At 46.3% G+C, this 144179-nt stretch overlaps 1 protein-coding gene across 2 annotated transcripts; it reads right to left on the bottom strand.

Moving 5' to 3' along the window:
• Nucleotides 1-49784: 49784 nt before the first annotated feature.
• On the bottom strand, nucleotides 49785-104635 carry LOC146829969 (GTPase IMAP family member 9-like). 2 transcript variants are annotated; one of them, XM_085604222.1, is made up of 7 exons: nucleotides 104584-104635; nucleotides 101270-101407; nucleotides 82661-82696; nucleotides 79443-79478; nucleotides 76225-76260; nucleotides 69989-70033; nucleotides 49785-54273 (listed from the first exon to the last, which is right to left on the bottom strand). In XM_085604222.1, the coding sequence occupies exons 3-7, from the start codon at nucleotides 82680-82682 to the stop codon at nucleotides 53105-53107; spliced, it is 1308 nt and encodes a 435-aa protein (XP_085460348.1). In that variant the 5' UTR covers nucleotides 82683-82696; nucleotides 101270-101407; nucleotides 104584-104635; the 3' UTR covers nucleotides 49785-53104. The 2 variants fall into 2 exon arrangements, with proteins under 2 accessions (XP_085460348.1, XP_085460349.1); XM_085604223.1 differs by having other exon boundaries at nucleotides 101270-101380; nucleotides 104584-104629.
• Between the last annotated feature and the right edge of the window lie 39544 nt (nucleotides 104636-144179).

The raw sequence follows: 144179 nt of genomic DNA on the forward strand, positions 1-144179 counted from the left end.
GGATAGAGGGTGATGGCACGGAGATGAAGGGGAAGGGAATTCCAGAGGATTGGTGCTAGAATGGCAAATTTGGAGCCGCCCCACTTCTTTCTCCGGAAGCGAGGGATGGTGAGGAGGGACTGAGAAGAAGAACGTAGGTCCCTAGAGGGGACATAGGGAACAATCTCAGAGGAGATGAAGGCAGGTGCCAGGTCCAATCGGGCCAGGAAAGTGATGGATGCGAGTTTGAATTGAATTCTAGCCCGCACTGGGAGCCAGTGGAGAGATTTCAGGAGTGGGGTGGAGTGGTGGAATTTGGGAAGGTTGAAGGCTAGGCGGGCCGCCTGGTTTTGGATCTGTTGTAGGCGGCGCAAACTGTATGCAGGAAAACCGGCATACAGAGCGTTCCCGTAGTCCAGGCGGGACACCACCATGGCCAGAATAATAAGTTTGAGAGCGGAAAAAGTAAAGAAGCGGGACACCTTGCGGATAGTACGCAGTGAAAGGAAAGAGGAAGATACCACAGAGCTAACCTGGGAGTGGAGGGTGAGTTGGGAATTGAGCTTGATGCCTAGTGTTTTAACAGAGGAGGAGGGGACAGGAGGAGAACCAAGAGAGGGAGGCCAGCAAAGGGGGGACCAGGGGCTGGATGAGCCGCCCGTCAAAACCAACTCGGTTTTGTCCGGGTTAAGTTTGAGGTGATTGTGGCCCATCCAGTCCCTGATGTAAAGCATGACAGTTTGAAAGTTGAGGACAGCAGAAGGAGAGGAGAGATCAAAGACCAGCTGGAGGTCATCCGCATAGTTAAATACGGCGACCTCCATCTGTTGGAGAGAGAAGATAAGAGGGGCGATATATAGATTAAACAAAAGAGCTCAGAGCGTAGGTGACGTGGCGCTCGAGCACCTTAGCTAGAAATGGCAGGAGGGAGATGGGGCGGAAATTGGCAGGGACAGAAGGATCTGCCCCAGGTTTTTTCAAGATGGGCACAATTACCGCAGACTTCAATGGGCTAGGAACTATGCCTTGCGCGAGGGAGCAATTGAGGAGGTGAAGGGGGGGATCTGGACAGGAGACAAAGATGTGGCGGAGGATATGGGCAGGACAGGGATCAAGAGGGGAGCCAGATTTGATCAGAGGCACCAATGTAGTCAGGTTTTCCCGGGTGATAGGGGGAAAGGTGATTAGTTTGCCTTTGGGAGGGGGACATTGGGGATCCAAAAAAGAAGGGGGAGGTGGGGGGATGTTGGCCTTAATGGTGATAATTTTCTGGATGAAATAATTATTAAGAGAAAGACAGAGATCATTTGACGGGGCAGGTTTAAGCGTAGTTCTGTCCGAGAATGCCAGGTTGTGAACGATGGAGAAGATCTCCTTAGACTGGTTCTCCGCTGCTAGGATTTTGGAGGAGAAATAAGCTGTTTTGGCCTCCAGGATGCTTTTTTTGTACTGGTTAAGGATATTGATATATTCCAGTTTCAAGGTGGGGCAGTAGTTTCTCCTCCAAGCCCGCTCTGCGCGGCGAGCTATAAGTTTGGTGGCTTTAAGCTCTTGGTTAAACCACCGGTTGGCGTCTTTGTCGCGTTTAGAGGTGATGCGCTTGAGCGGGGCAACGGAGTCACAGCTGCGGGAGAGCCACTGGTCTATAGCGTCAGCCTGGGAGACGGTGGTGAGGCCCTGAAGAGGCGGGAGAGAATCAGCAAGGAGAGAGGAGAGATTCTCAAGATTGACCCGGCCCCATGATCGGACCCAGGTGTTTTTGGGTCGGGGGGCATAGCTGGGGGAAGGATAGGAAGGAGAAATGAAATCAAATGATGGTCGGACCAGGTGCAAGGGGAGATAGATAAGGATTCCACAGGGCAGTTCAGGGACCAGATTTGGTCAAGCTGGTGACCCTTGATGTGAGTGGGGGAGTGAACATGGGGAGTGAAGTTAAGGGAGAGGAGGGTTTCGGAAAAATCCTTAGATGACAGACATTCGGCAGGATCGGAAGGCCAGAAGTTAAAGTCGCCGAGGAGCAGGATGGAGGAGTTGTTGATTGCAATGGTGGCCAAGACCTCCAAAAAATCTGGGAGAAACTGCAGGGGGGACTGAGGAGGACGATAAGTAAGGAAACAGGTGAGAGGAGGGGAGGTGGATACTGTGCGAATCACCAGGAATTCGGTGGTAGCAATGTTAGGTAGAGGGAGAATTTGAAAAGGGAAATCGGTGCGTGCGATGACTGCCACGCCGCCCCCGGCTCTGCCCGAAGGGCGGTCAGCCCTGAGGGCGTAGTAGGAGGCTGGAAGGGTGGATAGGAGTGCAGGGAGGGAGTCATCGCAGAACCAGGTCTCGGTTAAGAAGAGGAGGTCTGGGGCCTGTAAGTCCAGCAAAACCGAGAGTTCATGCGAGTGGGCAACAGCAGAACGGGTGTTGAGGTAGAAAGCTGTGATGGTTTTAAGGTTTGGCGGAGGAGCAGGCCTACAGGTCGTAGGCAGGGTGTCCAGAATGGGAGGAGGGTGAGGGAGGGGAGAGAGGGAGGCTATGCCAAGAGCAGAGATGCGAGAGCTGGTACTGATCGTGATGGGCCAGGGGCCCTGGTAGCTGCGAAGTAGGTCCGGGCTGTAGGTGATAGGTGGGGCAGAGTGTAAGGCCCCTAGTCCCGGCCGGTCGCGGATGGGCGCAGACGGGCTTGCCTTAGGCGCGCCTTCGGCGCGCAATCGTCGCGCCCGCTGCGCTCGTCCGCTGCGCTTCCTACCAAGACACATCTTTATGGTCGTGAGGCGGGGAGTTGAAAGGGGCGTGGCCAACAGAGTGGGCGTGTCTGTGGCGCGCCTCGCGCTCGAGAATGGCGTCTGGAGGTGAGGGGTCGTTGCAGCGAGGAGCGCTGTTCAAGAGAAGCCCAGGAGTGCAGGTAGGAGGGGAGGTGATAAAAACACGTTATCACAGTTTTAAAATGTTTAAAAGACAAAGTTATGCATTCTCCCGGCTTCCGCCTCAGGAATCCAATAGCTAATGAAGCGCCTCGCTTCAGCGCTCGCTATATATACGCAAGAGGTCGAGGGGGCGTGGCCAACAGAGTGGGCGTGTCTGTGGCGCGCCTCGCGCTCGAGAATGGCGTCTGGAGGTGAGGGGTCGTTGCAGCGAGGAGCGCTGTTCAAGAGAAGCCCAGGAGTGCAGGTAGGAGGGGAGGTGATAAAAACACGTTATCACAGTTTTAAAATGTTTAAAAGACAAAGTTATGCATTCTCCCGGCTTCCGCCTCAGGAATCCAATAGCTAATGAAGCGCCTCGCTTCAGCGCTCGCTATATATACGCAAGAGGTCGAGGGGGCGTGGCCAACAGAGTGGGCGTGTCTGTGGCGCGCCTCGCGCTCGAGAATGGCGTCTGGAGGTGAGGGGTCGTTGCAGCGAGGAGCGCTGTTCAAGAGAAGCCCAGGAGTGCAGGTAGGAGGGGAGGTGATAAAAACACGTTATCACAGTTTTAAAATGTTTAAAAGACAAAGTTATGCATTCTCCCGGCTTCCGCCTCAGGAGTCCAATAGCTAATGAAGCGCCTCGCTTCAGCGCTCGCTATATATACGCAAGAGGTCGAGGGGGCGTGGCCAACAGAGTGGGCGTGTCTGTGGCGCGCCTCGCGCTCGAGAATGGCGTCTGGAGGTGAGGGGTCGATGCAGCGAGGAGCGCTGTTCAAGAGAAGCCCAGGAGTGCAGGTAGGAGGGGAGGTGATAAAAACACGTTATCACAGTTTTAAAATGTTTAAAAGACAAAGTTATGCATTCTCCCGGCTTCCGCCTCAGGAGTCCAATAGCTAATGAAGCGCCTCGCTTCAGCGCTCGCTATATATATGCAAGAGGTCGAGGGGGCGTGGCCAACAGAGTGGGCGTGTCTGTGGCGCGCCTCGCGCTCGAGAATGGCGTCTGGAGGTGAGGGGTCGTTGCAGCGAGGAGCGCTGTTCAAGAGAAGCCCAGGAGTGAAGGTAGGAGGGGAGGTGATAAAAACACGTTATCACAGTTTTAAAATGTTTAAAAGACAAGTTATGCATTCTCCCGGCTTCCGCCTCAGGAGTCCAATAGCTAAAGAGTCCAAATGAAGGAATTATGGGCATGCTGGGAAGGGGGGTATAGCCAAAAGTATGATGGGAGTTGTAGTCACAGACAATCCCCACCCACCCTCATGGCCCAGCAAGCTCACATTGAACCATGATCACCTCACAGGGAGTGGAAATGGACTGACAAGATGTGTGACACTGGGCTCTGTTGTGGATGGGGAGCACAAGGCCCTGCTGGGACCTAGGCACCAACTAACACCAGGACTGCACAGTCAGCCATCTTGCCATTGCTGTCACACTCCCTTACAGGGAAGCAAAGTCCAAATGAAGGAATTATGGGCATGCTGGGAAGGGGGGTGTAGCAAAAAGCATGATGGGAGTTGTAGTCACAGACAATCCCCACCCACCCTCATGGCCCAGCAAGCTCGCACTGACCCATGATCACCTCACAGGGAGTGGAAATGGACTGACAAGATGTGTGACACTGGGCTCTGTTGTGGGTGGGCAGCACAAGGCCCTGCTGGGAACTAGGCACCAACAAACACCAGGACTGCAAAGTCAGCCATCTTGCCATTGCTGTCACACTCCCTCACAGGGAAGCAGAGTCCAACGGAAGGAAGTATGGGCATGCTGGGAAGGGGGGTGTAGCCAAAAGCATGATGGGAGTTGCAGTCACAGACAATCCCCACTCACCCACATGGCCCAGCAAGCTCACACTGAACCATGCTCACCTCACAGGGAATGGAAATGGACTGACAAGATGTCTGACACTGGGCTCTGTTGTGGGGGGGAGGACAAGGCCCTGCTGGGAACTGGGCACCAACAAACACCAGGACTGCACAGTCACCCATCTTGCCATTGCTGTCACACCCCATCACAGGGAAGCAGAGTCCAACGGAAGGAAGTATGGGCATGCTGGGAAAGGGGGTGTAGCCAAAAGCATGATGGGAGTTGCAGTCACAGACACTCCCCACTCACCCACATGGCCCAGCAAGCTCACACTGAACCATACTCACCTCACAGGGAGTGGAAATGGACTGACAAGATGTCTGACACTGGGCTCTGTTGTGGGGGGGGGAGGACAAGGCCCTGCTGGGAACTGGGCACCAACAAACACCAGGACTGCACAGTCACCCATCTTGCCATTGCTGTCACACCCCCTCACAGGGAAGCAGAGTCCAACGGAAGGTAGTATGGGCATGCTGGGAAGGGGGGTGTAGCCAAAAGCATGATGGGAGTTGCAGTCACAGACACTCCCCACTCACCCACATGGCCCAGCAAGCTCACACTGAACCATGCTCACCTCACAGGGAGTGAAAATGGACTGACAAGATGTCTGACTCTGGGCTCTGTTGTGGGGGGGAGGACAAGGCCCTGCTGGGAACTGGGCACCAACAAACACCAGGACTGCACAGTCAGCCATCTTGCCATTGTTGTCACACCCCCTCACAGGGAAGCAGAGTCAAAAGTAAGGAAGTATGGGCATGCTGGGAAGGGGGGTGTAGCCAAGAGCATGATGGGAGTTGCAGTCACAGACATTCCTCACCAGACATTGATTGGGTCAAGATTGTCAGGATGACCCAAGAACCCAAAGAATCAATTCATGCCTATTATGAAAGATTGATGCAGGCATTTAAGTAGTAAAGTTGGATGGTGACTCTATGGCACAAAGATGTGGGACATTTTGCGTCCAAGTTTGTGACAAGATTGAAACATGAAAACAGCATGATGATTCAACAGAATTTGATTTGCGAGGGTGTAATGGGTGTGCAGGGAGGTCAGAGGTGGGAAAATAAAGGAAAAAAGGGTCTAGGAGATACCAAAAACACAGTTTTAATGTGGAGGTTTTCCTGACAGCATTGAAAGAACCCCCTACACCAGTTCCACCAGCACTGAGTTGAATTCTGTAAACAGGCCGTTGGCAGGGTGACAAAAAATAAAAAAGACAGGGAGTTCCATGATCTTTGCAACTGCAATCCTTCCTGCCACAGATAGGGGAAGGGTCTTTTAAAACCACACGCTGCACGAAAAGCCCTAATGACTGCCTCAATGTTATCCAAGATGTCCTTGGGGGTGTGATAGACTCTGACTTCCAAGTATTTCACATAGGTACCCTCCCTTATGGGCCTGTGCAAACCCTGGGGTTTCAGCAAAAGTTGGAATAGGGGGAACACAAGCGATTTCTGTCAATGTATGTGAAGTTCTGAGATGCTGCTGAATTGGTTTAACAGTGAGACTGCTCCCAAAAAGTCCCTCTCCGAACTGGCAAGGAAGAGGAGCATATACTCCACATATAGTGCAATTCTGTTGGACGTATCTTGACGGACGAGTCCCTGATATGCCACCACCTTCCATGCCTTGCTGGCTAGAGGTTCAATTGCAATTTCAATAGCAGGGGAGAGAGTGGACAGCCCTGCCAGGTTCCCCTAACCACACAGACGTTGGATACTACCCTGCTAGTTCACACTCCTTCAGAAGGTCCTGTGTAAAGTAGCCTAGTCCACTGGACAAATCCCACGCCCAAGCCAAGTGCCTCCATCGTCTGGTAGAGGTAGTCCCATCGCAGGCTATCAAATGCCTTTTCTATATCTATTGAGACTATCACCGCCTCAGCCTCTTCCGGTCGCACCATATCCATGATGGAGAACAATATACAGACATTTAACGCTGCGTTCCTCCCCGGGATTAACCCAGTCTGATCAGGGTGAATAAGCATGGACATGTGAGGGAGGAGGCAGGAAGCTATAACATGACTCAGTATTTCATAGTCCACGTTAAGCATAGATCGTGGATGATATGCCCAAACATCCAGAGGAAGCAACCGTGGTTTCTATAGGGGGGGCTACCAGTGCCTCGCTCGTGGTTGTGGACAGTCGATAGGCCTCTCAGGCTGCAGCAAAGACTTCTACCAACTTGGGAGTCAGCTCCCACATACTTGGCACAGAACTCCACTGGGAAGCTGTCGGTCCCTGTAACTATCCCTTGAACCATGGCCTTAATGGCAGCACATACTTTTTGTAAGGTAATGGGACCCCCAAAACCTCTGAGTCCTCCACACTAAGATGCAGTAAGCATGCTGAACTCAAAAAGTTGGTTCATGGTTTCCAGTGGGGGCCCAAGAGGGGTGGCATACAGTAGTACATAGCATTCTTCAAATCATAGCTGCTACTTATGTCCGCCTGTCTGTTAGGGCTCTCTCCTGCAGTGGATTCTACTTCCAATATTGGAAACCCTCAGGCTAGCAGTGTTCCTGCCATATAGTCTCAATAGTCAAAGCACCTAACATTCTCTATGCACACTGCCAGATGCTCCTTAGCTTGGAGGAGTTGCATTTGTAGTTCTGGGGTTCCAGGGTGAGCCTTCTCTAATTTCCCGCAGAGTGCAATCCTGGGTCTTTACCTCATTTATTAGTTTTCATCGGACCCCCGCTACTTTTAGCGATGCATCTGCTCCTCAGCACTGACTTAAGGGCCTCCAATTCAGTGAGCAGGGATGCCGTTGACAGCACATTTTCAATTAAGTAGTCCCTCGTGGCCTCCCCTATAGTAAAGTGAAATACTGAGTTGTCTAAAGTGTCTACTCGCAGGGGCAAATCTGGGATTCAAGGGAGTTCCCTAGGCTGTCTAGTGTTAATAGTATCAAGTTATGGTCAAATACCATGCAGCAGAGGTATTCTGCACGTCTCACCATTCTGTGCATGTCGGGTGAGCAAAGAAAGGCATGTAACCGAACATGTAGGTCATGCATGGTGGTAAAAAAGGAATAGTCTGTAGCTGCCGGGTGTAGTTTCCTCGAGTAGTCTAATAGTTCTTACCTCTACTGCCAGTCTTTAAAAGTGTGTGCTACCCGCACTACCGGAAAGTCACCTAAGTTAAAGGTCCAGCAATGCTGCACCTATATTCCTGACAAGAGTAATGATTTGGAGAACTGTATTGGGAATATTTCCAGTTTGAAGGGAGAGTTGAGAGAGTTGGAAGTGACAAGTGCTCGGGCAGCTATTGGGAATGATTTAGCTTCAGTGGGCAAGTGGTTTGGAAACCTGGGAAGTGGAATGCTCCCTTTGTGATAATTGCCCTCTGTGCAATATTCTTAGGGCATGATTATGAGTTTTGAGGTGCAGCACAGGGCCCACCCCGCTGCTACACTGCACCGCCAAACCAGTGGTCAGGGCCCCTGCCAGATTACGAGTATCTCTCATGTCTGGTGGACTTTTTTTTCAGCTCCCATGGTGGTGCACTGAAAATGGGCACCATAATGGGAATGCCAACAACAAACAAAACAGTTCCTGCACAACATGGACTGTAAAGCCCATGTCGTGCAGCAACTGGGGAGCATGCACGCACATGTTGTGTCCCCCTGCATGCATCCCATATCGCAGAGGCACAAGGGGGCGCTATGGGGTCCACTTGTTTCCTATCCACCACTGTTTTCGTGGAGGAGGAACTGCCAGGTTCCCACCAAGCCTATTGTGGCCTCCTGACTTCCACAACACCACCAGGGAATGGTGGATTCCTGGTAGCTTCGGCGGGGTAATGGTGGACTGACCGCCACAGTCGTAATAGCTTGGTCGGAAGACCACTATTGCTGCCGCCCCATGAGTCTAGCAGTCTGTGAACCGCCAGACTTGCAATCAAGCCCTTAGTGGTGATCGTTAAGGGATATAGGTGTATGGGAGCCAGGCAGGTTGTGAAAAGGAAGAGGGCAGATGCAAAGTTAGAGGGTAGTCAGTAAAGATATTATGATGACATGAAATGTTTAGAGGAGTTTATTTGAAAAATGATGAAAACTTCAAGGTTTTAACTTGTCCATCTAATAAGATATATATCTTGATTGTGATGGCTAAATTCGCCATCGGGGGGGGACTGGAGACACACAATTTAAGCTCCACCCCTACATGTCACAGAAGTGGAATATGTATGTGCATTAGCACAGAATATCTACCGTGTGCCCTAACCTTAGTAACATAAATGAAGCACTAGACATATGACTGGTGTATATTCACTGTAGACATTAGACATTCACATCAGTGTATTTTTTCAGTGTAACGTTAAGGGTTGTAGTGCTCAATCAAGTCTGTATTTGTTCATTTCAACTTATACTGCAATTACCTAAAAGTGCACTTCTCGTGTAATCATGTGTTTATTTATAAACATCTTACCTTTATTTTGTAATTGTACATGCCCCTTCAATCATGCAATTGAAGTGTACATTGAAATGTTTTATTAAGTGAGCTTGACTCTAATGTTTATCCTTCAATGATAAATGTTTTCTTGGGTTGGAATGTTCTTTCTTCTGCAGGTGCCTTCATATGATCTCATTGCTAGTGAAAGGCACATTGTGTATTTGAGATAGTGAGACTCAGTAGGAGAGCTCTTGGCATGAGTGAGAGGCATTACTGAATTAAAGGAGAATTCTCATTCATTTCATATCAGGAGTGGGGAGACAATTCAGGTTGTCCTGATGTTCAAATGATGGGACGGGAGGATCCAGAAATGGTGCCAATTTCTACTGTGTGAAGGTGGGAAGTCACTAGAGTTGGTGACATGGAATTCTTTCTCCAAGTTTTCTGTGGATTAGTTAGAGTTCACACTGTAAGTCTGGAGAGCAGATTCCCTTTAGACTCGGAACAGTACAGACCTCTATGCTATATTTTCATTGTGTGGTTTTATGCTATGTAATTTCCTGATTGGAAGAGCTTCTACAGAAGTCTCTGCCATGCTGAAACCTTTCCTCCTTTCTTTGAATTAATTAGGGTTTCCCCAACAAATTTCACTTTAATTTAGGACCAGTTAGGTGATTTTAGATTTATTCATGAATAGACACGAGAAAAAAAAACTTTTACACAACCCACCAGATTGTCTTTCTCATTGTCTTTATTGCTAGAATGGACGTATATGTTTTATGCTACTAATTCTTAAATCTGTGTGGTGATTTAGATTGCCAGTGGTAATTCTGTATTTTTGCAATAAATTCTTGAGATTTACATACATAAGTTTGGCCCTTAATTTGTAATAAAATGTATTTAACCTTATTTTATGATTTTTGGTCCTCACTGTGTGGCCAAATGGGTTACACTGCAATTTGAATTGTTTGATTGGTTAAATGGAAAGATTGACCCAGGGCTCAAGCAGGCGCATCACTCCAACTGCGTGACACATGGCTCGACTGGACCACACACTTTGTTGACGCACACTCCTAGGATCAAGGTACTTTTGTTAAATGGGCCTAAGTGGGTTCTTGTATCCAGCCCATGCTCCATCGCGGTTGGTCTGAACTCTTGACTTTTCCCCAGTCTGGCATGACCAATTAACTCTTAAGTGCTATTCGCTTCTAAGCTCTATGCTTGCTTTATTCTTTACAAATTCATATCTTGACTTCTACACTTTGGAGTTTTGGTGTTTTGGTCTTTTTTTATTTATTAAAAAACAGTCTATGTTTCTAAATTGACGTGGTATCCTTTGTGTGGTGTTTTCACTATTTTACTGTGCTGTACAAATACTTTACACATTGCCTCTTAAGTTCAGCCTGCCTGCACTGTGCCAAGCCACCAGAAGCTGAGCACAGAATAATTTAGGTTGTGTAGTGACTTTCCCCGACTAGTATTGTAACTCCTGCTTGGACTGTGTGCATAACTCTGCCAGCCAAAGACAAAATAATGCAAATGATGGACGGAATGCTGAAAAATGAAAACATTCACCCCAATCACATAGATCTGGGTTTAATCCATAGTTCTTTAGCTCACCATGCCACCCCAATTTGGACCCAGCTATATGCAAATCAGTCTTGACCCTGCTCCTCATGGGAACAGTTCAGCTCGAACTGACATGCCAGGTCCTTCCTGGACCAGAAACAAGCATTCTGGGACCAGTTTTGGGGCATCCCCCATATCAGCCAGACTAGCTTGAATCTAGTTCCGCAGTGATCACAGAATCCACGTTAGGACATACCCTTCCGACTTAGGGTGACAAAAGCAACAAGGTCAAAGTATGGGTGGAATGCTAAACACTGCAAACAAACACCACCAGTCACAAAGATCTGGGTTTAATCCATTGTTCTTTTGCTCACTACACCACCTCAGTTTTGACCCAGCTATAACCAAATCAGTCTTGACCCTGCTCTTCATGGGAAAGGTCCAGCCCAAGCTGCCAAGCAGCTCCTCCCTAGACCAGAAAGAAGCATCCTGGGACAAGTTTCAGGACATCCCCTCTCATCAGCCAGGCTAGCTCGAACCCAGCAGAGCAGTGAGCATGCTACCCAGGTCTGGGCATACCCTTCCCACTTAGGGCAACAAATGCAAAAGGAACAAATGATGGAAGGAATGCTGAAAAATGCAAACATTCACCCCAGTCACAAAGATCTGGGTTTAATCCAATGTTCTTTTTCTCACCATGCCACCCCAGTTTGGACCCAGCCATACGCACATCAGTGTAGACCCTGCATCTCATGGAACTGCCCAGCCCAAACTGCCAAGCCAGGCCCTCCTTGGACCAGAAACAAGCATCCTAGGACTGGTTTTGGGGCTAGCATCATTCATCAGCCAGGCTGGCTTGAATCCAGTGGCGCCGTGAGCAACGGACCCATGTCTATGCATACCCTTCCCACTTAGGGTGACAAAAACAAAAGGAACAAATGATGGATGAAAAATGAAAACATTCACCCCCAGTTACAAACATCTGGGTTTAATCCATAATGCTTTTGCCCACCACACCGATCCAGTTTGGACCCTGCAATATGCAGATCAGTCTTGACTCTGCTCCTCATGGGAAATGTTCAGCCCAAACTGCCAAGCCAGGTTAAGGTCAAAATCATTTATTTCAGTTAATTAAAACCATAATATTTTACACAGCTCGATACATCCAGAAAAGACTTTCAAATTCATTAATTGTAAGCAGCTTCTTGCTTGCATTACATTGCATTTTGAAAATTTTCAGCTAAAATACTATAGCTACAAAATATAAAAAGTGATAAAGCAATTCGTAAAAACATCTAAAGGCCAAACGAAGGGCCTATCAAAAAACCTGGCCAGAGACCGCCAAGAAGGAACTTAAATTAGCAGCAAAATCCCATTAACAACAGGTTTGGAAGGCAAAACGTGAACTCGCAGAGGCAAAACGGGTGAAGATCTTTGACCTGTTGGGGCCACACAAATACGAAGAATTTTGGCAATATCTAAACCAACTATTTCACGGGACCTCCAACAGAGAGAACCCTCTCGATGCAGCTACATGGGTAGCCCATGTTAAAAGTCTGCATACCGAGGATCCTCATGCCGAGCGGGACGCTCCCTTCGGGGTTCTTTAAAAGGGAGGGCCTGGGCCGTGGATGCTTGGCCAATATCGAACCTTTGACTTGCTCTGTCCATCAAGGTTTTAATAACTACTGTTTTATCTTATAAACAAAGAAAAATTGAGATTTTAACCCATTTACCGTGGCGAGCATTCTGCCGCGGTGCGGGCGTTCTAAAGGGTGGGCGGGGCTGCGTCGTCCAATGGTCGTGCGCAGCACCAGGGAGGGAAAGGGTTAAAAATGTTTTGATCCAATATTTATTTTTTTACACTTCGAAATGCTGCTCTCTTCCTTTTTAAATATGTTGCATTTTGTAATGGTTTTGATTAACTGCACAAATAAAGTATTCATTCATTCATTCACAAATTGACTACTTGTGTATTGGAATATTCATTACATTCTGCTCCAATGTAATAGCTTCATCAATTTGCTTGATATCCATTTATTTTCCTGTCTTTTCTATTTTAAAGTGCATGCGTGTTTGTGCAAATTCACCTTAAGGCTACAACAATGCTCCTCCTATTCCACCTGTCTCAAATTTCCATACTGATATAATAATATATAGTCTTTTAAAGTGCATTTATGATAGCATTATAACCAGGGTACATCTACCGGTGCAGGGGCCACATTTAAATATTAATACATTACATAGTCTTCACCAATCCCTTTGCTGTCAGTAACTGATCCGCTTTAAGAAAGAATTTTATAAAAGCTGCTATTATTTGAGGAGTCTCCCGTTTCATGCAAAAAAGCACAGTGCGTCGACAAGTTATGATGTCATATAAATTAATTAATTAAAGTATTTTCAATAAAATCTAAAGTTTAGTTAGTAGTATAGGTCAGATTGATAAAATATGTGTTAGGCTTTCCTCATATCTTTGACATAGTCTGCATTTAGTGTCCTGTGGTTTTAGTTGCCATTTAGTGATGTATTCCAGTGGTTGACATATGCCAAATCGTAGGTTAAGTAGCTTAATTTTGTGAAATTATTTTAATAATGTTGTTAAATACATCTGTGAGCGAAGCTGTTTATATGAGTCCATTATTGTCCAGGTCTGTCTTCTTTTACTGAATTCCTCTTTATCTTTGTTCCATGACAACATACTTATTTGTTTGTTAATGACTTTCTTAAAAGAGTTGTGAGATAGTACAATGGTCCATAAGTCCTTTGCTTTCAAGTCCTTTGATGCTGTCTCAAGAGCCCGGGCTCAAGTATTTGAATTCAATAAAGTTTTATTTTGGATTTCATCTCACAGCAGGGCGTGGAGTGTGGTTTCATCAGAAGCCCTTAGTAAAGACATATATTTAATGAGGCAGCCTGTCTGAACCATTTTTTGGTTGGTCAGACAAAATTCTAATAGAATCTGTGCCGGTGACGAACTCTGGGGGAGATGAAACAAGAGCCGAAAACCCTTCATTTGTGCAGAATAAAAAAAAGTACCAAACTTCCCTGGGAAGACTACTGTACCATAGCAAAGATTGGAAGAAATTTGGCCTTAATTGCTGCAAGTAATGCTGACAAGTTGGGCTTTGTAATTTTCAGTATAGTTGTTGGAAAGCTGAAATTAAAGAAGCTAATTTTGGTTTCAATGTATTCTGATGGAGTTGAGGCGTTAATTGATCTTGTAACCAGACACCAAAGATATTTATACGATGAGTCTCAGAGAAGTGTCTTCCCACCTTGGGACCAGCTCCCCTTCTTTTCCTACCAAAAATCACAACCTTTGTTTTTGTTAAATTAATAGTCATTTCGGACCTGATTCACAGAACTAACTTAAAACAAAATACTAAACTTACTACTATTTTGGTATTCACAGAAGGCACTTATTCATTTTGGTATTCACAGAAGGCACTTACTCATTTCGGTATTCACAGAAGTTAGGACTCTTAACTTTAGGACTCCTAAATGCCTTCTGTGAATACCGAAAGTCTTAAAGTTAGGATTTTTCTCAGTTTAGGAGTAGTAAAGTTAGGACTCCTAACGTTAGGACTCCTAAATGCCTTCTATGAATACCGAAAGTCTTAAAGTTAGGACTTTTCTAAGTTTAGGAGTAGTAAAGTTAGGACTCCTAACTTTAGGACTCTTAAACTGAGAAAAATCCTAACTTTATGACTTTCTGTATTCACAGAAGGCATTTAGGAGTCCTAAAGTTAGGACTCCTAACTTCTGTGAATACTGAAATGAGTAAGTGCCTTCTGTGAATACCAAAATGAGTAAGTGCCTTCTGTGAATACCAAAATGAGTAAGTGCCTTCTGTGAATACCAAAATGGTTGTAAGTTTAGGATTTTTGTCTTAATTTAGTTCTGTGAATCGGGCCCTTTGTTTTTAGTGCAGTAGAGGTGTAGGTGATTTAGTAATCTTTGGAGTCCAATCCCAGCTAGGTTCAGCAGGTATAAATCATCCGCATATTGTAACAAGGTCACTTTTGCGTCTTCCAGACTTGGAGGATGTGAGTTGGCTGAACCTAAAATGGTGCTTAAATCTGCCAGATGTAGATTAAAAGAGATTGAAGAACGCAGCCTTGCTTCAGGCCTCTTTTTATTGGAATTTTGTCTGACAGTCCTTTGTGTTGTCCAAGTTTGACCTGGGCCTAGTTGTTAGTGTATAAGAGCTGGATTGCATGCAATAAGTTTGTAGGGATGTCCCAGTTGAACAGCTTCTTCCATAGCATAGCATAGGGTTGCTCCTGGGGAAGGGTGGTTGGGAGGGGGGTGTTGTTTATGTGTTTTATACTGTAAAGATTTTAAGTAATCGCACAGGTAATAAAGAATTTGACCTGGGAAGTTAAACTAGGAATGAAAACGGCAGCTCCAAAACTCTTGGTCTTCTTTGCGCATGGCCCCAGGGAGGCCATTTTGGCTAGGTGCAGTGTTACCTCTACTTTTCCTAATCCTTCTTATAATTTCATTTTGGATGAAGGTGAGCAATAATTTGCATAGAGATTTTTGTGACATTGGATGTGTTCACGTCTTGTGTGTCATATAAGACACCTATGTATGTCTTCCATGATTTTTCAGTTACTTTTTTTCTGAATGCCCCCATGTGATTTCTATCTAATCGATTTATGAATGTTCATAAAGATTGTGTGTTGTTTTTACATGCTTGTTCTATATTTATCCATTCTTGGTCTGTTTTGGCCCATTTTGCTTCCCAGTTCGCTTTTTTGTAAGATTTTCGCAGATCTCTGATTTGTTTCTTGTGCCTGGATGTCTGACTGGGAACTGATGGTTTTTATTTCCTTGTTTAGGACCCTTTGTTGTTGTCCAAGAGTTTTTGAATACCAAGTTTGATTCTTTGAGCGCTGCAACGGAATCCATGTTTTGTTAGTGTAGCTTTAAGTTCTTCTTGCATCTTGGTCCAGGCCAAGATTGGATCTTTTGAATTCCAATTAATGGTTGAGCCTCTCCTTTTCCAGGTCTCAGGTCAAGTTGTTGACAATTTTTACCATCTGATTTTTTCCACTTGGTGTCTCTGTCCTGCGAAACAATTGGTTTAAGGATCCGACTCTTTGCATTATAATTTATTATATTGATGGCCTGCGCGGAGTGATCACTTTCACACTTGCGGTTATTTTGTAGGACAGAATCTTATGGAATAACTTTAGAGATACCAAAGGGTAATCTACTACTGAATCTGTTTTATTGGATTTTCCTGTTGCGGTCATCGGGATGTCTCCTTGGGTATACCCACTCATTGCCCGGAGTCCTAGTTCCTCCAATGTTTGCTGTAATGCATGATCTGGTTTATTTACTGTATCAAATTTGGAAATTTGTATTGGAATTCCGCAGTTCATGTCTGTTCTTTTTTGGTCACCAGTTCTCCCTAGGTGATTAGCTAGATTTACATTATAATCACCAGTGACTCTACGTGGAATGTCATGGTGTTATTTTTTCAGTTCTATAAGAACATTTTGGAACACTTTTATATTTCTAGGTTTTTGTGAGGATCAATATAAATATTTAGAATAATAATTGGACCAATAGTGCTTCCCTAGTTTCAGTTATTCATTATTATTCTTTGTATAGAAGTTGCACTAGTTGACAAGCTAGTGTAGGAGAAGTTTTTATCTAATGGTACGTAAATTGATAGTCTCCATTTTGGTGTCCATTTTTCTTTGGTTTTTGTGCAGTAGTACATATTTCTGTATAGCGTCTTAAAGGCTATTCTCCCATGTTAAATGTAACTTGCAGACATATGATGTCAAAACATTTTAAATACCTTTCAAGTTCAGGATCTGAAGTTGATGTTAGCTTGATTTTGTTCACGAAAATTTTATCGAATTTGAGGCTTGATTTTCTTATAAGGAGTATAAGGATTTTGATCATGCTAATCTATTTTATTTTGGTTAAGCGTAGGGGCAAGTCACTTCAAGTTCCATGGGTCATAGTGGTCTACGTTGAAGAATTCGACAGGTACATTCTCACAACGGATCAGATATATTGGTAATGGCTCCATTGTAGGAGTAAGGACAATGTTACCTGCACCTTTCACATTGTTTGGTAAAGAGGTGGTCCTTACTTGCCGGTTTGTGTCTCATATTTGACTGATGAGTGTGCTTGATCGATAGGTAAGAGAACTGATGGATATTTTTCATTTGTTATCTCTGCAATCTTAACTCCCCAGTCAAGGAAAACACTACGCTTCAGTAGAATCAGATTTAAAATTTTGTGAGGTGACCAAGTTACTATGTGCGCTCGTATGGATTTACACTCTTAAACTCTATTGCCTCAATACATGTGGATGGTAGATGTTTTAAGTATTTCTGTGCCACTAGTAGCTTCAAAATGTTAGATCCATTTAAAATGTCAATTCTACCCCGTGATTTATAATGCGGTTGAAATAGAGTTTTCGTATTTTCCCTTCGCAAACATTCACTCCCAGTCACAAAGATCTGGGTTTAATTCATTGTTCTTATGCTTACCACACCACTCCAGTTTGGACCCAGCTATATTCAAATCAATATTGACCGTGCTCCCACATGGGAACAATTCAGCCCAAACTGCCAAGCCAGGTCCTCTCTGGACCAGAAACAAGCATTCCAGGACCCGTTTTGGAGCATCACCTCTAACCAGCCAGCATGGCTTGAATCCAGTGGGGGAGTGAGCACAGGACCCACAGCTGGGCATACCTTTCCCACTTAGGGTGACAAAAGCAAAAGGAACAAATGATGGATGGAATGCCGAACAATGAAAACATTTACCACCAGTCACAAAGATCTGGGTCTAATCCATTGTTCCTTTGTTCACCAGGCCACCCCATTTTGGACCCACCTATATGCAAATCAGTCTTAACCCTGTTCCTCTTGGGAACAGTCCAGCCCGAACCGCAAAGCCAGTTCCTCTGTGGACCAGTAACAAGTATCCAGGGACCGTTTACGGAGATTCATTCCTCGTCAGCCAGGTTAGCTTGAATCCAGTAGCTCAGTGAGCATGGGACCCACGTCTCAGTATACCCTTCCCAATTAGAGCGAAAAACCAAAAGGAACAAATGATGGATGAAATGCTGAACAATACTAACATTCACTCCCAGCCACAACGATCTGGGTTTAATACTTCGTCCTTTTGCTCACCATGCCACCCAAGTTTGGACCCAGCTAATTGCAAATCAAACTTGACTCTCCTCCTCAGGAGAACAGTCCAGCCCGAACTGCCAAGCCAAGTGATCCTTGGACCAGAAACAATCCTCCTGGGGTAGGCTTTGGAGTATCACTCCTCATCAGCGAATTCATTGGCGTAGTGAGTAAAGGACCCACTTCTAGACATACCCTTCCCACTTAGGGGTCGATTCCGATTCTGGACGCAAAACGAACCGACCAACACGGACCCGGACAGAATACCGACCGACACGGACCAGCGCCGTACGACCCGTGCAGTACGATGCAACGCCTGTGAATTACAACTGACACGTACGGAATACAAGCCGTACGGCCGAGCTGTAGGGAAAATAGTGATCCGGACGGAAAACCGACTCGATTTTCACCGACCGACACGAACCCGGAATGAACCCGACCGACCAGTACCCGCGATGTCCGATCTCCGCAGTACGATGCAATGCGTGTAAAACCAGACCGACTCGCAAGGAGAACAAGCTGCACGACCGACACGCACAGACAACCCGGCACACAAGCAATAGAGACCGCCGCAAACGACGCGTACCAAACACAGAAGACAGGCAGCGCCAACGAGGCGGAGAAGCCTGCACAAGACAACAGCAGCATCCGTTTCCGTCACATGAACGTCTCCTTCATGCCTACAAAACACAAAGGAAAAAAGACAAAAAAAGGACCAAACAAGCAATGACAAAGCCAATAAATACAAAATAAAATCACCCCCAGGACTCAGGGTGTATGTGACATGTCCTAACATATCCAACCTGACACTGTGGCCTTGACTCATGCCCATTACTGTCCAATTGCACATCACAGTGCTAATGTGCACAACACACAAAGGACTCTGCCCCCATGTACAAGATAACAGCCTGGGAGTGGCTGCACAAAGTGCCAGCAAAAAAAACAGCTGTGGCCCCCCAAACACCCAGGGAATGCAGCCTCACATGCCATGGGACACTGTGAGGCCAATGCTAGAGTTTGGCAGGTGTGTGCAGGTGTCCATGGCCAGTGTATGTGTGTTGCATCTGTATAATAGTCACACTAATGAGGTCTGACGTGGGTGACGATGCGTATGCATTGCACTGGTCATGTCTGAGCCGTGTGTACGCTTTCTCATTGACTGCAATGGGGTCGGAGTCGGGTGACAATGCGTACGCATTGCACGGGTCATGTCCAAGCCGTGCGTACGCTTTGTCATTGACTGCAATGGGGTACGACGTGGGTGACAATGCGTACGTATTGCACGGGTCATGTCCGAGCCGTGCGTATGGTTTGTCATTGACTGCAATGGGGTCCGACGCGGGTGACAATGCGTATGCATTGCACGGGTCATGTCCGAGCCGTGCGTACGCTTTGTCATTGAATGTAATGAGGTCCGACGCGGGGGGTCTATCATGCATACGCGTCGGACAGGCATGGTCCGACACAGGCGTACGCCTTGGCCATTGAATCATATGGACACGGGTGCATGTGTACATTCAAAATACGCGTTGTACAGTTAGTTGAACGAGCTGTGCGCACCCATTGGCTCTGGACTGTCATGGAGACGGATGCGGATTCAAATCTTGTATGAGTTGTGCACTGGAAATTCAGTTGGATGCCTACAACAATGTTGCAATTTCAAGTGTTCCATGAAGGTGAAGATTTGAACGATGCGGAAGGCGTGTACAAGTCGTACTTTTAAATGGATTGGCCAGATTCATAGAATGCAACCGTGTTGAACCTATCACTTGGGACACATGGCACAGATTCTGCCTCTGCTGCACAGATATAAGGCTGGCTGGCCCCCAGGGAGCTCACTTGCCTGCACTACATGCTACTGGACCACATCCCTGCTACCACTGCTGCTGTCTCTGCATCCTCTGGCTCCTGCTATGGCATGTACTATGGAGAGGGCCCCAGCCTTCCCTGAGGAGGAGAAACAGGCCCTGCTGGACGGGCTCCTTCCAGAGTACAGAAAACTCTATGGGAACCCAGGGAAGCAGGTGAGTGTGCAGTCCACTGCCTCCCTAATTATGCATGTTGTCTGACTAGCAGTACTAGCAGTGTGTACACCAGTGGCAAGCAGTCTCAATGACTGCTTTCATTCCCCAAAGTGTGTAGGTACATGCAATGAATAGTTTCCTGCTGCTAAGGTGCATTATTGCAAGCTCTAACTCTCCAGGCATTGTTAGCATGTCAGACATGCATGTGCTTTTGCAATCCCCATGGTTGCACTACCTGTGTAATGTATTTCCCTTTGTGATGATGACATGTCTATCCAAATGTGTGCTGCAGCAATCTGGGGCATGTGTGTTAATGTACTTTTCACTTTGTCCTCCTCACAGGTTGATGCCCACCAGAAGCAGGAGATCTGGCTGACCATCGCCTGGGCTGTTCGTTCTGTGGGCGTCTACAAGCGCCGGATCCGCAACTGCCAGAAGAGGTGGCAGGACCTCCGGGGCTGGACCCGGAGGATAGCTAGAGTCCAGCTGAAGCTGTCACCTCCACGCAGGAGGGGTGGAAACCAGATCCTGACTCCCCACATGCTCCGGATCCTGGCGGTGGTCTACCCGGACCTGGATAGACAGCTGAAGGCCAGACAGCAGCAGGAAGGGGGTGAGTCCATGTCTGATCTGTGTACTATGTCTGACATGGAAATAGCAGTCTTTTGTCCTGCTCACACTTCCACGTTACGTAGCTCTTGTAGTCCAAAACTCAGGTCCCTCATTTGTGTGATGCACCCTCCTCATCTGTTCCACAGGTGTGGCCCCTCAAATCTGTTGCTTGTGTCACTAGGGCACTGTGTCCCTGCAGTCAGCTATGCCTCAGCTACCGGTCAGCATCAGTTTCCGTTAATCTGTTGTGTGTTTCATGGGTGGGTCAATTGTTTACACAATGCCTGAGATCTGACTTGTGATCTGTGTGTGCCCTTGAGATGTGTACCAATTGCTGGTCTGACTCGCAACATGTGGCTGGGGTATTCTTAACAAACCCATGCAGCAGGGGACTCCAATTTAGGGGCCTCAGGAGTATGTATTGCCAGTATGTCTCACTTGCTTAGACACCTGACTACTGTCCATGGCCAAACACTGTTCCACTTAGTTCTGGCCAGTCATGCCCCCTCAAGGGCATTTAGCAACACTCTGTAATCCCACTCCTGATTGTGAAATTGCAGGTTGTGCTCAGTGACATGTGCCCTCAGGTGTCTGCCTCTGTATCATCAGAGTGTGGCTTGTTGCTACGTACAACTGGGGTGTCCATGATTCAGAGGGTCAGCATGACATCTGCGATGTGACTGTGAGAGACAAGACCTGTGTGACATATAGGTGTGTGATCATCTGACAGCACACAATGGTGTATGCAACTGTGTCCTTCATGCAGCTGGGTTACATGCATGGCAGACTGTGATGTGTGAATGTACAGGGATTAGTGTTTGCTGCCACTCATATGTCTGATTTGCATGATGTGGGGTATTCTTGGTCGATATGTTGTTTGCATGGAATGGGCAAGTGTGCCAGTCATCTGCTGATTTTGCTTTACCACAGAGCTAGGATTGTGAGTCAGTGCATATTGTTGTTGTCTGGATGCCCTGCCCCTGTGACAGGAGACAGTGTTGACTGACTTTCAGTGTGTACCAGTGCCATGGCATTTAACTTGCTATGAGTGAGCCTGCATTGTGTTCAAGTGTGCACAATGCACCACATTGTGGCATTGACCATCAGGACAGGAGTACATCATAGTGTGTGTTGCTGGCATGCATCACAAGCATGTGGAATGAGTCTCTACCCACCCCGTCACCCAGACACCTGTACTGAGTCAGTAGCAAGAGATGTGCTGTGTGTATAGTGACATACTCCTACATGTTCACTTGCATGTACAACTGATATGTGGGTGGTGCATGTTGGCACATTGGGGTGTTAGCATCCAACATGCAAAGACCATATGTGTGAAAGTCAAAGAGGGATATGTGTGCCATGGTTGATGTTGAGAATGACAATTGGCTTATTCTAAACAGTGTTGGCACTTTGAGCTGTGTTCAACTGATGATACCAGGGCTTGCCCTGTGATGTGATGTACTCACTGTGGTGTGTGCAGTCGGTGCAGGTGACTGATGTTGTTCTCTTACTTCCTATTCCTATCCAGATACATCCACGGCCACAGGAGGGGACAGCTCCACGGACCAGGAGGAGCCACAGAGCCTTACAGGGAAAAAGGAGAGGAGTCGGGTGGACCCAGTGGCACGGAGGGCGAGTTGAGCCACACAGAGGAGTCATCAGCACCACCCCCCCCCCCCCAGCTGAGGGCCACAGCAGCACTGAGGATGACTCCCTTGTGGAGGCGGGTGTCAGCAGCCACCAAACCCCAGCTAGTGAGGCTGTCCCCGCCACCGCCACCACCACCACCCCCCTCCCATCGGCTCCCATCCCAGAGGTCCCTGTGGGCTCCCGTGTTTGTGAGCGTGTCTCCTTCGTGCCCGGCACCGCACCCCCTGCCCCTGTGTCCCCTGCTGCCCTGAGTGAGGAGTCTGTGGACTTACTTAGAGAGATCCATGTAGAGCAGGCGTCGATGTTGAAGGTCCTCCATGCACACACAGGTCTTTTGACACAACTGGTATCATTCATGGAGGGCATTTCCTTGGGCATGTCTGCCCTACAGAGGACCAATCAGTCCATGGCCTCCTCCCTGATGGCAGCAGTGTCCCTCCTCCAACAGTCCCTCACCTGTACCAAGCACCGAAACCCCCAAACCAAGGTCTAGACGTGCACACAAGCAAGCGCAGGGGACTGATTCCACACTCACAGGGGCTGGTTTGCCGACACACACACACAGTCATCCACAACCACTCTGCAGTCCTCCGAGACCTCTCCCTCCCAGCCCCCTTCCCTTGCCTCACCTGCAACCCCATCCCCCAGAAGCTCTTCCTCTGTGAACTTGGCCTCTTCCCCACCGACCCTGCAGATCCTGATTACAAGGGGAAGAGGAAGTCCCCACACACAGAAGGGAGTGCCTCTCTCACCTGGACATTCTCCCCCAGGTGCAGTCAGACTGACACACCCACCCGCAAGTTCCCCCGGCGCCAGGAGAGCAAGGCCCCTCCACCACCACGAAGCTCCAAGGCAAAGTCTCCGTCCTCCATCCCCCAGGCCACCACTCCAGAGGTTCCTTCGCCACTCCCTGCCCCGGGTTCCCCCACCCACAGATACACCATCCCCAAAATGCTAAGGCCATCCCCCCTAACACTTACTCCTCCACACCTGGTCAGACAGTTGGTGCCACTCATGTGGGGACTGTGTCCCCCTCCCCTGCCCTGCCGACCTCACCTGTCTCCCATTCCGCTCCCATGGATGTAGGCACTGCTTTGGAGTCCACAACCACCCTGTCTGACTTGGGCACTGCAGTGGTGAGCCAATCCACTCCATCTGACCGGCCCACTGGAGTTGTGCCGGCACCCACCCCATCTGACTTGTGCCCCACAGTTGTGACAGTACCCACAACTTCAGTCAGCTCCACTGCAGTTGCAAGTGTCTCGCCTTCGTCCCCCACCCCTTTCCTGCCTCCTTCTGCTGCGCCCTGATCCTGTCCCTGCGGTGCCTGGCCTGCCCCCATGTATGCCCCTCCGAGGGTATAACCCCGTTCCTTAGCAGTGCAGGCAAGCAAGGTGTGACAGTTGTCACTCTAGTTCACTCCTTGGCATTTGGACATGCACTGGCCATTGGCCTTTTGTTTGCACAGATGTTTAGATTTTCCTATACTGAATTTGTCACTCTAGTTCACTCCTTGTCATTTGGACATGGACTGGCCATTGGCCTTTTGCTTGAATGGACATTTACATTTTCATATGCTGAGTAAAGCGTTTTTCTTTATCCCTGTGAACTTGATTTAGCTGTACAATATGTTAATGTTGTTTTACATGCCTTTGCACCTGTAATGCTTGGTTTACAATGTTGAATACTGAGGTGTTGATGTGAGGTACTCCCTGTGGTTCATGAGATATGTATCCTATTCTGGTGTGTATCCATGTCATCCTTTGCAGCTACCTGGGTGTGTCAGGATAAACTATTTGTGTACATCTCTCTGTGAGCATTTCATTGACATGGTCACATCTGTGGCTTGCACCCCTACACATATGATGTGCTTCCCATTGTCCAATTTGTCACTTCCACATACTTTGTGCTCATCAACACTGGACCTACAGGTGTGGGCATCATTGGTATAGGAGCAACTGGGGCCTCTGTGCAACTTGCTAGACATATGTTTTGAGTATGTGCAGATGACTTAGGGGAGACTCACGTATCCAGGCTGTTGTGACCAGAGACGTCATTGTGTGGTAACTGATGGCTGACTGACCAAGTGTTCTGCTGACACGAGTGAGACGTGCTGTGAATATGTTTGGCACAGCTGGGCTTCCACAGGAGTTGGGTGCCCTCAAGTGTGTTGTCCTGTGACATAGCATGGGCCCATGGTGTGTGTTTTATGAGCATGTTTGTGTGTCCACATCCCTTTTCATACACAGGCAGTGTTCCCTTGATATGTTCCTGTTGTTGATGCTTGGTGAGTGGTACTGTGTTCATCCCACTACTTTGCCATGGGCTACCAGATGTGTGGGTGCATGACACACTACTGTTAATTGGTGTTTCATCATTGGGTTTGTCAGTTCTGAGTGGTGATGATGTTGTCAGACACAGATGGGACACAGTCAGGGTTCCCCAAGGCACTTGTTTATTCGCAATATCATGTAGTTGTCCCTAGGTGATACCTTTCAGTGATTGAGACATGTGTATGTGTGTGTGACTGCTCCCACTTGTCTGGTTCAGGGCTGCAATGTTTGCAGGTGTCAGCATGTGTGCCTTGTCGTTGCCCTTGGCTTCTGCATTGTCCTGGGACTGTGGCAGGTATTCTGAAGTTTATGTGAGCTTTGACGTCATGGCCATGTACTGCATACTGTGCGGTATGTCTGTCATTCCCCAGGGTTGTAAACTGTCCTTGTGTGATGAGTCTGTGCACCTTAGTTCCTCCCAACATTCCTGTGTTTGTCATGGGTGCATGTGCAATGTCACCTGTCCATGTGGGCTTCACAGATGCACATTGTTGCAGTTCAGGGTATGTGGTGTTGATGGTGGACTGATGTGAATGTTTGCATGGATGGTCCCCTAGCTCCCGTTTGTCCATGGATGAGGGGCCATGGTGAGGGATTTGTGTTTGTGTATGTGTGATGTACGTTTGTGGAACGGGACACATGTCTGGTTTTCCCAGTTTGTACGACATCTGCCTTTGTCATCACAGTGGAGGTGTCATGCATGCTTGTGTCACCCCAATGTCTGGTCTCTGGGGGTAGTGCTGTTGTGTGTCAGTCTCTTGCTGTGCTAGTTGATGTTCATTCCAGCTTGTGTCACATATGTCTGTTGTGCTCCCTCTCATCTCCCAATGCCTGATTGCCCACTAAGGGTGTCCCACTGATGGTTTACTTTTGTATGGCACTGTGTCCACATCTGTGTCACTGTGGTTGAGCCCCCCTCATGTTTTGTGTATTTGCCTGGGGATACTGAGACACACACACACACACACACTTGTTGTGTAAGATATGCAGTGTGTGGTTGCTTGTTTGTGATTGTGCATCTGCATCAGTGCATTGGTATTGCTGTTGTTGGCCATTGTCTGGATGCTGTTTCTGTGATTTTCCCTGCTGTCCCTGTGAGTCATATCATATCATTGTGCACATTCATCCTGGTTGTTAGGTGCCATTGCTGGCATGGAATGGGAGTTTGTGACCTGACACCTACAGTCTACACAGGATGTTTTGATTAGTGTGTCTATTTTCAAGATGTGTGTATGTATTGTGATGGTCACTTCTGCTCTTGTGTCATTGTACAGTGTATGCATTGTCAGCCCCCATGTGAGGTGTCTGTCTGTACATGGCCGCGAGTGTGTTATGTTTTCACAGCACTGTTAGTCTCACCACATCTCTGTGTGTATGGGACACAACCACTAGTTTGCCCCAGAAGTGTTTAATGTGTTGGGAGCAGGGATCATACATGCTGTTTGTTATTTGCAGCTTTGACCATGATGACACTTACCTTTTGGTCACTGTGATGAGGGGGTTTATACCCCATCACCACAATGCTCAACATCTGCTGCAGTTTGGAAGCCCACACTTAACTTTTGTTCTACACAGTGAGGGGGTGTTCTCTTTACATTGACACAGTGCTATAGTGATGCTTGCCTTGTGTAGGGCACACTCATTTGTTGGTCACACATGTGCTGTTAGTTACATTGTATGTTCGAAGTCATAATCACTGTTGTGGGCATTTGTCACAGACTACTCACTGTTGTCATGATGTTAGGGGGGATGTATTTTGCTGACATACCTATTGTTGGAGTATGATGGATGTGTGGTGCATCACCCATCCTTTGAGTGGGGGTGGCAGGGGTGATGGGCAACATAAGCCCTATGGCTGGGAGTGGCAGGGGTGATGGGCAACATCAGCCCTATGGCTGGGGGTGGCAGGGGTGATGGGCATCAGGTCCCCTGTGAGTGGGGGTGGCAGGGGTGATGGGCTATATAAGCCCTATGGCTGGGGGTGGCAAGGGTGATGGGCAACATAAGCCCTATGGCTGGGGGTGGCAGGGGTGATGAGCAACATCAGCCCTATGGCTGGGGGTGGCAGGGGTGATGGGCAACAGGTCCCCTGTGAGTGGGGGGTGGCAGGGGTGGTGAGCAACAGGTCCCCTATGGCTGGGGGTGAAATTAGTGCTGGGCAACAGGTCCCCTAGCGGTGGGGGTGGCAGTAGTGATGGGCAACAGGTCCCCTATGGCTGGGGGTGGCAGTAGTGATGGGCAACATAAGCCCTATGGGTGTGGGTGGCAGGGGTGATGGGCAGCATAAGCCCTATGGGTGTGGGTGGCAGGGGTGATGGGCAACAAGTCCCCTGTGAGTGGGGGTGACTGGGATGATGGGCAACATGAGCCCTGTGGCTGGGGGTGGCAGGGGTGATGGGCAACATAAGCCCTATGGCTGGGGTTTGCAGGGGTGATGAGGAACGTAAGTCCTATGGGTGGGGGTGCTAGTGGTGCTGGCCATACAGCCCCTATGGTGGCCTGTTGCTAGTGGACAGGATATGGATCCTCTGGGTGTGTGTGACATTTGGCGGGTACGTGTCGTTTGTTTGTGTGGTGGGTGTCTGACTTATCGTCTGCGCCGTCCGCGTCTGTTCCTGAGCCGATCATAGATGTGGAGTACTGGTATGACCTGCGCGATGGGATTCATGATGTGTTTGTGTCATACACGCTGTTTGTTGCTCCGTCTCGTACCCGCTGCAAGCAGGTCAGTCTCATAGCCGTGTATTGATTTGTGGCACGAATCGCATTCTGATATGCTTGTTTTCCGGATGCTGTGACGTCCCGTACGTGACGACCCGTCCGGCGCGTAGGAAGTTCGTATCGTACTTGTCATGCCGGGAACTGCTATGGATACTGCTTCCGGGCGACTCGGTTCTTCTTTAGGAGTTACGGCTCGGACGGAGAATGGGGCTTGATTCACAGCATCCGTGTCGGTCGTGTTTTTGGCAGTTATGCGCATCGTACTTCATCTACAGGACTGAGTGGCTACAGATACGTGTCGGTCGCACGGTAAGGCTACGGATCGGGAATCGACCCCTTAGTGCGACAAAAGGAAAAGGAACAAATGATAGACGCAATGCTGAACAATGCAAAATTCAACCCTATTCACAAAGATCTGGGTTTAATCCTTTGTTCTCTTGCTGATTACGCCACCCCAGTTTAGATCCAGCTATATGCAAATCAGTCTTGTCCCTGCTCCTCATTGGAATAGTCCAGCTCAAACTGCCAAACCAGGTCCTCCCTGGACCAGAAACAAGCATCCTGGGACCAGTTTTGGGGCATCATCCCTGATGGAAATTGCCCTTTTTGCAGGGATATCCCCAAAAGTTTTTGTTCTTCCTCCTATTTTTTCCTGACCTGTGAGTGTTGGCTATAGAACTCTAGGCATTTTACCACTATTGATCAGTGCTAAGGTGCAAATGCTCTCTTTGTAAATTGTTATTGTGATTGGATATCCATGATGCGCTGCAAATTTTTAGTTCCTAATATCAACTTCCATACACCCCTCTCTGCAGCCCGGCTTTTACCAGTAGTTTTCCAGGATCAAGTCATCTTTAACTGGTCAGCTCTAGGAATAACAGTACTCGGCAACCTTGGACATGAAGGGAGGCTGGCCTCTTTTACATGTCTTAAGGAGAGGCACATGCTTAATACATTTGATTTTTTCAAATATCTACAGCTACGTAGTTTTATAGAGAAAAGTAAATTGAAGCCTGAAGCACTATTTGGGAAGATTATACTGTTTGAACTTATTGCGACGCGCTCTAAAATTGGGGTAATCTATCGGCACTTACTTTCAAGGCTCCCAGATGATATTACTGCTTCATATTACTGCTTCTACGTTAAAACTAGAAGCCAAATTCGGTGTAACGGGGATAGACATAGTCACGTCCCTGGAACTAGCAGGTAGGGCTCTCATTTCTGGTAGCCTACAATCTCAGTGCTACATGGCTATGTTCGACCTATATTATACGCCGGCCAAGATATCTAAGTGGGCGGGCCGCGGGGGGCATAGTTGCCCAAGGTGTTGGTTAATGGCGGCGGATGATGTCCACATGTTTTTTGGATGTCAAAAGCTGAAGCCTTTTTTGAAGGAGGTAGAGCAGTTTCTTAATGTCAACCTTCGGATTCCTGCTGTTCTCTCCCCCGAGTTAGTCATTTGTGGGTATCAAAGTATCAAAGTGATAGTGAGCATATTAGGCCCCACTATTCTTCAGCTTTCTTGTTAATAGCTATGGCCATGGTCCGCCTTTGTATTAGTGGATAAGTCCTGGTTCACCAACCTTTTTTGACTGGAGAGGGAGGATCCTAGCACTACATAATCTGGAGTCTGCAGTTTGGGCTAGATGGGCCAGAGCCAGACGTGACTTCGGTATAAAGATCTGGGCCCCACTTGAAGCTTGGATAGGTTAATAGTCGATGTTCTACTTAGATTAAGCATCAAGCCTTTTAGAAATATTTCATAATCCTATACAACTTTTTATTTTCTAATTATGGATGCACTCATATCTATCTGCTTAGAAAGCTCTGCGATAGGAAAGCAAATGTTTATAATTGATTTGTACCTTCTCACTGTTCTGAATTCTGGCCTTCTTATCGTTTTTCTTCGCTGTAACCACAAGCTTAATAATAAAAAAAAAGAAATAAAAAAAAGGATACCCATGATTGGCATATTTGTCTTACCAGTAGGTCCCTAGTAAAGGGCACTAAGTGTGCCAGGGCTGGTAACTCAAATGCCACTAGTGGGCTTGCAGCACTGATTGTGCAACCCACATAAGTATACCTGAAACAATATCTGAGGCCTGCCACCACAGTGCGCAGTTTGTTAACTACCATGTCGACCTGGCCAGTGCACCCACTTGCCTTGCCTTACCCTTCCCTTTTCTTACACATAGGACACCCCTATTGTGGGCCCAAGGAACCCCCCTGGTCAGGGTGCAGTGTATGTGAAAGGTAGGGCATGTACTGGTGTGTGTAACATGTCCTGATTGCGAAATACTGCCAATTTCGTTTTTCACTATTGAAAGGCTATCTTGCCCATAGGACAGAATGGGGAATGCTGTGTAACAATTTTACAAGCATATCCTCCCATAGGAGTGGGATAAGAAATTAGAGTCTGTTATCCCTGAAATCAGAATTTAATAAGACATCTTTTAGGAAGGGTGGTTTTTAAATCCTGTGTTTGAAAATAGCACTTTTAGAAAGTGGTTATCTTCTTGTTCAACCTTTCTGTGTCCCTCTGCCTGATTGTGGATTGACTGTCTGGCTTGAGAGACACAGGTGCTGGGGTGGCTCCAAGAGTCTGGGTGAGTCAGCACTAGGCTGAATAGGCAGATCTGCATTTGGAGTGGTGGGAGGATTAGCACCTGGGCCTGAATAGGGCTGTGCCTGCCTTCAACAATGCTGGCTCCACCCCCTGTGGTGTGTCTGATGACCCTGGCCCACACTAACAAAGGAAGATGTTGTGCACTGGCAGAGTGCACCCAGAACTGGTTTGGACTGCGCTCAGAGCCCTTTGCACAAAGGGATCAAAGACATTTTGGGGTATAAGTTTGGGACCTAAAACCCCTGAACTATAGATCATTCCTGGAGTTCAAGAGGAACCATTTCCGAGGAGAAGAGCTGGAGAAACTGTAGAAAAGGACTGCCCTTGCTGTGTGTTCTGGGGCTAACTTGCAGTTGCTATTCTGCCAAGGAAAGGAGATGGACTTTGCTGTGTGCTGTGTCCCCTGCTTGAAGAAGATCTCCAAGATTTCCAAGGACCTCAGGATGCTTGCTTCCGGTTCTGAAGTCCCAGGAACAAAAGGACTTCACCCCCAGCTCCCCTGAACTCTGCTGTAGAGGTTGTTGCTGCTGTGTGGGGAGCTGGAAGAAGAAGAAACATGAAGAGAACTGCAAACCCCATGCATCACTCTTCTTGCAGCACGTTTCAAAGGTGCGAGAAGATTTCCATCGCTGCTGCAGAACTGATGCATCAAGGGATCGAGGCTGAAGAGGACCGATCCCGCGCAACGCCGCCGCATCGATCGGCGTCGCATTCCAAAGATCCACGCATCGTACCTGTGCGCATCACTTTCTCGATGCATCATGTGCAGACCGGAACCGGCACGAAGACTCAACGCATCGCTCTCCTTACAGACCGGACACGACGCAACCCGTCTGCTGCGTGCAGCAGAGCTGTTGCATCGCCTCCGCCAAGGTCTCAGGAGTGTCGCATTTCTTTGGTTCTGACTCTGCGGCTGTTTGGCTGTGGAACTTTGTCGCATCTACAGGTACTTTGGTGAAAAATCACACATCCATAGATTTCTATGGTACAAGTTCTTGAAATCTTTTTAAAGTCATATTTTTAAACTGTGTATGTTGGATTTTTGTAGTTTTGTTCTTGTGTAGTTTAGATAAAGATATTGTATTTTTCTAAACTGGTGTGGTGTCCATTTGTGGTGTTATCACTGTGTTACTGTGAGTGTTGGTACAAAAACTTTACACATTGCCTTTGGGATAAGCCTGTCTGCTCGTGCCAAGCTACCAAGGGGGTAAGCAGGGGTTATCTAAAGTGTGTATTCCCCTTACCCTGACTAGAAGCAAGGGTCTCTATTATGACAAAGGTACCTACTGCTGCCAACTAGAGACTCCCAGTTCTAGCAATCAGACAGGCTGGCTTGAATCCTGTGGTGTAGTGAACATGGGACTCACGTCTGGGAATACCATTCCTACATTATGCAACAAAAGTGAAAGGAACAAATGATTTACGGAATTCTGGACAATGCAAACATTCACCCCCAGTCACAAAGATCTGGGTTTAATCTATTATTGTTTTGCTCACCACACCACCCTAGTTTGGACCCAGCTTTATGCAAGTCTGTCTTGACCCTCCTCCTCATGGAACAGTCCAGCCCGAACTGCCAAGTCAAGTCCTCCTTGGACCAGATACAAGCATCCTGGTAACCGTTTGGGGGTAGCACCCCTCATCAGACAATCTATCTTAAATCCAGTGGTGCAGTGAGCAAGGGTCCCACATCTAGACACACCCTTCCCACTTAGTGCGACAAAAGCAAAAGGAACTAATGATTAACACAATGCTGAACAATGCTAAATCCACCCGCAGTCACAAATATCTGGGTTTAATCCATTGTTCTTTTACTCACCACGCCACCTCATGTTTGGACCCAGCTATATGCAAATCAGCCTTATCCCAGTTCCTTTAGGGAACAGTCTAGCCCGAACTGCCAAGCCAGGTCCTGCCTGGACCAGAAACAAGCATCCTGGAACCTGTTTCTTGGCATCACCCCTCATCTGCCAGGCTAGCTTGTATCCAGTGGTGTAGTGAGCATGGGACCACATCTGGGCATACCCTTCCCACTTTAGGTGACAAAAGCAAAAGGAACAAATTATGAAATAATACTGAACAATGCAAACATTTACCCCCATTCACAAAGTTCTCGGTTTAATCCATACTTCTTTTGCTAACCATGCCACCCCAGTTTGCACCTAGCTATATGCAAATCAGTCTTGACCCTGATCATCTTGGGAACAGTCCAGCCCGAACTGCTTCGCCAGGTCCTCTCTCAACCAGAAACAAGCATCCAAGGACCGTTTTCGGTGAATCTCCCCTCGTCAGCTAGGTTAGCTTGAATCCGGTGGCTCAGTAAGCACTGGACCCATGTCTCAGCATACCCCTCCCACTTAGGGCGACAAAAGCAAATGGAGCAAAATGATGGACGAAATGCTGAACAATGCAAACATTCACCCCAAGTAACAAAGATCTGGGTTTAATCCATCATTCTTTTGCTCACCACACCACCCCAGTTTGGATCCAGCGATATGAAAATCAGTCTTGACCCTGCTCCTCATGGGAACAGTCTAGCTCAAACTGCCAAACCAGGTCCTTCCTGGACGAGAAAGAAGCATCCTGGGAACGGTTTTGGGGCAACATTCCTCATCAATCAGCCAGGCTGGCTGGAATTCAGTGGCTTAGTGAGCATGTGACCCACATCTGCTCATACCCTTCACATTTAGGGTGACAAAAGCAAAATGAACAAATTATGACAGAATGTTGAAGAGTGCAAACATCCACCCCCAGTCACAAATCTGGGTTTAATCAATTGTTCTGTTGCTCACCACTCCACCACAGTTTGGACCCGGATATTTGCATATCAGTCTTGACTCCTCATGGGAACAGTCCAGCTCAAACTGCTGGTCCAGGTCCTCCCTGGACCAGAAAACAGCCTCCTGGGACGAGTTTCCTGGCATCATCCCTCATCAGCCAAGATGGCTTGAAATCCAGTGGTGTAGTGAGCACAGGACTCACTTCTGTGCATACCCTTTGAACTTTGGGTGACAAAAGTGAAAGGAACAAATGATGGACGGAATCCTGAACAATGCAAACATTCACCCCCAGTCTCAAAGATCTGGTTTTAATCCATTGCTCTTTTGCTCACCACACCGCCTTAGTTTGGACCCAGCTATATGCAAATCTGTCTTGACCCTCCTCCTCATGGGAACAGTCCAGCACGAACTGCCATGCCAAGTCCTCCTTGAACCAGAAACAAGCATACTGGGGCTGGTTTCGGGGCATCACCGCTCATCAGCCAGGCTAGCTTGAATTCAGTGGTGCAGTGAGCACATTACCCACATCTGGGAATACCCTTCCTACTTAGGGTGACAAAAGCAAAATGAACAAATGATGACATAATGCTGAGTAATGCAAACATTCACCCCCATTATTCATCCATTATTCTTTTGCTCACCACGCCACCCTGGTTTGTACCCAGCTATATGAAATCAGTCTTGACCCTGCTTCTCATGGGAACAGTGCAGCTCAAACTGCCAAACTAAGTCCTCCCTGGACCAGAAACAAGCATCCTGGGAACAGTTTATGGGCATTATCCGTCATCAGCCAGGCTGTCTTAAATCCAGTGGAGTAGTAAGCACGGGACTCACTTCTGGGCATGCCCTTCCCACTTTGGGTGACAAAAATGAAAGGAACAGATGATGTACGGAATCCTGAACAATGCAAACATTCACACCCAGTCACAAAGACTGGGTTTAATTCATTATTCTTTTGCGCACCACACCCCCCTAGCTTGACACCCAGCTATATGCAAGTCTGTCTTGACCCTCCTCATCATGGGAACAGTCCAGACCAAACTGCAAAGCCAAGTCCTCCTTGGAGCAAGCATCCTAGGACCCAAATTCACCCCAAGTCACAGAGAACTGGGTTTAATCCATTGTTCTCTTGCTGACCATGCCACCCCAGTTTGGACCCAGCTAAATTCAAATCAGTCTTGATCCAGTTCCTCTTGGGAACAGTCCAGCCTAAAATGATGAGCCAATTCCTACCTGGACCAGAAATAAGCATCCTGGAATTTGTTTCGGGGCATCACTCTATATCAGCCAGTTTTAAATCCAGTACCGCAGTGAGCATGTGACGCATGTCTGGGCATACTCTTTCCACTTAGTGCCACTAAAGCAAAAGGAACAAATGATGACAGGATGCTGAACAATGCGAGATTCTCACCCCAGTCCCAAAAACATGGGTTTGATCCTTTGTTCTTTTGCTCACTTCCTCACCCCAGTTTGGACCCAGCTATATACAAATCAGTCTTGACAATGATCATTCATGGAGCAGTCGAGCCTGTACTGCTGATCCAGGTCCTCCCTGGACCAGAAACAAGCATCCAGGGACTGTCCTCCTTTGACCAGAAACAAGCATCCTGGGACCGTTTTCGGGGACTCACACCTCACCAGCCAGGTTAGCTTGAATCCAATGGCTCAGTGAGCATGGGACCCACAAAGATCTGGGTTTACTCGATCGTCCTTTGCTCACCATGCCACTGCAGTTTGGACCCAGCTATATGTACATCAGTATTGACTCTGCTCCTCATGGGAACAACGAAGCCCGAACTGCCAAGCCCGGTCCTTCCTATGTTGTAAATTGGCAGCGATTGGCTTAGCATTAGCGGTAGCCATATAGTATTTAGAGGCTATCTTGTCCATTTTGTGGAATCCATTTTGTATTTCTGGCAGCCATTTCATTTGCCATGTGCTGCCACGTGCTCACCATATGCTCTCTCCTCCCTCAGTGTTGACTGCTCTTGTAATCTGCCTAGAAACAAACTATATTTAGCATCTTCCACCTCCGCACATGCCCAGTTGAGTTTGCAACTGTTCTTGCAGCTGTTAGTAGTATGTAACTGTCAGGATGTGTTTACTAGCATTGGCAAACTGTTAACTCCTCCTACTTGTCGACTGTGCATTTCTATATGACCGTATATGTACATAAAACTTTCTTCTGTACTTGTACCACCTTCTTTTGAGCCCCTGTGTGGGTATAAAAGGACCATGCTCCTTCTGTTCGGTGTGCTACTTCATTCAATACCGAAGGGTGCTGTTCCTCCTCATGAGGTTTATTAAACTTTGTATTTTCTATTCCAGTTTCTGTGCCATCTTCTTCCTATTGGTCTGAGGACTCTGTGCAGAGAAGGGCGAAACCCCTTGCACTGGTAGGCCTAGCTGAGGTCCACTTCTACAAATTGGCGCCCGACATGGGGCTCATCGGTGACTCGGAAGCCCGAAGGATTGGAATCTCTCTCAGTACGCGATCGCTGCCCGATGAGACCCGAGTCTTGGCAACCACGGCGTTTTTCCTTTCTTTCTGATCTGACTATCCAGGTGGTGCCGGTCCTTGACTGAGATCTCTTCTGTTGATTCGCCGTGCAGTGACCATTTGTTCGATTTTAGAACTTGGCAGTTGGAACCTGGACACCAAGTGATTGGTAAGAGTTGTTCTGTGGCGTTTGAGGTTGGTTTTTATGCCTGGGATTGGTAAGGTAGTTTAGTAACACTTACTGCGGCTTTTGTATTTTGGAACTTGTGTTAGCCAACTTGGATTTCTATGTGATTCATATATAAATTGCAATTTATATAGGCAGGTAATGAGGAGAATTTTCTCTATCTGAATTGATTTAAATGGCACATCGTACTAAAGGTACCTTAAGTGCTACTTTGATTATAATACTGCGTATTCTGCACTATTTTTGGCATGCCTGTTTTTAGCACACTTTGTAGGATGTGTTGCTTTTGTAGTGGTACCAATTTGAGACTCGATGAAGCACAACCGGCCCCCTGGAGGGGACGCCTAATAGGGATATGTATATTAAGTATGGTCTTTCTTCTATAATGTACAGCACATTATGGAATAAATACACTCGTAAGGATTCTGAGTTGCGTTGACCTATGCATGGGTCATTTGATTTATGAAAGATTGAGTAAGTGGAACAATGTATGTTTAAGCGAAAGACTAGGCAAGATATGTTTGACTGTGTACGAATGTGGGAGAAAGAAGTGCGTGAACGAATGAAGCGTGAGCAAGCCTTTATTGAAAAAGAACAGCGAAAAAACATTTATGCGAAAGCATTAGAGTTGAAAAACAAAGAAATAAAAGAGTTAAAAGAGAGAGAAGATAGGGAACGCAATTTACAGGTAACTGGCCAATACGCTGTTCGGCGGCCCCTTTATCATATACTTAATAAACCACAAGATGATTTCTTATTATTAGATCGTCCTCCAACTCCATATATTGTTCCTTCTGCCCCTCATCAGTCAGATGAGGACTCCGGTTCGGATGAACACAAGGCACGAGACACTCGTTCTATGTTGACTGCTGCGCGTTCGTCCCAGCTCCGATCTGCTGCTCGTAAAGCAGTTCATAGTACTGCCCCCGCCTCTGAACTTCTAGATAGTATGAAAGGGTGGCCGGAAAGGGAGCAGCTGTATTTTACTGAGGTGTTTGCTGAAGAGGTCCTTGAGCTATTTAGGAAATATTCTGAGGAGTTAGAGCCCAACGAAGTAGCAGATAATTGTAAGCAAATGCGTGATGGTCGTTTTGTTTTCTCCCAGGTGACTGATACAATCAGGCGTTTGGTTAAACTGCGTGTTGATGCAGTCCATTTGCGAGAGGAGAAAAAGGCTGCAGACATAGCTACACAGACATCTCAGACCGGCATGGCACAAGCTTCTATCTTCGGAACAGATAAGACTATGATAGTTCATGCGAAACCTATGCGGGAGGCCGCGCCTTTGTATGTTCCTCCTACAGGAATGGGTACAAGTGATGATAAGGCTTCTCTCGATGCAAAAGGTTATTTTATTTATAATGGGTTTACACTCCTTGGAATAGGACGGATGTCATAGCACTTAAAACTGCATTGCCTGATCCGCGGAAAAATCCAGTCGCTTTTTATGAGGAAGTTGAAGGTGCTATTAGTTCTTGTACTATGACTTTGCCTGATATTGATTTATTTTCCGGATTGATATTACCGCCTGATATGTGGAGAACTGTTCGTAAAATGGATGATCGTGCAGCTTTTGGGGTGTTATGGAAAGAGTTAGAACAAATGGATGTCGAAAGGGAACCCGCACAGAAGCCATGTCGGTTAATTTTACATCTTCCCGCAGCTATATTAGTTAAGTTAAAAACGATTATTCACCCAAAAAAGATAGATTGGACTGTTTTAGTGTCTTGTAAGCAAAAGGCAGATGAATCGGTCTCTGATTTCTTTACACGCTTTGGAGAAGCATTCCACGATTTTAGTGGCCAGTCATTGACAGATGACATGGGCAGACATCTGTTTGTCGATAAATATGTCGCTAACCTGTTGCCAGGAATAGCTAGTCGCCTAAAAGCCAGTTAGAGTTTATGGACTACCTCTTCTCCGGTTTCTCTCTTGACTATGGCTCATTATTATGAATGCCAGGAATTAGAAGCAAAGGGTAATGAGGATAAGAAGACTAAAGAATTAAAAACGAATGTTATGTTGGCTCAGGCTTATGGTCCGCATTTTAGAGGTAGTGATAGAGGTGGACGTGGATCTTATGGTTCATCTTTCCCTTCTTATACTCGTTTGAATTTGTCTGCTGACCAGTGCGCGTACTGTAAGAAATTTGGGCATTGAGCTTCCGATTGTCCAGCACTGCATGCTCAGCAGTGTCCACCTGGTCGGGGACAAATGAGAAATCGTTCAGGATATTCAGGGCCTAGAGGAAGCACAGGTGATCGTGATAGGTTTGATGCTAATATACGTGGGCAGGATGGGTTTAACACTTTCGATAGAAGGAACCAATATCAAATGTCCGACTATGTGCCGTCTGATTCTCAAGATTCTGCTTATGCATAGGATTTCCTAGGATGGGGTAAGGAATCAGTTGAAGATCCAGTAGATCAGAGGGGTCCCTATGTTACAGCACATGTTTTGGGTACTACTGATCAGTTTCTGGTTGATACAGGAGCTATTAGTTGCGCCTTGTCTAAACAATTGGTTCCAAGTGCTCCCCTGTCTGGCTTAACCATTACATCAATAGGTTTCGATGGAACCCGTTCCCTTAGCCCACTGTCACAACCACTTGCATTCCATGTGGATAAATTTACTGCTCCATGTCCATTTTTGCTTTCCCGAAAACACCAGACAATATTGTGGGTCTTGATATGCTCAAGTATTTCAGGGCTACGATACGATGTTCTCCGGAAGGTGTACGTGTTATCTTGAATGACAACCATCCTGTGGCGGAGAGAGCGTGTCTTGTTAAAGAGGATATTGCATTAGCTTCACTTCCTAGTACTTTGTGGGCTACTTCAGACACTGATGTAGGGCAAATGGTTATTCCACCAGTACACATTAGTGTCAAGGAGGGCGCTGCGCTGCCACGTTTGCCTCAATACAAAATTCCACAGGAAGGCAAAGAAGCACTCATATGTATTGTCCATGATTTCATTGAAGTGGGGGTTGTTGAGGAAGTTCCTTACAATGTTTGTAACAGTCCGATTATTCCTATTCTGAAAAAAGATACTGACACTAGGATTTACAGATTCATTATTGATTTGCGAGAAGTTAACAAGATTGTAGTACCACAATACCCCACGGTTTCTGACATAACAACACTTCTTACTTTTGTTCCTCCGACAGCAACTACATTCTCTGTGATAGACTTGAAGAATACTTTCTTTTCGATCCCTATTCATCCTGATAGCCGATATTTGTTCGGTTTCACTTTGAATAATCGATCGTATAGATTTTGTAGAGTTCCTCAAGGCTGAAAGTCCTAGTATTTACAGTCAAGCATTTAAAAGAAAACTTGATTATTTCGTTTTGCCTGAAGGTGTGGCTCTCATGCAATATGTCGATGACATCTTGTTGGCAGCCGATACGCCTGAAAAGTGTGAAAAATGTACTTTGTCCTTGCTTTCTTTTCTAGCTTCCCTTCGTCACAAAGTGTCACGGAAGAAATTGCAATATTGTAGACCGAAGGTAATCTACATAGGTCACCTTCTGTCCAAGGAGGGACGTGCACTCACACCAGATCGGATTCAAGCTATTTTAGACACACCAGTGCCCCATACACAGAAAGATGTCCGTGCATTCATTGGTCTTACTTCTTTTTGTAGGCAATGGACATTAGGGTTTTCTCATATTGGTCAACCCCTGTTGGCTCTTTTGACTAAAGATACTCCAATGCCCCTCCCATGGACAGATGAATGTGAGACTGCTTTCCGACAGTTACGACAAGCTCTTTGTTCAGCACCAGTGTTAGGTACTCCAGATTATACGAAGCCTTTTACACTCTATGTACATGAGAAAGATGGATGCGCATTGTCAGTTTTAGTGCAGACACACGGTGACAAACAGCGTCCCTGTGCATATTTTTCAGCAGTACTTGATCCTGTTGCTCGTGCGTTGCCTGGATGCTTCCGTTCCGTTGCAGCAACAGCTGTGTCAATACGTTAGAGTGAAGGGATAGTTTTGTCACATAAGCTTTTGGTGCTAGTACCCCATGCGGTTGATGCCCTTTTAAATCAGACAAAGACGCAGCATTTAACTAGTGCTCGTCTGACAGGATACGAATTGACATTGTTGGCCCCTCACATTACACTAAAGAGATGTGCGACACTAAACCCAGCCACTTTGTTGCCATACCCGGTGACTCAGTCTCAGTCACAGGAGTCTCATGATTGTATATTCCTTACTGAGGAACAGACAAAGGGTCGTGTCGATTTGCAAGACACGCCCCTTTCAAGTGTTGATGGGGAACTATGGGTTGATGGGTCCTGTTTGAAGTTACCAGATGGTACAACGTCAGCTGCATATGCAATTACAACACTTCAGAAGGTAGTTGAGACAGCTCGTATTCCACAGAAGTCAGCTCAGGCAGCTGAGCTAATAGCTTTGACACACGCATGTGAACTTAGTACTGACTTATCTGTGAACATTTATACAGATAGCCGCTATGCTTTCGGAGTGGCTCATGATTTTGGGCTACTCTGGAAGGAGAGGGGCTTTCTTACATCCCACGGGATGCAAATAATGCATGGAGAATTAGTACATAATCTCTTGACTCCTTTAACATACCCGAAGAGAATAGCAATTGTTAAATGTAGCACACATAAGAAAGTAATTGATAAGATAGGACAAGGTAATGCTTTTGAAGTCCAAACAGCCCGTGAAACTGCCATGCAGCGAAGCACCAGGTCTATGTATGTAGTGAAGTCACAGGCTGAACGCTGGCATGATACCAGACAGGAAGTGCTAGATATGCAGAGATCTGCTTCTGCAGAAGAAATTGAGCAATGGTCTAAGGAGGGAACATTGGACGATGAGGGCTGTTGGAGGAATAAAGAGATGAGCAAGTGTAGATTGCCTACAGCCTATTAACAACCTATGATTCATATGGCACATGTGCCGGCACATGTTGGAGCCTCCTCGATAACAAAATTGCTCACGCAAGTTTGGGATCATCCAGAAATTGCCAGCACAGCTAAAAAGATAGTGCAGTCTTGTCTGATTTGTCTTCAGCATAATCCTGGTAAAGGGACACAAACTCCTACAGGAGGGTTTGCTACGCCAACCGCACCTTTTGAAGTTTTGCAAATGGATTACATCCAGCTTGAGTGCTGTAACAACTAAAAGTATGTTTTGGTAGTGGTATGTGCCTTCAGTAAATGGATAGAGGCATACCCTACGAAGGACAATACAGCTCTCACTACAGCAAAGGTACTTTTGAAGGAATTCTTCCCTAGATTTGGTGTTTGTAAACTTTTATGGAGTGATAACGGACCCCATTTTATTGGGCAAGTTGTCGAATATGTCCTGAAGGGATTAGGGATAAAGCAGAAATGTCATGCTGCTTTCCATCCACAATCAGCAGGGCTAGTGGAAAGGTATAATGCCACAATTAAATTGAAACTGGCAAAAATACTGGCTTCCACATCTTTGAATTGACCAGACACATTACCTTTGGCACTGTTGTCCATTAGATCAGTGCCACATTCGCGATCTGGTCTTACACCATATGGGGTGGTGATTGGAAGGCCTATGAACATTTGGGGAATTCCTAAACCACGTCCCATACATGATGTACCATGTGTATTGATGAGTGACTACCTATCACAATTGACTGACAGTTTGATTTCTATTCATCAACAGGTTCGAGAAGCTCTTCCTGATAGGTCTGCAGGTGAAGGCAATGGACTTCGACCTGGAGACCAGGTGATGATCCGATCATTCCAGAGGTCGAGCAGCTTGGAACCGATGTGGTGCGGCCCGGAGCAGGTGCTCCTTTCAACGAGAACTGCGGTCCGAGTGACGAACAGGAGGAACTGGCTGCACTCCACCCACTGCAAGAAAGTGCCGTCTACCTTGGTGGATCCTGCTGCCTTGATCGACCATTGGGACATCCTGGATACAGAGAGAGGCCAAGCCATATCACCTGACGAACCTGAGGAAGTCTTCCCGTAACACACGATTCCTGGAGTATCCCGATACCAACTGAGACAACGGAAAGAGCCTGCATCGTTGAAATAGACTGGTTGAGCAACCGCCCTGGGTTAGTGAAACGGAATGCCGATGTGGCAAGGGGGGGGATCAGTCTTGTATAGTGTAGCGATACCCGTCTTGACCCTCGGTGAAGAAACCAACGGCTGCCCAGGGATAAGAGCTCCAACAATTGTTTTCAATGACAAGCTGATCATGTCCACAATGAGATCAACTGTTGCTAAGAGAAAGATCATTTGTGCTATAGGGTTTGTTGTTGCTATGGCTGTAGCATAATAACCTGGTTCGTTGAGAAAGTTGCTCCTGCTCGCGAGCTTTTGATCGCCACTACTCCAGTATCAGTTGAACACCACTACTTTACCCTTCCCTACCATGAGCAGAAGCATCGACAATCTTACTTAAATAATACCTTTATCCAGATGTTGCATCATACTCATAATGCCACAAATACTACCAACTGTTGGGTGTGTGGGATGATACCTGCCCTTCAAAAGAAAGGAGGAACACCTTGTATTCCTCTTCCCTTTTCTCATAATGGTTCTTGTCAAGCTTGGTATGCGCTTTTGTTTGCATCTGGAAGACGTACAGTAGGCGGGCTTCTTTTTCGCCTTAATAAAGTATGATATCAGGTTAAAGATGGTTATCCTCAAGCCAAAGGGACCAAATGGGAATGGGAAGAGTACCAACCGGACAATATTTCAACACCATATGTCTTCACAAATATGAGAACTTTTACCAGTAATGAACAATTTGTGATTTCTGTTACTAGAGCTAAAGCAGATCTATGTATAAGCAGTATTGGGAGACTTCCAGTAGGGAAAAGCGACTGTACTGTAATTCTGACTATTGAAGGTGTAAATAATAGTAGTTTTATAGCCTCACATAATACTTACTTTATATGTGGTAGCCACGGATATTATCAACTACCTGCTGGGTGGTTAGGTGTGTGCTATGTGTCCTTTCTATTGCCCCCTGTGTTTCTGGCACCTGCATCCTACCACCGGGACCTTAAATTATTTAACGATATCTCTAGAAATAGATACAAAAGGACAATAAGTGCTGACAAAGTAGACCAAACTGATACTACTCTGCAACAATATGTCGATTTTATTTTAGGTTTGTTCGTCTTTGTGGGTGCTGCATTAAACAGTAGGAAAATAAGAGGATTGACTAGAGTTGTGGAAGCTGTAACCAATCAGACAGCTATGGCACTTGGGGACATTACGGAGGAGCTGCAAATTGCAAGGATTGTAGCTCTCCAGAACCGAATGGTTCTAGATGTGGTTCTGGCTGAACGAGGTGGTACATGTCGCATCATCGGAAGCAGCTGTTGCGTATTCATACCGGATCACTCCCCTTCAGTATATGACGCAATATCAAAGCTGCATAAGATTGCTGCAGAAATGTATCCAGAGACTGGTACTTGGACTTTTGCTGGATGGTTCTGGACTCTTGTTTCTGCTTGGGGCTGGAAGCTACTGACTATCCTGTGTGTAATGGTTACGATACTTTTTACATGCTGTGTATGTATCCAATGTGGTCCAATGCTTTGCTCCATTTACATCTCTGTTTGTATACCTGTCAAAAGGATTGTCGCAGAAACAAAGGCCCAACAAATGTTGAATAAAGAGGTGGCCGAAATATTGTTAATAGATGTATGGGATGCATATTTAGATTACCCCAGAGGAACGAATGTCTTCAGCTAATGCTAAAAGGGTCGTCTGTTGTAAATTGGCAGCAGCGATTGGCTTAGCATTAGCAGAAGGCATCTAGTATTTAGAGGCTATGTTGTCCATTTTGTGGAATCCATTTTGTATTTCTGGCAGCCATTTTGTTTGCCATGTGCTACCACGTGCTCACCATGTGCTCTGTCCTCCCTCAGTGTTGACTGCTCTTGTAATCTGCCTAGAAACAAACTATATTTAGCATCTTCCACCTTCGCACATGCCCAGTTGAGTTTGCAACTGTTCTTGCAGCTGTTAGTAGTATGTAACTGTCAGGATGTGTTTACTAGCATTGGCAAACTGTTAACTTCTCCTACTTGTCGACTGTGCATTTCTATATGACCGTATATGTACATAAAACTTTCTTCTGTACTTGTACCACCTTCTTTTGAGCCCCTGTGTGGGTATAAAAGGACCATGCTCCTTCTGTTCGTGGTGCTACTTTCATGCATTACCGAAGGGTGCTGTGTGAATGTAGTTCCACCTCATGAGGTCTATTAAACTTTGTATTTTCTATTCCAGTTTCTGTGCCAACTTCTTCCTATTGGTCTGAGGACTCTGTGCAGAGAAGGGTGAACCCCTTGCACTGGTGGGCCTAGCTGAGGTCCACTTCTACACCTAGACCAGAAATAAGCATCCGAGGACCAGCTTCGGGACATAACCCCTCATCAGCAAAGCTAGATTGAATCCTGTAGGGCATTGAGCACGGACCACGTTTGGGCATACCATTCCCACTTAAGGCATCAAAACCAAAAGGAACAAATTATGGATGAAATAATGAACAATGCAAACATTCACCCCAAGTCACAAAGATCTGGGCTTAATCCATTATTATTTTGCTCACCACACCGCCCCAATTTGGATTCAACTATATGCAAATCATCCTTGACCCTGCTCCTAATGGGAACAGTCCAGCCTCTACTGCCAAGCAAGGTGACCCTGGGCCAGAAACTAGTATCCTGAGCAGGATTTAGGTGTGTCAGCTCCTCCTTAGCCAGGGTTGCTTGAATCCAGTGCTGCATTGAGCTGGTACCCACGTCTGGGCATACCCTTCTCAACAAAAGCAAAAAGAACAGATGATTTATGAAATTCTGGACAGTGCAAACATTCACCCCCAGTCACAAAGATCTGGGTTTAATCCATTGTTCTTTTGCTAGCCACGCCACCCCAGTTTGGACCCAGCTATATGTACATCAGTATTTACCCTGCTCCTCATAGAATCAGTCCAGCCCAGGTCCTACCTGGATCAGAAACAAGCATCCTTAGACCAGCTTCAGGATATCAGCCCTCATCAACCAGGCCAGCTTGAATCAAGTGGTGCCGTGAGCACAGGACCTATGCCTGGGCATACCCTTCCCACTTAAGGGGACAAAAGCAATCGGAACATATGATGGATGGAATGCTGAACAATGGAAACATTCTCCCCCAATCATAAAGATCTGGGTTGAATTTATTGTTCGTTTGCTCAACAGACACCCAATTTCTAACAACCTGAAGCACAGAAGTGAGTTTTTTTATGAATGAGATGATTGCAATTAACACTGGCACTGCAAAGAAGGCCTTTTTGGGACTAATTAACAGAGCAACAAAGGACAACAGTCTTTATTTTACCCAATATCAGGCAGGTGTACTATCTAGTTCACTGTTTCTAGACTCTTGGAGTATGCTTATCAATGCAACTTTATGATTTTTTGGATAAATCAGCAGCATACGAGAAATATAAGTTTAAGGAGCCATTGTTTATTATCTGTTTCTGTACTTATGTGCATATAATTAGTCCCATATTGGCTAAGTGGAACAGGCAACAATGTTTGAAGTGCACACAGTGATTTCATGGCAGAGTATTGGATTGCTTCAAGTAAGATGCTTTACACAACAGTTTGTTTTCTTTTAAAGGATGCCTGGTTTCTTATTTTGTCCAACAGCTGCCAATAAATATGCCTCCCATGGAGAGTTTAGGCTCTCAGGGTCATATTTATCATGTAGTTGCGTCACACTTGCACCAGGCAACGGGGTGCATGTGCGACGCAACTGCTAAGTGTGAGTTATCAAGCCACCCAAGGCCACCTTGTGTAGCCCTGCATGGCTTGAGAAATCCAGAGTAACTCAACACATGGCAAATCGCTGCGTTGCCTTACTCTGGGCAAGGGAGGCGTACCATGGGGAACACCCACGCAACTCCCATGGATTTTGACGCATTCACAGATTTATCATAAGTTGGAGACCTGGCAATGAGCTAAAACTGCTATCCCTCCCCAGGTGACGAGTACCAAGGAGAAATATGTTTATTTGTCCTTGTTTTTTCCTCTTTCCTTAGAGAGAGGAAAATACCTAATTGGGTTGTTTTGTGTAGGAAGGTGTCCCTTACTGCACAAAAACAATCCCACTTCCAAGGCAGGCACCTTGCACCGTGGTACTGGGCAGCACGTTGTGCACCAGCCCTGTGAAAAGACAGGAATGCAGAGCATAATGTTAAATCTGCTGCATTCCTGCCCTCTCACTGTCCCGTTGCACAGCACAGCAAGGTGGGTTGCTGCATTGCGCTGCGTGACTTTTTTTAGAAATAGGCCCCTTATTGCAGGAGGAATTTGAAGGGAAAGAAACTTAAAATCATAGATAGTTTATCAAAATGATCAATAATGAATGCCAATTCAAGAAATGCTAATAATTGTTTTTCTGATTAAAGTTTGGCAATTCCTTTCTAAAAACTGGATTTAAGTGTACTTATTAGTAATACATTTCAATAGTGTTGTATTACAGAACCCTGCCACGCACTCAGTATGAAAACACAATGTTCAGTATTGGTCACTTGCTCACCACCCTCCCAGAACTAGCCTGTGTGTCTAAACCCGTCAATCTCAGAGTTTGTTTTAGAAAACAAAAAACATTAAGCTAAGAGTTTGCATGAAACATCAGCAGTTTTTGTTGTGACAAAAAGCCCAGAGCAGCAGGAAGATGGATTTCTTGTAGTTCTTGAGTCAAAAGGGTCTTATTTACAGGAAAGTGCAGCAGCACGGCACCGCAAGTCCTTTGGCTGCTCCACGCTGCAGCACTTTCAAAGCACAGGGATGCGTCATATTAACAATGATATGAAGCATCTCTAGTGCACAATCGGCTGCCATGCGCCACGCAGGCACCCTTGCCCCATGGAGCAAGGGTACCTGTGTTGCAGGGAAATTGTTTTTGTTCTGGAAGAGACACCTTCCCGCACAAAAACAACCACAAGAGGTGATTTCCTCTTTCTGTGTGTGCTCCAGAATGCAGCACGCATTGAAAGAGAAAAAAACAAGGGGAAATGTAAACATTTCTCCACGTGCACTTCGCATGGCTACCCTTGGGGTGGCGTAGCATTCTGACACATTTCCAGGTTTACAAATTCTCGTTAATCTAAAAATGCGCAGAATACATGGGGGCTGCATGGGAACACCGGCAGCAACACCCATGTCATGCCCCTTTCATGCAAAGTGCGGCTTTACGTGTCCTTGTTAATACGAGGCAGGAGTTTGCGCCGGTGGAGCGTCACAAAAATTGATGCACCGGTGGCGCAAGGGGCATGTCAATTATCCCCTAAATTCTTAAACTTTCTGGTAAAGTTACTTGGCCAGTCCTGGAGCCCCAGCATATCAATGCAGGGTTCTAGGCACCAGGTGACTTATTTACAAGCCCCTTGCTCCACCCATACGTCACTTTTGCCATGTTAAAAATGATGCAAACGTTGCGCAAGGGGGCTGTAAATAAGCCCTCAGGTCTTTCTCAAACCAGGTCTCTTGCAGGGTCTAATCCTCAGTGGTAAGCCTGGCCCTCAGAAGTCTTTCTGATTTTTTTGTCCCTGAAGCAGAAAAACAGAAGGCTAACTGTTTAGCTCTTGGATAGCCGTCACTGGCTGTCAGCAGCACTTCCCTCAGGGCCCTTTTTTCCCTGGTCCAGCAATTATCTTAGTAGTTGAAGGTGATGGTGAAGGTGCCTGATTTATCCTGTGCATATTCCAGCGATTATTGACTTTGAGAAATGGGGTTGTTGGTTGTCTGGGGGGTGAGTCCTGGTCAAGCAACAGCCACAATCCCTTGCAGGGTGAACCGCAAAAAGTCACCATATTAACCTGCGCTTAACCCCAGGTAGCTTGGCACAAAAAGCAGTACGGCTAACCTTAAAGGTAATGTGTAATGTATTTATGCAGCAAACAGACAATAATAAAGTGAAAACACAACACAAGAAAAATGCCACACCAATTTATAAAATGAAAGTAAAATTGAACAAATTATTTGACTCCAAAATGACAGAAATCCAATCAGTAGATTTAAGGTAGGTATAGCACCTTAAGCACAAAGCACCACTCACAAGTATTGAATCGTGTGAGACCAGGTGAAAGTTACATGTTCATGGTGACCGTGATGGAGTGCTGGCCGGTTACAGGAACCAAGTTAGCCCCACTAAAAAAGTTACATTTTAAAGTCCTTCGTGAAGGGTTCCATTCCCAGTGGAGGGGGCCACGAGGAAAACTAACACCAGACTTGACAGCAAAGTGGGAATGAGATCTTGAGTTTAATCTGGCTGCATGGCCCTTTGTGAGGCAGTGATTTCAACACAATTCAAACTAATCTTGTTCAAGTAGCTCTGTCATATATACTCGACCCCACATCGATTTTGGCAAATTAACAGAAGTAATGGCCCCCACTGCCTCAGATGTGGGTTGCGGAAGAAGACTTCCCCTATACCACATGGAGCTGTGCCTGCCTTACGTCATTCTGGGACAATGTTAAAAAAATACTGATTGTGATGTTGGGTGAACCACTCCAAAAATGGCTGCATTAAACATTGTAGAAGATGAGGGATTCACACCTGCGGAGAGGACTCCGGTGTGACTGGCTCTCCTAGTTGGCAAGACAAACGCTTCTCAGGGAGAGAGATACTCCGGCACCCCCATGGGTGGGAGATAGAGGGTGGGCGTGATCTTATGCTGCACAATGGAGAAGCCAGTGTATGGGGCATGAGGTTGACTCCGGAAGCATAGCAGATTTTGAGGTGGAAGGATTTTTGGATACAGATGAGGCTTGATTGAGAATACACTATCGTAATTCCTGGGAATTGTCTATTGTTGTTGCTTTTAGAGAATCACTGAGCCATGGCTCACAGGCATAGAAAACATACTATTTTTTGTAATGTCCTGTAACCCAAGTTATTGCTGGATCGATGGTGTATGTGATCAGAGTACTAGGTTATTTGATGAAAAGCAATAATAAAAAAGTTTTTTTGGGACAGGTCAGCATGTCGGTTTTAATGCTGCTGTCTTTGCCAGGCTAGCGTTGAAGGCCTGAGGCCAGGTTTGCTGTGTGATTGAAGTGGGTGGCATAATGTGTCATGCAGCCCACTGTTGACATTTAACTTACAGTCTCTGGGTGCCCTTTGTGCCCCATACTAGGGAGTGCAATGTGCCAATCAGGAGCCCTATTACAGATAGGGCTCACTTTCCCTGTTTGCACTGCCCCCAAGGCAGTCAATAAACTTGTGCTGGGGGCGGCGCATTCAAGTGAAATGTGGAGCGGTTGCTTTAAAGTAGCTTCGCGTTTCACTGAGCAGGCAGCGACCCACATGCACTTTACAGAGGGGAGAGGGATCCCCTTGCAGGTGGGTGGAGGGAGTCACTGCACATGCTTGCAAGGGGATGTTTGACGGTTCATTGGGCCCGTCTTCTCCCCTAGAGAGGGCTACCTTTAGGAGGCGCACTGACAGTCCATCGCCTTTTTGTGGCGCACTTTCAGTGCACCTCCGAAAGGCATGTTTGTCTCTGTGCCCACATACGTAATACGGTGTGGGTTCAGAGGCCAAGGGGTTCCCTCATTTGCATGGGACCAAACCCCCATGCAAATCTGGGAATGCCCTCTAACGAAAGCAATGGCACTACACACGCTCTAGCGTATCTGTATGACAGAAGGGGCTGCACATGCGTCTGTGTCCCCTTCTGTAATACCTATGTCCCCTTCTGTAATACACATGTCCCCTTTTGTAATACACTTGCCCCTTCTGTAAAACACGTCCCCTTCTGTAATACACATGTCCCCTTCTGTAATACACTTGTCCCCTTCTGTAAAACACATGTCCCATCTGTAATACACTTGCCCCTTCTGTAAAACAAATGTCCCCTTCTGTAATACACATGTCCCCTTCTGTAATACACATGTCCCCTTCTGTAATACACATGTCCCCTTTTGTAATACACTTGCCCCTTCTGTAAAACACGTCCCCTTCTGTAATACACATGTCCCCTTCTGTAATACACTTGTCCCCTTCTGTAAAACACATGTCCCATCTGTAATACACTTGCCCCTTCTGTAAAACAAATGTCCCCTTCTGTAATACACGTGTCCCCTTTTGTAATACACTTGCTGGTTGCACCCCTGGGGCACTCTCAGTAATGTGTCCTCAGGTGTATACCAATCGCAGCATTTAGAAAGGGGAGCACAGGCACTTTAACTCTGGTTAGCAGGGGTAAAGTACACTGCATTTTACAGCCAGCAAAACAGACAGGGCAAACATCTGGGAGCAGACCACACAGAAGAGGGTCATTTAGAGCAGAAGCTGCACTTATTTTCTCAATCTGTCTGAGCTCGGCATTATCTGTATGAGTGAGGATGGCAGCTGAACATAAATTCTGTTACTCTGAGCATGAGGTCCTGACACTGACACTTGCACAGTGAGACTTTTTCACATAGGCAAAACATTGAAAAGTACCAATACGAAAGAATTTCAGTTTATTCTGTGTATTCAGAATACAAATTCTATTAAAACACGTTAAGCACAAATATTTGCACAGTAGAAATAATTCGATATAATAATTCTTATAAAATGTGGAGCGCGAATAAGTGATCGGAAATAAATTTGTCAATGATGATGAAAAATCTCGGTCCTCAGACATGAGTTTTGATGCATAGGACCTGTGACCATGGGCACAAATTAAACCAGTGGTCTTCAAACTGTAGGACGTGACCCCCTAGGGGGGTGTGGATGGGTTAGGGCCTCCACATGCACATGTAAATGAAGATGGCCTAAAAGTGTGGCGATGTTTATTTGCTGCATTTACAGGCTGTCTTCATTTACGTGGGGCCGGAGGTCAGTGAGTGTGCTGCTGTGGGCTCGGCTGGGCAGTGTCTGGAGTCTTATCTCCGGCAAGCCCGAGATCTTCACAGGTCTTTAAAGACCATTTTAATACCTTTCTGAGCTGGTTGCCAAGGCATAGTTTTTTTCCTGGTTCCAGTACCCCCTGGTCCCCCCCTTTTCCTTACATTTGTATTTTACATCTACTGCTGTAGGGTGAAAATGCATTTCATGAAAAGGAATATAAAAAAGGGTTGCCAGTAGAAAAAATCCAAGCCATGTATATTTAAACAGCCTGCAAAGACCTTGTCTTGTCACTAAATGGGGTTATAAATAAAAAAATATGTAGTCATTTGTAATGTGACTTTTCCGTCTGTTCCCTTTAATTATCAGTCATGAATCCCACCCTAGAACACAATTAAAAATGCTTCCTATTTATATTTGCTGTTCGAAGTACGCACAGATAAGTGCTGAAAATAGGGCTTTAGGTGACTGTTTATTTTTGTACAGCCTGCGAGGTCAAAATGAGCTGGCAATCCTAATCATAAAACTGGAAGTTTGTTGCAGGATCAGCACATTATATATTTCCTCCACCCTCGATCCCTGATTAATGCCATATTAGCAATAGTTTAACTTTTATCTGAAACCCTACGCCGCACTCAATAACATGCTGAGTTACATCAAGTGTAGGGGAATGCACCCTGCATTCGGACAACTCACTCCTCATTCTCACCCGTCACTTTCACGCTCACCCTGCACTCACAGTGCATAGTTATGGATTTCCTGCATTTGCCACATAATCCATCATCTGCTGCATAATTTGCAGATAAAAACAACTTGTTTCTAGTTCAAATGGTTTAAAAGTTACTAAAAATGCAGCCACACATGTTACCTCACAGTGGAAGGCCCATTCTAAAGGTTGACTGGTCACCTTTCTGTTGCTTATTGCTTATTGGTGTTAATGTGGTACTTATGAGGGGCAATACAGGCCAGGACAGAGTTACCAAGTGTAAAAATAGCAAAATAATGCAGTAATGCTATCACAAAATATGCATCATAATTTGGCTTTGCTTGCTGAAGAATTTAGTCAACCATGCTGCAGAATTTGGCCTTCTCCTGCCGTATAATTACAATGGCCCTGTTTATAGTGCTAGGAGGTCCCAGCCTGTGGTAGACAGCACTGTGAATATATAAGTGTTATTTTGAAACAGTATTTACATACTCTGAGATAGGCTGCTGCAAAATGATGCAGTGATTGAGATAAAACAAGTTCTTACAAAATACACTTTTTAGTAATAAATAATCAAACTGTATCTAATGCAAACATTTTTGTGAGTGTCTTCACTATTCCAGATCTCAGTTGATAACACCCTTACATTACATCTCAAAAAGAATAGATCTTTGCAACATGAGGTATCAAGCACAGCCACTGGAATTATTCAGCAGAAGAGGACAATATTATGCAGCAGGTTTGACTAAATTATGCGGCACAATGTGCCACATTTTGTGGTTAGCAATACTTCTTTTTTTGTCATTTTAACTCACGGAAACGCTGTCAGGGGAAATATTTCACCTCATTAGTACCAGTTTAACACCCAAATACAGCAGTAAGCAACTACAAGATTACCAGTCAATCTTTGCAAAGGGCCTTTCACTGCTCCGGAACACTTTGTCATGCTATAAGTAACTTTTGTTCCGTTTGAGTTAGGATCAAGTTTTTTTTGTTGAAATCTGCAGATTATGTTGCAGATGCAGTAAACTGATAATAGTGTGTAAAACGCTGCTGCAGAAACTCATAATTCCAGTGGCCCTGTTTTTAAGTGACTCAATCAGTTAATGGCTGGTAGAAAGGCTGGTTTCTTTTTTAACTTTTAACACTACCACCACACCCTTCGCTTTCAGGCAGAGGCACCTCAAAGTCAATATTTACCATTCTGGGGCAGTTTTTGTGTAAAAGCTGAGTCCATGGGGTGGCAGGTAGAAGGCCAGCAGGGTTGCATTCAGATCCAGAGCCCTATTCCTCTCGATCCTTGGGGCCTCACAGTAATGGACAGAGGAAAGGAGCAAGATTCATGGATATAGTCAAAGAGAAGGCCCAGAATAGGGAGCACTGTATGCAGACTCATTTTTGTGTTTACAAATGGCCAGAGAGAGCTTCTTCAGAGAGATACCCCAAAGAAGGAAACAATAAAAGTGTTATTTTTTTTAAAGGGACCTTCATTTGTGAAGCTGGTACTGCTGCCAAGTGTGTAAGTGGCCACTGCTGGTTATCTTAAAGGAGCAGATGCAGCAGGACTGGGGCCCAGGGATTTGGGGGGCCCACTGCATCACAATTATGATTGTCTACCTTTTAAAAAAAAGGGGCATCAGAGCTTATTGTCCTTTCAAGCATTAGGACAGAGATGATGATCCATCATGGTGGGGAAAAGGTAAAAGAGGCAGAGGAGATAGCCTGATACTCAGGACTGCAGTTATCCTTAGTGCAGCAGGTATAGTTGCATTGGGGGTCAAAGAGTGTGAGGGGCTCACAACACCCCAATTATGGGGAGCAGTTTGTTTGGGATATCTGTTTTTGTTTGATGCATTTGCTGTTTTATAAGTCTCATATTTGGTGCGGTTCATAAGCTAATGAAAAAGTATTCCTGAAATCATCTCATAAGCCCCGCTCCCTGCACGCAGCCAAGTCCCTCCCGCTCCCCCAATCCTTGCCATAAAGTTTTGAAGGGGGGCCCGACCTCAAAACATTTTGCTTAGGGGGGGCTCAGATTAAAAAAGTTTGAAGACCTCTGAATTAAACACATGGCCAAAATTCCATGGAGAGTATGAACGCGCTGTTGCCGCAGCCAATGGCTAGAACAGGAAATGGAACTTAGGATGCAACGAGAAGAAAATATATAATTACTATAAAAGTAAGTTGACCAAAAGGGCACCCGGGAAGAAGTCACTTCTCAGATCGAGCACTAACCAAACAGGTTATTAAAGTATTCAGAAACAGCGCTTGCCACCACCCCTAAACCCGCCCCAATGGCCGCGCCAACTGCTGTCCCTGCCAGCGCGCCCACAGCTGCACCGGCCACTGCTCCCACTGCCATTCCACCAGGACCCAACACAGCCCCAGCCATAGCGCCCATCTCTGCCGCCACTGCCATGCCTCCTAACACCCCTACACACCCAGCCGCAGCCCCCCCTGCCACAGCGCCAGATTTAGCCCCCGTTTTGGCGCCGTCTTTGATACACTGCATAACATCAGACTCGGCCTCCTGTCGAGCGTTCTTTAGTTGATCATTTAACAGTTGTTCATATTTTGCCCATTTCAGTTTAGTTTTTTCATCTATTTCCTCCTTCTGCTGCTGTGTTATTTCACCGTTGTTTTCTTTCTTTTGTCTCTCAATTAATTCCTCTTCCTCACGCAGTAATTGAGCTTTTTTCCTTTCTGCTTCTTCTTGGATTCCTTTCCTTATCTCTTCCTCTCTTTCCTGTAGTGCCTTTTGCGCCCTCTCATACATCTCGTGAGTGTAGAACCCCCCTTTATTCCTTTCCACCATGCCTTTAATGACGTCATACAGTTCCCGCCTCTGCTGCTCCGCCTGGTCTCCTGTTGCTCTGTTGTTGAAAGCGCAGTAAGGCCTCCCAGGGTTTACGATCAGATCTATAAACTCTCCCTTAGGATCATTAACAAAGCTCTCTAGTGACTGATCTTCCAGGTCCTCTTTCCGGGTAAATAGGACCACCATGTGCTTATCAGCCCCCGCCCCGAACAGATCCTGCAGCATGTTGACCGCGTTCTTTTCCTCCGGAGTGAACCGCCCCGCCTGCAGCACCAGGAGGATGACGTGAGGCCCCGGGGCGCTGAGGACCACGCTTCGCGCCACCTCTTTCATAATCTCATTATTGCAGACTTTTGTGTCAAAGAGCCCAGGAGTGTCGATGAGTTTGAGGTTTTGGCCATTGAAATCACCGACCGCCCTGTTACACTCCGCGGTCACTGACCCTGATGAGACTTTAGACTCAAACTCTTTCCTCCCCAGGATGGTGTTTCCGGTGGCGCTCTTTCCAGTTCCAGTTTTTCCTACAAGAACAATCCTCAGCTCTGTCTCCTCTTGACTTTGCTTCATAGTAACAGGGTCACCTGATGAGAGAAAGTAAGAGAGAATGATTCTTGTATCCTGAAGACAATATGTACCAATACAACATGATGTTAAACTGTGATTATTACACTTATAAAATCCCATTTTGTTTCCGTTTGAGTTTCAATAAATATATTTTTTTTATATCCTGCATTTTATTCTTATTTATTTTTATTTTGAAAGTTTTTATATAGCGCTAGCTTGACCCGTAGGTATCAGAGCGCTTTACATACATACTGTAAAGAAAAACAGACGGAAATTGCATTACATAGTAGGTGGGCAGTAATGAAGCAAAACCAGGGATAAAAAAAATACAGCATGGAAGTTAAGGTGGTTAACACAGTCCGGTCACCAACTATCCTTGAATGTCAAGAGAGAGGAGTAAACTCAGATATTGAAGTCTAGGTTAGTTGACGTTGGTCAGGAATTTATTTGTTAAGGAGATGGATTTTCAGGTCCCTTTTGAAACAGGAGAAGGAGGGGTTGCATCGGAGGACTCTAGGGAGAGCGTTCCACATTCTGGGAACGTTGCCAGACAACGATCGGTATTGTGTGGTTTTCTTATTCAGTACCGGAGGAATAAGAAGGAGTGAGTTGGAGCTTCTCAGCGATCTGGATTGACCTGCTCTTATCAGTTTGTTGTTCAGATAATTAGAGGACGGAGAGTGAAGGGTTTTGTGTGTGATGCAGGCCAGTTTGTAAATACACCTCCCTTCAATGGGAAGCCAGTTGAGGGAGTTGAGAGCTGGAGTGATGTGATCAAATCTTTTTACTCCAGATACGAGTCGAGTGGCCATGTTCAACACTGCCCTTAGAGGGGCTAGGTGAGCTTTTGGAGTCCCTGTTAGGATGGCGTTCCTGTAGTTGATTTTAGAGAGAACTAGGGATTGGACTACTGTCTTGAGGTCATCCTGGGGAAGGAAAGGTTTCAATTTCTTGAGGTGTTTTAGAGAGAAAAGAGCACTTTTTTAGCAGAGTTTTTGATGTGGACCTCCAAAGATAAGTTCTTGTCAAGGGTGATGCCTAGAGACTTAACTGAGACGGATAGGACGATGGGGCAGTTTAGGGCAACCAGATTCTTGAGCCACTCTTGGATTGGATGATGGTTGCTTTTTTAGTTCTGTTTTATCTGGATTGAGTTTTAAGTGGTTAGCGTTGAACCAAGTTTGGATCTCGATTAGAGTGGAATTGAGGTGTTGGATGTCGCTGGGAGACTTGATTTTGAAATAGATTTGGGTGTCATCAGCGTAAAGGTGGTAATTCACTCCAGGGGGGGTGTGGCCAAGCCGGCTACCATGGCGGCTGCATCTGGCTAGGGCTCCGCGATCGGGCCGAATAAGCAACCACTTCCAGACGTTGCACCCCCCGGAAAACACATCTCTGGGTGTCGGAGTGGCCCGGGTGTCTGCTGCTCCGAGGAGGTGAAGCGATAAAGGGGAGGAACGGAGTGGCGGCGACATACGGCTCCAGACCGGGACCGGGGATCACAAGATGGCGGCGGGCTGTCCCTGAGGTCCGCGGTCGAGTGCCCGGAGGACAGCTGGAACGGGAGTGCGGCCGACGACACTGCCGAGTGAACCCCCACTGGGCCTAGACCGGTACCTGAACGCTGCTGAGGTCTGGTGGAGCTCCGGAGGCGGGTCGAGAGAGTGGGCAGAGAGAGGGCGGCCATGATGCCTGCAGTACACGTTCCACGCAGCAATCAGCCCCGCGACTGAGAGGACGAGGCACTTCAGTCAAGAGCCGACGCATTCCCTGGGGGCGCCTGGAGGCTACAACTGCCGCGGTGAGTGTGGAGCTACGTTGGGCGCCCCGGTGGGTCTGGAGGCAGGGCCGGGACGCCTGACCCTAAGATGGCGCCCGACGGGACATCGCCACATTAAGGCCTGGAGCCCGTAACTGAGAGCAGGGGACACCGATATTGGGGGAGAGCGCCCCCCGTTCCTCCCAGATCAATCCCGAGACGCCCCATTCTGCAGGGAGGCATGCCCCTGGAAGACGCCCAGAATAATGAGAAAGGCCATCCTGGGGATCTATCGAAGAGTACCGATCGGTGGAGTAGCCTGTGGGGGCCCACTTCGAAAGAAGGCACAAGGCGCGACGACGCCTCCCGCATACTTTGAATAACGGTCCCCGGGATCGACGGACGGCGACCTCCTAGTGGCGCACAGACGGGGGCAGGATAACGGAGGATATCGTGGAGCGGAGGAGACCTGTGGCGGAACACGAGGGACCCCGGCGGGGACGCAAATCATTGGTGGGAGTGAGATCGACGACGGGGAGAACCCCCCTGCCTCCTCGGGAAGAGAGGGGGCCCACGTCCCCCAACAGACGGGCGCGGAGGATCACGTGGAGCTGAGGAGGCCCGTGGCGGAGTACGAGGAACCCAGGTGGGGACACACGGCATTGCTGAGGTCGAGACCGGCGACGAGACGGACCCCCCTGCCTCCTCGGGAAGAGAGGGAGCCCGTGCCCCCCAGCAGACGTACCCCGACCGCAACCATGGGGAAGCCCCGGGGGACCAAACAGACGTCGGTTCCCGAGACGGCCCCAGAGAAGATGCCCAGGGCCCAGTCGTGGGTGGGCGCGGTGGAGCCGCCGCCTGACTCCTCGGTGTCAGTCAAGCTGGACCAGGTTCTGGCCGCCATAGAACACTCCAGAGTCTCAATGGAGGAGCGGCTCGGAACGCTAGTGACGGACATCAGCCTTATCCGTGACGACCATCGGAAGCTGGTGGATAGAGTGAAGGATGGAGAGAAGAAGATGGACGACATACAGCCAACGCTCGAGAAGCACCAGCAGACGCTCCAGGAGGTGCTACATCGCCTAACCATCATGGAGGAGCGGGCGGACGATTTAGAAGGGTGCTCAAGATGCTGCAACATTCGCGTAATAGGGCTACCTGAAGGAATCGAAGGCGCGGACCCCCTGCAATACTTAGAGACTTGGGTAAAATCCTTCACTCCGGATAAGGATCGCTCCGCATTCTTCTCTATGGAACGAGCCCACAGGGTCCCGGCCCGCAGACCACCCCCAGGGGCGCCCCCGAGGCCGCTGCTCGCAAAGTTCCTCCACTTCTGAGACAGAGATGCGGTGCTACGCTCGGCACGAGTGGCGGGCACCCTGCGGGTCGACAACCAGCGTGTTATGGTGTTCCCCGACTATGCACGGGCAGTTCAACAACAACGGGCCTCCTTCCTGAATGTAAAAAGACGGCTGCGCGAGAACAATATTCAATACTCCTTGCTTTTCCCGGCCCGCCTCAGGGTGGTCTACGCCGACTCTACTGTGTTTTTCACGAATGCCACGGAGGCTCAGGATTGGGCGGATCAGCACTGCACACGACAATCTAGGGCGGAGATCACAAGAGACCCGCATCCTAAGCCTCCACGATCCGGAAAACGATCGCAACGGCGCCCACGTGGGGGCGTGAGTGGCAGAGCTCGTACACGCACCCAAGACTCTCCTGACCTCAAGCAAATTGTGAAAGAACGGAGGGAGGCATTGCAAGCGGTGATCGACCTGCAGGCATCCCCTCTACCGGATGACATTGACCGGCCACCGCATATCTTTACCTCGGAGGAGGAGAATGACAGTGATGGGACAAGGACGGGGGAGGACTCCATGACGCCCCCCGTGGTCACTCCGCAGACGGCGGACCTCATTCTAGATGAACAATCAGGCTCCCGAGCGAAATAAGAAGGGTCTCTTGGAACTACCATTGAGCCAAAATGTACTTTCTTCCACACCTATTGAACGCCGGCCCCAACCTCGTAGCCTACTATAGCAGGTGCAACGTCCATTTTTTGTACTAAAGGCCCGATTCGTTCCTGGCCCGATGCGCATGCACCGCCGCCCCCTTCTTATATTGTTGCATCCCCCTTAATTGGGTAAACAGGTTTGGACGCATCGTCCTTGATGATGGTTCCCAGGCATTGGGGAAGTTCCCCGACCCCATTTGTTCCGTTGTATACCCCAGTTGAACACTTTTCCCACCCCCCACTTGGAGTGACACAGATCCAGCCATCTCCCACTTATGCTTATGCGGCGTCGGGGGACACAGACACCCATAGCCAACTGAAGCGACCGAGATATGCGCACCTCCATAGGCGTAATCCCTGCGCTTTGCGAGCAGACACAGAACATGACACATCATATGCCACACACGGATGTTACCATCCTCACCCTGAATGTTATGGGGGCTTCACACTCCACGCAAACGATATGCGGTGTATTCCTACGCGAAGCGTCACAGCACCCCGATAGTCTTTTTACAAGAGACACATCTCATTGCAAAGGAGGTCGGGAAACTACAATCGAAATGGAGGGGTCTCATGTGTGCCACAACCTATTCTGCGTATGCACGCGGGGCGCTGGTCTGGGTGCGACCGGGAACTCCCTTCCAGGAGCTGCGGAGAGTAGTCGACAAAGAGGGTAGATATGCGCTACTGGAGGGTCTGCTAGATGGGCAGGTAGTACTTCTCGGTAGCATTTACGCCCCTAATGTTGACCAAGACAAGTTTTGGGACCACCTTACTGGGGTCCTTGCCCCGTTTGCCTCTATACCCTGGGTCCTGGGAGGAGACTATAATTGTTCACTTGACTTGAAATTTGACCGGTCGCACCCGCCTCCACTGCATTCCCCGGCGCATAAGCAAACGGATAGATTCCGGGCTTGGATTTCGCACTGGTCGCTCACCGATGCCTGGCGGATGCGCCACCCCCTGGACCGCTTGTATTCCTTTCATTCCATCCCACATAACTTGCGCGTCCGACTTGACCGCTTCTTATGTACGGCGACTATATTACCCAAGATCACTCACACAGACTACTTGGGCAGGATCATATCTGATCATGATGCTCACATTCTCCAGTTACACTGGCGGCCCCCACACCCACCGGTCCCCACGTGGCGTTTACCGCGGGACTGTCTATCAGACCAGATCTTTTGTCACGATCAGGGAGGTAGCATCCAAGACTATTTCACGCGCAATTCGGGGACAGCATCATCTAGGTTAGTGGAATGGGATGCGTTTAAGGTGGTGGCCCGGGGAGAGTGCTTGAAACAAATAACGGGTGTTAAGCGCGTACTAGAACAGGCCCTCACTACAGCGGAACACCGCCTGGCGACCCTCACCAAACGGGACGCTGCGTCCGAAGAGGAGACGCGGCGTATAGCCGAAGCAAAAACGGCCTACCAAACGGCCTCCGCGGATCTGCGCAGGTACAACTTCCGCTCATATGCTACACGGATGCATAGAGAGAGGGACAAGACAGGCACTCTACTGGCATGGTTGGCCAGGCAAGACACGGAAGTCAAACCCATCACCGAGATACTGGACACTGGGGGGGTGTTAGTGCGCTCCCAAGCGGAGATTCTGGGGGCCTTCCGCGACTACTATGCTGAGACATATAGCGACCCCACCTCTGCTCCGCAAGAGGTGGTGGATCGCTTTCTCACTCCTTTATCTCTCCCAACAATCACGAGGACAGAGAAGGAGACCTTAGACGCCGTAATAACCTCAGTGGAGGTGACACGGGCCCTGCGTGCCCTGGCCCGAAATAAAGCACCGGGGCTGGATGGGTTCCCCCTAGAATATTACACGACTTTTTCGGTGCACCTAATCCCTCGGTTAGTGGAGGTGTTTGCGGCGGCGCTGAAGAACGGAGAACTGCCGAAATCTATGCGAGAATCCGTGATCGTGACATTCCTGAAACCACATAGGGACCCACAGCGAATGGCCTCCTACCGTCCAATATCGCTATTATCAGCAGATTGCAAACTCTTCGGGAAGACATTGGCGGATAGATATGTCCAAATTATACGCTCTCTGGTTCACCCGGATCAGTGCAGATTTATACCCGGCAGATGTACGTCCCAGAATATACGCCGAGTCTTCCACATTCAGGATCAGGTACGGGGGGTATACCCTCGGGCGGCCTGTCTCATCTTAGATCTCGAGAAGGCCTTCGATTCCCTCACATGGCAGTTTCTGTTCTCGGTGCTGCAGCGAGTAGGCATTGGGCCCACCCTCCTAGCCTATACGCGCTTACTGTACACTGGATTGACCTCGCGGGTGCGCCTAGGCCGATACATATCGACGGAGTTTGCGGTTCGGAGGGGCACGCGACAGGGCTGCCCATTGTCCCCTCTGCTTTTTGCCCTGGCAGTGGAGCCTCTGGCCATACGACTCCGGCAGGAAGGGGAGAGCTGGGGCATCCCGATCGCAGGCACGGTGCATAGCGTTTCCTTATACGCGGATGACCTGCTGATCTATGTGCGGGACATTACGGACGATCTGACGCCCCTCTGGGAAACTTTGAGGGAATTTACTGCGGCCTCGGGATTACGGGTGAATTGGGATAAATCCACAATTTATCCACTGCATCCGGAACTCCCTCCACAGGGGGTTCACATAGGTGCTCAGCGAGTGCCCTGGAGCGCGGAGGCCCCCCGATACCTTGGTATTCGTCTCTACCACTCCTCCGTAGATATGTTCGGGGGTAACCATTGCAGGGCACTGGCGAGTATTAGAGCTACGATCGGATTTTGGAAGAGCCTTCCATTGGCCCCAATTGGGAGAGTGGCGTTGGCCAAAATAATCATGGTCCCGAGATTGCTGTATTTCTTCACCAATCTACCCGTGGTCCCGCCCAGAACTTTCTTCCGGGACCTAGACTCCCTTCTTAGCACGCTCATTTGGGGGTCCGCCAGGCACAGAATAGCCCTGACAAAACTACAACTGCCCACCACGCAGGGTGGCTTGGGAGCCCCATCATTCGAGGCCTACTTCTTGGCAGCACAACTGCAATGGCTGTCTCATTGGACAGCAGACAGGTATAATGTGGAAACGCATGCCGTCGCAGGACAGGTATCGGTTCCGGAGATCCGTCGCTTGCTCCTCCCTGGCACACGCCCAAAGCCCACATACCCTTTGCAGGTGTTGGTCGCACGTAAGTGCATGTTGCGGATACACCGCATGTCCCCGGGGACCCCGTTGTACTCCCCTCTACTCACCCTGGTAGGATGGCCCAACCGGGAGCACTACTACACAAATAGCGCGCTTTGCACATTGACGAGGTGTGGCTTAACGGAGGCGGCGTCCCTTTTCGAGGACGGGCAACTAAGACCGTTCCTTAGCTTAGTGGAGGAGTACGAGCTTCCCCCAGGACAATTCCTGCTTCACCGTCAGCTCCTGTGCAGCTTCAGACCGCATCAGGACCTCAGTAAAGGGGAACCACACACACACCCAGTGCTCCACACGATCCTACACATGGGAGCAGGTCGCCATCTAACTACATGGCTTTATAAAGCCATACGGGAATTGACTAATAAACCATTGGAGACCCTCCGGGCCACCTGGGAGGCGGAGATCGGGCGGGTGCTCCATGAGGGGGAGTGGGAGAGAGCCTTGAGATACCCTAAGAAGGTCTCCAGAAACGCACGTTTTAAAAACATCCAATATTACATCCTACACAGGGCCTATCTAACACCTGCACGCCTCCAACGATTCTACCCCGACACCCAGTTCCTGTGCCCCAGATGTCATGAGCAAGATGCAGACTTTCGACATATGTTTTGGAGCTGCTCCGTCATTCAAATCTTCTGGCACCACATTCACACTGCTTTGGGTACCCTCACTGGGTTAACTTGCATGAACACTTGGGAGGCCAGCGCCATAGGCATCTTTCGCGTAAGTAAGCAACACAAGGTGCGGACGCGCTTCCTCTCCTTAGCGGTGCTCTTGGCCAAACGCAGCATAGCCATGCATTGGCGTTCCCTCACCGGCCCCCCGTTGGCGGCGTGGGTGGGAGCTACGCGCAAATGGGCGGCGGCGGAGGAGGAGACACTACGGGAGGAGGAGGTGAAAGGGACCCGCAAACATCCTATCTCAATGGAATGGGCCATGTTATTGTACCAGTTTGGGCAGCTCTCCCCAGGGGCGGACCCACCAGACGACGCATCTACACAACTAATCCAGGGCACACAGTTACAGGCCCTACCCCCCTGATTCCGTAGCCACCCAACCACGCGAGCTCTTGACAAGCCTTAGCTTCAGGCACACTATTGCACTTCTCGGTCGCACCGACTAGGATAGGCAAACATAAGTATCAGCGATGCCTCACCATCACGACGCTACATTCCCTCGCCAGTGTAATTGGACATATTCCTCCATATCCATTCCCTAGTTTATGCCTATGTTAAACCCCAGTTCCTTTGCCATATATGGAACCCGCGATCGCAGGATCTAAACGTCAGGATAACTGTATGCATTATTTATGCTTCCTGGTGACGAATCATCAATCAGTACAGTTGTTAAACACCATTACAGGATGTATGATCGGATACGCTCACCTGAAGAATATGAATGATGTACAATGTATGAAATATGAAAATGGCAATAAAAATAAGTTAAAAAAAAAAAAAAAGGTGGTAATTCACTCCAGCTTTTTTCAAGATGATTGTGAGGGGCTCCATGATTGAAGAGGGCCGGGGAGAGGATCGAGCGACCCCAAGTGTGACTTTTGTTGGCTTCGAGAGACAGGAGTTGATTTTAATTTGTTGCGAGCGGTGTTGAAGGAAGGAGGTGAACCATTTTAGTACTGTGCCATTGATGCCGGAGCGCTTCGACATGGTTTCCAGAAGCGCTGGATGATTTACTGTGTCGAATGCCGCAGAGAGGTCAATAAGGATGAGTAGGCAGGCATCACCTTCATCCAAAGCCTTATGAATATCGTCAGAGATGTTGAGCATAGCTGTTTCCGTGCAACAGCCTTTCCTGAATCCTGATTGAAAGGTGTCGAGGAGGTTGAACTCAATGTGTTTGTTGAGTTGGTTGAGAACGCATTTCTCCAATGTTTTTGCAAGGAATGGGAGGTTGGAGATAGGTCTGAGGTTGTTGAGATCATTAGGGTCGGCCCCTGGTTTTTTGAGAATGGGTGTGATTTGTCCAAGTTGAAGGGAGTCTGGGAGACAGCCTGAGGTGAGAGAGGCGTTTATGATTTTTGTCCAGAAAGGGGAAATGGTGAGGTTAAGTTATTTTATGATTGTGGATGGGATGGGGTCCATAGTGTGGGAGGAAGGTTTTAGGTTGAAATTATACTGAAAACCTAATTTTCCCACATTAGCTCAAAGTCGGACCAATGCACATTGTTTTTTAGCTGGTGGCAGACCTGATTGTCCTTGGTAAGAACTCTTTCTGAATGATCAGGGGTGGTTAGAGTGGGGCAGGTTAAGAGGGAAGGAAGGTTAGGGGTTTGGATGAAGGATTGATCAATTTGAGACGTTATTAGTGAAGAAGGTGGTAATTTCTTCACAACGCTCATTGGTGGCTTTGATTTCTTGAGAGGAAGTGCAGTTAGTTTGGCTTTTGACAATGTTAAAGAGTTCTCTCGGTCTGTTTTTTGCCAGATCTAGTTGGCTACGGAAGAAAGACGCCTTTTCACTGAAAATGAGTTTTTTGTATGCTTGCCGAGCAGATCTAAGTTGCGCTAGGTGTAAGGTCGAGGGGTTTAGTCTCCAAGACCTTTCTGTTTGTCTGAGTTGACGCCTTTCCTCATTCAGATCCACGTTAAACCAGGGTTTAGATTTGGTTCACCTCAATTGTTTGAGTTTGAGTGGAGCTACTTGGTCTAGAACCTCTGTCATTTTTGAGTTAAAGTGTGTAGTGAGGTCATCGGCCGTTGATGATGAGGGTTGGAGTTGAAGATGGGCATGAATCCTGGATTCAAGTTAGCACGTGTAGCATGAAGAGCAGCTCATATCATGCAAAAGAGCAAATGTCCCAAATTTAATAATATATGGGTGAAGTTTGGCAGTTTATGCTGAAGTATTCAAAATACACCTTGTGTGTTGCCTACACATCTTTACTACATACTTTCTCAGTTATTAAAATATGTTCTACATATCCATCTGTATCTTTTTCTTTAGTAAGATAGGTTGATGTCATTAGTCCAAAATATTTTGTAAAAAAAAGCATTGTGGACAAATGACAAATGTATAAACACCTGCAAATTGTAGATGCACCCAGCAGAATAAGTGTTCACTGCATTCCCAGAACCCTGTGTAAAAATGGGCTTTGGTAGAAAACTATCTAGAATTTTATGAATTTATACTGAATTTCCTTGTATATTTACATAGAAGTTCAGTACACCTCTGACATTTGACTATATGCACAATCTCTCATCAGCTCATTGCCTTCCCTCTTCGAGGGCCTACACAAGACAGGTCCCAACGCATATAACATTGTTTATCCACCTAACTGCTCAAAATCGGCTTTTGAAAAGTTTTAAAGATAAGGTCACGAGAGAGATCTGAAGGAAATCAGTAGATCCGTTCAGTACCACCGCCGACGCAAGAGGAAAACTTACAACTCAAACTAATGATATCCCAACTTGGATGGACATCTTTTGAATTACTGCCATGGTACTTGTGTCTCTATAATTACTTTTTATCTATATTGTCTGGATCGTCCTCACTGTTCATAAAAGGAAGTTTCAGTCCAATTACAACATATGGATCAGGCTGCGGGGGCTTATATTTATCAATTTGATCATGGGCTCGCAACTCTTCTTAATGTCAGGGTGATGGCAATCTCTCTTGCACCCACACAGCCTTCTCTGCTCATCAGCCCTCAACATGTGACATTGTTAATTACACCATCTCAAAATCTAAAGAGAGAAGGAATCGCAACATATTTTAACGAAGTCATACACCCAAAGAACAGCTCAACGATTATCAAGATCGGTCGGGGTAGTTCCTCGTAAGCCAAGAGGTCACCAAAGGTTGAACCAGGTGGCTGGTCATACTACCGCAGGAAGTCCTGAGGGTCAGATCTTGGTATCCTCACACACCTGTTATGGTGTCATGCTTCATCATTGGGCGCTCCGTGTTAGGCCGGCGTTGTAATGCCTGATGGGCCTGGGGACTCTGTCGGAGATCTTTTGATCCGAGGACGCCGTTAGATGAGTGCAAATGAGGGGGCTAACTAACCGTGTAACCTTTTAAGATACAAACACATGCAGCATGTGGGGCAATTTCTATCAGAGTGACATAATTCCGCTGAGCTTTACTCACTCAACTCTGTCCGTTGACCCAGAGCTCACACCTGATCCTTTACAATGAGAACAGTAGAGTCTTGGTATTTCACACCTTGTTCTCAATCTTTGACCTTGCATGCTTCTTCTTTTTCTCTTCTTTTTCTTTCCTATTAAGGTGTCCCTAAACTTGACCGGGACCCTCCATCTTCCCCAAGCAGCATTACTTTGCATCTCTCGAGGTAAGTTACGTTTATGCCAAAACATACATCTAGACACGCTCCACATCATGTGCAAGCCTGTTATCCACTAGATCATGTGAGTGGATTTCATGTATGCGATTGTACTACTATCCACATAGTACATATACGTGTTGCAACCTAGACCTTTTTCACGTTCGTCTGTTGCGCTTTGGACCGTGAGTATTGGTTACCTCACTGTCTGGCCGAGCAGGCCCACATCACCTATTTTAGTGGCCTGTATGACTTCACCGTTGCACCACTATGGTGGACCTATTCCTTGTTTCTAATTACCTGCATGTATTTCTCCACCTTATGTTTCCCTCTCTTTTAGGTGGAACCATACGCTGGCAACCATTTAGGGGTAGGCAGGTGAATATTGTTAGGTCATCCCTTAATAGAAGGGAGACCTGAAGCCCCAGATAGGGGCATTGAATGACTGTTTTTTTGGTCCTGACAAATTGCCGCCCAATCCTTGGGCTGTCAAGGCACGAAACATGTTGACACATCTCACTAGTAGCTATCCTGGTACTTGGAGATCACAAAATAGCACCACTGTTTTTATTCAGTCCTGGTAACTTTTTTTTATAAATAATTGTTTTTAGGACACCAGAGCCTATTATAGCCACCAATCACTTATCTCACTAGTCACACGGTTAGTTAGCCCTCTCATTTGCACTCATCTATACAGCGTCTTCGCATCAAAAGAGCTCTGACAAAAAGCCCCCAGGTCCTTCAGGCATTGCAGCGCTGGTCTGACGCGGAGCGCCCAATGATGAAGCATGACACTGATGGAGCGGGTAGTGCAACATTTTGTATACCCCCCTATTTTGCATATTTATACTAATCAGAATAATCTATTAATTTTAATATTATTAATGTGTTTGCATGAAGTCTAATCAACATTACTAATATACGAAATACACGTGGGATTTGCACTGTGCATGTCTAAAATAATTCGCAATTAACACACGTACGCATACTAATACTAGAAAAAATAGAATATCGCATGATATATGTTGCTTTTGTGACGTTATCGTATGTTGCACCAGATGACATCAATGGGTGAATATGAACTCTTTAAATGTCACCATACGCTAGATAATTTCCAAGCCAGACCTTGATAAGTCAGTTCCCTAAACCACCAGAGTAATCAAAAACCTCACACCAGCAACGATTCAATCCACGGAGCAAATAAAGGAGATCTGTTTTTATCTGCTGTGGAAAGTCCTTGAGAACCTGTGTGTGAGTTGGACACGTTGGGCCCAATTCACAGAACTAACTTAAGACAAAATCCTAAACTTACTACTTTTGGGGCCCGATTCACAGAATAAACTTAAGACAAAATCATAAACTTACTACTTTTGGTATTCACATAATGCACTTACTACTTTTGGTATTCACAGAATGGATTTACGACTACTAACTTTACGTCCGCACTCGGGCTGGAAATTCCGGCCCGGAGGCAGTGCTTCCGGTCTAGAGGCGGGGCTTCCGGTCCGGAGGCGGGGCTTCCGCCCCACAGGCGGAGCTTCCGGCCCAGAGGTGGAGATTTCAGCCATGGCTAAATCTCCACCACCGGCCGGAATCCCCACCTCCGGGCCGGAAGCCCCACCTCTGGGCCGGAAGCCCCGCCTCCGGGCCGGAATTTCCAGCCCGAGTGCGGACGTAAAGTTAGTAGTCGTAAATCCATTCTGTGAATACCAAAAGTAGTAAGTGCATTCTGTGAATACCAAAAGTAGTAAGTGCATTCTGTGAATACCAAAAGTAGTAAGTTTATGTTTTTGTCTTAAGTTTATTCTGTGAATCTGGCCCGTTTTATTTGCCTTTCAACTTCACGATTTTGAAATACATTGTTGTGATATATTCCTACATGAATGATATGTTCTAATGAAATTCATTGTTACTAATTAAGGGTGTGCTATAACTGTATTCTTCAATTGATTATGTGCATGTTCTTGTGACTTGCCTAAAGCATCATGTGGGAGTTGGTGCTACTAGTTATTTTGGCACCCCAACCCTTATACGCTGTTGTACAAACATTCACGCTAATATCATTGAATAATTATACCTGCTTTTCATCTTGAGGTGCAGTTTGTCCCTTTTGGGATTGCTACTACCAATTGTATATATCTGTATTAAGCCAATGGCCGGACATAAGGGAATCCGCAAAACTAATGAATTAATTCGAAGACATTTCTGGTGGCCAAATATGTCAAAAGACATTAAGCAATATGTGGCAGACTGTGGAATCTGTGCTCGGGGAAAATCTAGTAGACAAGCCCCTCAAGGGTTATTACATCCCTTACCTATTCCACCTCATCCTCGGCACACTGTGACAATGGATTTGATCGTAGATTTACCCTCTAGCCAAGGTCTAAAGACCATTTTGGTAATGGTGGATGCTAACACTAAGATGGCCCATTGTGTTGTCCTAAAAGACACTCCCAATGGAAAACAAATGCTCAGAATAGCTCTACAGGCAATTCACCTTTCTTTTTAAACTATGGTAGACATCCACATGCATCCCTCGGTATCAGTCCCAGCAGTTCAGGCGATTGTGAAGCGCTTAGGTAAGATTCATAAGTTAGCAAGACAAAATCTGGCCAAATCCAAGAGTCAAGATAAGTTATGCAGACAAGCACAGAATATTAGAAGTAAATTATCAAACTGGAGATAAGGTATGATTGAGCAAAAGAAACTTGAGGTTGTGTGGTACTGTAAATTTCGGAACCACGTATTTAACATGGTTCTACCATGACGAATTTGGTATCAGCTGACCGAGAATGATTAGGCTACTGTGCACGAGCATTGCGTCCTATTCGAGTGACGAGATCGCCTGAAATCGGAGTTTTCGTCCTGAGACTCGAGTTCCATTTTAGAACGACAGCCATTTTGTGATTGCCCTCACATAGGCCCAGGACTAAGGCCAAGCATGGGTCTGAAGGACACGCACACCTTCGTTGACTTTTCGGTGACCTGGGCAAACTGGCTTCACTGACTGAGGCCAAACCTGTTCGGCCAGTTCCCTTCCCGCGGCCGAACGAGATTAGTATCTGGGTCCAGCATATCACGAAACCTTTTCATCTCACACAAACCGTGCCTAATCTTATACACACCTGTCCCTGTTTCCTTATTTATGACTTGCTTTACGAGGAGGAGGTGCCCGTTTTTATTGGTTGTCCGTCGATATCTGATGAAAGTACTAAGCTTTGCCGGGTAATTGATTAAGGGCTGGACGAACTGAAATATGTGCTTGTCATCATGACTCTGCTTTTTCTTTGTAGTAAGAATATGTGAATGATCAACTGTAAAATAAGGAATATTTGCCTAAAGCATAATATTTTGTATAAAAAGAGAAGGCTGGCTTTTGTTAGCGAGCAGTCTCCTGAGAATATACACCGTGTTGTACTTCTCGGATACCTGTTACTGGCTGCAGCCAATAAATACGATCTTTGACTTCACCAAGAAGACTCTGTGTTTCTGTAGTCTGAAACAGGAAGAACTCGAAGTCTTCGGGTGTGTTCCCTGGCACCGCTGGGTTCTGAAAAACCCAGTACTTCGGTTGAAAGGATGTAGACAATTTCAACCCCATTTCATTGGTCCATATTTAATCGCAAATAGGTTGAGTTCTCTTACTTACAAACTGAAGCTTCCCCCAAAAATAAAGATCCATCCAGCGTTTCATGTCTCCCTGCTAAAGCGAACTTCTTCAGGTTTCCAAGAGAAGACTTCTCCTAAGCCTGTACAAACTGAACAGGGCAAGGAATATGAGGTTAAGAGAATTCTTTATTCCAAGTGGAGTCTTGGTGAATAATTCTGTCTGGTTGACTGGAAAGGAAATGGACCAGAGGAATGATTTTGGGAGCCACAGACTAATGTCCATGCTCCCCGGTTGATCAAGGCTTTTCAGCGGCAGTTCCCACACAAGGCTCGACGTGGAGAACCGCCCTTGCGGATTGGTACTGTCAGGATTCAAAGAAAACATGGTTTTACCCCCCCCCAATAGTGTCAGCATAGTGAGGACGGAATTGCCATAGAGTTCTGTGGTCAAGCATAGAGCATTAAAGATAGCCGCATACACCACTGAACAGGTATGCGGTCCAGTCGTTCAGCCGGAGAGCGCTCAAGAGCAGAGATTGGAGTGAAGTGCGAGCAGCACAACCGCTGTGACTGCGCAGATCACCAAAGAAATTCAGGGAGTTAGTGTCTCACTAGAGAGTCTCCTCAGTTTTTCCTGTTAGAGTAGTATTTATGGAAAGTTTAGTTTGCACGTTGGAAGTACAGGGGAGCTTCTGGCCGTCGGGCTGTCATCTGTACTTACCCGGCACCTCTTTCTAGAGAAATTATTCAAGTTGAAGTATTTGTCAAGTTCAGGCAATATTTACAAATATTTGAAACCCTTCAGTTGACTTCCCCTCCCACTTCCTCAACTTCTTACCAGCCGTTCCTGTGAGAGCTTCGTCGGATGCGGACATGCAACTACCTTAAAAAGAAAAGGAAATAACTTGAGTCAAAATGTTGTTAGAGTCTAATTTACTTGTTATTTAATACTCATATCATTATTGAATTGTCATTGTTATTGTCAAGAGACTACCTGGAGCATTCAGTACCCAATTTAGTATTTGGTTCTATGCACTCTGCTGAGTCCTGTCCTGAGGCTAATATTCATCTGTCCTACAGGGCATACACAGGTTATCAAATTATTCAAAAAACACCTATAAGATATTGTGAAGAGAAACTACGCCCGTCCTCTCAAGGGGCATGTGTAGAGGTTTAATAGTTAGAAAGACATGAATTGCTAGTCAGTCAGGGCATAGTATTCAATGTTAAATGCTGCCTTTTCTTTCAGGGTGCTATTGTACTTCAGAAAAGAAAATACTTCTGGAAGAACATTGTGCCTTCTAGAGGAGAGACAAGGCAGACTCATCTGTTATTTTGTATTTTATCCACTTCCCCCTTCCCCCTTTAAATCCTGTAAATATCAGTGGGGGTTGAGGAGACACCCAGAAGTGGAAATGGCACTCAGCTTCGTTCTGCTCCCGTGATTTCTTGGGAACTACAGATCGCTCTGACACCTTGTCTGAAGAAGGTCCTAGAGAGGATGATAAAGGCCCCACAATGAAGCCATTCAAACTGGTGAAATACAAAAAGCCCTGCAGCAAACTCAAACTAAATGGCAAATATTATAAAAACATTCCCATAGTCCCGAGAAACACGACTGGGATGACGCCTCTCCTCCCTGTTATTTGAGCTGTGAATGGAGCATTTGGTTGCCAGGATTTTCAAACCCAAAACATTAGGGGTGTGAGAGTGGGGGAATAGTTTTGATTTTTGCTGATATCATCTTTTACTTCACAACTAACCCTGGGGCATCCTTACTAGCTTTATAGTTGAAACTCAATCAATTCAAAGAAACATAAAGGTACTGTTGGACTTGGCCCTTTTTGCATCCCTAAACTTTTTTTGCCTTTCTTCTAGCCTTTTTTCTGACATGTTCTTGGTGGTTTTAGGACTCTGGGCACTGCTGTCCAGTGTAAAGTGCGTGTGCTCTCTGTGTTAAATATGGTAAGATTGGTCTACACCTGTTTGGCATATTTAATTTACCTGTCAGTCCCTTGTAAAGTGGTATCTCATATACCCAGGGCTGGTAAATTAAATGCTACTGGTGGGCTTGGCGCGCTGATTGCGCCACCCACCAAAGTAGCTTTTAAACCTATCTCAGGCCTCTGCCATTGCGGGGCCTGTGCGCGAAGTGTGACTGCCGCTGTGACGTGGCACCTAAAGTGTGTGCCATGTCTGTGACACCCCTTTTTCCTGCCGTCAGTCCCCCCTAAGGTAGGCCGTAGCTAGCTCTATGAGCAGGGTGCATTGTAGGTAAAAGATAGGACATGTACCTTAAGTGTGTGAGATGTCCTGGTAGTGACAAACAGCCATTCTGGTTTCTCACTACTATGGGGCTGCCCTCCCATAGGAAGGCATTGGGGATTCCCTGATAAGTGTTTCAGTGGGAATTCCTGTTTGGAGAGGAGCAGCGTGGTCAAATTTAGTGTATTTGGAATGGTAATATGCTGCACAATGGTGTGCGCAGATTTATTATAACTATTTTAGAAATGACACTTTTAGAAGTTGGCATTTCTGTGTGCTATGTGTCTACCTGACGGATGTGAATTGCATGTTTGGATTTTGAGTAACAGGGGCAGGGAGGTATGTGTGGCTCCAGGAGGGGCAGAGTGAGTCAGCACTAGGCTGAATAGGACATCTACATTTGAAGTAGTTGTCCCTGGTTCCTGAATAGGTCTGTGCCTAGCCTGTACAATGCTGGCTCCACCCCCTGTGGTCTGTCTGATTACTGTGCCCCCACCTGACAAAGGGGAAGAGGAGCTGGTAAACAAAGTGCTCCAATTCCCCCATAAACCAGTTTTAGCTGGTTCCCCCAAGCCTCTGCCAGGGCAGTCAAAGGAATGGGTAATATAAATATAGGGGCTGTGACCCCATGAAGGGGTGCTGTTCCTGTACTTGCTGGGGCTTGCTGCTGCTGGGGGCCCAGGAGAAACCGCCATGAGGGCTTGCCTCCCTGCTGGAGGGCCCTGTGTGCTGGCCTCCCTGGGCCCAGCTGTGCCCCTTGATCTTTGAACATCCAGCGACTCGTGAGCGCTCTAAACTTTATTTGCAAGCAGAAGCAAGGAACTGGCATCTGCAGTGCTGTGCTGCGTGATGATCTAGAGGGAATCTCGGCGTAGAGATTCCCCCGAGCTGCTGGGAGACGGGGGGAGCCCACCCCGCATTTTGTGCTTACTTGCGGGAGCCCACCCCGCTTATGTGCTCATTTTGAGCAGCAGGTGCCCACCCAGCATTTTGCACAATCGAGCGGGAGCCTACCCTGCTTTATGTATATTTAAACTATGGGTGCCCACCCCACATTTGTTGTTGTTTGCGGGTGCCCACCCCGCTTCCGTGATTATATTGAAGGCGGGTGCCCACCCCGCATTGCGGCTGATACAGGAGCCGCCGGCCCTACCCTGAAGCCAGGCAGAGTCTGCCTGATTGTGGGCAGAGCTTAGAAGCCATCCAGGCGGAGCAGGGAGAGGAAGTCCCACACACCACAGGAGCCGTCTGGAGCCTCGTGGGCTACCCTCTGAAGTCCCATGTCCCAGGAGAGGGACCGGGTGAAAGGAAAAGCGATGGGGGAGCCTCGCGGGCTCCTCAGGCTGCCAAGACCGAGGGAGTCTGGAGAAGACCGGAGGAGCAGAGTCTCCAAGTAGAGCCCAGGTGAGAGGGGCTCAGTGTTGCGCCCTGTTGGTGCCTTTCAGAGCACATTGCCGGTGCCTGTTTGTTCTGAGCGGACCTGCGGGAGAGCGGGCTGCTCCAACGTTGGGGGCAATTTTGTTTAGAGAGCCCCAGAGCGGGTCCCAGAGTGCAGCTGCCCAATTTTCTGCACAGCTGCACCGCACCAGCATGGGCAGCTGTAAAAGTGGGCATATTTGTTGATAAAGTCCCAGTGGGGACCCAGAGGGCACAGTGAGTGCCAGCGCCTACAGTTATTTTCACAGCTGCACGGCAATTAGCGGCAGCTGCAACGTTTAGGCCAGAGCATTTTTAGGAGGCACAGTGGGGACCCAGGAGACACAGTGGTGCCAGCGCAACTGCACACTTTGATTCTGCTGCATTGGCAGCCCAGCCCTGACATTTTTGACATAGGGCGTTTGAGCTCTAGAGAAGGCCAGTTGGCCAGGGGGTCAGTGTTAGGTTGGTAGGGCTCCAGGCCTAAATGTAATTTATGTGGTGCCTATGATAAATGTGATTTATGCACCCTGATTTATGTCTCTAATGTGACTTATGCTTTTGAGGTTATTGCATAATGTGTTTATGCTTATGAGGTTGGTGCATAACATGTTTTATGCCTGATGTGATGCTGATTGTATAATATGATTTATGTTGCAGGATATAATGCTGAGTATAGTGTTTTGCCAGTAGTTACTGGTTGTGTTCTACATTTACTATTTGTGCTTTGTGATGGTTCTGACAGTGGCCCAACTGGCCCTGTCATGTGTATATATTCCCCTATAAATATTGCCTGGTGCCAGTTGGCACAGTGTATATTGTGTGATTACTATTCTCATGTGTTTTGGATAACACAAAGGCTATTATTATATATAACCTTGTGTGGAGTTTCTTTTGTGGTGTGCCGACTGTGTTGCTGCTGTTTGTGTGTTGCGCAAACGCTTTACACATTGCCTCTGGGATAAGCATGACTGCTCGTGCCAAGCTACCAAGGGGGTGAGCAGGGGTTATCTTTGGCGTGTAACTTCCTTTCCCTAACTAGAATGGTGGTATCTGCCTAGCTTTGGCGCAAGCCTTAGCCAACCCGAAATCCCATTTCTAACAGGTACGAAGTAATTATACAAAATGATAGGGATTGGGCATTGCAGACCCTAATAAAACGATTCATAGCTACCTAACCTGTGTGGGCTTTGCGTAGTTCGCAGCAGATATAAATGACTTAGCTCTTAAGCTTCCCATAGAAATCAAAAACTATTTATGAGTGTAACTTCCCACCTCTCTTGCAGATATTATTCAGGGATATGTACTGCTGGGCTAAACTAGATATATCATAGAAGGGTAGGATGACAAGCCTCAAAATGAACTTGATGCCCCATCTTCTTTGCCTAGCCAAGACTTTGCCCTTCCACTTCCCAAAGATAACACTGGCCCTGAAATAAAGAAATATAGGATTTTGTATTGAGGAATAGGTCACCCATATTTGCCAGAACATCCTTGATGTACACACCAGTGGAGGGTGGTTTGGAATTCCCAGGCATAGCCACATGCATTGGGGCTTCACAGCTGCGCCCAGCATGAGGCTGGAACTAAGATCCTGAGAACAATCCCTGGGAGCAGGTAGAGCAAGAAGTTTCCAGATTCCCCCTCTGTCATCTATTGTTGCTTTCCCAAAGACCAGTCCACGTGTAAGATCCTTCTGAGAGCAACCTTAAACCTTATAGTTTACTGGTGCCAAGTGACGAGTTTAAAAAGGGTCCTCTTTCTATCCATCCACTAACTCCAGTGGTCTGCAATGTACATTTTTCAGGGGCCTTCGTGGCCCTGGTTTCCACAACTTTAATCAAGGCAACCCTCCTCTCCTGTTGACATCTCTTTGAGGATGGTATTCTCATGCCCTGAGTTAGCTTGAAGGAGAGATTCAATCTGAATAGAGAGATGAACAGTCTTTACATGTGACTAATAACAGAGATGCAAAGGAAAAGACGGTGAAAGGCATTACTTGGATTTACCGATATATCCAAATATAAATATGTGGTAAAATAGGAGAGGCATTTAGAGACAGAGATCACTGAAGAGATGTCATGAGTATTCTAGAAAACACTTATAAGTAAATGAATAGATGGCATTTCACAGCTACTAGATTAAAGGCAATCTTTGGTGGTTCAGATGTTTGCAGGAAGGGCTGTGGCGACAGAGGAACATTGCTTTGCATCTGATGGGCTTGCATACACATTTAGGTAGCCTGGAGAGAAATATGAATGCATATTAAGGAAATAACTGACCTTGCTTTGCCACCTCAGCCCTTGTTTCTGCTATTGGGAGGGCCAGTGGAGAACAGTTTATTTACTTTAGCTCACCTCCCACTTGCTTCTAGTAGCATGATGAGGTATTGCACAAAGGTGGACAGCTGCCCACACTTCCTCAGATCAACATATGGTGGGGTAAAGTATGGTTTCACAAAGGAAAAGCTTTTGGCTGTTGTGCATGACAGAATTTGTAAGTCTGATACGGCATTGGCCCTAATTGAAGCCCACATCATAAGATATCAAAAACTTGATGGCATCCTAGCGGTAATGTCAGTGATTTGGTGTCACTTTCGATTATCTGAGCTTTCACCAGATGGCGGTGATGATGGGACATTTGCTGAGTTGCAATCGTTGACAAAAGAGACCCTGGCTCCAGGAACGCATCTACTTTAGACAACATATGAGCTCATAAATTGAGCTAAATGAATAACAGACAAAGATCCTCCTGTGATGGTGAAGATGTTCTATCCATGGAAATGTTCAACATATCACACTGAAAGATGTATCTGTATTATCCGTTTATCTGTATGTTTCACAAAATCTAAAATAAAGTTTTTATTAAAAAAAACTTGAGCCTGATGAAGGATCTACATGGAATGTTTGAGTGGAAACGGCATTTACAACATGGACTGAGCCACACATGCTGTTTCAACGCAAGCCGAACAACGCTTGCCTGTAGCACGCATATGTCTTAACCACACATATGTGTGGTTAAGACAGTAAACGGTCTAGATGTGGAGATGGCAGGGTAGAGGAACAAAAAGGATCAGGTGAGGAAGCTCCTGAAAGCGGCCTGGTAAATGGGGATGGGGGTAGCTTCTAGGGCTGGGGATGGTTTTAGGGCTCAGGGCGGGGTGTCTGTGTATTTTTTAGGGCTCTGAACTAGGTTTTAGGGCTCAGGATAGGGTGGAAAGGGGCAGTTTTTAGGGCAGAGGGGCAGTTTTAGGGCTCAGGGAAAGGGGGCTGGGGTTGAGGTAATTTTTCGGTAGGGGGCCAGGTTTTAGGGATCAGGGCGGGGGTGTCAGGGTAGTTTTAGGGCTGGGGTCGGAATGCATTTGGTAAAGAGATTGCTTGCATATTTACTCACTCAATGTCACACCATCTTCGATTGCAGAAACGGGATCTAAATAAAGAGCATATGATAAGAATTAGAATGTTATACTAACTGTTGGCCAATATTAAAACAATATTCTAATTAAATATACCTACAGCGAACGAAAAGGGGGAAGCATGCAGGTGTTTATTCCATACAGTTATATCAGCACAGGGCACAATGGCAGACATCCAAATACAATTAGTCGTTGTAAAATAATTTTAAAAAGCTGTTCGTAACTACTGAATTGCAGATCCCACTAGAATGTAAAACTCTATCATTAGTCCATGTACTCTGAAGTATTCTCACTTCCATCAGGAAAACTTTGAGCAGTGTGCAATACCAAGAATGTACCCAGTACTGTGTTGTTTATAATGTGCAAAGCTCTCTAGCTGGTGAAGTGTGCCTCCAGAATGTCAAGACCTGTCCACCTTAAATCCTGCTTTCAGATCGATTGTCCTTGCAGACACCTGGTCACCTAACACATTCACTGATCGAAGGTCGGACAACGCCCCTTCACGTTTTTCACAGCACAAGCTTCCCTTATCGATAACGGACTTTTAAAAAGTCATTGAAATCCAGGCTTATTCCCTTTAACTAGTTCTTGGGGCACACTTATAGCTCCTCGACTGGCCCTTAGAGCCAGGATACCCTTCTGGTGTTTGGATAACACAAAGGCTATTATTATATATAACCTTGTGTGGAGGTTCTTTTGTGGTGTGCCTACTGTGTTGCTGCTGTTTGTGTATTGCGCAAACGCGTTACACATTGCCTCTGGGATAAGCATGACTCCTCGTGCCAAGCTACCAAGGGGGTGAGCAGGGGTTATCTTTGGCGTGTAACTTCCTTTCCCCAACTAGAATTGTGGTATCTGCCTGGCTTTGGCGCAAGCCTTAGCGAACCCGAAATCCCATTTCTAACAGGTACGAAGTAATTATACAAAATGATAGGGATTGGGCATTGCAGACCCTCATAAAACGATTCATAGCTACCTAACCTGTGTGGGCTTTGCGTAGTTCGCAGCAGATATAAATGACTTAGCTCTTAAGCTTCCCATAGAAATCAAAATCTTTTTATGAGTGTAATTTCCCACCTCTCTTGCAGATATTATTCAGGGATATGTACTGCTGGGCTAAACTAGATATATCACAGAAGGGTAGGATGATAAGCCTCAAAATGAACTTGATGCCCCATCTTCTTTGCCTAGCCAAGACTTTGCCCTTCCACTTCCCGAAGATAACACTGGCCCTGAAATAAAGAAATATAGGATTTTGTATTGAGGAATAGGTCACCCATATTTGCCAGAACATCCTTGATGCACACACCAGTGGAGGGTGGTTTGGACTTCCCAGACATAGCCACATGCATTGGGGCTTCACAGCTGCGCCCAGCATGCGGCTGGAACTACGATCCTGAGAACAATCCCTGGAAGCAGGTAGAGCAAGAAGTTTCCAGATTCCCCCTCTGTCATCTATTGTTGCTTTCCCAAAGACCAGTCCTCGTGTAAGATCCTTCTGAGAGCAACCTCAAACCTTATAGTTTACTGGTGCCAAGTGACGAGTTTAAAAAGGGTCCTCTTTCTATCCATCCACTAACTCCAGTGGTCTGCAATGTACATTTTTCAGGGGCCTTCGTGGCCCTGGTTTCCACAACTTTAATCAAGGCAACCCTCCTCTCCTGTTGACATCTCTTTGAGGATGGTATTCTCATGCCCTGAGTTAGCTTGAAGGAGAGATTCAATCTGAATAGAGAGATGAACAGTCTTTACATGTGACTAATAACAGAGATGCAAAGGAAAAGACGGTGAAAGGCATTACTTGGATTTACCGATATATCCAAATATAAATATGTGGTAAAATAGGAGAGGCATTTAGAGACAGAGATCACTGAAGAGATGTCATGAGTATTCTAGAAAACACTTATAAGTAAATGAATAGATGGCATTTCACAGATACTAGATTAAAGGCAATCTTTGGTGGTTCAGATGTTTGCAGGAAGGGCTGTGGCGACAGAGGAACATTGCTTTGCGTCTGATGGGCTTGCATACACATTTAGGTAGCCTGGAGAGAAATATGAATGCATATTAAGGAAATAACTGACCTTGCTTTGCCACCTCAGCCCTTGTTTCTGCTATTGGGAGGGCCAGTGGCGAACAGTTTATTTACTTTAGCTCACCTCCCACTTGCTTTTAGTAGCATGATGAGGTATTGCACAAAGGTGGACAGCTGCCCACACTTCCTCAGATCAACATATGGTGGGGTAAAGTATGGTTTCACAAAGGAAAAGCTTTTGGCTGTTGTGCATGACAGAGTGTGTAAGTCTGAAAAGGCATTGGCCCTAATTGAAGCCCACATCATAAGATATCAAAAACTTTAATGGCATCCTAGCGGTAATGTCAGTGATTTGGTGTCACTTTCGATTATCTGAGCTTTCACCAGATGGCGGTGATGATGGGACATTTGCTGAGTTGCAATCGTTGACAAAAGAGACCCTGGCTCCAGGAACTCATCTACTTTAGACAACATATGAGCTCATAAATTGAGCTAAATGAATAACAGACAAAGATCCTCCTGTGATGGTGAAGATGTTCTATCCATGGAAATGTTCAACATATCACACTGAAAGATGTATCTGTATTATCCGTTTATCTGTCTGTTCCACAAAATCTAAAATAAAGTTTTTATTAAAAAAAACTTGAGCCTGATGAAGGATCTACATGGAATGTTTGAGTGGAAACGGCATTTACAACATGGACTGAGCCACACATGCTGTTTCAACGCAAGCCGAACAACGCTTGCCTGTAGCACGCATATGTCTTAACCACACATATGTGTGGTTAAGGCAGTAAACGGTCTAGATGTGGAGATGGCAGGGTAGAGGAACAAAAAGGATCAGGTGAGGAAGCTCCTGAAAGCGGCCTGGTAAATGGGGATGGGGGTAGCTTCTAGGGCTGGGGATGGTTTTAGGGCTCAGGGCGGGGTGTCTGTGTATTTTTTAGGGCTCTGAACTAGGTTTTAGGGCTCAGGATAGGGTGTAAAGGGGCAGTTTTTAGGGCAGAGGGGCAGTTTTAGGGCTCAGGGAAAGGGGGCTGGGGTTGAGGTAATTTTTCGGTAGGGGGCCAGGTTTTAGGGATCAGGGCGGGGGTGTCAGGGTAGTTTTAGGGCTGGGGTCAGAATGCATTTGGTAAAGAGATTGCGTGCATATTTACTCACTCAATGTCACACCATCTTCGATTGCAGAAACGGGATCTAAATAAAGAGCATATGATAAGAATTAGAATGTTATACTAACTGTTGGCCAATATTAAAACAATATTCTAATTAAATATACCTACAGCGAACGAAAAGGGGGAAGCATGCAGGTGTTTATTCCATACAGTTATATCAGCACAGGGCACAATGGCAGACATCCAAATACAATTAGTCGTTGTAAAATAATTTTCAAAAGCTGTTCGTAACTACTGAATTGCAGATCCCACTAGAATGTAAAACTCTATCATTAGTCCATGTACTCTGAAGTATTCTCACTTCCATCAGGAAAACTTTGAGCAGTGTGCAATACCAAGAATGTACCCAGTACTGTGTTGTTTATAATGTGCAAAGCTCTCTAGCTGGTGAAGTGTGCCTCCAGAATGTCAAGACTTGTCCACCTTGAATCCTGCTTTCAGATCGATTGTCCTTGCAGATACCTGGTCACCTAACACATTCACTGATCGAAGGTCGGACAACGCCCCTTCCCTTTTTTCACAGCACAAGCTTCCCTTATCGATAACGGACTTTTAAAAAGTCATTGAACTCCAGGCTTATTCCCTTTAACTAGTTCTTGGGGCACACTTATAGCTCCTCGACTGGCCCTTAGAGCCAGGATACCCTTCTGGTGTTTGGATAACACAAAGGCTATTATTATATATAACCTTGTGTGGAGGTTCTTTTGTGGTGTGCCTACTGTGTTGCTGCTGTTTGTGTATTGCGCAAACGCTTTACACATTGCCTCTGGGATAAGCATGACTCCTCGTGCCAAGCTACCAAGGGGGTGAGCAGGGGTTATCTTTGGCGTGTAACTTCCTTTCCCTAACTAGAATGGTGGTATCTGCCTGGCTTTGGCGCAAGCCTTAGCCAACCCGAAATCCCATTTCTAACAGGTACGAAGTAATTATACAAAATGATAGGGATTGGGCATTGCAGACCCTCATAAAACGATTCATAGCTACCTAACCTGTGTGGGCTTTGCGTAGTTCGCAGCAGATATAAATGACTTAGCTCTTAAGCTTCCCATAGAAATCAAAATCTTTTTATGAGTGTAATTTCCCACCTCTCTTGCAGATATTATTCAGGGATATGTACTGCTGGGCTAAACTAGATATATCACAGAAGGGTAGGATGATAAGCCTCAAAATGAACTTGATGCCCCATCTTCTTTGCCTAGCCAAGACTTTGCCCTTCCCCTTCCCGAAGATAACACTGGCCCTGAAATAAAGAAATATAGGATTTTGTATTGAGGAATAGGTCACCCATATTTGCCAGAACATCCTTGATGCACACACCAGTGGAGGGTGGTTCGGACTTCCCAGGCATAGCCACATGCATTGGGGCTTCACAGCTGCGCCCAGCATGCGGCTGGAACTACGATCCTGAGAACAATCCCTGGAAGCAGGTAGAGCAAGAAGTTTCCAGATTCCCCCTCTGTCATCTATTGTTGCTTTCCCAAAGACCAGTCCACGTGTAAGATCCTTCTGAGAGCAACCTCAAACCTTATAGTTTACTGGTGCCAAGTGATGAGTTTAAAAAGGGTCCTCTTTCTATCCATCCACTAACTCCAGTGGTCTGCAATGTACATTTTTCAGGGGCCTTAGTGGCCCTGGTTTCCACAACTTTAATCAAGGCAACCCTCCTCTCCTGTTGACATCTCTTTGAGGATGGTATTCTCATGTCCTGAGTTAGCTTGAAGGAGAGATTCAATCTGAATAGAGAGATGAACAGTCTTTACATGTGACTAATAACAGAGATGCAAAGGAAAAGACGGTGAAAGGCATTACTTGGATTTACCGATATATCCAAATATAAATATGTGGTAAAATAGGAGAGGCATTTAGAGACAGAGATCACTGAAGAGATGTCATGAGTATTCTAGAAAACTCTTATAAGTAAATGAATAGATGGCATTTCACTGCTACTAGATTAAAGGCAATCTTTGGTGGTTCAGATGTTTGCAGGAAGGGCTGTGGCGACAGAGGAACATTGCTTTGCGTCTGATGGGCTTGCATACACATTTAGGTAGCCTGGAGAGAAATATGAATGCATATTAAGGAAATAACTGACCTTGCTTTGCCACCTCAGCCCTTGTTTCTGCTATTGGGAGGGCCAGTGGAGAACAGTTTATTTACTTTAGCTCACCTCCCACTTGCTTCTAGTAGCATGATGAGGTATTGCACAAAGGTGGACAGCTGCCCACACTTCCTCAGATCAACATATGGTGGGGTAAAGTATGGTTTCACAAAGGAAAAGCTTTTGGCTGTTGTGCATGACAGAGTGTGTAAGTCTGAAAAGGCATTGGCCCTAATTGAAGCCCACATCATAAGATATCAAAAACTTTAATGGCATCCTAGCGGTAATGTCAGTGATTTGGTGTCACTTTCGATTATCTGAGCTTTCACCAGATGGCGGTGATGATGGGACATTTGCTGAGTTGCAATCGTTGACAAAAGAGACCCTGGCTCCAGGAACTCATCTACTTTAGACAACATATGAGCTCATAAATTGAGCTAAATGAATAACAGACAAAGATCCTCCTGTGATGGTGAAGATGTTCTATCCATGGAAATGTTCAACATATCACACTGAAAGATGTATCTGTATTATCCGTTTCTCTGTCTGTTCCGCAAAATATAAAATAAAGTTTTTATTAAAAAAAACTTGAGCCTGATGAAGGATCTACATGGAATGTTTGAGTGGAAACGGCATTTACAACATGGACTGAGCCACACATGCTGTTTCAACGCAAGCCGAACAACGCTTGCCTGTAGCACGCATATGTCTTAACCACACATATGTGTGGTTAAGGCAGTAAACGGTCTAGATGTGGAGATGGCGGGGTAGAGGAACAAAAAGGATCAGGTGAGGAAGCTCCTGGAAGCGGCCTGGTAAATGGGGATGGAGGTAGCTTTTAGGGCTGGGGACGGTTTTAGGGCTCAGGGCGGTGTGTCTGCGTATTTTTTAGGGCTCTGAACTAGGTTTTAGGGCTCAGGATAGGGTGGAAAGGGTCGGTTTTTAGGGCAGAGGGTCAGTTTTAGGGCTCAGGGAAAGGGGGTTGGGGTTGAGGTAATTTTTCTGCAGGGTGCCAGGTTTTAGGAATCAGGGCGGGGGTGTCAGGGTAGTTTTAAGGCTGGGGTCGGAATGCATTTGGTAAAGAGTTGGCTTGCATATTTACTCACTCAATGTCACACCATCTTCCATTGCAGAAACAGGATCTAAATAAAGAGCATATGATAAGAATTAGAATGTTATACTAACTGTTGGCCAATCTTAAAACAATATTTTAATTAAATATACCTACAGCGAACGAAAAGGGGGAAGCATGCAGGTGTTTATTCCATACAGTTATATCAGCACAGGGCACAATGGCAGACATCCAGATACAATTAGTCGTTGTAAAATAATTTTAAAAAGCTGTTCGTAACTACTGAATTGTAGATCCCACTAGAATGTAAAACTCTATCATTAGTCCATGTACTCTGAAGTATTCTCACTTCCATCAGGAAAACTTTGAGCAGTGGGCAATACCAAGAATGTACCCAGTACTGTGTTGTTTATAATGTGCAAAGCTCTCTAGCTGGTGCAGTGTGCCTCCAGAATGTCAAAACCTAACACATTCACTGATCGAAGGTCGGACAACGCCCCTTCACGTTTTTCACAGCACAAGCTTCCCTTATCGATAACGGACTTTTAAAAAGTCATTGAAATCCAGGCTTATTCCCTTTAACTAGTTCTTGGGGCACACTTATAGCTCCTCGGCTGGCCCTTAGAGCCAGGATACTCTTCTGGGTGACTAAGCAAACTCTGTGGCACGGTTTGGTACCAAGCATTATGGTACGAGATGAGATATAAGATATGATATCATATACAATATGGTACATGAGATGATACATAAGATACGATTCAATACATGTTACAACATGATATCATATGGTTAACCCGGGCCTTACGGTCAGTATCATTGATTCAATATAATGGGTTGCTTAGTTCCTCCTTGTGACCAAGAGAAAGGAATAAGAGGACTTTTATTCATTTGTCAGGATGTTCAGAGGCCTCAAGGCTAATGCCCAGGAATAATGGTCTGACTTGGCTGGACTACGGAAGTGAAGATGTAAGCATCAAAGGTGACGCGCAGGGTCGTTACCTTTATTAAGGAAGGCCATGGAGCGCAGGCCGGCTACAGGACCCACGAACGGATCGCTGAGTAAAAGTACCATAGTCTTGGTCACAAACACAAGATGCAGGTTGGGCTGGTGTCAGTTATGCAGTTGAACAGATGCCTTGATTTTCTCCACACGTTGATGGTGATGCGCCAGTTTACAAAGAAGAGTGTCGGTTTCGCGATGCATTGATTTCATACCTGATGTGCCAGGCTTCTCCTCGCTTGTTGAAGGGATGTGTAGATCGTCCTTCAGTAATGGCGGCGATGCAGCGGTGGATGGGGTGGTTCCGGTGACGCTGCTTAGTCCTAAGTGTGAAGCACCAATTCTGCTGCCGCTTCAGCAGAAATGCATCAATTGTGCTCATTGCAGCAGAAGATGTGTGAATTTTACTGGAGAAACACCTGGGTTCACTCCCAATGACCCAGGCACAAAATCAGGATGAATTACTTTGATGTCCCTGAGTCTTTGGAGAACAGGAGGCTAGTCAGCTAGCCCTTGGAGACATTCTGAGACACTCATAAGGAGTAAGCAGGCAACAGAGAGCACATCAAGGCAGCAGTCTTCCAGAGCAGCAGTTCTGCAAGCAGCACTCATCAGCACAGCAATCCTTCTTCTTGTCAAAGTGGAGTTTAAGTCCAGAAGTGTACTGAGCTGATAGGGTGTGGTAAAATGCTCAGATTCCTAAAGCCAACAAAAAAATCAGCAAAAGAGAAAGTAAGCAGGCAAAAAGTCTGGGGTAAGACCACCCTATGGAGGCCAGGTCTAACACGTGTCCCCCCAGTTGAAAGTGGGGACAGCTACCCAACCTCCTGGGAGTTATCACTAAGGCGGAAGAATCTGGAAAGTTCATCAGCACTGGTGTTGTCAACCCCAAGTCTGTGTTACACCATAAAGTCCATTCTATGTAGGGAGATGGATCACCTCTGGATTCTCAACTAAGGGTGGGCGTAGTTCGCGAAGTAGCACTTCGCGAAGCTACGCAAAGTGAAGTTCGCACTACGCGAGCTACGCGTAGCACTTCGCGAACTGCGTAGTAACATGTTCGCACTGTGCAAGATGTTGTTTTCAATGATTGCACAGTGCGGACAAGCAACCGGCACTGTGCAATCATTGAAAATGGCATCTTGCACAGTGCGAGCTGTAGTTTTCTGCTGCTCGAGTAGATTTTTACTCGAGCGGCAGCTTTCTCAACGCGAACTGGTAGTTTCTCATCGCGAGCGGTCGCGAGCATACGCGACCCCTCGCAATGAGAAACCTGACCTCCTCGCGTTGGGAATCTCGCCGGGAGGTTTATTTTCCATGCTCGCGATCGCGAACAAGGAAAAAGTCTTGCCAGGATGTCATTTTGCTTGCTCGCGGTCGCCAACTTGACGTTGAGGACCGCGAGCAAGCAAAAAATGACCGCAGCACTACGCAACACTACGCTATGCGTGTTCGCACTGTGCTACGTGCAGTTCGCGTAGTGCGAAGTAGCGCGAACTTCGCAAACTACGCGAGCGTAGCGTAGTGCTTCGCCCAGGCCTATTCTCAACCCTCATTTGCATTAGCCACCTGGTGTGCCTGTGACATATATGAACCCATAAGTTAGTCCCAAACAGGTTTTGTCTCATCTTCAGAACCCAGACAACAGCAAAGACTTTCAATAGCCCTCCACCTTTGTTCCCTAGCAAGTAACGTCCTAGAGATGAATGCAACAGGTTGGTTTAGGCCATTTTAATTTAGCCATGTTCTGAGGCATCTATTTGAGAAATTAAATCCTTGGAGAAGTCAGGGGCCTTGAGCAAAAGCGATGTGTAAATGGCCTTCTTCAGGGAGTTAAATGCCTTTCGGTATGCCTCTGTCCAAATCACATTACTGGGCTGCTTCATCGAAGTCAGCTCTGTCAAGGGGGAAACAATGGTGCCATATCCCTTGACAAATCTTCTCTTTCCTCAGTCTGGATTTTGCTGGGTTCCCAAGCAATGTTTGTCTCTATCTTGACCTGGAGGGGATGTATCTTACACCACCCCATCAGGTGTCCAAAGTACACCACAAATCCCTGCCCTACTAGGTACTTACTGGCCTTGACATACATGTCTGCCTGTTGAAGAGCCTGATGATTTTCCTGAAGGTGAAAAAGGTGGTCCTTCCAGCTGCTACTGAAGACAGATGTGTCATCCATGTAAGCAACCCTGAAAGCCACAATCCAGGATAAGACCTAGTTCACCAACCTTCGGAAGGTGGCAGGGGCATTCTCGAAGCCAAAGAGAAATGTGTGAAAATGATAATGGCCCTTTAGAGTGGATAAGGCTGCCCTCTCCTTGGCTCTATCAGTTATGGCAACTTGCAAGTATCTTGAAGTAAGATCAAAGGTACTCAGGCACTAGACAGCTCCCAACTGATCACAGCTCTCAACCAATCAATCAGCTTATCAGCCCGGGGAATGGGATGAGCATCAGTCTTAGTGACAGAATTGGGCCCCTATAGTCTACATAGTACCGGAGTTCAGGTGAAGCGCCCGATGGGGCAGCTTTTGTTGCTAGCACCACATGGCTGGACCAGGGACTACTGGAGGGTTCTATCACCCCCATCTCTAGAATCTTAGAAACCTTATCTTTGATGCTGGGCCTCACCTTGTCAGACAACCTGCAAGATTTATTTGTGACACAGAGGCTGTCTCCTTTGTCCAGATCATGGGTACAGAGCTGGGTAGTTCCAGGAGTGAGTGAAACAGAGAGGCAAACTGCCCCAGCAACTTGTGACAGTATGTCTGCTGTTCAGAAGTATGAGTAGTGGAGAGGATCACACCTTCCACTAGCCCATCCTTCTCCATGGAGGCCAAGAGATTAGGGAAGGATCACTCTCCTCTTCATCTCCTCCATCAGTCACCAGCAGCAGGGTGATTTCAGACACTCAAAGTGTGGTTCAAGACAGTTGATATGAAGTACCCTCTAGGGGTGACTAGAGGTCTTGAGATCCACCAGGTATACGACCTCACCCTTCCTCTCAACTATCTCATAGAGCCCGGTCTACTGGTCTTGAAGGGCATTGGGCTCCCAGGGTTTCACTTTTTGGCTAGAATTCCACAGGGGTAGCCATTTGGTCATACCACTGCTTCATCTCTTCCTGGTTGGCATCTAAGTTGTCAGAAGCTTGTCCACAACTTGGGCATGTGGCTTCTAAATGCCAGCATGTAGCTTACTACATCCAGGGGCACTTTCCTGGGAGCTTGCTCCCACCCTTCATTCACCAGACTCAGAGGCCCCCTTACAGGATGACCATACAGATGTTCAAAGGGGCTAAATGTAACCTTCTTCTGTGATACCTCTCTGTAAGTAAAAAGAAAGCATGGCAAGAGGACATCACACTTACACCTCCGGACCTTGGGCAGGCCCATGATCATGTCTTTGAGGGTCTTAATGAACCTTTCCACAAGTCCATTGGTTTGTGGATGGCAGGGAGTGGAAAACGTATAAGTTACCCCTCGCTCCTTACACATTGACTGCATATAACCAGACATGAAGTTTGTGCCCCTGTTAGACACCACTTCCTTGGGGAAACCAAGTCTGGTAAAAACCCCAATTAAAGCCTTAGCCACTGTAGGTGCAGTTGGAGCCCTCAGAGGTATGGCCTCTGTGTACCTTGTGGCATGATCCACCAGCACTAGGAAAAACCTGCAGCCAGCAGCTATCTGGGGATCAACAATCACTGATGCCCACCCTCTCAAAGGGTGTGCCAAAGACAGGCAAGGGATGAAATGGGGCTTTCAGTCTCTGCCCTGTCTTCCCGCTGTCTTGGCAGGTCAAGCAAGTCCTACACTATCCGTCAGAGGAAATCATCATCCCACGCCACTAAAAGTGGGGGACAAGCCTTGTCCTGGTAATGATGTCCTGCCAGAGGTATTTCATGAGCCAGCTACAGTAGGAAGGGCCTGTAGCATTGGTAGACCACCAAGGACCTTGTTGCCCCATGCACAGCTGCCATAGGCTCAATGTAAGGAGGTTGTTCTCCTAATAAAAGTTGAGATTGCCAGAGGCATCACCTACTACCTGGGCTTTGGCCTGTTGCCTCATGTCCTCCAGGGTTGGGCACTCTCTCGGTGCCTTACAGAACTCCTCCTTTGTGGGTCCTCCTACTTGCCATCCAGCAAGTTCAGTCAGGTTACCAAGGGAGACAATATCCTCGACAGTGGGCTCCAGGGTGTCCTCCTCAGGCGCCCCAACCACCACAGCTGGGAGACATTCAGGGACTGGTTTCCAACACCCCCTGCCCTTCCTCATTTGACAGCTGTCTGGACTATTGTTCTATGCTCCAGACATTCTTGACTTCCAGGTTGTGTGTTCAAAATCATTGCGCAACAAGCAATCCACAGGCATAGCAGGGTTCACAGCAACGTTGAGAAGACCTGGCACCCCCCTACTACTCAAATGGAACAAGGGCCACTGGCTAGTGACCCTCCCTGTTGTCAGGAACCACAACCTGGTGGAATGCATTGGTTATGACTTGGCCACCAGCTGACTCCTAACCATACTCCTCTGTCCCTCAGACCCTCAACACCTTGCTAATTGGTGGAACCATATCCATGTCACCCAGGGACAATTGGGTAAACTCTCTGAGTTCCCCCCACTTACTGGGACAAACTCCTTCTCAAGCACTATACTCGCCACCCCTGGTGTCATTCCTGCAGTGGGAGGTGGTGCCCTTTTTAGCATTTGGAATCCCACTTGTTGTTCCTATACTCAAAACACTCATAGCATATGGAAGATTTTGTCCAACTCTTGTCAGGGAATCTCTTTTTTGGTGGCCAGATTGGAAATGAGACCCTTTCCCCATTGAAGTATTTTGGGGGCCTGCAGACGACTCTTCCCCCCTCCTTCTGTTGGGAACCCTAATCACCTTTTGGGAGTCACCACAACCTGAAATGGTGCTAGTTGACCTGATTGAACAGATATAGAGGCACCTCATAAAGCATCTAGCTCTGCACTCCTCTGCATTTCAGCTGGATGTTGGGGTGGAACTGCCTTTAAGTGCAGCAACATCCCCATTGTTCCTATACTTTACTGTTTCGTGTTGTCTCTGCTAAATTCCTTATGTTAAGTTATGTTAGGTGGATTTGTAGACAGTTGTTTGGAGGGAGTGGTATTGGTGTCTGAGGTGTTACAGGTGAAATTTCAATGGGTGCAGGAGAAAGGTCCTACAGTGGAGCTGGTGGATGCGCACCGCAAATTGTTTGATGGAGTGTGTGTTTGAGGTCGCAGGGGAGTAGTGGCGGCTTTCACTGCCTCCGGTGGTGGCTGTGGTTGTAGTGTTGCATTGGATGGTCATGGAGCCAGGGTTCCCAATGCTAGGCACTGGGCAAGGTACAGGCACAGACAAATGCAGACTTGTTTGTATTTAGTGTGTCTGCAGCATGCCAGAGCCAGAGGTGCACTCCTGGGGTGGGCAGTGCTTCTGTTGGCAGAAAGAATAGTTATTTGGAAAACCAGAGCTGAAAATGCGATACAAAGGCCCACGGTCAGCTGACACTTTAGGAAACTTAGAAAGCCGAGATATTTTTAAAAACAAGACATGTGAGAGAGTGCAGTGTTGTGTGGCTAGCGCATATCTAGCTCTGTTTACTTACCCAGAATGCCAAATAACAGTCAAACATTGTTTAAAACATATTCTGTAGTGATAGCTACTTATGTTCAGTGAAAATAAAGCTGAGCTAATTAAGGCCAAACCACTTGTGCATTGTTCCCAGAGACACCCTCTCCCCCGATGCTGCAGTCTGGGCGGAGAGGTGGCAACTGGAATAGAATGTGCCCTGTTCTGGGCAGCAGACTGCTTTGTAAAGAGTGCAACTATTCTGAATTGGGAAGTTACACAACTGTGGCATTCAGTGCACCACAATCTGGCACTGCAGTATAATGTGCATCACTATTTGGAGGTGGAGCCACAATGGCATGGTACAATATGCCTCTCAGTCTGGGAGAAGGTACTGCCAGTTGTTTGCATAGTGCACCTTCAGGGCGAAATTAAGCTTTATCTCTGGCAACCCAAGGGAGCTGCTGCTGCTTTCTGACTGACATGCTTCAAATATTCTGCTACCCTAAACACCCCGCTTTCACCGATATTACACCTTGAAGATTTTCAAAACCAATCACAGTGCAATTAATGCAATACTATAATCCATCAGATGAAACAGCATTCTACAAACAAGCATTGAAAATGCATCAGGTCTCGCCCTTGTTTAAGTTAAAGCAATTCTGTTTGTGAGTTTGAGCTATTGACATTGCAAATAATGCCTTTTATTTTTGTTTTTGTTTTAAAAACAAAAATAAAGGCATTGTCATTTACAATGCCAATAGCTTAAACTTGCTTACACATCCTTTAAGTTTGCTTAAAAAACTGCGAAGTGTAATATTTAGCGCCTTCCTTGTGACTCGGAGCAGTTCCGAACAGATGACACCAAAATGTCAGGCAGGATTCTTTGGATGTGGTATCATGGCTGATGAGGAGGCGCCGGTGCCGCGCGTTGCCGTTGTCCTATGTCCAGTCCCTTGGGTGCCCTTCTCTGCTTACAGGAGCTACACCGAGGGTGGCTGGAATTACGCGACAAGGACCAGGCAAAAATTATGCGGCAAGAAAAGGCAAAATAAAAGACGTAATGCCGCACATTTGGATATTACTTCATGATTTTGTCATGTCTACACATGTTAACACCAGCTATGCAAGGTTTCACTTCATTAGTACCAGTTTAACACCGGCATGCAGTAAAAGCAACTGTAAGGCCAGTCAACCTTTGCCAAGGGCCATGTACTGTTTTAATAAATCTCAATCCGGTTGAGTCAAACTTTTTGTGGTTGCTAAAATAAGCAAATTATGCAGCAGATGAAAGAATATGTGGCAATTACAGTAAATACATAACTATGCGGAAAACTTTGCGCCCAAAGAACATCAGAATTCCAGTGCCCCTGGCTGCACCTCTCTTGAATGCCATAGCACAGACAAGCACAGGTGACGTCTAGCTGCAGAGGCAGCATTTAGTTTCTTTTCTAGCACTTTACATTTTTGGCGGAAAGTGAAGGGAGGCTGGCGATGAAGTAATTGTGACAGAGCTGCACAAAGCGGGGATTAGGCTCAGGTCTCCGTGCCTCGACCCCCACCCCATGTTTGTGGCCCCTCCCCCATTGCTTGAATCAATGTTGTAATGTTCCTTGGAACATTAACAATCGTTAGCAGTGCTTGCTTTAGGCAGAACGTTTTTAGTATTATGATCATATGCGTAAATATTTTATCGATCTCAAAAGCTTTAACATTATTAAGACATGCTGATGAGCGAACTGTAAAACACTAATGGAATCAGGTGCGTCTCCTTCCGGTAGTGTAAGAAGACTGATTATGCACTGAAGCCTCGACAACCACTTATTGCTCGAAATGGGAACTCGGTAAGCTACTGAAGTGTATGGGATAGCGCCAAAAGCGCATTTGAAATCACCAACCAATCTGGGAGCTGGTACCAAAAATGGTATCTGTGATATTACTGGGTGCTCCGGTCTAAAGATTGTCCCGGTGACACCAAAGAGGAATGCGAATTGCATAGAGAAACTCAAGGTGATTGGGGCTATATTACCTTACCTCAGTGTGAATCCAGAGGAGTGATGGTGGTGAATCAAGCCAGTAGCTCAGTGTTTGGCAGATGTCTGGATGTGTAACTAGTTGTATGTACCATACAGTTTCACAGAGATATCTTGGTGGGGTAATGCCACACCCGCAGAGGATGTGGTCTGACGGCTAGATTGCCGACTTTGGTGCTGGAAACCAGCGTTCGAGCCTCGGGTCGCGTCCACATGCTTCTGAGCAAATCAATGAAAGAAGTCAGTGCTGAGCTGTACAACATCACCTCCCACCAACCCCTTGTGCTCTGGTTTTCTAGTGGTAGACCTCTTCTAAAATGAAAACGGGCACCGTGGTAAACAAAGCACGGTGCCCGTCTTCATAAAACGTTTGAACATTCACGCGGCTATAGATTATGCCCACAAACAGCTAAAACGCTTTACACACACTGACCTGCCGTTCAGCATAAGCGCTAGTGCCCATAGCTCTGCTCACAAACAGCGAGCATTGGTGACCATAGAGCTTGCTAGGAGCAGGAAATGAAACAAGCAGCATGCGCTGCCCACTCCTCGCGCACACCGGCTCCTTACGTATGCGCCGCTGCCATGTTTAGGTCAGGCAGCGATGCGCAAGACAAACAAAAAGTCCGAACAGTGCGGACTAAAACTGTAGTTGGTGGCCGCTGCTTCCGGACTACACAGAAGTCAGTTGGGCCACTGAAAAACAAGGTAAGAAACACTAAGCCAACACTAAGCCTATGGCAAGCAGCAGGAGAAACTACCGGCTGCTTGCCAACATATAGAGATTACTTTAGGTCTCACTGAGACAGCACGTTCAGCGCATGCGCTGCCAAGGTGAGACCTAAAAATGAGACAGGTTCTCAAATGCCACATATTTTGAAAACGAGGGGCAGATTTACAAGCCCCTTGCGTCGCTTTTGCACCGTCGTTGCGTCACTTTCGTGACGCAGCGGCAGCGTAAAAGTTCCTGCCCATTTACAACGGGACGCATCTAGGGAGATGCGTCACGTTGTGAAGCCCTGCGCCACATTAAACCTGCGTCAGGTTTAATGTATGCAGGGTGGGCGTTCCGTCGCAGGAAGCCCCGTAAAAGTGACGGAGTCACTTTTACGTCCATGCTGCGTCAAAACCCTGCGCCTGCTTGAAGCAGGCGTAAGAATTGACGCAGCATGTTAGGCATAGGGCACCCCTGAGCATTGCTGGAGTTGCGTCGTGCTTGCGACACGACTCCAGCAATGCGTGACTTTTCTGTCAACAGATGCGTCAGAATTTCTGACGCATCTGTCAATCCTTGCGCCATGGTGCGCCGTATTGTAAATACGGCGCATCCATGGTGACGCAAGGATTTGGCATGTTGGCGCAGGGAAAGTGACGCATCTCTACAGATGCGTCTCTTTCTTGTAAATCTGCCCCCTAGTTGTTAGGATACAAGGCTCTCAGAAAAAACACTGTTGAAATATATAACTGCATGACTATTCATTGGGTCGACTTAATAAACAGACCAGGTGCTATGATACAGGACAGAACACATGTTATTAACCTAGTAAGGATGACAGACAAAGTAGGCCCTGGTTGAATTCAAGCTGGTACTTTTAGATCTCCGGTCAGAAAATCAGGCAATTGAGGCATCCTACTAGCCTATGAACCGAGGGCACTCTACATCACACAATATAATTCGCAACAGAAATATTTTAAACCTGGGGTGCGTATTGTGCACTTAACAGTGGGTGTGGATGAGAGCAGTCAAATGGGGAATGGAGACATGCAAATGAAAATTTGTTTTTCATGTACATTTCTTTAGATGAGGCCTGCTTGGCATAACATTTTATTTCATGATTAAATTAAAACAGATATTCATAGGAATCTCTTTCGACATTTCTACCATTTCACCAATAAAACTGCGCTTTTTAAATTTTTTTAGAAATGTTGGTCACAAACTGGAGCCAGGAACCTTATACCAATCCCGAGGCTAACAATGGTTGCACTCTTCGGCCCACGGTGGTATGGGCTGTGGTATGAAGCTACAACAAAGTCAACCAGGTTCCCGGACCTTATAATGAGGCTCAGGGTAAAGGCTGATACTCCAGCCGCTCCGGATTGAAGCTCCACAGGATCTAATATTGCTCATGCTGGGCTTTTTGCACTAACATAACCCTCTCCACCCCACCCCTCCCAGCTAAGCGCAATTCAGCTGCTTTGGGTGATGGCTGGCAATCACAGCAAAAGGCATCAAATTAGCAAAACAATAAGACAGGACATGTTTACTTTTAATTAACGGTGGGCGACAAATTCCGTTCCGCTCGCAGAACTTGCAAAATTTCTGCATTTTCGAGTCCTGCCCGGAACGCGAAAATGTCGAAACTTCCGCGATTCGCACCGAAACGGAAATATGCAGGGCAGGATTCATTCTGGCATGATGCTCCTGTCACTAAACGTCAACAGGAAGCACTGACAGATATTAATAAAGCAGGTGCCTGAGTTGAATCTCAAATTCTGGAACGCATTAATCTGCCAAAACATTTGTGAGCGTGGTGGTGGCTAAGCAGGTGTCAGTTCTCCCCATTTCCACTCTGAAATGTTAGCTGTAATCCTTGACAGTGGTGTTTGCATCCTTCATTTTCTCGAGCGCAATCCTCATGTAGAATTCATGAACGTGGTTAAGCAGGTGTCAGTTCTCCCCATTTCCACTCTGAAATGTTAGCTGTAATCCTTGCCGGTGGTCTTTGCATCCTTGATTTACTCGAGCGCAATCCTCGTGTACTTCCTGTGACAAGGCGGTTTCTTCTCCTTGTCTGCCTCAGAGACCCTGCTCTGATCCTTTATAAACAAGAGGCATGTGAACTGGCCTAGAAGCCCCGCCCATTTGTCTCTGGCCCACACACCAGCGATGTGCAACGTCTTCCCGCCCTTTCCCCCCTATGATGGACAGCTCACTCATGGCAACCCGGCGCCCATCGGCACGGTGGCAAAGTTACAGGCGCACATGGTCACTGGAGACAACTCTTCTGGCCCTTTACGCAGCTGTAGTGTAGGAAACGGACTATGCATTTACCGAACGAGGTAGCACTTACTGATTAGCCAGTAGAAAGTACTCCAGTTGAGTAGAGGTATTGCACAAAATGGTGGCATCTTCTTGGATAAATGTGCAGGGAAGGATTCATTCTGGCACGATGCTCCTGTCACAAAAATTAAACCTCAACAGGAAGCACTTAATATATATAAAGCGGGTGCCCGAGTTGAAGCTCAAATTCAGTAACGCATTAATCAGCCCAAAATCTCCGCGAGCACACAAAATGTCACGTGTTCGCGGAGATTTTTGCCGTTTCGCGAAATTTTGCAAAAGGCAATTTAGCAAATTCCACCCACCCCTACTTTTATTGCATGTTGGAGTGCTAGCTGGAGTTCGCAATAGACTGGTACGGGACCTCTAGTTTAAAACATAATATGTCATCAATTTTCTGTGAGATACAGCTCTGGAATTGGTGTAGTATGGCAAAAGTCCTACCAACAGGGTTCATACATGTCTGATAAAAGTGGCATCCCACATGGTTGGGTGCTGCTAGTGTCCAAGTTAGGAAAGGCCCTAGAAAGAAACCCTGGAATGATCAAGAACGTTTCTGAAATAATCTGAATTTCCTATCAGTTGCAAAGGAGGATTGGTGAAGGATATTGTCCTAAGGTCTGCCAGTGTCCGTCCAAACCTGGGCATTTACAGACGTGACCCATGGCACTTAGGGTGGAGTGGCATTGATCTCTGCAAGTTTTCTTAACAAGAGCGGCCTGGAGACATCAATACCATGACTAATGAAATCACAGTGTCCAATCCAGGTTAACTGCAGAATGATGAAGTATTGATGGTGATGATGATGATGGAGTTACCTGTTATTAAACAAGGGTCTCCTAACCCCCCTAGGACTTACCTGTGACAGATTCTCTGAACAGTCAAGGCTGTTTTGGACCCCGCTCCGATGCATGCGAGGCCCCCGCCTCTCTTGCATCATCTGTCCACTGGCTCTCTCACTTTCCCTTTCACACTCGTTGCTCCACATTCTCTTGTGCTTTATTTGTTTTGTTTACTGTATGTCATGGATATTACATTATTTAATCAATATTTGACATTTGTGCAGTATTCCTGGAAAGGCTTTTTGTGTGGCCTCCAGGCAAAAATGCCTGGGAGTGGTAGGTTCCCTGAGTGCCTGACAACTCTAGCTCGAAATTTGTCTCCTACACATACCCTTAAAAATGTGTTTGACAGAGTAGGTATAAAAGCCTTTCTTTAGTTGTGATTTAGCAATTTTCTGTTTCATCAGATAACTGGGCGATGTTTTATCAGAACACACTTGAGAACATTGGGTGATGAGACTTTTGCCACTCCCTGCTAATTACAAAACATTCCAAAATAGCAATGTGAGGTAATTCAGTTTTAGTTAGCAAAGTTTGACAAATGCATGGAATTGTGGGCAAGAAAAGGGGGCAACAGCTATCCAGATAGATAACCAAACCCCAAAAATTGATCTAATTCCAGCATTTTTCTAGAATTTTCACATTTTCGGGCGTTTCATTTTCTTGGCAATAGGCCAACCCAATTGTGGTACCTTTTTAGTTGGGAATGGGCAAGCATGTGAGGTGGAAGTATTTTGTCTTCTTTTACTGATTACAGGAATAGAAATGTCAGCAGAATAAATGCTTCACTCATGGTTTTATCCTTGCAGGACATTCCGGGTAAGAAAAAGTAGCTGGATCAATGCTAGACCACCACCAAGGGCTCACGTGGGCACCTCATTTCCTGAAATGCGTGGTGTCTTCATGGTTAAGTTTTCATGACCAGCTCAAATGCCTCAGTTACCCACATCGCAAACATCGACCCATAATTAACCAACTTTACTTAACTATGGTAAGTTGGTTAAGTGAAAAGCCGGGTCTTCAGCTTCTTGCAGAATTGAAGAAGAGGGGAGGAGGCCCTGATGTGGAATGGTTGCAAGTAGGAGTCTTGCAGAGCAGAGGTGTCTGGATAGCTGGTGGAAGGAGATACAACCAGTTAGGTAGGGGGTGCCTGGGTTGTGGTGTGCCTTAAATGTGTGGGTGAGGAGTTTGAATTGAGTGGGTTTGTGTATTGGAAGGCAGTGCAGTTCCCTCAGCTGTGGTGTAATGTAAATTCTGGGTAAGAGGTTGAGGAGGAGTTTGGCTGCCGAGACATGGGTGGTCTGTAGTCTTCTAATGAGTTTCTTGGTGATCCCAGTGTAAAGGGATCTATTGTCCAACTCTTGCTCTCTCTCCCTGCTCCATTCCCTCTTGTGCTTTGTTTTTTATTCCACTGTTTTTTAACTTGCCTGTCTGTTGTTACCTCGTCAGTTGCCTCTGACTGTGCTGAGTTTCTGCCTATTTGTCTTTGATTTCCTTTTTTCACTGCTTTTTTCTGTCTGTTTCACATGCTTGTTCATTTCACTTTCATTCTCACGCTTGCCTTTCTTCATAGCTACACATATCCCAAAATCCATCCATTGTCACCCAACTTTCTCTCACTACTAGCTCTCAGTGCTCTCTCTGATCTTTCTGCACTTTTACTTTTGTTCTCCCTTACATTTCTTATCTCTTTTCTGCCTTTAACATTTTCACCCTGTTCTCCTCGACAATTTTCATGTCTTTCTTGTTTTTCACATCTTACCTAATTCTGTTTTGGTTTTCTAATGCCCTTCTTTGTGCTTTACTATTGTTTTTCCCTCCCTCAGCCTCCCTGCAGATCTTTACCTCTTTCCACACCTCTTGCCTTGCTGTGCTATCCTATTTCCCCGCTTACCACCTCCTGTGTTGCTAACCCTTCCCTCCCACAATTCCCTGCTCTACTCAACCTGGACTGACAATAGCAGACACAGCACAGATGTGCCGCTGGCCCACCAAAAGCATGCCAAACAATACCCTGTCTGTGCCTGTCCATGCCCTGCCTGTGCCCTGTGCCCTGGACCAGGAATCCTGATCCTTCCCCACAGCTATCGAATTTGACCCTCCACATCCTCAACCACAGCCACTGCTCACTGCGCTGCTACAGTGCCACTCTTCACTGTACCAAAGATGTGTTCTCCCACACCCACTGCTCACAGCTCTTATACATATAGCACCCACAACCTGACACACTCATAGACACATTCATTACCCACTGACTGTACCACAGTACAAACTCTGCTGCATTCTCCTTAATACCTGATCTCTCGCCAAACACACCATAGAGGTCTGAGACATGACCACACACCAGACTTACTGCCCTCATGAAACCTGGCTAAACCCAAATTCTGTCCCCCACATCAGCATAGCCATCCATCCCGGCCACAAGATCATCAGACAGGATGGACTACATAAGTAATAGTAGTGGAACAGTTATCATCTACAAGGACACCTTTAGCTGCATCAGACCAAACATCCAGCAACATAGAACAAATGTCCTTCAAGCTCCACATCACAGTGAACTCTACTTTGAGTGACACCCTTATTTACAGACTTCTGGGACACCGGACCAACTTTGCCAACATCATCACTTCCAACAACAAACCCAGACAGATCACTTGGAATGACCACGCCCTCATCAAATTTGCATCCAACACAGATCAAACAAACCAACCCAGCACATTGAGATCTAGAGGAAGAGAGGAAGGCCAACCCCATAGAACAGTGATCCAATCACAGCAGAAGAGTACCTGATTTAATCACAAACTTTAGCAACTTAATGAATGCCAACACCAACAATCTAGCTCCCCTCAAGCCCAACAAGGCCACTAGATCCCAGGCCACAAGACAGCTGGTGCACGGAAAAACTCAGGATGATGAAGTTCTACTGCAAACAAAAGGACCATAGCTGAAGAAGGAGCTGTGACAACGAAAACAGAATCATCCTCAAATCCAACCTTGAACGCTACTACCAGCAGATCAGAGTCTCTAAAAGCTCATCATGATAGGTTTCACCTATCCAGAGGCCTCCTCTAAAAGCATCCTCCCCTCAAAAGTATCTGTGCATAAATCTCCCCTGGTTCTTCTGCTGCAAGACAACCAATGTATATGAGAAATCTGACCCCTAATCTGACCCGGCAAACCTTGCAACGCAACTTCTCAATTCATTCAAGGAAACCACACTGACAGTATGGGCCGCAATCTCCTTGGAAAAACCAATTATGCCATGCAGTTCATTTATTCTGGGTCCCCTGCTCCCACCATGTCTTCACCAAAGGTCCCCAGACCATCAGCTCAGCCTTCATCCTGATCCTAAATTCACCATTTACAAACGTGTTCTACCCAGAGGTCTGGTAACATGCTACAGTACTCCCTCTGCTCAAAAAGCCATACACTAACCCAACAATGCTTGCCGACTACCTGTCCATCTCCCTGCTACTGTACCTGGCCAAAGTTCTGGAGAAGCTCATTAACAAGTATGTAACCGTCCATCTCAATGAGCACCAACTTCTCAACATCACACAATCTAGATTTAGACCAAACCACATCACAGAAACGGCCCTCATTGCAGCACAGATGAGGTCCTTATGATCGAGCACAAAGGAAACACCACAGCTCACATACTCCTAGGGGCAGATTTATAAGCCCCCTGCACCACCACTACATCACTTTTCATGACATACTGGTGGCTTAGGGGGCTCCTCCATATTTACAAGGAGAGGAAAAGCCACCCTCCATGACTTTTCCTCTCCTCGTAAATACGGCCCCTTCACACGCAGCACTTTGCGTGGAAGGGGCGTTCCATGGGTGTTGTTGTGGGTGTTCCCACGCAACACCAATGGAACAAGTCACATCTCCAGATTTACGAGAAATCGGAAATCTGGAGATGCGTGTGAATGCTACGCCACCCTAGAGGTGGCGTAGCGAGGCACAACGAGGAGAAATGTTTTCATTTCTCCTCGTTTTTTTCTCTTTCAATGTGTGCTGCATTCTACAGCACGCATTGAAAGAGGAAAAAAGCCTCTTGTGATTGTTTTTGTGCAGGAAGGAGCCCCAATCTCCCCACGACGCAGGCATCCTTGCACCATGGTGCCTGCGCCGGCGCATGGCTGCAGTTTGTGCGTCAGCGCAGGGGGAACCACAGAGATGTGACATATTCTGGTAAATATGACGCATCTCTGTGGTTTCCAAACTAACGCAGTACGGCGCAGCAAAATGACAGCTGCACCGTGCTGCGTTATTTTGTTGTAAATCTGCCCCCGAGACTTCTTTATGGCCTTCAACGCTTTATCTGTCCTATCCTCATCTGCTGCCTACACAAGATTGAAAACCAAGGACTCTTGAGCAGCCAGACGCTGCAGCTTGCCAAGTCTCTTCAGCTAGTAAACAAACAGCTGCATACCCAGCAGGTGGAGAGTGATAAGTCTGACAGTGCAAGTAAGGCCCCCGGAAAGGAATCTAAAATTAAAACCATACTCGCCTAAGCCTCAATGGTACATCAGTAACAACTGGGAATTTGCAACCCCTCAAGTTGTTCGAAAGTGCACAACGTAACCTGACTAGGGGTAATGCTTGAACTCTGAATGACTCCACTGATGTGAACCATACTCAATTGTGTGGAACAGCTCCACCTTCATCGAACTATAATTCATATCCCACATAGAGAGGTGATACGCAATGCGAATCAGTTCGGCTCCAGCAATTAGATGGCTTTTAAGCAGGCCCTTGAACTCTAGCTGACCAAAAACATCACTATGGCAATTTTGTCACGTTTTTTACTTTTGTTATTAGTGTATGGTTTTTACATTTGCCATGAGATTTTAAACACTAGCTGCTCTGCAAATGATGTGTCTTTGTAAAGGTTTTAACTAACCAAATAAACAAAGATATCTTCTTCTTCCTTCGGATATGTTTCATCCTGACTAGAAGAACCTGATCATTTAGATTAGCCCCCTACTGATCTGACATCCGCAGCCTTATCCGTTGAGTACCACAGGGATCATCTTCCAGCCTGGTCCTCTTAAGGACATACACGATTCCTCTTGCAAGCATCATCGGCACCCATGAGGTTCCCATCCTATCCTAGGCCGATGTTACTTCCCTGATTCTCTCTCTCAACTAAAACCCTCAACCCCTGGACCACATTCACCAGCTGCATGACTGAAATTGCTAACTGGACAGAAACTGTCCCAAACTGAACACTGGCTAGACAGAGGTTGTGATCTTCAGAAAGAACTCATTGCCATGGAACTTCTCCTGGTGGCCAGCTGAACTCAGAGAACACAGACCCCCCAATATTCACACCAAGAATCTCAGAATTATCATCAACAGCTTACTCAACACAACCATGCAAGCCACCGCCGTCACAGCCTCCTGCTTTCAGACCCTGAAAGTGCTGAGGGAAATCTTCAAGTGGTTCCCCACCAGCAATGACAAAACTGTCACCTAGACCCTCATCACAAGCAAGCTGGATTCGAGACCATCCTTTACACCCGTATGCACACGCAACTTATCAGGCAACCTACCCATTTAGAATTTGGCAATAAGGTTCACACTCAACAATCCACACAGCACACACATTACACACCACCTCAGTTAGCTGACTGTCATCCAATACACAAAAGAGCTTCATTCAAACTCCTCACACACACCTTCAGAGCCCTACATAATATAGGCCCAGTTTACCTCAACAACTGAAATTACAGACGAGAGAAGCATTTTGTCCGACTGCAAATATCGTAGAGTCAGATTGACACATGTTTTTGCCTATCTAAATATAGCTTTGAAAAGTCATTTGCTGGGGTCAGTCCATCATCCTGATTGCAAAAGTCACTTTCAAATGTAGAAATTCTATTGCTGTGGGTTTTGCCACTGAGAATTCATTTAATAGGGATACATTTGTGTGTTCATAGGAGGGTCTACCTGCAAATGTTTGTGAACAACCCAAAACTTTAAGGTTTGTGGGATTTCACAAACCCCTTGACAGTAGCTTCTCTTCCTATTTTACATGCATATAAATTTCTGTCGAAGGCAGAAGTGTGTTTCAATCAATCAATCAATCATAGCATTTGTATAGCGCGCGACTCACCCGGAAGGGTCTCAAGGCGCTGGGGGAGAGGGGTCCGTTACTGCTCGAAGAGCCAGGTCTTGAGTTGCTTCCTGAAGGAGAGATGTTTCCAGGTGAAGCCTCAGGTGTGAACTGCTTGAAGGTGCAAAGGAAGGGTTTCTCCACAGAAACAAAAATCAATCAGAGAAAAAAATGTGAAAATTCTCTTTAAAGTTGCATTTAAGCGTGTTTCGTGGGTTGAAATTACGCATGAACAGATTTTACACATTGGAGTAACGAATTATATCTTTGCCTCATATTTTCTTAGAAATGACATTAATTCAGGAATTTTCCACAAACATACTACTTTTGGAGCTGATTTCCATCTTTTAAATCTCTAGCTTTGTGAATTGTTCTCATTATCAGCATCAGCACCGACTTTTCTTCCACCAAAATATAGTACTAAGCAGAACCATCTTTACCTTGGATCTCACTAGACGCGATCAGACTGACCAGTACAATACACACACCAAATATTTCCAAATCTCCTGAAGCAGTGAAAAGTGGTTGCTCTCACAGCTCTTTTTAGGTTGAAGCCTACCAGGCAGCGGTTTGCTAACGACAACTTGGGGACTTTCGGAAAGCTTCCCTAGGAGGCTTTCGGCCATTGCTTACCATTGGCTTTATCGTTTGTAACTCACATGGGCTTGCTTTCTATTGGCTGGCTCTGTTTGGTTTAGGTGCCTAGCTTGAGCTCATCATTTCTATTGCCCAAGCTCTATTTACTGTTTTCTTCTACCAGTGCTTGATCTCTGTAAAAAGACCTTCACATCTTGTACTTAACTTGTCGCATCTGCTATGCATTCAAAGCGAGAGGTAAAATATCAGTCCCTGCGTTTCAGGGAGCTTGGTGAGGAGAGTTATGTGGCAATCATACTGGCTACTGCGGCTGTGATTGAGGAAGACTGTCCCATGTTATTTCTTTTCTAGCACACAACTCAATGTAAATGTCTGTAAATGGACTGTGGAGATATTTCATGATTAGGGCTCTTGGTTTTATGGTATTTTCATCAGTTCATTTACAGACATTTATATTCCACAAAACTCTACAACACTGCATGGCACTCCAACACTCTACAACACTGCATGACACCCCAACACTCTACAACACTGCATGACACTCCAACACTCTACAACACTGCATGACACTCTAACACTCTACAACACTGCATGGCACTCCAACACTCTACAACACTGCATGGCACTCCAACACTCTACAACACTGCATGACACCCCAACACTCTACAACACTGCATGACACTCCAACACTCTACAACTCTGCATGACACTAACACTCTACAACACTGCATGACCCTAACACTCTACAACACTGCATGACACTCTAACACTCTACAACACTGCATGGCACTTCAACACTCTACAACACTGCATGGCACTCCAACACTCTACAACACTGCATGACACCCCAACACTCTACAACACTGCATGACACTCCAACACTCTACAACACTGCATGACACTAACACTCTACAACACTGCATGACACTCTAACACTCTACAACACTGCATGGCACTTCAACACTCTACAACACTGCATGGCACTCCAACACTCTACAACACTGCATGACACTCCAACACTCTACAACACTGCATGACACTCCAACACTCTACAACACTGCATGGCACTCCAACACTCTACAACACTGCATGACACTCCAACACTCTACAACACTGCATGGCACTCCAACACTCTACAACACTGCATGACACTCCAACACTCTACAACACTGCATGACACTCCAACACTCTACAACACTGCATGGCACTCCAACACTCTACAACACTGCATGACACTAACACTCTACAACACTGCATGACACTCTAACACTCTACAACACTGCATGGCACTCCAACACTCTACAACACTGCATGGCACTCCAACACTCTACAACACTGCATGGCACTCCAACACTCTACAACACTGCATGACACTCCAACACTCTACAACACTGCATGGCACTCCAACACTCTACAACACTGCATGACACTCCAACACTCTACAACACTGCATGGCACTCCAACACTCTACAACACTGCATGGCACTTCAACGCTCTACAACACTGCATGGCACTCCAACACTCTACAACACTGCATGGCACTCCAACACTCTACAACACTGCATGGCACTTCAACACTCAACAACACTGCATGGCACTCCAACACTCAACAACACTGCATGGCACTCCAACGCTCTACAACACTGCATGGCACTCCAACACTCTACAACACTGCATGGCACTTCAACACTCTACAACACTGCATGGCACTCCAACACTCTACAACACTGCATGACACTCCAACACTCTACAACACTGCATGACACTCCAACACTCTACAACACTGCATGGCACTCCAACACTCTACAACACAGCATGGCACTCCAACACTCTACAACACTGCATGGCACTCCAACACTCTACAACACTGCATGGCACTCCAACACTCTACAACACTGCATGGCACTCCAACACTCTACAACACTGCATGGCACTCCAACACTCTTCAACACTGCATGACACTCCAACACTTTACAACACTGCATGGCACTCCAACACTCTACAACACTGCATGACACTTCAACACTCTACAACACTGCATGACACTCCAACACTCTACAACACTGCCTGACACTCCACCCCACTCCACTCCATATCACTCCACTCTACTCCACTTTACGACACTGCACTCCGCGACACTCTCCTTTACCCCACTAACTTTACCCATGCTGAACAGCAGCCACACTGGTTTATAACATTACTAAAACCTATTGGCAAAGTCAATAGGCGAGACCTATTGGCTTTGCCAATGCTTGTTTTTACTGTCACAAAGGAGAAGGGGTCATTCAACTGAAGTTTATCAATGGTTCGTTGGTACATACAGATTAGAATGCGTATTCTTCTAAAACAGCCCCTGTCCAAATATTGATTCCTTAAAGATTTCTAATCCCAATTCAGGTGTCAGTAACAAGTTATTAACTCCTAAAATGGGTTTGGTACATTGGTAAAAGCGCATTTTTTCGAGTCATAATCTGCGAATTGGAACCTTTGAGCACCCAAAAATGTTTTCTGCATCTGGCCTCTAACTATGTGGGTGAGTGGAAAACTCTGTTCTGTTTTAGAGGTTAAAAAAGAAACGCTTTACTCCTATTTATAAGCAGAAAGAGATAATAGCTGTTTCGATGAGTGTGCTGTGCAGTACCAGATATTGTTGAAATCAAAATGAGTAATAATTCAGCTCCTTAAGAGTAAAATCTCTGGTGGGCCGCTGTACTCACCTGGAGCTCGCTGCCTGTGCTGCTGTCTCCTGACGGATGCTACTGTAGAGCCTCCGATGACGTCCATCTTTAAATACTAACCCCAGCCGGTACCGCCCTTTAGTCATTTTCATATTAGACAAGACCGTGCAATTCACCATCTCGGCCACACGATGACAGCAAAAGCCCACTCATAGCTCCAACATTACAGGTCTTGTGTAATAGAGGTATCCCCTGCTCTTAGGACCTTTTAAACTCACCCCAGAGCAGCAGGTCACTGCTCGGGCTGAGGGAGGAGCCACACAACCCCACTGGGTGAGAAACTCTGCTCGGGCTCTAAATCACCCGAGGCTTGTCTAACAGCTGCACAAGTGGAGCCTGACAGAAAGCTCGATGAATGGAGAATGAAACGTGAAAAAAGGACAATTAAAGTAATGAATACACAGTGAAAGCAATGAAGATATTTGCTGGAACAGATGGACTCACATAATGGGCAATTTGAGCATTTGCAATGCAATAGGTCTCGCATTTACGCGAGTTTGAGCTATTAGTGTTGTAAATGACAACGCCTTTTATTTCTGTTTATGGTTTTAACCCCTTCACTGCCAGGCCTTTTCCCCCTCTGTGCTGGGGTAGTGTGCGCTAAGGCCCCTATAACTTTTTGACCACAAAAGGTATCCACGCCAAATTTGCGGCCTTTTCTTCCAACATCATGAGGATTGTAAAGGTACCCAGGGTTTGTGGATTCCCCTGGAGGGGTCCCATAAATGAGCTAAAATACAGCTAAATTTTCATTTTTTGGGAAAAAATTGGAAAAAAGGGCTGCAAATGAAAGCATCTGGGTTTGTCTCTGCAAATGGTATAAAAAAAGGGTTTGTGGAGCTACAATCACCATTTCCCCAGCATTTAGGGAATGACAGACTTTTGTCAAATTTTTGTACACAGTTTTGTCCTTTTTCTGGGACATAGACAATTTTTGCTACTTTTTGTGCTTTCAAGCTCCATCCAGTTAATGGTAGAAATTGGTATGAAAGCAATAATGGATCCTGGAAAGCTAAACATTTTAGAAACGTAGGCAAAATTCTAAATTCAGCAAGGGGTCATTTGTGTAGATCCATCAAGGTTCCTTTATAGAAACTAACAGTTAAATATAGGAAAAATTAAAAATTAGTTGGAAAAAGCAGCCTTTTGAGTCAACGTTTTCACCTGTAACTTCTAATTATGACAGCTCTTTGAAAGCAATATATCGTTATATCCGCTGGACCTTACTAGTTATAGGGATATGTAGGATTTGTAGGTTACCCAAGAACCCGACGAACCCAGAGTCAAAAACTGAGCAGTAATTTGCAACGGCTTTTTATTATGTTCCGGGTATATAGCAATTATTGTGGGAAAATGTATACATGGAAAAATCGGTATGAAAGACACCTATGTATTTCTGAGATGGGAACAAAATATAGAGTTTAAAAACAGTACATATTTGCACATTTCTGAAATTGGGATACTCATACTAGCATGAGAATTATTGGTCATTTTTTAAATTGACTTCTTTTTTACACAATGTCTTTCATTTGGAAGGCAGAAATGCATCAAAAGTCAAGAGATAATTAAAGTTGCTTTACAAATCTGTATTACCCTAAGTCTCCCGATAAAAATGGTACCTCACTTGTGTGGGTAGGCATAGTGCCCGCGACAGGAAATCAGGACCCTTTTTTGGCAAAGTGACTAGCTGTAGTTTTTGAACCATTGCTCTGCCGACACCTAGGGGAAATGTAGGAGAGTAGGATCTGCTTCACATGGGTACCCCCACTTTTTGCTGGTGTTTCTCTGTTTTTCGACCTTAGTCTTGCTGTGGCCCTGTGTAGGAAGGTGGATATCTGACTATGGTTACCCCCAATTTTTTGCCTAGTGACTAGCTGCTTTTTCGACTTAGTTGGCCTGAGATCCTGCCATTCAGGATCTCAGCCTATCTGCTCTCTCTTTAAAATGGACTCCCTGTACCCTAGGTACATAACCAATTGGAATTGGATCACCCTGTGAGCCCCTGTACCAGTGTACACTAGGTACCCAGGGCCTTGGTGTATCTAAGGTCTACCAGGGGCTGCAGCATGTATTATGCCACCCCTGGCCTGGCCTAGCAATTTGACACAACTGGCTGATCACTCAGCTGGGGTAAGTTGGTGTAACCACCTCTTACTTAGGTGTAGTATACCTATACCTAACCTTAAATGGGACACCTGGTAACCTATAAGTCACTCCTATGGCAGGCCTTGACAATCCTGAAGGCAGAGTGCTTGGTTCCATGTGAGATGGTGCTCTGGCATGAGCTGAGCCTGTCTGCAGTGGTCGGAACAACTTCCTTCTACCGTTTCCAGATATCGTCATACCATATACTCTTAAGTGCATTATGAACCTCGCGGTTGAATGCTATCTTTGGTTTGGCTTTATCAAAACATGTCGAGTAAGGTGTCATACGAATTGGAATACTAACCCCTCGCCAATTCTGGCGACGGGGTTAGCATTCCACACTTCTAGAGGGACACGACATGTACAGTACCTGAAATCCGGGTAAAATCAGACATAGCCTCAGCTCCACAAAATGGATGCTGCCACCACAGACACAAGTCTGCCCTCCTGCTGCTGGGAGTCCTTCCAGCTTGGGAGACGTGGACAAAGGGTTTCCTGCCAGGGGCGGTGCGAGCACCACCCCAGACAGGATTTTGTGTATTGGTCAGGTAGGGCTCGAATGGAATCAGACATGCCTGAGGCTCCCAAGGAGCCTCGGTGCATATGCCAGTTCAAACCGGTCCTGGGGACACCAGCCCCAGTCCTGTGGCGAGCTGGACAAAGGATTGGGGGTGTAACCACCCCCCTTCCTGGTCCCACCCTTAGGGAGGGACCTAGCAGGTAGTCCAGCCCCTAGACTCCGCTTAAAGGTAGGAGCTGTGTCTTAAGACTTCAGACATCCTGGAATCAACTTAACCACAAGAAGAAGACGGGAACTTCGACGCTCTTTTGCACAGAGGACAGAAGGAAATCTCCCCTATGGTCAGGGAGTGACCATCTTGCTAACGCAAGCACCAACCAGCTATTTGACATCTGCTTTGCCGCCGCCTCCCGCCGGAGCCCGAGCCCAGAGCCCGACAAGACCTGGACCTCCAGACCTCTCACAGCCTGATCCACAGTCCCTGCAAAGAAGGAACCCGTGGAGGCACCGAGACACGTGGAGCCAGCCTTCTTGGAAGACTGATGACAAGCTGCAAGCGCAACACCAGAGGCTCCCTCCAAGTTGTGCTTTGGGTCCTTAGAAGCCCAACCACCGAGCAGCATCTGCACCAAAGGTGATCCCTCCAGCATCTCCACGATCTGCGTGGGGCCCCTCTGCATTTTGCATCTCGACGCGCCTGCCCGGTCCCTGGCCCGTTGGCTAGTGGCCATTTTGGTGACCTAACTTGAAATCTACAATGCTGGTCTGGTTGCTCCAGACTGGCCCCAGCTGCTCTCCAAAGGAGCAGCCGCTCTGACCTTGCTGGTCAGAACAATCAGCTTTCTTTACTTTCCACGACTCCCACCTTTGCCAAGGCTTGTTTGCTTCCTTCGAGTCGCCGACACCGCCGACAGCGAGAGCCTGCGTGGGACAGCTCGAGAACCGACTCCTGGACGTCGTCGACCTTCAGGGACCACGTGGCTGTGGAGACAAGCTACACCTCATCACCTGTTTGCACCCGACATCGCCTCGTACCTACCTGGAGCCACGCCGGTCACTGGCTAGTGACTGTGAACACTGTCCCCTTTGCTTTCAGGTCTTCTACAACTCCGATCCACTCTTGGATCCACCGCATCGTCTCTGGACCGACCGCCTGCAGCATCTTTGTCATCAGGCTCCATTGAATCGATAGAAGAAACCCGACGCACTTCGAGACCTATGCACCCGCTTCCTGTGGGTGAGGTAAAGCTGGCACTCCGGTGCCCAAGTGTAGAGAAACATCTCTAGTGTCTGTGTTTTGAATCTTAAATTCGTAGTCCATCCAGAAGACCCTTCTAGCAGTAACTTTTGAACTTTTACGCACCCATTGAAAACCTATGGGAGCACGCGTGTAACTTTCCTCACTGCACACGCGACCCGTGGACCTCCTGGTCACTAACTGAAGTTAGCTCCTTGTAGGCCCAGCGATTCTAGAGGCCCTAGGCCTTTTCCCTTTCCTGTTCGTGGTACTTATACCACTATTTTAGTATATGGTTTGAGTGGCCACCAGGGCCCATTCATATAAAGTGCAACTTCTGTATATTATAACATTGTCTTGTTTAACGATTTGTGCTCCTGTGCTCATAAAGAGTCTAGGGGATACTTTGAGTAATAAATACATATATATTTTGAATATATATCTGTGTGGTGTCCTTTCATTGGTATAAAAGGGGGTTACTATTGGTAAAACAGCTTGCTTAACACGCATCACGAGTTTAGCCTCAAAGACTGCTTAGCCTACGCTACCACTAGGGCAGCTAGTCCGAAAAGGTTGACTTACAACCACACCATAAGGGTTGCTTGGCATGGTACAAGGTGGTCACTAGAACTAGTGAACAGCATATACCAGGCCAACTTCTCACATTGGTGGCAGCGGTGGGATTTGAGCTTGCTGTGTTTTACCATTGTAATCTCTTGGTTACCAATTGAAAGATCACATAGGTACCTGTAGGTACATATAAAACAAGATTAGATATACTTAAGTTCTACTGAACTTAGTTGTTGTAGAGCAAAGGGAGTAGCACACCCTGACTACAACTACTAGATAGGTTTAGTAGGAAAACCCAAGTGTAGGTAGATTGCAACACATCCACCCACACTTAAGAGCAATGGAGGGGGCAGAGGGGTCCAAGGTACCCATCTCTGTTGAGAGTGACCCCCAGAGGGCACCAACTCTCTGTGCTACCCTAAATCAAAATGAGCTCAGGCAGTTGGCAAATATCAGGGGCCTTAAACAGCCCAATAACCCACCTCTGCTGAACTCAGAGAGCTTTTACAAGCTGATGAAGATCAGAAAGCTCTCAAGAAAGCCTCCCAGTTAGGCCCCTTAGGGACTGGAACAGGAGGCCCCCCTTCTGAAGATGCTACTGAGGTACCCCTTTCCAATAGTCACCCCTTAGATGAGAATCATACTACAGAGGATGAAAGTGATAAGGGTACTGATACAGAAGGTAGTGGGGATGAAGGGAGAACTAGCCCAGTGCCAAGTGTTATACGTGGCCCAGCGTAACTTAAGGCTATTGGGGACTGACAATGGGATCATCCCATTGGATCTCCCTAGTGGACTTAACCAGGGGCTTGGGAGGCAAAGGAATCACTCAGGTGACTCTAATGCTTCTCATGCCTCTAGAGGCTCTCAAGGTCGCTCCAGAAGGTGGACGACCAGCCCTCAGAGGAGGGAGCATGAGGCCAGAATGAAGGCAGCTCAGCTGAGAATCAGGAGACAGGAGCTAGAAGTAGCTCTGATGGAAGAGAAACTGAGTAAGGCTAGGCAACCTAGAGAGAGTGGGTCTATACCCACCGGTGGCAGCATTGTCCCTAAGGACAAAGATAGGGTCTTTGACAATAGGAACCCGTCCAAGGTTGTGCCCCCCTACAAAAGTGGGGATGACATCCACAAATGGATGACTGCTCTTGAGAGAGCCTGCAAAGTGCAGCAGGGTCCTGAAGACCAGTGGGCAGCAATCTTATGGCTCTCCTTTGAAGGAAGAGGCAGAGATAGACTCCTTACTGTTAGAGAGGAGGATGTCAGAAACTACAGAGCCCTGAAGAGTGTCCTGATTGATGGGTTAGGCTTAACCACTGAACAGTACAGGTTAATGTTCAGAGATACCCAGAAGGCACAGACTCAGGACTGGTCTGAATATGTGGAATGTGCCACTAAGGCTTTGGAGGGTTGGTTGCTGGGAAGTAGGGTGTCTGATTATACAGGTTTGTACAATTTGATGATGAGAGAGCAGATTTTAAGTAATTGTCAAAACCAGCTTCTCCATCAACACCTGGTAGACTCAGATTTGACCTCTCCCCAAGAATTGGGAAACAGGGCAGATAAATGGGTCAGGACCAGGATCAGGCCAAAAAACCAGGGTGGTGACCAAAAGAAAGATACCACCAAGCCTCATGAGAAGGGTGGGATAAAGCAAAAGAGAAATCTTCTTCAGGGCCCCAAAACTCCACACAGGGTGGTGGGTCCCAAACTCCCTCCTCTACCACAGCTAAAAAGCCTTACTGCCATGAATGTAAAATTCCTGGGCATTGGAAAACTGACAGCAGTTGCCCAAAGGCTAAAAACAAAACTGTTCCTCCAATTACTCCTGTCACACCACCTATTACTGTCAGCAGTAATCCCCCAGGTGGTGGGAGTGCCCACAGAAATCTGTGTGGGTTCACTTGGGGAACACAGGGGGACCCTGGCTTAGCCAATTCCCCTACAGCAACTACTCTTGTCTGTGATGGTGGCATGGGGTTTGCCAACTTCACTGCCTGTCCCAACACTTTTGGGTAGGTACAGACAGGAGCCCTACATCAATGGTACAAAAGCTGAGGCCTACAGAGACACTGGAGCTAGCATCACTATGGTGGCCCATTGGCTAGTCCCCTCTGAGCAGCTTTTGCCTGGTTTCTCCTACCAGGTGACTAACATTTATGGCAAACAGAACAGTCATCCCATGGCAGAGGTATGTCTCAGCTGGGGAGGGGTCACTGGCCATAAAAGGGTGGCAGTGTCCCCAACCTTGCCTGTAGACTGCTTACTGGGGAATGACTTAGAACTCTCAGCTTGGGCTGGAGTTGAACAAGACACCCATTCTAAAATGGTAGGCCTTTCACAAAAGGGTAGTGGGGTTGTGCCATTCACAACCCCTGCCCAAATAGATTTCCTCCCTGGAAAGGTTGAAGGGCAGTGGTAGCCACAGCCCAGGCACAGACAGACTTCCCTGTAGAGACTGGCAGAGCTGTGACAGTCACAGCTCAAACACAAACTGAGTGCCCCCCTGAAAAGGTTGGCAAGGCTGTAATGGTCTCAGCCTACACTCAGACTGACATAGGTGTAGTGAAGCCTGAAACTATGGATCACTCCACACAAACAGAGAGTAGTGGGGAGGAAGAAAAGTCTCCCTCTCCCCAGACATTAGGAAAAGGTCTGCCTCCTCAGGGAGCTGACCTCACCCCTTGTGAAGGAACTGCCCCAGAGGTAGCCAGGCCTGGCCTGGCAGAGCCTCTGATGTCAGTGGCCCCTTCCAAGGTGGGACCCAGTCTGGTGCAGGTAGCCTGCCTCTCTCTACCCTACCTCAGTCAACCCAGGGCTGCAGAGGTCAAGGAGGCCAGTGGACCCCAAGAGGGCCCCTGTCCACAAGAACCCCCCATCAAAAGAATGAGGATTACCTGGCTAGTAGCCCTAGCCAGGTGATGGGTAAAAACATTCCTGAGGGTTCCCCTTTACAGGTAGTTAGGGACCTCCCCAGAGGGATTCTGTTGGGCACAGGCAAACATGGGACCTTAGGGCCCCAAACCTGACCTGTCCCTCCAGTAAGCCCACAAAAGGGACCCAGCCTCCAGCTTTAGGTAGCCAGATGCTGACCCTGAGAGAACACTGCAACTCAGTGAAAGAAAGAAAGACATCCATGGTGGAGGATGATTGGAGGAAGCTGAGGCCCCACTTTGAGGACACTCACTTCAGTACTCCATCTCAACACCAGCCTTTTACTTTGCCAAGACACACCAAAGGTAGATATTCCCTATGGTGGAGACCCTATGATACCTTTAGGGTGAGGGATTGCTTAGTGGACCATGAGACAGGGGGTAACCATGCCAGTGCTGGTTCTTCCTTATATGGCCACTTGGGCAATAGAGGCTTAGCTGGTCAAGGACAGCCTTATCTCCCTTTGTTTGGGGGGGGGGGGTTGTGTAGGAAGGTGGATATCTGACTATGGTTACCCCCAATTTTTTGCCTAGTGTCTAGCTGGTTTTTCGACTTAGTTGGCCTGAGATCCTGCCATTCAGGATCTCAGCCTATCTGCTCTCTCTTTAAAATGGACTCCATGTACCCTAGGTACATAACCAATTGGAATTGGATCACCCTGTGAGCCCCTGTACCAGTGTACACTAGGTACCCAGGGCCTTGGTGTATCTAAGGCCTACCAGGGACTGCAGCATGTATTATGCCACCCCTGGCCTGGCCTAGCAATTTGACACAACTGGCTGATCACTCAGCTGGGGTAAGTTGGTGTAACCACCTCTTAGTTAGGTGTAGTATACATATACCTAACCTTAAATGGGACACCTGGTAACCTATAAGTCACTCCTATGGTAGGCCTTGACAAACCTGAAGGCAGAGTGCTTGGTTCCATGTGAGATGGTGCTCTGGCATGAGCTGAGCCTGTCTGCAGTGGTCGGAACAACTTCCTTCTACCGTTTCCAGATATCGTCATACCATATACACTTAAGTGCATTATGAACCTCGCGGATAAATGCTATCTTTGGTTTGGCTTTATCAAAATATGTTGAGTAAGGTGTCATACGAATTGGAATACTAACCCCTCGCCAATTCTGGCGACGGGGTTAGCATTCCACCCTTCTAGAGGGACACGACATGTACAGTACCTGAAACCCGGGTAAAATCAGACATAGCCTCAGCTCCACAAAATGGATGCTGCCACCACAGACACAAGTCTTCCCTCCTGCTGCTGGGAGTCCTTCCAGCTTGGGAGACGTGGACAAAGGGTTTCCTGCCAGGGGAGGTGCGAGCACCACCCCAGACAGGATTTTGTGTATTGGTCAGGTAGGGCTTGAATGGAATCAGACATGCCTGAGGCTCACAAGGAGCCTCGGTGCATATGCCAGTTCAAACCGGTCCTGGGGCACACCAGCCCTGGACCTGGGGCGAGCTGGACAAAGGATTGGGGGTGTAACCACCCTCCTTCCTGGTCCCACCCTTAGGGAGGGACCTAGCAGGTAGTCCGGCCCCTAGAATCCGCTTAAAGGTAGGAGCTGTGTCTTAAGACTTCAGACATCCTGGAATCAACTTAAACACAAGAAGAAGACGGGAACTTCGACGCTCTGCTGCACAGAGGACAGAAGGAAATCTCCCCTATGGTCAGGGAGTGACCATCTTGCTAACGCAAGCACCAACCAGCTATTTGACGTCAGCTTTGCCGCCGCCTCCCGCCGGAGCCCGAGCCCAGAGCCCGACAAGACCTGGACCTCCAGACCTCTCACAGCCCGATCCACAGTCCCTGCAAAAAAGGAATCCGTGGAGGCACCGAGACACGTGGAGCCAGCCATCTTGGAAGACCGACAACAAGCTGCAAGCGCGACAACAGAGGCTCCCTCCAAGTTGTGCTGTGGGTCCTGAGAAGCCCAACCATTGAGCAGCATCTGCACCAAAGGTGAGCCCTCCAGCATCTCCACGATCTGCGTGGGGCCCCTCTGCACTTTGCATCTCGACGTGCCTGCCCGGTCCCTGGCCCGTTGGCTAGTGGCCATTTTGGCGACCTAACTTGAAATCTACGATGCTGGTCTGGTTGCTCCAGACTGGCCCCAGCTGCTCTCCAAAGGAGCAGCCCCTCTGACCTTGCTGGTCAGAACAATCAGCTTTCTTTACTTTCCACGACTCCCGCCTTTGCCAAGGCTTGTTTGCTTCCTTCGAGACGCCGACACCACTGACAGAGAGAGCCTGCGTGGGACAGCTCGTGAACCGACTCCTGGACGTCGTCGACCTTCAGGGACCACGTGGCTGCGGAGACAAGCTACACCTCATCACCTGTTTGCACCCGACATCGCCTGGTACCTACCTGGTGCCACGCCGGTCACTGGCTAGTGACTGTGAACACTGTCCCCTCTGCTTTCAGGTCTTCTACAACTCTGATCCACTCTTGGATCCACCGCATCTCCTCTGGACCGACCGCCTGCAGCATCTTTGTCATCAGGCTACATTGAATCGATAGAAGAAACCCAACGCACTTCGAGACCTATGCACCCGCTTACTGTGGGTGAGGTAAACCTGGCACTCCGGTGCCCAAGTGTAGAGAAACATCTCTAGTGTCTGTGTTTTGAATCTTAAATTCGTAGTCCATCCAGAAGACCCTTCTAGCAGTAACTTTTGAACTTTTACGCACCCATTGAAAACCTATGGGAGCACGTGTGTAACTTTCCTCACTGCACACGCGACCCGTGGATCTCCTGGTCACTAACTGAAGTTAGCTCCTTGTAGGCCCAGCGATTCTAGAGGCCCTAGGCCTTTTCCCTTTCCTGTTCGTGGTACTTATACCACTATTTTAGTATATGGTTTGAGTGTCCACCAGGGCCCATCCATATAAAGTGCAACTTCTGTATTATAACATTGTCTTGTTTAACGATTTGTGCTCCTGTGCTCATAAAGAGTCTAGGGGATACTTTGAGTAATAAATACATATATATTTTGAATATATATCTGTGTGGTGTCCTTTCATTGGTATAAAGGGGTGTTACATTTGGTAAAACAGCCTGCTTAACACGCTTTAACGAGTTTAGCCTCAAAGACTGCTTAGCCTACGCTACCACTAGGGCAGCTAGTCCGAAAAGGTTGACTTACAACCACACCATAAGGGTTGCTTGGCATGGTACAAGGTGGTCACTGTAACTAGTGAACATCATATACCAGGCCAACTTCTCACACCCTGCTAATCAGGACCCCATCCTAGCTGCTTCCTCTCTAAAATGGTTTCCATGTACATTAGGTACATTTCTAATTGGATTGTGGAGTGCCTTATAAGCCCCTAGTATAGAGTATACTATGTACCTAGGGCATGGGTACGTCAGAGGCCTACTGGGGGCTGAAGCATGTATTCCCCCCCGGGAAGCACTCCAAAATGGCACCACAGGTCTGCTACTGCAGCCTAGGTAAGGTTGTGCTTGCACCCCTTACTGTGGTATAGGCTACCTATATCACTACCATTGCACAACCATATAAAACCTATAAGTCACTCCTATGGCAGGCCTTAACAATCCTGAAAGCAAAGGGCTTGGTTTTTATGTGAGAGGGTGCCCCTGCATGAGCAGAGCCCCTATGCAGCATTCAAAGTACCTCCTCTGATGCTGTTTGTGGTGCAGCCTGACCATGTACTCTTAAGTGCATTATAACCTTGCGGTAAATGCTAACTTTGGACTGGCTGCACAGAAACATGTCGTGTTTTGGTGTCAAACACTTTGGAATACTACCCCCCGCCAGTTCTGGCGGTGGGGGTAGTATTCCATCCTTCTAGTGGGAGAGACATGTTCACACTGGTCTAACCCGGTAGGACTTTCTATAGCCCTGGCATCACAAAATGGATGCCTCTGCCACAGACATGGGTCTGGCCTCCTGCTGCTGACCGAATCTAAGGCAGGGGAGGCCTGGACAATAGGTTTCCTGTCTCAAGGAGGTGTAACCAGCTCCCCAGATCAACAGATGTGTATTGGGGCTGGGCGGGAGCACTCTCTGGTGCTTTGAAGTCCTGCACTGGGGGCACACTTGGTGTCCCTGTGCATAGTCCTGTTCAAACCGGTTGCAGGGGCTTTCTGCCCCTGCTCTGGCACAAAACCGGACAAAGGAAATGGGTGTAACCACCCCTCTTACCAAACCCTCCCAGAGGTGGGTCCCTAGAGTATGTCCAACCCCCAAACTTTGTATAAGTATGGGAACCCAGTCCTTGATACTTTAGATTACCCTGGACGAAACTGTGCAACATATATCCTGGACCTTCGATGTTCTATTTCAACTAGAAGACTGAAGAAATCTCCCTTGGGGTCAAGGAGTGACTCCCCTGCTTGGCAGGCACCAAAGAAGCAACTGTCCGGTCTGCACTTCTGAAGCTTACGCCAGACGCCAAAGTCTCTACATCACCAGAGCTGGATTTTCAGACTTCCCCGAGGCTACCCTGAGTCCACAGCAAAGCTGAGGCCCGTGGCTATCGTGGGTGACGTGGAACCATGACCCCTGGACACCGTGATCTTTTGCTGATCCATCATCTGTCTGGTCTTCCACTAAGTTGTGCTTTGGACTCTGAGTAGCCTCAGCCTTGAGCACCTCCTGCACCAAAGATTTCCTGCCTCCACTCCACGAGTGACCCGTGGGCCAGTTGCCAGTGCGACCACTCGAGGCTCCTTCGTGATCGCTAGCCCGTTGGCTAGTAGCCCACGAAGGCAACTCCTCTTCTGATTGGGCTTTCCTGGTAGCTACAGACATGCCCTGACTTACTCTCGCTGGGTGAGTCCCCCAGACCTTGCTGGTCTGCACCGACGTCCTTTTTAGGTCAAGCCTACGCAGTGCGCAAGTGCTGCATAGGGGACCTCTTACAATCAATTCGCTTTTTCGGCAAAAAATGTGTACGCTTTGCATTGCATTCAATGCCAACGCGTGCACGTCTGGCCATTCCCTTGCGGGAGCGAGCTTTGGATGGTGCCCCTGCTCGCTCCCGCAAGGGAATCGCTCTGTGTGTTCTCAGCCGCACTACTCTCTACCCCTCCCCCTCAGCGTCTACAGGCCGCGCAGGGGCCATATGTTATCTCGCGCCGTACCTGCTTTCACTTTGGTAGAAGCAGGCGCGCTGTCCCAGACTCGCCTTTGTTGGCAAGCTATTGCTTCACCGTCCTCTGACGACTTGTTTGGCATCACAGTGCGATAGCAAGCTCTCAACGGAGCCAGGCCACACCGCTGTGCCACCAGGCCTCAGCATAACACCCTCCACATTGGTGGCAGAAAGACCACTCATGCCCCGCGCGCACCCTCTCCTTCTCTGGTGGGTTGGCCGTTCCAAGACATGTACCGGTTTGGCTCCTTATCTGCTCGTCTCGCAGTAATTAACACGCGGGCTGGAATGTTTACCGCGGCCAGTCAGCTTGTCTTTTCTTTTGAACAGAAATCTGAGTTTAAAAAAAGTTTGGTCAGTGCAACATATGTTGGCGCCCAATTTATTTTGTGGAGTTCTCTATTCAAAACTTCATTCCATCATCGGGCTAAACATTCTCCTTATTTTCGCTATGTTGCCGAATGCAGTGTGGCCAAGAATGACTGAAAATCCGGTAAAGCAGCCATTAGTGAAAATGCAAAGTTGCAGAAACAGAAGAGAACTGAGCAGCTTTGTTTTTGCTACGAGGTGCGTGTGGATATTCACACTTGCTTTAAAAATAGCACCACGCTCATATTTTGCACCACAGTGCAAACGCAAGCTATTGGTAGCTTACACGAGATTTGTACCTTTCTTTGCATTCACATTTTGTGCACAGACAACCATCCAAGGGCAAGCCACATATAGGGGCATATTTACAAGTTTGAGATAAAAAATTATCGCCGTCTTCAGCCGAAAAGCGGCGATAATTTTATCGCCTAATTAGCAAGGCCACACTAACGTGTGAAACCTTGCTTTAGCGTGGGGATTCCTAACGCCCAGCTTTGCATCTCTAATGAGATGCAAAGTGGGCGTTCCTGACCTAACAGGACAGGGGAAATGTCGCTAAGTGACATTTCTCCTATCATCAAGCCCCACGCTATGAAGCATAGCGGCAGGAAAAGTAGCGATAACCCCTGTTATCGCTACTTTCCTTACGCCTGCTTCAGGACTGACTTAGCCATGATATCCTATGGAGGGTGGATATCATGGCTAAGTTTGTCAGTCCCTATCAACAAGCTAACGTGAGATTATCGCTGGGTTTCCAGCGATAATCTCACGTTAGGCAGTTAGCGTGAGGATTTTTATCGCTGAGGAGATAAGCGTTGCTGATAGCACGCTATCTCAGCGATAAAAATCCATGTTACCCGGCGATAATTATCCTCGCGCTAAGAGCGCTGAGCGATAATTATCGCCGGGTGATGCTGATATGCCCCGTAATTTGTAATACCTCAAAAATGACACGTTACAGTTGAAAATATTACAATAATCCTATTGCCCACTGTCTGCGTGTGGTTTCATTTGGTGCTAGAATTCCATGTAAAGCCAGGTCATGCAATCTTAATAAATCTGCCTGTTACAGACTTCTCGAATTGTTCCTCCTCCTCGTCATGACCACTTTGCTAGGATAATTATGGGTTTTAAGCCACCCTTCACGATGCTACTTCAGTGCCGGGGTAAGTGCGAGGCCCTGGGCAGCTGCACACACTGCCCATGCCTAGCGCTGGCCTGGAGCGCTTTACATGAGCATCTTTTGCATTACACAAGGACATATTCCTTCTTTTGAATCACAGGACGTCAGGCTCGAACCTGTTTTCTCACCTCGAAGGTCGGCTGCTCTAGCCTTACGCCACAACTTCGCCCACAAGAGTCAGCAGCATTTTCAATCTTATATTCAACGAAGAGATAGTTGTTGCTTATTTATCTTATGCAACTTACAACCATTGACAAAGCCAATAGTCCTGGCTTGTTGTAGGTGGAATGTAACTTGTTGTGTTATATTTCTGTTTGAATGGACAGAAGCAGCACAATGCCAGTGGTGCGGCACGCGATGCTAAGCACAGATTTTTAGTGGGGTACATAATTCCACTGAATGAATGATTGGTGGGCGAGCTGCTGCAAGTGACTGAATAGGATTCTATTCCCAGCAGTCGTGTGAAGTGCGTGAGAAACAGGCAAATATTTCTCAAACAGAGATTTGTTTCTTATGACTGCGGTTATTTTTAATAAAGATAAGAAAAACAATTGAAACGCTAAACAGGCCGGCATTGACTGTATATTTACATGATGTGCTCTATTCGACAGCAGAATGCACATATCCTCAAGGGTGTTTGATCCTGACAGACATTTTGTTTGCTTTGTAGTTTTTAATATCCGATTTCGACCTTCTCACTATATCCGGTGTGCAGCTACATTGAGGTCAGCTGAGCGGTTTCCACTGTCCGTCCTCTGATTCGGTTTCATCAAATAGCAAAAGACAGTCCATGGCCACAAAACACTCTCTCTGTTTTTGTTGTTGTAGGAGGTCTACATCCTCAGAATTTTAACGTGATTGTGTGTTTTTAATCTCGCTGCCATCCTGGCTGTTGAGGTAACGCGCGGATCGATGGTGCTTTGGAGAAAGTTGAGAGCGCTCTATCCATCATGACGGAGCTGCTAAGGATGCCCCGGTTACTTACCGGTAATCTTCATTACTCAGAGTATAGTCTTCCTCGCCACATGACTAACAAAGTGAACAAAGTGAGCTTCAGCTTCACACCAGAACCCCCCAAAGCACAAAGTCAGCCTCCCATCCCCCCCCAATATGGCCGACCCATCACCACCTGACCTCTATAAGAGGCGGGCCGGCCCAACCCATCAGCATGAAACTACCAAGCACAAACATGAAGCCGATAGCCAGACAGGGAGGGAGGGATGGGAACTCATGTGGCGAGGAAGACTATACTCAGAGTAATGAAGATTACCGGTAAGTAACCGGGGCATTACCTCCTCGTTAGTCTTCCTCGCCACATGACTAACAATGTGAGCACATACCAAAGCCAAGCGGCTTCATGGAAACTCACAAGAAACCAACAGACCAGAATGGGACACCCACGGAAGAGGGTAAACCCAACAGACCCGACAAGAGGAGAACCACCCAAGAGAGAGGCTACCATGAGCAGGAAAAACTAGCCCGGGACAGAAAGACACCGAAGGGTCGAAAACCCGGACCCCCGAGACATGAAGCGTTGCCAGAAAATCCGCCCAACCATAACTGAAGGAGGACAGAAAAGGCACGGTACCGGCATGGAGCCAAAAGCAACAGCTCCAGAACAGAAAGCAGCCAGCCTGGCCAAACACACAAAGACCGCCCATTGGACAGCCAAAAGTGAGAGGGGAGCAAAAACCCAAACAGAGTAACCGAAGAAATAGAGGGCAACCTTACCACAGCGACCCAAGCAGCAAGAGACAGACCGACCGAAGCCCATCCACACTGCACGGTGGACCACCAACAGCAATAGAGTCGAACAACCCCCAAACCAATGACCGGAGGGGAGAAGTAAACAAAACCCACCAGGCCCGGCGGCAACCGAGGGCCGAAGCAGAGGAACCAGAAGGAACCAACCCAAATCGGCAGGAGACGCAAGAAAGAAAGGAGGTGCTGAAAGGAAAACCAACACCCCACTCGCAGAAATGAAGGGCACACAAACCTCACCAGCAAGGAGAGACAGGCGGGACACGGACCACAGGAGCCCAGAGGGTCCCCGGGAGGGGAGCGCATCAGCAATGACAGAGCCGAGACAGGAGCGAGGTAAAACAGTCCGCAGAAAACCAACCATTCGACCCGCCCGCCAAGAGCAACCACCAGCAAAAAGCAGAAAGCCCACAAGGCCGCCCACGGAGGCCGAAGAGCAGAAAAAGAACCAGGACCAAGGCCAAGCCCCAAACAGGAAGGCGAACACCCACCAGGGGACCACATGCACAAGGAAACACAACCAACCTGGAAGGAAGGGGAAAGCAGAACGAACGAGCGAGACAGCTCAGCCCAAGGGACAAGCAAACTGCTCCCGTAACCGTTCAGCATTCAACAAAGGAGCCGCCAGGGCGAGCAACCAGGACTGACCCAGCAGAATAACGGAGAACCGACATGAACTGGAATGACCCCAGAGGCAAGGCCACAAGCAGCAACACACCAAAGGAGTTTGAACATGTGCATATACAAAGCACACGTTCACATTGAGGTATCCCGGCACTGAATAATGCCACAGCAACCCAACACAATGGTATTCATGTAATCCACCACAGATGGAAGAAAAGGCTGAGTGGACCCACCGGGACTTGAACCTGTGACCAAGAGGATGAACACAGGCCCCTGAAGTAGATGCAGCAGTCCACTGAGCCAACAGAACCGGTGTGGAGAAAGACAGAAGAGCCGGGTGGAACGAGCCCGTGAAAGGGCAACACCCCCAGGGAGCAATCCCAAGCCGGCAGGCCCTAGGACCCCAAACTGCACAGGGAGCGACGGGCCCTGACCGGGTAAGAGAACCGAGAGAAACAACCCCCGCCCCGACCCAAGGGCGCCAGCGCCCACAGAGGCAGAACACGGAACCCCGCGCAAAAAGAACCCAGGGCAACCATCCTCAGAGCAGAAACCATGCAAGAAGCACCCAGGTGAGCCCACACCACCCTCCCAAAAAAACCAAAGGGGCAAACCCCCCAAAGAACGAGGCAGTGACCAAATTGCCCAGGAGAGCAACAAGAAGCCCCTGCAGGACAGGGGCAAACCCCAAATAAGCCAAGAACTGGTGAACAGACGGCAGACGAGACAACTGCCAAAAACCGCACCAACCGACCCGGCACGGACGGGGAACAAAAGGACTGGCCCCCGGCTATTATCCCAACCTGTACCCCGGCCACCCCCCCTGCAAACCCATGGCCCGCTGGAGCAGAGCCTAACCGGCCAGAACACACCGGGGAAAAAAGGGGGGAAAAAGAGCCCAAGATCCTACGGTCCGCTAGAGCAGGACCTCCAACCCGAGACCCACGTACCTGCTACCGCAGGCACCACTTACCTGACGCATCTGGAGAGACGTGTGCAGAACTAAAAACAGGCTGATGGGTTGGGTCGGCCCGCCTCTTATAGAGGTCATATTGACTTTGTGCTTTGGGGGGTTCTGGTGTGGAGCTGAAGCTCACTTTGTTCACTTTGTTAGTCATGTGGCGAGGAAGACTAAAGAGGAGGTAATGTGAGATTACTGCAGCTCCCAGCGGAGCTCTCCGACAGCCCTGGTCTCGTTGAGCAGCCATTCATCCATCCATCTGTCCGCTCATCCATCAGAGGGCAGGCAAAATCAGCTTTAGTGGGAGAGACAGAACACAATATCGTGCGCTCCCAGCTACTAACAGCAGCTGGGACTGAGGCGTGGCCGTGGAATGAGGCGTTTCTCTGGTAACTGCATCCACGCTTTTGACTGCTTCTCAGAAGTGATAAGCCGCGGGTCCGGCACCGCGCCTCTGAAGTGCGCCCTAACAGCGCTGCTGGTGCTTTGGTGTCGAGTATGTGCATGTTCAGCTTAGTGGTAAAATGTTTTTGGGGTTTACGTCATTTATCACTCAACTTTTTTAATTGTTGAAGATGTGGTGGTCAATTGGCGTGCAGTAGGGTCCTCACATCCTTGAACCTTGGTGTCACTGCACCTCCTGCACTGGAGGACAGCTACAGCCATGGAAAGATAAAGCCACTGATGATTCCTAGGAATTATATTAGAGATTGTGACCGCTTCTTGATGGGGAACATGAACTGATGCCCTACAGACTCACAACCTCTTCCTGATACACAAAAGAAAATTGTTCACAAAATGCTTGTTGCATGCTTCGCAGACGTCGACGGCTACCAGTCGTTTACCTACTCCCTTGAAGCTATACCGGTTGCTGTGCCTTCAGATAACATTTTGACGTCACCTTTACTTGCTGACACTCATACTGGCTCAACCTGTCCAAGTTGCGTTAGTTAGGAATCTTGGAATTTGAAGGAAGTTGAAAGGAATGTGTCACATGCTGACAGTGTCAAGAAACATACTATTGCTACGCCCACTGATTGGATTCGGGGTGGGCGGACCAAATGCTAAAGCTGCAGTGTTTACTGCACAATATGTGAATGATACGTGCAGCATGAGCGGGATTGAATATATGCTTTATTTTTCAGAATACCAAAAGGTACAGTATTGTCTAGACATAGACAGTATTAAACCAATCATATCAACTTTTGCTGCAGAGGAAGTATTGTTTGTATATCATTTTCAGACTTCAAGCTAATGAAATATTTTGGAAATGCGTGAGGCCCAAATTCATGTTCATGTTAGCATAGTCTTAAGGCCCCCTACCTCTTTCGTGAGTTCAATGATTTGCTGTACTAAGGAGGCGGAATCATCTGTGGGGATCGAGGGGAAAGATTTTCCTTCCTGGGGCCCTGCGTGTATCAATTTCACGATTCCATATCATTTGTGACGGGGGCATCTGCACCTGTTCGGCAAGAGGAAGGGAACGATTACTGCACGGGATCGAGGGTACCTATAGTGTTTAGCCAATTTGTGAATCCAGACCCATTGATTAGCTCGGAGTCTAGTGTGTCTTGGGAAATGTGAGTTTCTTTTGAATGGGTTTCTTTTGTGGGACCATTGAAATAGCTCGCTATATTGAGGGCCTCATGTTTGTTCTTAGGGGCTGAACATTTATTCCTTGAGTGTGAGTGTAATTTGTGTCCTCCCTTGGTTCCACTTGAGGAGGTGTGTCAGTGCCGATTACGGGCTTGACCTCCTTAATTAGAATTTCCTTTAAAGGGCTGTTATCGGGATTTTGCGTGCACTGCGCTGGGTCGGCTGCCTTTCATTTGCCCGTACTTGGCGTGTCAGAGTCGAAAACAAAGATGTTATAATCCAGGGGCGGCTGGTGGAATTTTAAACTGGTGAAAATGAACCACCAACATACATCTTATAATTTTATATCGATTTTATTGACCATTTCGTGGGAAGGGTGGATCCATCCATTTGTAATAGATTTTGCTCTGTCATGTTATGGTTGTCTCTCAAGCACCTTGTGATGGGAGCTTGCATTCTGTGTCTTTTGTTGCACAGGTGTATTGCAGGGTCCCTGCTTTCTTGTGGGGGGTTGTGAAAACAGTGGCTTCACACCTATTGCAAACACTTCGAGTATCCCAAGTCATTGCTAAATATCATGCAAGCAAAGCCATATGGCGGCAGAGTCTCACCCCTCACTTCCCCTCAGTTAACTCTCACATCCCCAAACCCACCCATGATGTAAATAACCTCTCACATCCTGCTACCATACCTCTCGCAGAGTCCTCCCTGGGCGCGTTGCATCTTGTTCCTTCAGGCTCACGTTTGTAGCAGATCTCCTTGGAGTATGCAAGCCTGAATGCACAGCTGCAGCCATGACAGCAGGTGAAGCTGATCTTCTGGCGCACGCCAAGTCCAAGATGTGGCGCAACATGCTCTTCAGAACCATGAGGCCGTGCACCGCAAGGTGAAGGAGACGAGCCGGCGCAGAGTTTACCAATCTTTTTTACATTTCTTTCTCAAGAGAGGGACTCTCCCTAGACCCCAAGTTTGTCCATTGAACTTGTTCACATCACTAACTAGTGTTTTCTATTGGTAAGGGTAGAGCCAAAGCAGTCTTGCTATGGACCCTAGCCCTCTTCAGAAGTCAGACTTGCTTGGCAACCCAGAAATTTTCTGAAATAATGTATGAGTTTTCTTCTATGAATGCCTAGAAGAACTGAATTTTTAGTCCATTTATCACAGAAATAGTGGTGAAAATAGCACCAAAAAGATGCAAATTTAAAAAAAAAATCTTCACGGGGGAGAACCCCCCGAAGCCCCCTTATTGCCGTCGCGCTTGCTTGCTGCACTTGCTCGCATACGTTGATTTATTCTGCTTACGCCTTACCAGTTTAAAATTCCACCAGCCGCCCCTGGTCAGCTGCAGTATCCAATGACAGCTTCACTTCGCAATGTTGTTCTAGTCTGCAGCCTCTGATATACGAGACACAGAACCTTACTGGCATTACAAGTATAACAGGTATTCCCAAGAAAATTATACAACTTGCGTAAAATACAGGCATCCATATTTTGGACACGCACTGCTTTTGAGCTGTGTTTTCAGCTGCCGCTGGGGGGAAATCTAAACGCCCTGGTACAAATGCATTCTAACTGGGTCCCGTTTCAGCAGGAAAGTTTTACACATCTCATTTAGACGTGTCTACAAGAAAATAGTATTCAGGTTTAATAAAAATGTCAACAACAAGAGAGTAAGTGATTACAGTACTTCCTTTTATTTATCTGCAGGAACTCTGGAGAGGGATATGTGGCATTTTTGGGGTAGATATCGCAACCCACCTCTATTGGCTGCATTAAATAACAAAACACAAACAGATCTCGTCCTTATAATGTGAGTGGCAAGTAGTTCACTGTGCCAATATTTCTCAGTAAAATATTGTTTAAAAATATATAAAAGAAAACAAATGTCAAAATACTGTAAGAAATGCGAACACGTACAGGACCGGCTTTAGCGCTGGTAGCGCCCTATGCGACAAGGTTTGTTGGCACCCCACAGGGGCAGATGGCTATGGAGAACCACGCCTCCGGATAGCCATAGGTGACCCGCGGCCCCACCCCCCGTCAATGGCTGCTCGCGGGGGGCCGGCGTTTCTGTCCTGGATGCGTTTTCTCTGAGATGCGGCTGATAAAGGAGAAGAAAAAGAGAGAACATTACAGCCAGAGATAATTAAGAACAGGAAAGGCTGAGAATTTGGTAAACCTCTGAAACATCTAAATGTTGCTGCCAAAATCGACTCCGCTGCCCGTCTTAAAGCCAAAACACGACTAGCCCAAGCAAAAGAAGCAGCCCAGTTGGCCCGGCTGGCTAGTAAGGAAGATAACATCAACTCGTGTGGTCTTGACAGCTCCCTTGAGAGCTCGGAAGACGACCTGCTTCCAGTTACATCTCCGAAACAGGTTGAATCATGTGTCAATAAAACAAATATGTGCGAAACCGCAGCTATGTTAACCAAGCCCCAACAAGACAACGCGCTGGCAGAGGTCCCTAGGGAAAAAAAAGAGGCAAAGCATTTTTCCCTATTCTTGAAGAAAGCTACCCTACCATCATCCTTTCTAAGCCCAAGCTCCGGTTTAGCTCCGAAACTTTCTAAAGACTCTTCAGAAATACCAGCACTGCCAGTATCAGTTTTAGTTTTGGCATCTAACAATCGGGAGGAATCACAATGTAATTTGAAACCGGAACGTTTGGCAGTTTTGGAGGCTGGTACGGGCCAAGATTCTAGGCATGAGAAGGCAGCTTCATTAATTGTATCAATGGAAACGATCGTTCCCATCACAAGCGAACCCCGACTACAGGAATCACTAGACAAAAGTAGAGAGATCACAATAAATACCCCTGTTGACACGACAATCCTTCAATCTAAGGTACAACCCCTTTCGTCATCACAGGATTTTACACTGCCAGGGATTCAGCCGCCTTATAAGGATAGTATGGTCAGAAATAGCTCTCCTGGTGCCGATAGAGCTCAAAATGATCCTAGCCTAATTATGGAGACAGCTGGTGAATATCAATTGGATATCAAGAATATGTTGAACTTAATATTGGATGAAGTTCGCGAGATGAAGAGTACGCAGAAAGCGGAAATTGCCTCTCTGCACCAACGGCTAGGGAAAATCAAAGAAGCAATGTCACGCTTTCCTATCAAACTCCAGGAGTCGGAAGCTAGAATCTCAGTATTAGGAGATCAGATGACCACGGTAATTGGTGAAGTAAAAGTGACAGTAAAAACTAAGAACTATCCGGAAAACAAACTGGAGGAACTTGAAAATCATTCTCGGAGATCCAACCTTCTGATAGTTGGGAGACAAAGTGACAAAGAATTGTATTGATGGGGGGTGCTGGGGTCAGCGGGGTCACTTAGGGTGTAAATTCATGACACCCATGAGGTTAGAGGGGAGGGGCGGAATGTGGATAGCGTGGTTGGTAGGGGTTTCGCCACATTCCGGGGGGTGGGGTTTCTTTTTCAAGGGTTGGGGTGGGATTAGGTCTATTGCAGAAAAAAGAGCGACAGCAAAAGTTACAGATAACATACAATGTAAAGCTTTAAATATCTTACAATAGAGACCAGTAAATGTAAGATCCTATCAGTTAATGTTAATTGAATTTTAAATCCTAAGAAGTATGGTGCTCTTATTAGATGGTTGACATCATTTAATCCCCATGTGTTGTTTCTACAGGAGACACATTTAAAATGTAATTCCCCTAAGTTATTTATACCTAGGTCCTTCTCTAATGCCTTTTTTGCATCGGCAGGTTTAGCCATGACAGGAGTGGCCATTTATTTTTCTAGAAAACTCCCTTGGGAATTTTTGCAAATACATAGGGATGTACATGGGAAATGGATATGGGTGGTTACTAAGTTACTGGGGAAGATCTTGAATTTTATAAATTATTATGGTCCTGTGCTGGATGATATTTCAGCTCTGGTTCAAATTAATGAGTTTTTGATAGGAGCCCCCGGCCAGATTATTTGTGGAGAGGAATTTTATTCAGGACCTAAGAAAAGATATTTCTAATAAAAACAAAAAACAATTGAAACCAAATACCAAAAAATTAGTGGAAGCCATCAGACAAGAATATCAACTGATAGATCCATGGAGGGAAATTAATCTGGATAAAGAATTGTATACTTGCTATTCTTATCGGTTTCGCACCGCATCACAGATTGATTTTTTTCTTACATCTAGATCCCTCCAGATCTTAAAGGCTGATATTGGGTGCAATCCTTTCTCGAACCATGCCTATGTTACATTAGAAATGATGCTTGGGGGAGGGAGTAGGGAACGGCCCAGGTGGCAGCTGGACCAGCTCCTTCTACAGGATCAGGATTGGGTGAAAGATTTTAGAGAATGGATCTCTGAATATTTTAAGATCAATGAGAATACAGCAGAGCCCTTCTCCGTTTGCGGTGGGTTTAAGGCGGCGGCCCGTAGCCAAATAATTGCCTTTACTGCTGCCCAATCAAACAGCCAAATTACAAGCGGAAGTTGAAAAAGAATACGCTCTCCAACTCCAGTTGCTTCCTAATCAACTGGAGCAGGCAAGAATGGCATTGAGGGATTTTTTTGTTCTAGAGGAGATCTGTAGTTCACAAATATTTCAACAAAAAGTTTACGAGGAAAGCCAGCTAATCGGTAAATTTCTGGCCAATTCAACCAGAAAAAAAGAAGAAGCAGCCATTATATCGAAAGTGCTCGATCCTCAGACTGGTCAAGTTGTTGCCAGTTGATACGAGATCCCTCAGGTCTTCTTGGCACATTTCCATCAACTTTATTCGACTGAATACCTTGTGGAGGAAGAGCAGATCAAGGAATACTTTGTGAATATGAACATTCCTAAACTCTAAGACAACTGGATCAGTATAATGGGATCCGATGTGGAATCAGCCGAGATTATGGCTGCCATTAGAGCAGCAGCTGGGGCGAAAGCATGTGGACAGGATGGCTTCCCTATTGAATTTTATAAAGTTTTTTTAGGAGAATTGATTATGCCCCTGAAGAAATTATTTAATTATATAAAAGAGGGAGGCTTGGTTCCAACATGTTTCAAACAATCAATAATTGTATCCTTTGTTAAAAAAGATAAAAATCCGGCGGATGTTAATTCTTACAGGCCCATCAGTCTTCTGAATTCAGATTATAAGATTCTAATGAAAGTGTGGGCAGGGCGCTTTTTGTTTGCCGCCCAAGAGACAATTCATAGTGATCAGACTGGTTTTATTGGGGGTAGATCTATGACGGCAAACACACAGTTTTTAATACATGCCTTGGACTATTTTAATACAAATTTCATCCCGGCAAGTATAGTTATGGTCGACGCTGAGAAGCCCTTCGACTTTGCCCTTGGACTGTTTGGCTTCCCAGCCCAGGTCATTAACATGCTCCGCAATATCTATCAGGGGGCCACGGCCCAGGTAGTTATAAATTCGAAACAAGCAGGGACTATAAAAATAAAGCGGGGGACCAGACAGGTCTGTCCGCTGTCGCCCTTGCTTTTTACTTTTTTTATAGAGCCTCTTGCAATTAAAATACGAAACAAACCTGCTATTCAAACACCTATTTGTGGCATGCCTAAGTTGAAACTTTTCGCAGATGACATCATTTTATATTTGTCTCCGGACAAAGATAACCTTGAAATCGTTTTAAGGGAATTCAAGAACTTTGAGTTAATCGGTGGTTATAAAAAAAAATGCAAATAAAACCGAAGTCCTCGCTCTTAATACAAATGTAAATTCTTTTCCATCTTGTTTAAGAAGGCAAGCAACTAACCTTGATCCCATCAGATATCTTGGGATATATGTGTCTAACCAGTACCAACAGCTATATAAACTGAATTATTTAAGAATGAGGGAGAAAATCAAGAAACTTTTGGAACAATGGTTGATACTCCCCTTATCGATAGTGGGTAGAGTTTCCTTAATTAAAATGTCTATACTTCCGTTGCTAATATTTCTCTTTTCTAATGTCCCAATCAAAATAAATATGTCTTTTTTTAAAGAGTTAGAAACTTTATTTAGAGAATTTGTCTGGGGAAAGAAAGTACCAAGGATAAAGTTGACAGTGGTCCAATTACCTATTGCACAAGGGGGGTTGGCTTTGCCTCATTTGAGAACTTACTATGAAGCAGATTTTCTAGACCTGGACTGATGGGATCTAAATGTACTAAAGATAGCTTCTTTTTAGATAGAATGATTCAAGAATCGGATTCACAAACCCGAGTGTTTTTAAAAACTTCCAAACTTCCTAAAAAAACTAGGTATAAGACTTTGAAAGATCTTGTTTTTAGACTCCAGTCGTTTTTTAAAAAGACGGGCTCTTCTGGTCTCCAATATTTAAAGTTGAGAGAAGCTTCTAGTTTTGGCCTCCAGTTTTGATTAAGACATATCAATAATTGGTAAAGCTGTGGTCTATTTGAGCTAAGACATTTCCTAATTCAAAACAGGGCGATTACCTGGTTAGAGGTAATGGGTAGGGCGGAAAGCCATCCAAAACCCTCCTTCTTTGAATATCTGCAAATCGCTCACTTTCTAAAAAACACGAGTGGCATTTTTGACGCTCCAAATCAACTAGTGTAGCCCTTTATGGGGCGAGAGTGAGTGGTGTGGGGAACTGGTACCAGTTGTTATATAAACAGAGTCAAACCTCTGTGCTAGAGAGCCACTTGGCTAAAATAGATCGTGCCTCAGAATGGGAGGCTCTGTGTCTTCTAGGTAGTAAATCGTTGTGTGCTGCAAATTTTCCTATCATGGTGGCTCTCTTACTTAACTCTGGCCGCTCTAAAAAAAAGATTTCCAGGAGTGGAGAATAAGTGCTTCCGTTGCCAGGCTGACGGGGAAGGCGGATGGCACCATATCTTTTTTTCATGTCCACAGTTGAGGCCCTTTTGGGAGGCAATTTTTGCAGATATTTGGTTAATAATCGGAAAGACTGTTTTGGTGGAGGCCGAGGCAGCTTTATTTGGATTTTGCAGGGACAGAATGAGGTTAACAGGGGCCGAGAAAGCTTTTTTATTCATTTCTTGTACGGTAGCCCGTTGGAAATCTAGTGAAGCCCCCTCTCATTTGAAATGGTTCAATAAAATGAAGAGGTCTCGAAAATTTGAAGAAGCTTATGCTAGACGGATCGGGGCCATTAGAAAATTTGAAACAAATTGGAAGTTTTTTATGGATTTAGAAAAGATAAAAGAGGGGCTTTAACACTGGTTTTATATTTTTGATGCTGTAGCCATGTGGGATTGTATTTTAGAAGCATTTGCACTTATTTCACTATTGCACTTTATTAGATGTTCGACTTACGGTTATTCTGGATTAATGAGGGTAACAGCTGCTTCAGCTATATTGTTTAAAAAAAAAATATATATATATATATCTTGATGTTGGAATGATAGCTGTTATTTGTGATAAAAATGCACTTGCACTTTATTTGATATTGCACTTTAGAACCACTACAACCATGTGGGTTGCTGCACTTTAGGCTACTTAGGGGCATATCAACAACAACCGGCGATAATTATCTCTAAGCGCACTTAGCGCTTGGATAATTATCGCCGGCTAGCATGAATTTTTATCGCTGAGATAGCGTGCTATTAGCAACGAATTTGCGAATTTGCATGTTAGCACCCTGTTGTTGATAGGGTGCTAGTTTTATCTCTCCTTTTTTGGCTTTTAAAACCAAAAAAGCAGAGATAAAGCCCTTGTTGATATACCCCAAAGTTTGTATATCGCTAATTAGAAGTTGTCGTATCTGTTTCACCAAAATGTTTATTTTTAATGATCTGAAGAAGATTATGTATTGCTCAATAAAAAAAAAATTAAAAAAAAGGTTTGTTGGCACCCCCACTGACCACCCTTTAACAGTGCCCCTCAAGCCTCCGTAACCACTATCTCTCTTTCTCTCAGATGCATTTAATTATTTTACAGTGCCACTCATACCAGTACAGGGTGTCAAAACACTATACGTCAAAGAGAGACAATCAACCATACGTGTGTAAATCCCTGTATAGGATATGTTACATAAAACAGAGGGCTACAAGGTGGAGGAGTCACGTGACAACCGTACTGGTCGGCAATATCATTTAATAGTGATTGGTCTGGAGAAGTACAAACTCAGAATGTAAAAGATAACACCATAATTGGGCATTCTCTTTAATAATCAGGATTGATTTCTCTCCAAATGGACGCTTTTTGCAACATTAATAGTCAAAGACTGGGCGAAAATCATAACACTATAATTTATACCTTGCAGTTTGCACACAGCTCTTTGATTTCAGTTAATAGCTCACTGTTCTGTTAGGATTTTTAACTCAGAAACTGCAAGTAAAAAAAGGGTCTCTGACAAAAGCAGTAACCCACTGACCTATTTTCATATTATGCACTTTGTGATCTGCATGTTACATGTTCTGTCCAGAAGGCACATTAACCGTCTGCGCTACCTCACCATGAGTCAAAACTTCCATTAGACAAAACTCCGATCTCTCTCTAGGAAAAACATTAATCACTGGAGTAATCAACATTTTTATTGTTGCCTGAAAATAACTGGAGGCCATGAACAGGGCAGAAAGTGCTTTTAAAACTATAATATACTTGCAAGTATGATGCCCCCACCCGAAGTCAGCAATCACACCGCACTAGAGCTGGTCCTGAACACATTTCTTACGGTACATCAAAACTAAACAGTGAAATGTTTTCAATCTTTATAAATGTCAGGGTTTATTATTCAAGCACTTTTCACTATGGGAACTCACCAGACTTTAAAAAGAATTAGAAAGTATCAGACCATAAAGGGAAAGGCTTCACAAGACCAAATTTACTTTCCATGGGATTCAACCATTTGTTCTTCTATAGTAACTCAGGGAGATGTATGGACCTTCAGCAGAAGTGTCATGCTAAGTATGCCTTCTGCCTCAGATGCCAGCTGAATAAACACAGCAGATTGCCATAAAAAGCCTTGTGTGCCCAAGCTTGTGCTTTGATGCAATATGTGGTATGCAGAAGATACAATTAAACAAAAAAAAAAACAGTCTGGTCTTCTGCCATACCAAAGCTACAATATCAAACTTTCTATGCTTTTACATACTAACTTCGAGGAATGAGGGAGAGGTATTGAGGGTGTGAAGCAGCACACAAGGAAGAGCACTTAATACAACAAGCATTGGCATAGCCAATAGGTCTCACCTTTGGGACCTTATAAGTGTTTATCCATGCAACAGTTTATGTTGTTGCACCAAGGATATTGTGCTGCATAACTAAATACTTATAAAGTCCCAAAAGCGAGACCTATTGGCTATGCCAATGCTTGTTCTCTTTCAAAGTGACTTGTCGTTGCGGAGGCTCGTTGGGTCCAATCTGGTCGCCGACACCACAGCACTCGACAGACTTCGTGGGACAGCTCGAATCCTCTTGAATAAACAAGAAGGGAATAGCTTCTGACAACAGCATAATCATGACAACTTTGTTTCCTTTTAGAATCGGAACAGTCTCAGAAGCGTGGAAACAATAGATAACAGTTTCACTCAGTCAATCGTGCATGCTTGGTTTCTACAGACTTTACACAGAAATAGGTTCAATAAAAAGTGCTTATTGAACAGTATTATTTCTCATGCAAGAGATATGAACTGGTACAATCTTAAGACTGAATGAAAAGTATAATACGTACAGCGTTAGCAGTAAGATAAAATAATACTGCAATAGAATGGTTTGTAGCTATGACATATATTCATAAGAATACATATATAAATAACATAGGCTAAAATGTGAATACTCATCTGGTGCCTCTAGCTAGTTCTACCCCAGTGTTACCCAACCTAAGTGTAGTACGAGTTAAGAAGTAGGTGCTGTTTTTCTATAGTCTAGTTGGGCTATAGTTTAGATTGGTGTTGCCAAGATTTGCCAAAAGTCCCTCTAGGTTCTAGTCTGCTCCATACCTTAGAATGAGAGAGGTTGGAATCACTTTTGGGTCTCGATCTCTAACACCCCGCAAGGGGAGTCAGAAACACTGGAGGTGGATTCTCCGTGAGGAGGATGACAGCGTTTGGTCAGTGCGTCAGGCGGGGACTTGACTTCCTTCCGAACTTGCCGTGGGGAGCCGTGCAAGTATGCAGCTGAACCATGCCATGATTTGCCATGGCAAGTGAAGGTATATTTATACCTTGAAGGTGTTTAGAAATGCCAGTATTGATGTAAAAGTTGGGCAGAGGAACGTCATGGATGAACCCCTAAGAAATAGATGTTCATGCATAATAATGAGTTCTTGGAGAAATCAATATCCAAGCAAGGGGAAGTCCTAAAGGCTTAAGTGTCTGGTTTTCCAAGAACTCATTGTGACGTGGATGGGCAGATGTAGGTGGCCATGCCTGTATTTGGCTAGCATGGATAATGCCTAAATAAGGGTTGGATTTCTATGTCTAAATAAGGGCAAAGTGAATTGTGCCTATATAAGGGCATAAATCGATAACCTATATACGGAATCTAAATCTGCACACAACACCCACTCCAGTTTCATATGAACGACATTACTAAATTCTAAACATGCTATACATATCTAAAATATAGCTACACATGAATTGCTAAAAACATGTAAAAAATACATTAAAAAATGCATCAAAATTGTTGATATGCATAAAACATGCAATGGTGCTGTACATATTAAAGCAATGTTTCATTCCAAGCATATATTTACAGTGATTGCTAACTGAATGAACATATATATATAAATATATATATATATATATATATCACCCAAAGATTGCCCTGCATATGAGCCCGCACTCCACAACAGGTAAAATTGGAACACCAATATTTATTCAAAAGCAAAGCAGGCTTTTCAGTTTGAGGCTTTTTCCAGTTCACTGCTAGTCTCTTGCCTGACGCGTTTCAGAGAACATTTCTCCGTTTTCAAAGGCATGTGAAGTTTCAGTATTCAAAGCACCACAGTTACCTTCCTGCTTTTATTCAATTAATGAGCCTCTGGTGTGCTGCTGCCTCCAGTGTGCTTTTTTTCTAAGGCATTTTGGTCTCTGTAGTGCTTGCAAAATCGTCTTGTGAGTTTTAAACAGGGAAACACAGACTGAAAGTCCTGCTTTCACTTTACTTTTAAATTACCTGCTCGTTGTTTTCTCCTGGCATAATTCCAAGACAAGATCCCTCTCTCTTTTCAGGGAGGTGCGTCGGCCCCACGGCTGGACCTGCCGTGTATAAATCACCCAAAGATTGCCCTGCATATGAGCCCGCACTCCACAACAGGTAAAATTGGAACACCAATATTTATTCAAAAGCAAAGCAGGCTTTTCAGTTTGAGGCTTTTTCCAGTTCACTGCTAGTCTCTTGCCTGACGCGTTTCAGAGAACATTTCTCCGTTTTCAAAGGCAAGATTTGCCAAAAGTCCCTCTAGGTTCTAGTCTGCTCCATACCTTAGAATGAGAGAGGTTGGAATCACTTTTGGGTCTCGATCTCTAACACCCCGCAAGGGGAGTCAGAAACACTGGAGGTGGATTCTCCGTGAGGAGGATGACAGCGTTTGGTCAGTGCGTCAGGCGGGGACTTGACTTCCTTCCGAACTTGCCGTGGGGAGCCGTGCAAGTATGCAGCTGAACCATGCCATGATTTGCCATGGCAAGTGAAGGTATATTTATACCTTGAAGGTGTTTAGAAATGCCAGTATTGATGTAAAAGTTGGGCAGAGGAATGTCATGGATGAACCCCTAAGAAATAGATGTTCATGCATAATAATGAGTTCTTGGAGAAATCAATATCCAAGCAAGGGGAAGTCCTAAAGGCTTAAGTGTCTGGTTTTCCAAGAACTCATTGTGACGTGGATGGGCAGATGTAGGTGGCCATGCCTGTATTTGGTTAGGAGGGATAATGCCTAAATAAGGGTTGGATTTCTATGTCTAAATAAGGGCAAAGTGAATTGTGCCTATATAACGGCATAAATCGATAACCTATATACGGAATCTAAATCTGCACACAACACCCACTCCAGTTTCATATGAACGACATTACTAAATTCTAAACATGCTATACATATCTAAAATATAGCTACACATGAATTGCTAAAAACATGTCAAAAATACATTAAAAAATGCATCAAAATTGTTGATATGCATAAAACATGCAATGGTGCTGTACATATTAAAGCAATGTTTCATTCCAAGCATATATTTACAGTGAATGCTAACTGAATGAACATATATATATATATATATATATATATATATATATATATATATATATATATATTCACTGAAAAAACCATAGGTTTCAGGGCTGTTATAGTTAGCTGGACATTTCACTTGTACAAAATCAATGAAATTCCTCCGTTATAGTCAGTTGTACTCACTATAACTCGCTTGCGCACCCGCAATCCACTGCTGATGATGTCACATATTACATCATTCATGACATGGTCAGTGACATCACTGATGACATCCCTGATGACAGCTCAAATAAAATCACTGATGACATCACTGTGGTTTGGTTTGTTAGTTAAATATGTATGATATATATAGCAATCTGCATTGAAGAATGAGTGGATATATAAATATAAATACCTGGATGGAGGATTTAGTAGCAGTGTGATTGACTCTTTACCTGACTATTTTATAGTGTCTTACTAAATATATTGGATAGTGACTAAACTGTGTGAATATCTGTATCACTTTGTCAGTTGTTGTATAAACTGCTGCACCAGTTGGTTACTAGCTATGTGAAAGTCTATATTAGTTGTTGATTAGTTACCTGAGTATTTGTATGGGAGAGTAAATGTGTGTGTGGTTCGGTGGGGGGTGTGTGACTGCCGTAAGTTGTGTGAATAGTTGATTCAGTAGGTATATGAGGTTAAGACTACATGTTATAACAGTTGTTTGGGTGAGTGAATATCTTTATGGGTGTGCTGATGAGCAAATATATGTCTTAATGGTACATGTCCAACAAACTAGAAAAATAAGAGGCAGTGTATTTGACAGTTGTTGTATATAAATAAGTATACATAAGACTCAGTGATAATATGAGTGACTGTATGGATAACTGTATACTTGTAATAGTGATTTTATAACACACTAAGTATGAGTTACTATCTATATGAATAAATGAAGTGGTGTTTGTATAAGTGCGTAGCTGAGTAAATGTAAGTAGGATTCGTTGTTTGCATAAATGAGTAGGATGACTGCATAAGTGAATAGGATGTGTGCTGGTGTGTAATGTCGATATAGGTGTATAAGTATATTTGATAGTGTTCTATTGATCATTGAGAGCATGTATGAGTGAATCTATAGGTAAGTGATTTGGGGGCATATGTAAGAAACCAAATTTTAGTCGCAAATGCCGTGAATCGCAAAAAACAGCGTTTGCGACTAAAATTTCGCTATTTCATATGTATGGCACACATTCCCAGTCCAAAATAGGAAATCGCTAAATTTGCGATTTCTTCGGCTGTGAAACTCCAAAATTGCGAATAAGCTTGCGAATTCCTAAAGTGCGATATTCTCAATTTACGAAATTCGCAAAAAGGATATCGCAAATTAAGAAATCGCAAGCAAATGTATGAAAAACTCGCTAATTGCGAAATAACAAAATTCGCAAAATAAGAAATCGCAATTAACACCAAGTGCATGCAGGTGGTAAACAGGTGCAAGGTACATAAACCACCCCACAATGCAACAGAACCTTCCACAATGGCAGCACTGTTTGTGATAGCCAGGAGGCTGCGTATTCGGGCTCTTGCACAGAGGAGAATGAGACAGGAACGTATATTCAGGCTGCGCATCACTCTGTTCCAGCACACTGAAGAGGACATCTATGACAAGAACAGACTGCACCCACAGACCATAATGGACCTGATTGAGGAGCTGAAACCCTATTTGAAACACCCTACACGCAGGACACAAACAATTCCCACACATGTGCAGGTCCTGTGCTCCCTGCACCTCCTGGCGTCAGGGAGTTTTCAAGGGGTCATAGCGGAGGTTGGCGGGGTGTCACAGAGTGCACTTTCGCGCTTTTTCCATGCCTTTCTAGATGCAATGCTACAGAGGCTATCACATCACATATACTTCCCCACCATCCAACAGGCATTACAGCTAACAAAACTTGACTTCTACCAGATTGCACGTTTCCCCCATGTCATTGGCTGCATCGATGGGACCCATGTGGCCATCACACTCCTAACAGCAACTGAATATGTCTACAGAAACCGTAAATGCTACCGTTCCCTGAATATACAGATTGTGTGCAACGCAAAGTATATCATCAATGACATTGTACCCAAATACCCTGGCAGTACACATGACTCTTTCATCTTTAGACACAGTGGAATACACAGACGTCTGAGTGCTGGAGAGTTTGGGGAGGGATACCTAGGTAAATACATGGCACACATCCATACATCCACTACATCACTGGAGGGTGGGGACATTGACTTACCTATTGTGTCTATCCCTGCAGGTGATAGTGCCTATGCAGTGCAGGACTTCATCCTGACCCCATATCTGGATCCAGCCAATGCAAGTGAGAGGAGATACAACAGGGCACACAGATCTACACGCTGCGTCATTGAGCGTACGTTTGGAATCCTAAAGAGCCGGTTCCGGTGCCTGCATAAAAGTGGAGGTGCACTGCAATACAGCCCTGAGATCTGTTGTAAAATCGTGGCAAGCTGTGCAATGCTCCATAACATGGCTATGAGGAAAGTCACCACAATTGATGTGACCGATACAGGCACATCGGATGATGATTGCCCTGCTCCCCCTGGCAGACCAGTATCAGGAGTCGGGGCAGCTGCTGGACGCCAGAGACGGACTGAGATCACACAAAACTTCTTCTAGGTGAGTAATGATGACATGAGACAAAAAATGATTCTAATGTGTGCTGTGGTTATTCACACTTCACAATCATTAAGTGTTGCTGTACCCAGCACATGTTATGCACACAGTGCAGGTACGGCACAAGTAACTGTGCAATCTGCATTGATGGGTGACATCACCCATTGATGCTAAATTGTCACTGAACAGTTCACCTCTTCGGTGACGCATTGGTGCTGTTTGGGTTCCAGGCTGAGTGCCCTCTGTGGTGTTCCTGGGTCCTGCACCCTGTCTGGGACTGAGCCTTCTTGCTCCAGGCAATGTAGGTGTGATGCTACTCCTACTGGAGGTTTCCTCACTCTCGCCAGAGGCCATGAGAGTGGTGCCACCTGAGTTGGCTGTCTGCATTTGCTCCACTGCACTGGTGACCTGTTCTAGCCCTCTTGCAATATCCTGACAGCAGTGCGACATTTCCAACTGCATGGTAATGCTTCTACGTGTCAGATTGCTGGTGGTGGTGCAGAGGCGGTTCACGGCCTTAGTATAATTGTGCATTCGTGCATTGGCACGTCGGGCAGCCCTGTCACTGGCGTCTTGGTTGTGCCTCAGAGTGTCACAGAGGTCACGTATGGCACCTGCCATGGCCATGATGCCCTCCCCCATGTTGCGCTGATTTTTGTTCAGACTGCATAGCTGCCTATTGATTGAGCGCAATGATTTACATTGCAGGCGCTGTACCTGCAGCATGCTGTGTTCCAGCCCTGAAAATATGGTGTTGTCTGCATCAGTGGCAGTGCTGCTCCTGGGCCTTGACCTGCGTCTTTCCAGTGCTGTGAGGAAAATAAAATATCATGAGGCCTATGTGTCCCCGTGTGTTCCCCCACCCTCATGTGCACATACATGTCACCTATGTATTTCCCCTCCATGGCCTGTCTATCATGATGCTTATGCTATAACGTGGCCTGCCATAATCCAGTCTCCCATGAGAGAAACGACAAATCTGCTCTGAGGCCTACACGTTTTGCATCATGTTTTCCCGCATTTCCATTATTGTGGCCCAGCCAGAGCCGAAAAGAGGCTTCAGGCCTCAGAACGCTCTGAAAGCTGTAGCTGCGTATCCTTGGCCTTGCACACTTGGGCCTCAGCCAAAGGGGCCCTGTCCGAGACAGTATTGAGCACGGTTATCTGCTTACTCCTACCGAAACCACATTCCTGCCTGGAGAAGGAGGGATAAACATGACCCATCTGCAAAGGAGAAAGCCTAGCCTTTCTGTCTCTTTTTGTGTGATTACAAAGCTCACGTCAGTGACAAGCCCATAGCCCCCATGTGAGACTTCAGCAGTAAATGAAGAAATAAATGCCACATTGGCCCTTGGTGATGGGCAACCTATGTCACGTATCAGTCCCTGCTCCAGACTTTAGATACCAGATAATACAAGATGTGCTGGTCGCCCTGACACTGAAGGCCTCACTTCTAGACTCCAGACTCCCCGGTTGCATAGCAACCCTTTCACACGTCAGTTACACGTCATGCTCGAGTTGAGCACAAGTAAGGCAAAGTTCCAGTAAAGTTCCAGCTGATCACGCAACCCCCTCTAGGCATCCACCCACCTATGACACTTACCTATTATCATCGAGTGGACGCCCACCTTCACGCCTACTTACACACCCACATGCTCTTATCTCATTCTCTCTTGCTCCGCCTGAAGCACTCTTGCTTACGTATATTATTACAAACATATATATACTGTACTCTGTGAATAAAGTTTGAGAATACCTTTTTGAGAATCCTGGTCCCGATCCCTTGTGGTGATGGAACTATTCTCCCTATAACTCGAGTTATTTGAATAAAGCCCTTTTGAACCTGATACCACGGACTCAGCCTCTTGCTTCATGCATGATCATATTGATATATAGAAATTCAGAACGCGTAATAATTTATTTACGACAGCTGGAATGCTCAGCCTTGGTGTTTCCTGACTCGGCATGTGTGACACACCCTGACTCTCCTCTCTTCTGTCACTGTCCTCCCCTGTGGCCTGTGTGTCATCCTCCAATGGAGGCAGTGGGGGCACATGTGTGCGCTTCCTGCGCATGATTGTTGTGTGCTCCGTATCATCACGTGAGTCCCCATCGTCATGCTGCTCCTCAGGATGTTCATGCTCATCTCCCTCTGTACTGTCATTACGTGCCCTGGATTGTTCTGTGGATGTAAAGGGGACTACATGAGTTTGTGTCTTTGTCTGCAATTTGCACTCAATAAAGTTTCTACAGTTTGTCTTGCCTAACTTCTGACACTGTATTATTCCCTTATCCCCGACCCACATGTTGCATTAGATTTCCTTTGTCTCATGGACACACTGTCAGACATGTTACTACAAGTTCCATGATGCATTGCTGGGTGTGCTGTAACACTTGGACTGGAATTACATGTGTTGTGTATATTTTTTGCGCATTCGTGAAAGTGTGCATGGGATGGGGATCAGGGCAGATATATTTTGCATGGATCTTACCTTGGCTGCTGGATGCAGGGTCGGAGCTGTCTATGTCAGCCACACCACCGATGCTCTCAGGCAGGAGGGTGGACTCCACAAGCTCCTCGTGGGGTGTTGGCTGTGCTGCTGTGGATGGTCCTCCCCCAGTCTGGTTTGCATCCTTTAGTCTGACTGCAATCCTCTCCTTCGACCTTTGCCGCATATCGTATCATCGCTTGCGCAATTCCTCGACAGTGCGATTTGTGACACCCACAGCATTCACTTTCTGTTGTATCTCCAGCCAGATCTTTTGTTTCCTTGCTTCTGGGACTCGCAGTGCCTTTTTCCCGAAGAGGAGTTCATGGCTGCAGAACATCTCCTCTATGAGGACCTCCTGCTCCTTGTCAGAGAACTTGTGCTTTCTCTTTCTCTTCTCTGCCTCCTTGCCCTCATGTTGCTTGTGGGACTCCTGGGGTTTGTTCTCTCCTGGGATGCCTCCTCACACTCTCCAAACAGCCTCTGGGTGTGGCTCAGGTGAGCAGGTGCAGGAAATCACTCCCACTTCCTGTTTGTGATGTCATCAGGCTGCACCTGTAATGCAGATTCACGCTTTTGCGATTTCTTAATTTGCGAATTTCACAATTAAGGAATCGCAAATGATGTTTCCTTGACTTTTTTGCGATTATTAAGAAATCGCTAAATATTTGCGATTTTTTTGTTACATCCCAATTTTCGAATCTCAAACTGCAAATCTCAAAATATCGCAATTTGAGATTCGCAAAACGGGACTTTCATACATATGCCCCTTGATGTGTGTGTAAATCTAGGAATCACTGAGTGGATTTTTAGAAACTTGTATTGGTGTGTCAATGGATTCAAATATGGTACTCTGTATTTTACAGTGAGTGATGAAAGGTTATACTAGTGTATGATGAGGTGTATCTGATTGTCGCATGGATGATGTCATCAGTGATGTCATCACTGATGTCATTTGAGATGTCATCAGTGATGTCATCAGTGATGTCCCTGACCATGTCATGAATGATGTAATATGTGACATCATCAGCAGTGGATTGCGGGCGCGCGAGTTATAGTGAGTACAACTAACTATAACAGAGGAATTTCAATGGTTTTGTACGAGTGAAATGTCCAGATAATTATAACAGACCAGAAACCTATGGGGCCTCATTCACAGAACTAACTTAAGACAAAATCCTAAACTTACTACTTTTGGTATTCACAGAAGCTAGGATTTTGTCTTAAGTTTGTCTTAAGACAAATTTAAGACAGACATAAGACAAACTTAAGACAAACTTAAGACAAACTTAAGACAGACTTAAGACAAACTTAAGACAGACTTAAGACAGACTTAAGACAGACTTAAGTTAGGATTTTGTCTTAAGTTTGTCTTAAGTCTGTCTTAAGTCTGTCTTAAGTTTGTTTTAAGACAAACTTAAGACAGAATCCTAACTTCTGTAAATACCAAAAGTAGTAAGATTAGGATTTTGTCTTAAATTAGTTCTGTGAATCGGCCCCATGGTTTTTTCAGTTAATTTCTAAGGTTTTTAAAATGCTAATTCCTAACTATAACATGTCTGAAACCTATGTTTTTTTCAGTGAATTTTGAAGGTTTTTTAAATGATAATTTTTAAATGTAATAATAGTTATATGTATTTTTTATACAGATTTTTAACTGTTTATTTTTACATACTTTATTTTTTAAATTACATTATATATTTTTAATATAAATTGAAATAAAAATGTTTTTTAAAATATTGAAACTGAAATATTGTTTTTTTTGTTGAGTGTATAAGTGCAGAACTATAAGTGTGTTTGTAAGTTAGGATACTGCATGCATAGTGGATAGGGGTTTGAGGCAGTCCATGTGCTAATGCCTGGCTCGCTGCATGAGTACTTGGATACTGACTGAATGATTAGAGTACTGCAAGGAGAGTGCCTGGGTGAATTTATAAGTGTTAGAATTACTTTTCAGAATCAGTACTGGGCTGAAAGATGCAGCACTGAGGTCTCTCCTAATAACAGGTGAGTAAATCGGAATTTGTATTGCGGCTGATTTTAGATTAATATTTTAAAGTTCCAAAACTGCACACTTAGAAACATTTCCAAGTTAAACCAGTCAATATTAGCCTATGGAAGGAAATTCAAGTTACTGGATAGTATGGTTAGAATAACTTTTCAGGATCAGTACTGGGCTCAAAGATGCAGCACTGAGGTCTCTCCATGTTCACGCGAGTACTATTAAACAGGAATGGGGTGGGAGCACACTGCTTCAAATCCCAGTAAGGTTCGCCTCTGGCATTGTAGTAAATGCAGTTTCAGTTACTTGCTTGCTTCAATACTGTTCGAGTTTTCCGCCATAGTTGGCGCAGATAGTGCTGATCTTTAGACACATGGTTCTGGTTCTTTAATCATCATCAGTAGAGATTACCGTCTTTCAAATGTGGAGTTTGCTGAGTAGGCTGCCAACATCTTTCTCAGGTCAGGTACCTCTCGCAGGCATGCTGTGGTAAATAAATTAATTACCAGATCTGAATTTCTATAAATTAGCAATATCAATAAAATAATGAACTGAGGAGTCCGTGGTGTGCGAGTTAAATGGGCCTTTATTCATTAACTCAAGTTAAGGGAGAGCTCCTTCACCTCAACAGGTTCAGGAGTGGTCTGACACTTTATTCACGGGATACAGTTTTTATACATTACACAGTACATTGCAAGTCATTGGGAGGAGCCCTCCTAGTTCGTAGCAAAAAGACCTTACAAATTAGCATTGCTCAATGCGCATAAGCAAAACACAGATAAACGCGTAATTTTTAAGGAAACAGCCTGGGGGGATGTTATCAGAGGGTGGGGGAGCTTGTGGGCCTGAGCGATAAGGATGTGGTGAGTGGGTCATGAACAGACAACCTTGGAGGGAGCTGAAATATGTGACAATCGGTGTGGCCCCAGTGAGTCTTAGGCCAGCTGGCTTCGAAGAGATACGAGATAAACTTGTTTTCTCAGAAAAGAGAAGACTGGTGGGCCATTTCTCAGAATCGGCTTAACCACAAAAATGCATATGTGCAACCGACTGAAAACAAGGTGCAATTCGAAAAAAATACATGAACTGGCTGACCCTGGGCAAACTGAAGTGAATTCTAAAATGGATGCTGTATCTAAAATGGATGCTGTATAGAATTGTTTTGGAGCAGCAGAGAAAGGAAAGTGTGCGAGGGGACAGAACCGGGAACGTGATTTTTTAAATTTAATTTTCTAATTCCCTCCTTGTCCTCAAGCGCAACTTGTTTC

This window comes from Triturus cristatus, chromosome 5_1 (assembly GCF_964204655.1).
Source record: "Triturus cristatus chromosome 5_1, aTriCri1.1, whole genome shotgun sequence".
NCBI lineage: Eukaryota > Metazoa > Chordata > Amphibia > Caudata > Salamandridae > Triturus > Triturus cristatus.

What these genes read in the sequence shown, in the direction of transcription:
- LOC146829969 (XM_085604222.1), bottom strand. Translation starts at nt 82,682, where the DNA reads ATGGAAGATGGTGTGACATTGA. An exon ending in GGAAGATGGTGTGACATTGA is followed by an intron (nt 79,479 to 82,660) that starts GTGAGTAAATAT and finishes CTCTTTATTTAG; the next exon opens with ATCCCGTTTCTGCAATCGAA. An exon ending in AGCTCTCACAGGAACGGCTG is followed by an intron (nt 54,274 to 69,988) that starts GTAAGAAGTTGA and finishes TTCTCTCATCAG; the next exon opens with GTGACCCTGTTACTATGAAG.